This window comes from Ictalurus punctatus, chromosome 17, assembly GCF_001660625.3.
Source record: "Ictalurus punctatus breed USDA103 chromosome 17, Coco_2.0, whole genome shotgun sequence".
Lineage (NCBI taxonomy): Eukaryota > Metazoa > Chordata > Actinopteri > Siluriformes > Ictaluridae > Ictalurus > Ictalurus punctatus.
In genome coordinates, this window is record NC_030432.2 from 8,981,828 (window position 1) to 9,105,128 (window position 123,301).

General features: G+C 38.7%; 1 protein-coding gene across 1 annotated transcript; it reads left to right on the forward strand.

Moving 5' to 3' along the window:
* The first annotated feature begins 23,302 nt into the window (after positions 1 to 23,302).
* On the forward strand, positions 23,303 to 116,056 carry LOC128635312 (glutamate receptor ionotropic, kainate 4). The gene is made up of 10 exons (XM_053687516.1): positions 23,303 to 23,771; positions 27,967 to 28,064; positions 45,415 to 45,580; positions 66,557 to 66,735; positions 76,994 to 77,125; positions 106,579 to 106,740; positions 112,810 to 112,962; positions 115,256 to 115,360; positions 115,566 to 115,623; positions 116,022 to 116,056. The coding sequence occupies exons 1-10, from the start codon at positions 23,303 to 23,305 to the stop codon at positions 116,054 to 116,056; spliced, it is 1,557 nt and encodes a 518-aa protein (XP_053543491.1).
* The last annotated feature ends 7,245 nt before the right edge of the window (positions 116,057 to 123,301 follow it).

Consider the following 123,301-nt stretch of genomic DNA (forward strand, 5'->3'; position numbering starts at 1 on the left):
GCCCTACAGTAGTACTGGGGGCTAACTGCCATAACAACCTCTCGTCCCCTGATACTTCTCTCCACAGCCCCTGAGGACTGCTCCTGTTTGCTTTTTTGGCACTGATTATCATTTTTAAATCCGGCCTACTACCAAGCTGCGACTGTGGCCGTCCGGTCCCCCTGGCCTTCTCTGGGGGGAGACAGGCCGCCACACTCACCTTCTGGGCCTCCCTCACAATTTAGCAGGTCTGCAACACTGCTATTGTATGCCGAGACCCACAAGCAAGACCTGCTGCTGCATAGGCTTCGCCAAACAAACGCCGAGGTGGCCTTACACGGCCTGGATGGCAAAGCTGCCCCCCCCCCTCCCCTATTTTTGCTGCCATTGAAGGAGAGAGGTGGATTACAAGCGCCACCTCCACCTTTGGTATAGCAAAACAGCCGAACTGTCTATCCCCTACGATGGCCGAATAATCTGACGTCATGGGGTTATAAACATGGCTCTCCCTAGAAGCGTGACACTTCATGGTGCATGGACATTTCCGGGAAACAGGGGAGTTTTCTGCATTGTGAGGTGGTGCTCTCCTTCTCACTGGTTCCCCCTCTGGCTCTTCGGAGTCAGAGCACAGAGAGCGGGTTGACTCTCCGTGCCGGAGCCCTTTGGCTGAGAAGTGAGAGAAGCCGAGTGTGGACCTGCTAATGTGTACAGTATCTCACAAAAGTGTATACACCCCTCACATTTTTGTAAATATTTGATTATATCTTTTCATGTGACAACACTGAAGAAATGACACTTTGCTACAATGTAAAGTAGTGAGTGTACAGCTTGTATAACAGTGTAAATTTTCTGTCCCCTCAAAATAACTCAACACACAGAGATTAATGTCTAAACCACTGGCAACGAAAGTGAGTACACCCCTAAGTGAAAATGTCCAAATTGGGCCCAATCTGTCAATATTTTGTGTGGCCAACATTATTTTCCAGCACTGCCTTAACCCTCTTGGGCATGGAGTTCACCAGAGCTTCACAGGTTGCCACTGGAGTCCTCTTCCACTCCTCCATGACAACATTACGGAGTTGGTGGATGTTAGAGACCTTGTGCTCCTCCACCTTCCATTTGAGAATGCCCCACAGATGCTCAATAGGGTTTAGACCATCACCTTCACCCTCAGCTTCTTTAGCAAGGCAGTGGTCGTCTTGGAGGTGTGTTTGGAGTTGTTATCATGCTGGAATACCGAAGGGAGGGGATCATGCTCTGCTTCATTATGTCACTGTACATGTTGGCATTCATGGTTCCCTCAATGAACTGTAGCTCCCCAGTCCCGGCAGAACTCATGCAGCCCCAGACCATGACACTCCCACCACCATGCTTGACTGTAGGCAAGACACACTTGTCTTTGTACTCCTCACCTGGTTGCCGCCACACACGCTTGACACCATCTGAACCAAATACGATTATTTTGGTCTCATAATCCATGTCCTTAGTCTACTTGTCTTCAGCAAACTGTATGCCAGCTTTCTTGTGCATCATCTTTAGAAGAGGCTTCCTTCTTGGACGACAGCCATGCAGACCAATTTGATGCAGTGTGCGGCGTATGGTCTGAGCACTGACAGGCTGACCCCCCACCCCTTTAACCTCTGCAGCAATACTGGCAGCACTCATATCGCTATTCATTGAGGGAACCATGAATCTCAACATGTACTGTGACATACTGAAGCAGAGCATGATCAGTATGCAGTATTCCAGCATGATAATGACCCCAAACACACCACCAAGATGACCACTGCCTTGCTAAAGAGTCTGAGGGTGAAGGTGATGGACTGGCCAAGCATGTCTCCAGGTCTAAACCCTATTGAGCATCTGTGGGGCATCCTCAAACGGATGGTGGAGGAGCACAAGGTCTCTAACATCCACCAACTCCGTGATGTCATCATGGAGGAATGGAAGAGGACTCCAGTGGCAACCTGTGAAGCTCTGGTGAACTCCATTAAGGTTCCATTAAGGTTAAGGCAGTGCTGGAAAATAATGGTGGCCACACAAAATATTGACAGTTTGGGCCCAATTTGGACATTTTCACTTAGGGGTGTGCTCACTTTTGTTGCCAGTGGTTTAGACATTAATGGCTGTGTGTTGAGTTATTTTGAGGTGACAGCAAATTTACACTGTTACACAAGCTGTACACTCACTACTTTACATTGTAGAAAAGTGTCATTTCTTCAGTGTTGTCACATGAAAAGATATAATCAAATATTTACAAAAATGTCAGAGATGTATTCACTTTTGTGAGATTCTGTGTGTATATATATATATATATATATATATATATATATATATATATATATATATATATATATATATATGATGATCTGTATATGTATTTTTGTATGTGTGTGTGTGTGTGTGTGTGTGTGTGTTTGTTTGTTTTTTGACAATGAGTATGCTCCACTCTCATGAAAATGATGCACTGGCTCCTCTGAGTCAGACAGAGTGGATGGGTTGACCCTCCATATCAGAAGGAGAAGTTGCTTCGCGAGCTCCAGTCCACGGAAGTGGAGAGCCCAATCCGGAGGAAAAAGCGAGTCTCTGATTCCCCCTCCAGATCCATATGGAACTCCCAGTATCTGAGCCAGCTGGCTGCCTCGACAGTGGCCAATCCAGAGTCCTAAGGTTCTGAAACCCATCTGGCTTCGGCTGAAAAGCGAGGGAGCCGGGAGCAAAACCGTGCCACTTTTTTTTCCAATCCCATTCCGTGCCACTTCCCAAAAAAAAAATGTGTCTCTTCCCCTTTGTAATAACAAAAGAGCTGGGAGTAACACACTTTCTGAACTCTCTAAAACGCATTCTGTTTGCACAGGATAGTAACTGAAGAGAAAAGAAAATATATATGTTATACATAGGCATGTTTACACAGACAACCGACGTACGGCTGCGCTGAAGACAAAACAGCTGATGATGTGGTTTATAGGCACCGTTTTGTAGTCACACGTGTTATGCCATGTCACCTGACCACGGCAGGCCTATAAATAGGCGTGATTTTCCACAGGCTTCAGATACCGGTCACGTGCGAGGGGGCTTCCAACAGTGTGAAGCTTATGAAACGTTGAGTTCCCTTTGAAAGGGAACTATGCTTCATGTGTTAACTGCAAAAACATCCCCATTTAGCAAGGTGCCATTTGTGTGCAGCTTGTGTTTGTGTGGACAGTGGGAATATTCCTGATAAATGGTGCTGTTCTCCTCATAACGATGGGCAGCATGGGCCTCTTGTCATGATGCTGCAGTGACTCCGTGTGAGGTGACGGACGGAGTAACAAATCCCCAGGGTCCAAACAAACTTCCTGAGAAGCCATTACACAATCAGTACTTGGGTGAAATTGAAACAAATTGAATTTATTCTGGTGCAGTCCTTATCATGCTCTTCACCTGAAGGAAAAAAAAAGAAATGTGAGACAAAAAAGGTTTAGTGCTTGGCTTTGTTGAAGCCTAATATGGTATGATCTCTCTATTGCTGTAACAGGGATTTGTAAGCTTAGCTTAATGTTTACTGGAGGCAAGATAAGAAGAGTTTATTATTTCCTTAGACCTTGGTTTCAATGTATGGCCATTATTTTATATGTTTCAGCTGCTGTGATTGCTGCTGAATATGCCAAGTGTGGGAGAGAATAGTAATAAGCACCTGTTTATCTCTGATTCTGTATTCCCTGTGCACTGCCACATCCTGATTGAGTACTGACAGCTGAGAGTGTGTGATCTTATCCAAATGCCTAATAGGTATCAACAGCAGTTCTCAGTAGATTTGAAGCCTGTTGAATTGACGCCCTTATGGAAGGAAGCAAAAGAGCATTGATTGGAGATTTTTGATGAGCTGAAATCATGAACATGTGCTCAGTGCTGTTGGTTGTTTCCAGTCATTACACCCAAGTCAATGTTCCTGTGACACATACATTTACAACACTGCTTCATATATATATATATATATATATATATATATATATATATATATATATATGTAAAAGAGATATTACTTCAAGAGATATTCAATGAGATATTATTTTAAGCAGGGATCTTTAGCAAAATTTGAAGTGAGATTGCATCTGTTAGGGAAGGAGCCACTTAAATATTTGCAGCAGCGGCCCCTCGGCCCCACCCAGTTTTCTCAAGTTTTTTTCTAGCAGTTCTGTTTTACCTATTGTTTATAATTGACCAGCACAAATAGAAATTATAACAATTGGTAAATCTGATAAAAGACAGACAAATTCATTCAAATAAAATAAATTGTTTTACATAGTTAAAAAATACCAATGTATCAAAAATAAAAAGAAATTTGGCCCCAGACGAGCCAACTGAACAGCAGTACTCAATGTACATACTGTACACATACAGTAGGATTGCAGAACTTGCCCTGAGCATGTATGTCAAGCTCTGTGTGTGTGTGTGTGTGTGTGTGAGTACACATTTCAGCTTACGAATGGTGTTTGTGTTGTAAGTGTTTGTTGCACGTTTTGATGCTTTGATGACAGGGGAAGGGGGCTCCCACTTAAAGCACTGTGGCTCAAGGCCAGCCATTTTCACCGTCATGATGGATGATATCATTCCGTCCAGAGCCAAACTGTTCCTAGTTTTGGTTTTGTTCAAACCCACCATGGAGAACACTATCTCTGCATCTGCATTCGAGTGGGGAAGAACTAAAACCAGTTTGGCAATCTTACACAGCCTTCCAAATCTGCTCAAACCGGTCACTTTAAAAATGAACCAAGGAGGCCTAATTACTCTCTTAAAATATTTATTTGCATTCATTAAGTTGATTAAGTAAATGTCAAAGGGTGTAGAATATATCTTACCCTATTCTTCAGTGATGACATATTCCCCCCAAAACCCTCAATGTCGAAAGTGGCTGGGTCTTGGGGATGTCCATCCATCGATATTCAAGGAACTCCTCGCTGAGCTGTATGTATGCATTGCCAGGATATAAAACATTACTGAAATGATAGCCAGAGCACTTGGCTTTAAGAGATGTAGTCTTAACATAGCTGAAAAGACTACAGTAGAATTTGAAATAAAATAATGAAATACATCTTTGGTCCTTTCCTTAGTTTCAGGTAGCTAAAGCTAAGCTAAAGCTTCTGGTTGCAAAGCAGTTGGAGAGTTTTTGACTGCATCGATAATAATTTAGCACAGATTTGGCTATATTCCCCAACATCAGCTCTCACTATCTTTGATCACAGGCAAGTGATTTCGTCCAGGAATCGTAAAATCAAAATGCTAAAAAAAATGAAGGGGTTACCTACCGCAGTCATCAGATCTTGATCTTCCAACTTCCACCCCATGTGTGCGCATCCATGTTGCCTAGTAATGAACGTGCTTGCCACAGGATCACGTAATTTACCTGGAAACAACAACTTCTAATTTCTGATTGGCTGATAGGTGTCATTTAACTCTGTATAACTCGAGACAGCTATGAATTGTATATTCTATTAATTGTATATAGCGGGACAAGTTATCCCCTACTTCTCACCGTGAGAAGTACAAGGTGTGGCATGTGAGCGTGTGAACTGATTGAAATGTGTGTGTCTCACAGTGAATGTGTGAGACTTGAGAAACTTGAGACCCCTGATTTTAAGAGATTGCCTGGTTAAATAAATGTTAATTTATTAACCTGTATCTGTATCTTTGTAATGCTACAACCATCCTTATGTTTATCTGCATTCAGATTTAAACCTGAAGACCAGAGTTTTAAGTTTTAAAAAAAATTTTAATGAACCCTATCTCTATGCCCTGCACATATTGAAAAATACCAGAAAAATCGAGAGGTAGAAATACTAACACTGTCTTCATGCTCAGGGAATTCACCTCTTTTGTTTCTATCAGCCCACCATTTTTTCTAACAAATGTATTTGGGTCTATTTCCCAAAATATAAACAAACTAGTAGCCTAATTTAAACCACTGTGATGAAGAAGTTAAGAACTACTGCATGTTCACATTGAGTGTGGGCTTTCTTTATCCCAATAGCTTGTAAGTAAAAATCTGCTCACACAAAAATAAAAGCCTCTATGACTTTTTAGTTTGCTGTGGGATCTCAGTCCCAATTCAAACCTCTAGTCTGAACCAGATGCCTTATGAATAATGTCTTCGTATTCATGACATCCCTAATGTACGATCTTTCTCAGCAACTCTGCTTGCTTCCAACTCATTGATTTCTGGAGCTCTCAAAGGTGATGCTTTGTAGAAGTTTCTTGCAACCTCGGCCACAGATGTTGATCCTTTGTACAAGCACTTTACGCTCCAGAGCTCATTTCTGGATCTCTTCTGGATCCTCACAATACATAATAACTGAGCTTTGAAATTTCACTTAGTTGCTTTTGTAACGATAAGTAAATGAGACTCAATATGAATGCTCTCTCCAGTTTGTTGACTTTCTGATGAGAACCATAAGTGATGACTTCCCTATTCACTGTGTCACGGTTCATGCCAACCCTTTTGTGTCAGAGCCTCTGTCTCCAATATGGGGAAAAAAATTAAATATTACTGAGCAACGACGTGACTTTTTTTTCTCTAAATGAGTAAAAATTACAGAACTAGTTAGCACTTGTGAGTGAAACCAGTGAGACCTGCGAAACATGGGTAATAAAGGTTTTAATTACATCAAGGTTTTAATCAAACTGTTTATTAAAACACTGATCATTTCATTAAAATAATGAATGTGCCTTTTAAAAGTACAAATTAACATTTGAAAGGTACCAACAGCGCTAGTTGTTGTCTAGAAGAGTTTAGAGCTTTTCATTGGCTGCTGTGTGAGTTGTGTAATATTTGTTTACTTGTGAATAAGGCTGTTCTCCCAACCTGGCCATAAAGAGGAGAATCAGCAGGTCTTTCAGGTGTAATACAGCACACAATGTTACACATTACTGCTAACCTTGAAAACACTTGTTGTCTCAGCTTGCATTTTACTCAGCTAGTAAAAAGAATTGTAATTAAAAGTATCCTGCTGGCCTTTCTCCAAGCTGAGAGGAGGCAGGTGAGGAGTCGAATATAAATCAGTTTTTTCATGGCTGCTATGGAGGTAAATGATTTAGCACTGTCACAGTCAAGCAAGCTCCAAATGCACTACAGGTTATTTAAAATTCATTATCCCTAAATCCTCTGCCATTTCTGCAGTTGGTGCTATAATTTATATTGTAAAGTTCTGTGTGGCACTGGAGAAGATGGGGATTGTTCTTGGTAGAAACCTCCACAAATCTTTACTACACTAAGCAAAGACCTCTCCGTTGTAGGATCTCAGAGCGAACCAGGCAGTGAGGAAGGAATTAGGAGAAATAAGGACAGTGAGCCACAGTCCACCTTGGGGGCCTGATCCTACATCCTTGGACCATCCAAGCTATAAATCCAAGATTTTGTCAGGATTAGTACCAGCTAGTCTGGACTGTGGATAAACAAACGACACTGTTGAGTAACCTAACAGTTTTTTGTCAGTGTGGCCATCTGGCCAGGAAGTTACAACAAAGTCATAAATCACCCCCCTAGAATGTCACAAGCGTTTGAGGAACAAACCCTATCCTGGACCGCAGCATAGAATCACTGGATTCTAAGTTCATGCCACCTCCTAAAATCACAGACTCTGCGAATACCTTTCCTGACATTTTGACATTTCTTTATCTCACCTACTGGAGTACAGTCACCACAACCTAGATTAACTACACGCCTTCTTAATGGTAGCTTAAACAAAGCACCAGATGGCTTAACCAACAGTTAAAATCCAAGGTCCCTCACCAGTAAATCTGATGACCTAAGCATCAGGAAAGGGGGAACTCAGGAAAGGGTCAACATAAAGAAACTGTGTTCACACATTCCACAAACACACAGCGCACTCCATATAGCCTACAAAGGCAATGACTATGAAAATTAATGCATCTTTAAAGCAACTGCAATAACCTATTTTCTGCCATGTTTTCTTATGGAACTATCAAGCTTATAACCATTAAGTTGCCAGTAATTTTTTCATTTATTTAGCATGTATTAGTATAGTAGTACTAGTATGATAATTGTGTTTGACTATTAGAAGTGTGTTAACAACACCCGATATATGTCGTGTGTGGTATGTATGTGTTCGTTGAGTGATTTCCTTAAAGATAATAGTAAGGAAATTTGTGTAGAATGTCATTATATGTATATGTTAATATTTTGGAACAAAGTTTTATCCACACATAAATAGTGTGGAACCACCTGTCTGCAGAGACAATGTACTGATTAACATCATAGGCAAAGATTATGGCTTACACCCTGTCCTAAAACAATGTTTGATTGGAGGAAACATTCCGGGGTTGGACTAGCCAGAAAGAGTTAAAATACTAGGACACCAAAGAAGATTCAGCTTGGCTCAGATTCACAGAAGAACAGAACATCAAATGAGGGACAGAGTGGGCGGAGAGCCTCCAAAGCTTAGAGAGTTCGCCCCAATCAACATTTTTTGGGAGACCACATCTGCTCAGAGCCCCAGTCTGGAGCCACCACCAATTCTTCAAACCTCCCACCTACCAGACTCCATTCCATTCATCATTCCGATTGGTCAAATGCGCCACTGAAAAGTGGCCACTGACGAATAACCATCGCAGTACCACAACATAACGGGGAAATTCCCTCAAGAAGGCAAGCGTTATCTCCAGAATCTAGCTAAACCGGTGCATATACCGTTAAGTTAAAAGCCCTTCTAAAAGAAGCAAAGGTAAATTAATAAGTTGATGATTCGCTCAGGTCATGGTCTGTAAAATAATATACAGTAGTAGAAACTCAGAACTTTATTCATGCTGTTGAAAGCTATTTTCACCCCAGTTTATCTGTGAGTGTGTGTGTGTGTTTATGTTTTAGATTAGGTTCTGTGTATTAGAATGATTTAATAAAGTCTCATCTGTTCTTAAGGATACATGTCTTATTGTTTACAGGTCTACTGCCTTCAACTGCCAATTTTGCTACACTGCTCTTAAAATAATGTTTCACTGTTTTTAGGGTATTATTGGCTGTTGTGGCCACGGAGGTAATATGAACAACAGCTCAAGCTAAACAGCTAATTTTCCCTACACCGTGATGCATAATGTTCTTGCAGGAGAATTATATTCATTCATTCATTCATTCATTCATTCATTCATTCATTCATTCGTCTAGCTTCAGTAGGTGCTTTATCCTGGTCAGGGTGGTGGTAGACCCGGAGCTTATCCCGGGAGCATTGGGCACAAAGCATGAATACAGCCTGTTTATGATGCCAATCGATTGCAGGGTACTAGGGGCAATTTACTGTATGCAATCCACCTATTGACATGTTTTTGGGACGTGGGAGGAAACTGGAGAACCTGGAGGAAACCCAAGCAGACACAGAGAGAACGTGCACAGAGAATAGAATGTAGAAATATAATTAGCATTATTATTAGGATTAGTACATTTGTTCTAAATATTTTTAGTAAATAATTCATATGGTTTGTACTGTATATTGTGTGTATATATACAGTAGGCATCACTGAATTAAAGTATATTCAGTGAATGCTAGCAGGGAATATAAGCAGATAAAATATTACATTAATATGTCTCAGTAATGTCTACTAGAGCCTTAAAGTTAACAGATGCGTGTAAACCTTGGAAGATTTAAGTTAATTCAAAGAAAAAATATAACACACATCTGTACCTTACATTGCAGCAGAGGTGTTTCACACTTGTGAAACCAGGACATAAATAAACATAGCCATGGGCCATGGAGCCTCTTCAAAAGCATGTCCTCGGTAGCCAGAGGACTGTAAGTTTGTTTTATTGTGCGATTATCAAACAAAAAGGCTAAGATTGTGTCATGTGACCACCCAGTCAATCAGTGCTGTTTGGCCATGCTTCACGGTTCGTTTACATCAAATGGCTTAAATAGGAAAACATATTATGTTGTATTTAATGCAGTTATAGGTGGCACAATAATCCATTAGCTGTATGGTCAGGCACTCAACTTGATTAAATGGAGATGACGTACGGTTAAGAGACAGGCCAGTCCTATGATGGATAAGGCGTTTGTTCCCCTATAGAAGTATAATTCCATAATATAATGTATTATAATTATAACTATAATAATAGAGCCAATACAGTAAATTGAATTACAAAGTAATGTTATAAATACATTTTACACTTCTCATTGTGAAATTTTCTGAGCGCCTTTCCTCTGTTGTGGATTCAGTCGCAGAGACTTGATAGCCTTTGTCTGTTCAGCGTATTTTGCACAAGAATGAGGATATATGGGATGAGCTACACCATGCATTGTAATCAGTTTTTTCTGGCATAAAGCTGTTTCAAGATTTCTCATGCATTGTATGGCTATTCACACTTTCCATTTGGTCTCACAAAGCAAACTTCTAGACTTTGCAGGATAGACTTGCATTGAATCATGTCACTAAGGATGTTTTAACACTTGTGTTTGTTTCTGGTGCATTGGGTGAAGTGTGAAAGCTGTTTTCGAGAATGGTGGTCGAGGGTTCAGGGTTCAACCAGACATTAAATACTGTAACTAGGCACTGAGTAATGAGAGTGATTTAACTTGTCTTGCTACTTCCTGCTCAAATCCTGTTTCATAATGCATTATCAATACAAGAAATGAAGAAGGCATTCAAATGCAAATGACCTATTGGTGTGGCACGAGTGCTTACACTAACATCATCGCAAAAAACACGTTTTATGGCAGCCTCTTTTTTTTTTCTTTTTTTTAAAAAAATGGGCCAAGCCCAAAATGGCAAAATATTAAGCTTTTAATGGTTTTAGGAACAAATCATTAGTCAAGAAATGAGCAAGAATTAAAGATAAAATAACTTATTTTGGGACAGCTTTTCCCATTGATTTCTTCAAATGTTTAAGCCATGTGGGTATACTTGCATACAGCATTTTATTTTTTAAATTTTATTATTATTTTTTCTTGTAATTTTGTACACCCAGACATGTTAGTTTGAATTTTACATCAAACATTTTGATCATTATCATGATGTTATGGAAATACAGGAAAAGGAACTAGAAACTGCATTTCCCATCAACCACTGCACCTTACCTGACCACGGAACCTGACTGTCTGCACCTGTTCTCAATTTCACATTCATTACTGTGCACCTATATAAGCCTCATTCTGTCATTGCATCCCTATGAAGTAATTGCTCTGTTTCTGCTGTGTTCTGTCATTGCCAAGCTTTTTTTTGTTTTGTTTTTTTTTTTTTTTTTTTTGTTTTTTTTTTTTTTTTTGGGGGGGGGGTTGTTGTTTTTGTTTTTGTTTTTGTTCTTTGGTTACTCTATGATATCCTGTTTGCTGATCCCCTGACCCTTTTGCCTGCCTTGACTTTGAATTTGCCTTACGTATTGGATTTGTTTGGTGGACTTTATATATATACAAACTACTTAAACTGCATTTGCTTCTGTTTCTGCTCCGTTGTAACGGAACGTGACACATCTTTTACCTTTTGCAGATAAGAAGACTATACAAGTGAATTTCCCTGTTTTTAGCTTTTCCCCTAATCAGTTCACTACAGCAAAAGCAAACAAGCAAATGGTGGCATAGGAGGTCTCAGGAGTACAGCTTGATATTTTGCTGTTTTTGCCCAGAAGTGTATATCTTCTAATATGCATCCAAAAGTTGCTGTTCTTTGATGCTTGAGTGCTGCTTTTTCTACAAAAATTGAACAGATGAATCTAGTGCCTACCATTTTGCAAACTTGTATGGAACTGCGTAATTGATCCATGCTTCCTCAGTGATTGCAAAGGAAATTATGATCCCATTTCCCAAACAAGCCCAGAATCAGTCTTTGGTACAGACTCCTGTATCCAGACCAAGTTTGAAAATGTGGCCAGAAACAACCCACTTTCACAGGAAGAGGTCAGCTGACCAACCATAGTGCTTTTCTCATAGTACTTTAGTAAACACACTTGATAATCTCCTTATTATTCATGACTGTTTCAAACAATACTCTTTAATATCTGTTAAAAATGGGATACATTGAAACTTTTTCAACCCAATGACTATCTTTCTCTGCAGAGCACACTGCATCATGATGTTAAGTTTGTTTTCCGGTTGGGGCATGGATGTGCATATAAGCATAAAACTGCATGATTAAAGATTGTGGTCAGAAAAGTGTACAAAAGATTTCAGATGCTCTGTGGCCATTGAGGGGAGCATCTGAGCCTAAGGACACATACCATTCATCTGTGTTGAATCCAAGATTCAATGCAACTTCACACTTCGCACACTGTACAGCCAGGGGCAACACCTTTAAACCATGCTGTTGTGTCAGGGGAGATTCCCCCAATCCCTTCTATAATTCTTTCCAGTACTGGGATTTTGCTCAACTCTTGATGATCCCTGTGCATTAGTTTGATGTCTGATTTCATGCTGTTGGTTTGGTGTCTAGCAGACTGTCCCAAAAACCCAGTAGAGGGCCAGTGTTTCCATTTGGTGCTCTTTGTAACGAGCACTGGGGGGTATACGCTTGGAAAATTGCCCGGCTTCAGATTTCTCTCCCTTTCTGTTGTAGAAACAGAGCACAATATAACCTGGGTTACAGCACAGTGAACAACCATACCATTTCACAAATTCCTTTGGTGTTCAGTGCTATTTCTTTCTTGTCTACATTGCTAATGCAAATTCAGTACTGCTCGGTAATAATGCAATGGCTTTAGAACTGTGCTAGGAAAGTATTTAGAAATGGTGAACTCTTTAATGAATGGAGTGCTGTGCCAGATTTAAAATATTGTTTTAATTATACATCTATGAATTATGTTCTTGGTTGACAGAAAATCTGCTTTCCTCCTAAGTGCATTAGCTCTAATTTAAGTTTTATACATTGTAATTCACTTACTTTCACCATAAGGCATTTCTAGATTTTCTTGCAACACTAATCTCTCTGCAAGAATTAGGAACAAGCAGTCTGACATAAAGCATTAAAGCAAACTGTCATTTATTATCTGTAAATAAACTTTTGGCTGTTGTTAGTTGGTCAATTTTTTTTATTCAGCACCTTAAGCTGTTTCTGTGCTGTTTGATTTGATTCACTTGCCTGGAATATACTTTAATGCCTGGCTGGCACATTCACCTAATGACCTAGTAACTAAGATATGTTGAATGCTGATTACATGCTCAGGTGTGAAAGAAGTTGGACAAAAGCGATGGAAAAAATGGTTGCTTAGTGGTTAGCACATTTGCCTCGCACCTCCCGGGTTGGAGTCCTGCCTCCACGCTGTGTGCACGGAGTTTACATGTTCTCCCTGTGCTTCGGGGGTTTCCGCCGGGTATGCCAGTTTCCTTCCACAGGCCAGAGACATGTGTTGTAGGCTGATTGGCATCCATAAATTGTCTGTAGTATGTGAGTGTGTGTGATTGTGCTCCATGATGGGTTGATACCCCGTCCAGATTGTCCCCCTCCTTGTGCCCCGAGTCCCCTGGGATAGGCTCCAGGCTCATTGCAACCCTGTGAAGGATAAGCGGTGCAGAAATTGGATGGCACATACTAGATTCCACCATGTTAATCTTTATGAACAGACTGAGACGGACTGGACTGAAGGGGCATTGGGCAGTGTCTATAAAAATACTTACAGGAGGCCCATGTACACACAGACAAGTATTTCTTTCAAGGCCGTAGTTTTCCAAACGAGTTTTTTCAGCCACATAATACATTTGTGCTGATACAATTACTTGTACAATTATTTTGATCATGCTCTACATGTGGGGCAGTGGTGGGCTTGGTGGTTAGCCCTCTCTGCTCCAGTGGTGCTGTATCAAGGCTGACCCTGTGCTCTGACCCCAGATTCCTAACATGCTGGGGTATGCGAAGAAAATAATTTCACTGTGCTTCACTGTGACTCATTATCATTCTCTTTATCATTCTTACATATGTTACATTTTGTTTGTACTAGTATTTTTTTTAATTGAGTATGACGCCAATGACAGTCAATGGTCTGTTAAAGCTTGCTCCTTCAGAATCCAGAAAAACAAAAACTGTTTTTGAACTTTGATGCAATGATCGTTCAATGTCGTTATTCTATAGTGGAGCAAATGTGCCATTTGATGATATGAGTAAGAAATGTTCAGCCAGAGCACTTTCCAAATGATAGCCAGCCTGGGAGCTGTCTGAGTGCTGAAAATGTTTGTCATTGTCATGCTGCCTCAGTACACACTAAATTACTGACAGATTACTCATGAATATATTGTGATGCATTCTTGTCATGGCTGATGATCTTGGTTGTGTGTTACATCATTAAATTAGATCACACTAATAAAAAATAGATTACAATACAGAAGATCACAATAATGTTGTTTATATTAACCTAGAAATGAGACATCACCCTCCTAGTATCTGGTTCTTTCACCATGTCTGGTTCTAATCTGTACTGGAAACCCAACATCTGTCTTCAGAAAAACAATAGCAGAGCAAGCCATTAGCACATGTCATAATGCTAGCTGAATGGATCATTCTGACATGAAGAGTGTTGAGTGGGAACATGAACGAAATAAATGTACTACAATGGTATTATGGGATTAGTTTTGCTGGTTTTTAAAAATAGCTGCATGAAATCAAACACAGAACTAAAAATTACACCATGCTTGTCCTTGTCTGCTTATTTTTTATATTATGGTGTCTACGGGTATATAAAAGCTTTCAGACTGCTATAGATTGACATAGATTGCCAAGTTTCGACCTTCACTAAGGTCAAAGCAAATATAACATTCAGCTTCAGACCTTTAAGCAATAATTTGGTCTTGTATTCAGTGGCACCTACACAGAATATTTATAGCAATAGGTCATCAAGACTTTGCAATGATAAATGTATATCAGCTGGTGTGTGTGTATGTGTATATATATATATATATATATATATATATATATATATATATATATATATATATATATATATATATATACACCAGCTGATATACATTTATCATTGCAAAGTCTTGACTTCTACAGTTGCTGGATCTGCCTCATGTAACTTCTTACAGCTACAGCACTACATCCTGATATTCAAAGGGGCACTGAAATGAACTACAAAAACACTGGAACCCAACCTCCTATCCATTTCCGTGTACAAAAGCCTCACCTCCTCTACAGTGGTGGTGTTCTAGCTGCAGAGTTCTACATTCATTCGGTAGCCGGATAGCTAATCTCATTCTACTTGGCCAGTTATGACAGTTAACTATAAGCACATGAAATATTTACAGCCCAAATAACTTACCGATTTGTTGATACTTGGAATGCAAGTTTGGGGTTTACAGTTTATCAGCAATCCAGTGGTGCCTTCTGTGAGCTGTAAAATTTATATTCCTAGGCCTGGGGGAAAACATTCCTGACCAACACATTTTCATCCTATCAGCAGTTTCGTCATGTTATTGGACCTCCTTGGCTCCCTCTCATCCCTGGCCTAGGACAGCTAGCCCAGTCTTGGAGTTCATAGCAAAGGTCAAAACACAGGCAGACAAAGTTAAATAGGGATATTCCATAATCAAAAATGTGTAAAGAGTACTAGGGTTAAAACCAAGAAATAACAGAACTAGGAAACAGTTTGATATACCGGAAAACAAGGCTTTGAATTTCTGACAATGATTAAACGATGTTGCAGTGCTGTTGTATTGAATATCAGCGCAGTTGTGATTCAGTTTTAGGTAATAATACAACAGTTCCATAAACAAGAAATTAGTATTCATTAACTAATAACTGACATTTCAGACACAATATTGAATAATTGATTTTTTTTTCTTTTGCTCCATCTAACAAAAAGATAGACTGTTGTGTGTTAGCATGTACAGTAACACACAGAGTGACTGACAGCCTGTAGTAAGTATAGTAATGGTTTCAACCACTGAAAGAATTGGATTTTATTTTGCAAACACAAATTAGCAAAGTGATATAATCATGTGAAATGTACCAGTGCTGTTATATAAAATATCAGACACCACTTGTGCAATCAATTAGTGGACTGGAACTAGCTGTTATATAATGCAAAATAAGACTTCTCAACAGTGACACAACAGGGTGTACATAGGCAAATTAATCAAGGACTAACACAGAATTGGTGAACACTATCATGTAACAAACAAATGACAGGACAGGGGCAAAGACATTACTGAAACAGAAACAAAGGCACATGTTCTAATAAACAAAAGCACAAAGAGAATAACAAAACACATGACATGAAAGCAGCGCAAGCCATAATGGGAACTTGAATGCATTATGAGAGTGGGAATTTGTGACAGCAATGCTAAGAATTATCTTTCCATAGACAATCTAGCTAATCAGTTAACATTAGTTATGACAAAGCTATAAACATAAAAACTTACTGATGCATTGTCGTTGCCAGTTTATAATATTAACAAAGATAATTAACTGTTCAGAAGGAATATAGCATCATGTTCAGCAGCTTTGAAAAACAGCTCATTTTATTATTTTTGATGGCATCACACTTTTTTTTTTTTAACAAAAGATAGCAATGCCAGCACTGGCTTCTGTCATGCTTGCGTGTCTGAGTACTGAAGATTGAGGTAGATTGAAAGGCCCTTGGGGCTGTGTGTAATGTGACTGACAGTGTGACCGAAGGAGTCTGTCAGGCGTTTTTTGGCAAGGCCCTTTTTTCACTCAGATGTACAAAACAATTGCCTTGATTGCATCGTTTCAACATTTAGGTCTCATCAACTTGTCCAGATATACATTACGTTATTTGCATAAGAATGGTAAATATATTGATCAGTACACCCGACATGTTGAATGTTGCTATAACCTCTGAAATGATAGAAAGCTCTTGTGATATTTTTCACACTCTGTCTGTGATTCTGTCCATCTTTCTCCCTCTCAGCTGCAATCCTCGATGATCCAATGGAGTGCAGCCGGGGGGAGCGCTTGGCCATCACACTGGCAAAAGAAAGCATCAACCGTTCCAGCAACCGCTCTACCACAGGCAAGCTGGAGGTGGACATCTTCGAGTTGCTCAGAGACAGTGAATATGAGACTGGAGAGACCAGTAAGTAGCGGTGGGAGGGCTTGGCCTATAGATGCATGATTAAATCCACTCCCTTGATGGCAAATTAGTTTGCCTTGTCAGTTCTGCCTCATTCCCCTGCACTTCTCTTTCTGTTTGAAGAGGATTAGTGAGTGACACGATCAATCTAATAAAATAACTCCTATGTAATGGCAAATGAATGTGTAGTAAATAATGTGCTCATATAAGCTGGGAACAGAAAGTAATTAGAGGTGTGCATGGATATTGAAATATGCTGTTAACCATTTGAGACCCCAGTAATGGAATACTGAAATCACTGCTTGGGGATTCATTGTGTTCTATGTCCTCATGTGTCCTCAGTGAGAATTTTTTATTTGTTTATTTATTTATTTATTTTTAATAGACAAGCCACATCTGGCAATATTTTGCTGAGCATAGGATAGCACTACCATAGTAAGTAAGAGGTATGCGTCAGGACTAAAAAAAGTTCACATATGAAACTCGCAGGTCAAATTATTACCTCTATCTTCACTAGAGGCACAGTCCTAACTGAAGAGAAACAACCATATAGCATGATTCAATTCAATTCAATTCAATTCAATTTTATTTGTATAGCGCTTTTTACAATAGACATTGTCAAAAAGCAGCTTTACAGAAATATCAACATGATGCTGCCACCACTATTCTGCACCTTAGGTATGGTGTTCTTTGGGTACATATCATTTAGAATTATGTGCAAAAAGTTGGGCTTGAGTGTTTTTTCCCCCAAAGGGCTTTTGTCTAGGCAATCTACCCCTTAGCCAAGACAAGTGAAGAATACAAGAGATTGTCACATGCAGGGAGTGACCAGTAATTGCCTAATATTCCTACAGCTCCTTTAATGTGGCCATAGGTCTCTTGACAGCTTCCCTGATAAGATTTCCTCTTGGCCTTTTGTTAATTTTGGAGGGATGTCCTGCTCTTGGTAATGCCACTTGTTGATGGCCTTCACAGTGTTTCATGGTACATCTAATGTTTTGTAAGTTATTTTGTACTCCTCTCTTGACTAATACCTTTCAGCAGTGCAATCCTGAACATGCTTTGTAAGCTCTTTATGGACCATGGCCTCAGCAGTCTGATGAAACCAAGATGAGGTCAAGAATATTCTACAGAAACAGCTGATCTTTATTTGGGGTTAATCAGAATCACATCATTTTACCAATCTTCACCTGTCCATTTCCAGTCAACCTGTTTCCACTGTAGCCTCAGATTCATGTTCTTGGCTGACAAGAGTGGAACCTGACATGTTCTTCTGCTGTTGTAACCCATCCCCCTCGAGGTTATGTGTTCTGATATGCTTTTCTGCTCATCACAGAGTGGTTATTTGAGATACCATACTGTAGCATTCGTGTCCTCGGCCATTCTCCTCTGAGTCTCTGGAGATCACATTTTTCACTTAATATCTTGATCTGCAGTATTTTATGCATGTGCTGCCATAAGATTGGATGATTAAATTAATGAGCATGAGGGGGGCACAGTGGCTTAGTGATTAGTATTTTTGCGTCGCACCTCCAGGGTTAGGGGTTCAATTCTCACCTCTGCTCAATGTGTGTGTGGCATTTGTATGTTCTCCCTGTGCCTCGGGTATTTTTTCCCCAAGTCTACAGACATGCGTTGTAGGTTGATTGGCATTTCCATATTTTCCATAGTGTGTAAGTGTGTGTGTGATTGTGCCCTGCAATGGCATACCCTGCCTTGTGCCCCAGGTCCCCTGGGATAGGCTCCGGGCTCCCTGTGACTCTGTGTAGGATAAGCAGTACAGAAAATAGATGAATGAATGAGCAAGAGTAAAGGTGTTCCTATTAAACTTGTCTGTATGTGTAAGTATAAACTGCCTCACAATTACCTCAAAAAACACAATAGATTTTTTTTAAATGAAAAACTGAATTTAGAAGAGTCTGTTAATAATGTGGACTCTAGTTTGTGAATTATTCTCTAAAATGTAGTTAGCCTGTCATTCTGTGAAATGATCAAAACATTTGATATGTGTTTATCGGTGCTATATCCCCTATTATTCACTGTCAAACTACAACTCCATTCCGAAAAAGTTGGGACAGTAGGGAAAATGCAGAAAAAAAAGAGTCATTTGAAAGTTCAATTCAGGGCTCTACTGTGCGACCATTTCACTTGCATTTGCGACTGAAAAGTATTTTGTGTGACTGTGAATAAATATTTAGTCGCACTGCTGCGAGTGACCTGTTCGGAGTTGTATATACAATCGGAATAAAAACTACAGGAAGTCCAAAATGCATCTACACCGAGCAACAGTTACTTTCACACTGCTTTTCATCTCCTCAGTCACCCGAACAAGTGTGTAAATACTGCAGAGAAGCCATTATGATGAAGAGTAACACTGAACATCATCTGTGTCTCTCAACTTGCCGATATCACCAACCGCCATCTTTTATTGATCCCGCAAAATGACCTGAACCTGCGACTGTGACCTGCTCGTGTAGACACAGCAGCATCGGGCCGAGTAAATTAATAATAATGCTAACGCTACAAGGTGGGTTTAATTCAAACTTATTTATTAAATAATTCCTCACCAATCATAATCAAGAGTAGCAACTGTTCAGTCTGTAAACATACAGTATACTGCCACTCTTCCTTCACTCTCTTCACCAACTCTAATAGACAGTGCATTCACTTCATTTAAACTCAGGGTTGCCAGATATTTCCAGAAAAGTCAACTCCAGTTTCCATGTTTTGATAGAAACCCCCCAAAAAACACAATATTATCAGCAGACATGGCAACACTGTACTGGAGAACCAATCTAAAACTGATAAACAAACAAAAAAACTAATGAAATGTAAAGACAGAAAATGTGCTTAGTTATAAATAAATAATTTAATATAAAAAATAGATATGAGAAATAAAATGAGAAATGAAATAATGTTTAATTCCTATGGGTTGCATTTAATATCAGTTTGAGATTAAACTTAGTAGGCTATTTCCTTAGAAGGCTATTAGCCTTTTTTATTAATATGGATCATGCTTGTCTTAGTCTACTTTTAATTAGGACTCTTTATTGTTTCAGATATTTAAAAAGAAATATTTGATGCTTGTTTATTTATCAATTAACCAACAGTATTTCTCATTGCTATTATTTTAATTCAATTAACAGTGATAATGAGCAGAGAGCTTACATTTAACTGTTTATGACAGATCTCCTGATTAAAGCTTAAACAAAAAAAAGACTGGTATCTGGATTGGTTTTGGTCGATCAAGATGACAAGAAATCGGTATCGGCTGTAAAAATCCTGATCGGAGCATCAGTAATGAACACCATTAAGCTAAAGCACTTTGCATCTGGCAGATAAATGAACTCACCCAATCACATCCTATATGAGATTATTCAGATATATACACAATATACACAGAGCAGTATATTGGCTCAGAGACTTCAAAGACTGAACATTGAGGTTTATTTATTTGTTTACAAGGTGGAACAGGTTAACGGTTGTTGTTGTTTTTTGCATACAGTCTGTAAAATTAACTGAAAATATTACATTTAGTTTATCAGAAGGTAAATGAATTTGGCATGGCTCACACTATGTTCCTAAATTCTGTCATAATTGACAAGCTCAAGTTTTCTCATGCCTACTTATGTGTTATATTGTTGCACATTAATGTTACCATGTCTAAAAAAAAAAAAAAAAAAAAAAAAAAAAAAAAAAAAAAAAACACCCCAAAACCTCAATTTCAACCGTACTCCAAAATTTTTGACTGTGCTCCTAAATTTTTGTAAATAGGAGCACAAGTGCTCCTAAAAGAAATTGTTACTGTAGAGCCCTGCAATTCACTCTGTACTATATTGAAAACACATTATTAACACATTATTTGATGTTTTACTATGTGGATTTCATTTATTTTTGAAAATATACACTCATTTCAAATCTGATGACTACAAGACACTCCAAAAAAGTTGGGACAGTCGATTGTTTGCCACTGTGTAACATCACCTTTTCTTTTAATAACACTTATTAAGTATTTGGCTACTGAGTGAAGATCCCATTTGGTTAAGTTTAGCAAGCGGAAATTTCCCCTATTCATCCATCATGCATTTCTTCAGCTGCGCAACAGCCTTCATTGCCCTATTTTGCGCTTCATAAAGTGCTACACATTTTCAATCGGAGACAGGTCAGGACTGCAGGTAGGCCATGCTAGCACCCACATTCTCTGTTTATGCAACCATGCGCTTGAAATCCATGCAGAATGTGGTTTGGCGTTGTCCTGATCTGCATGGCAGCATATGTTGTTCCAAAATGTGTACATATCTTTCTGCATTAATGGTGCCCTCACAGATGTGCAAGTTACCCATCCCATGGGCACTGACACACCCCTATACCATGACAGAAGCTGGCTTTTGGACCTGACGCTGATAACAGCTTGGATGGTCCTTTTCCTCTTTGGCCCGGAGAACACGATGACTGTTTTGTAAAAAAAAAAAAAAACTAAATGAAATGTTGACTCGTCAGACCACAAAACACGATTCCACTGTGCTACTGTCCATTTCAGATGAGACCGAGCCCAGAGAAGTCAGCGGTGCTACTGGACAGTGTTGATGTATGACTTCTGCTTTGCATAGTAAAGCCTTAACTTGCATCTGTGGATGCAGCAGCAAATGGTGTTGACTGACAAAGGTTTACCAAAGCATTCCCGAGCCCATGTTAGAATATCCATTACAGACTCATGACGGTTTTTAAGACAGTGACATCTGAGAGATCGGAGATCACGCACATTCAGAAGTGGTTTTCAGCCTTGCACCGAGATTTGACGGGATTCCTTGAATCTTTTAATTATATTGTGTGGGGAATGTTGTTCTCAAAGTGTTGGATTATTTGCTGTCACATCTGTTGGCAGATTGGCAAGCCTCGACTCATCCTTGCTCTTGAAGCAATAGGCCTTTTTTGGAGGCTCCTTATATACTAGGATTAGACGATTGCCTCACCTGTTTCACATCACCTTCTTATTTCAACTTGGCACATCACTATTAGTCCTAAATCGTCCGTGTCCCAACTTTTTTGGAATGTGTTGCATGCATCAATTCCAAAATAAATGTTCACCTTCAAAAAACTATGCAGTTGATTAGGTAAAACATAAAATACTTTGTCTTTATACGTTTTTTGTTTAAATACAAGTAAAAGTACGTTTACAAATCACTCCTCTTTGTTTTTATTAGCAATTTCCATACTGTCCCAACTTTTTCAGAATTGGGGTTGTAAATCTTTCAAAAGAAATGTTGAGTAACGTTTGCTGAAAAGAAAATCCTTCCTATATGTATTCTGTCTGTTCAACTAGTTGTGTCTCCAATTTTTTTCTGTGGTTCTATAGTACACACAAAAATGTACAAGCAGTGCGCTATTTGAACTGGTTCAATATGCATATAACATAAATGCTTGTGCTTATACAATGCTCCAGTTTGTATTAATCTGGATTTGAATACCTAGCTGGTTTTGTACTGCATATGCACAATGACCTTAATCACAATAAGGTGACTTTAACGTTTAATTATGAAATTTGCTTGAAAATTTGCTTAAAAGCAGCTCATTAAAAATCATTAAATTACATTTAGTAGAAAATATCCATATTTGAATACATTTACTATCGGTCTCAATTAGAATTATTATTTTTTTTAAAGTAACAAACCATTATAGGCATTAATATGTTTGTTTTTTTAAAAGTAACTTCAAATACCTCACATGCACTCAACTCAGCAGCTACAACAGCAGAAGACCACACTGAGTTCCACTTCTGTCATCCAAGAACAGGAATCTGAGTCTAAAGTGGGCACAAGCTCATTGAAACTGGACAGTTGAAGATTGGAAAAACACCTCAAGGTTCATGTCTTGCCTTCTGAGGTGCTTTTCTGCTCACCACAGTTTTAAAGAGTGATTATTTGAGTAAACATACATATCGTTCTTGTCACCATGAAGACTCTGACTCTGTCCTCTGACCTCTCTGTTCAACAAGGCATTTGTTGCCTTTAGAAACTGCTGTGTGAAAAGCTTAGGAGATCAGCAGTTACTGAAATATTCATAAAGCACTCAGTGCCATAGTGACCATAAGGTCACATTTTCCCCATTCTAATATAAGGTGAACATTAACCGAAAAACTTGACCAGTATCCGCATTATTATTTGCATTATGTTGGTGCCATGTTGGCTGATAACCCTATGTAACAATTTGTTTTGTTCCTAGGTAGTAAGTGTTATTTCCTAATTGCATATATGGCAAAAGTATAGAAAATGGTTATATTATTCCCCTCAAATGCCACCACTGCACATCAAATTGGGCCTTATGAAACAATTTGTCACAGCTCTAGATAAGAAGTTGGCAGCCTTCAAGTACCTTCAAGACTTCTTTTCTAAGCTGTCTGAGGCAAAAGTCAAAGCCATTGTCTTCATCGGACCGCAGATAAAGAAGATCCTGGAGTGCAAGGAATTCCCCAAGAAGCTCACTAGGAAGGAGAAAGCGGTTTGGAACAGCTTTGTTTTGGTGGTCCGGGGCTTCCTGGGCAATCACAAAGCCGAAAACGATGTGGAGCTGTTTAAGACGCTGGTGAAAAACTATGGCACAATGGGCTGCAGGATGTCTCTTAAAGTCAATATCCTTGATGCTCATCTTGATAAATTCAAGGAGAACATGGGAATACTCAGAGGAGCCAGGCAAGCACTTCCACCAGGATATAATGGACGTGTATGCCACTACCAAGGACAGTATAACAAGAACATGATGGGAAACTATATTTGGGGGGTGCTTTGTGAAAGTGATTTACAATATAGTCATAAAGCTCAAAATAACTATTTACTTCTAGTACTTCAAAATCTTTTTTGGTATTTTTTGTATAACTTTTGTATAAATACAAGCTCATTTTCATTTATATGTTGTTTTTTCCTGACTTTATGTGAATGAAAAGATGCAAATTCACCCATTTTCTCAATAAAAACAGGTACATTGTAAAAATACCAATGTCCTGGTCACAAAAGCCATTTGCTATACTTTTTAAGCATAAGCAATTAGAAAATAACATTTACTACCCAGGAACAAAAAAATGTTACATAGTGAAACTGTATGAATGAACATGTACAACAAATAATGTGGTAAGTGTGTGTGTGTGTGTGAGAGAGAGAGAGAGAGAGAGAGAGAGAGAGAGAGAGAGAGAGAGAGAGAGAGAAAGTGATGCATTTGACCTTTTAGAATATTCAAAAGCAGTATTTAGAAAAAAAAAATTATTGTACAGTATGCCACACTGAATATATATATATATATATATATATATATATATATATATATATATATATATATATATATATATATATTATGTGTGACTCCTTAAAAAGCTTACAGCACACAAAGTTGAGCAGAAAAATGAGGTAGAGGTTGTGGAGAAGTCACATGTAGGAGTCAAGTAAGACAGCCTAGTGAATAAGGGAGTGAGTAAAGTGAGTAAGTTAAGACAAGTTTGTGTCTAATTCTGTGATGTCCTGAGATACACTGACAACCATGATATTGGATTGTATGAGTGTCATTCCATTAAATTTTCATACCATTGCCTTGTAAGCAATTTCACTCCTTCTCTCCTATACGGTCACTCTCTCTTTCTCTTGCTCTTACCTCTGTATGTACCTCAGTGCACAGTAGGTGCACATTGAAGGCAGATTCACCATCCAATATTTGGTGCCTATTCATTTGAATATTTAAAAAAAATAATGTGAGCGACAACTTTCAGCACAGCAGAAACAGCTGAGCTGGATTCAGCTTTATGCAAGAGCCATTCACCATATAGCACTGACCAATGATAATTTGGGAGCCCAGGTGCTGTTGTCTGACTGCAAATAATGGTCCACAAAGGCTGTTCCTCCCAAAAAAGCATCCATTAAAAGTTATGTATAGCAGTATCACGGTTCTCTGTAGTATAACATCCTAAACTGCAAGACTGTAAAGATAAAAAAAAAAGAGAGAGAGCGAGAGAAATGAATTCTGGAAGGGTTTGCTAATTGTGAGTACTCTTGGTGAGTTATGTAGTGGCTGAACTGTAGAGTAAAAGATTTAAATAATACATCTGCTGTCTGGTAATACAATCTATGGAGCTAGATAACATAAGCATAGTGGGTAGTTCCTGGGTCCCTGGTCGATCCTGAAGTTGGGTTTCCTCACACTTCCCAAAAATATGTTGATGGGTGGATTGACCCTACAGTATGTGTGAACAAGTGTTTGAGTGTATCCCAGGATCTGGATGCACTGCAACCCTGACCTGTATGAAGCGGTTACTTAAGATGAATGAAATAAAGTATAAACAAATTAATGTATATATTCACAAGCCACAGTTTTATGATTAAAAATCCCATGTGCAAACCTTGTTGTATACAGACACACGTCAGGTAGTGAGTTAAAGGTGCTGGGAGCTGAGGATGAAAATCACATCATGCCCATTGTGCACATACCCGTCTTTCTCCACACTATAAAATCTAATAAAGTAGATATTCTACATACAGTACACTATATGGCCAAAAGTTCTGGGCATCTGAGCATCACATCCATATGTGCTTGTTGAACATCTCATTCCACACTTAGTATATCCTTTGCTGTTATAATAACCTCCCATTCTTCTTGGAAGGCTTTCCATTAGATTTTGCAGTGTGGTTGTGAGGATTTGCCAATTCAGCCACAAGAGCATTAGTGAGGTCCGGCACTGCTGTTGGACAAGGAGGCCTGGGGTGCAGTCAGCGATCCAGTGCATCCCAAATGTGTTCAGTGGTTTTTGAGGTCAGGGCTCTGTGCAGGACACTCCAGTTCTTCCACGCCAACCTTGGCAAACCATGTCTTGACAGATCTCTCTTTGTGTATGGACGCACTCTCATGCTGGAACAGGTTTTGGCCCATTAGTTCTAGTAAAGGCAAATTGTAATGCTACAGCATACAAACACATTTGTAGACAATTATGCGCTTCCAACTTTGTGACAACAGTTTGGGGAAGGTCTGCATATGGGTCTGCTGGTCAGTAACACAAATATGACCACAGTGTATTCATATTGATTAAGAAATTTACTTCCCTAAGTATAATCTACTGCAAGTGAGGTGACTGCATCATCATGTTCAGCAATGTGCAGTATCAAATATGAGAACTGAGTAATGTTTATATATGCAAACAAGTGGCTTAAGTTCTGAGTTTTAATACATATATTGGCATTTTCAGAAATACTGTTAGCAAAATACACCCATTTTCATTGAAAACCTGACCCCCCAACCTTTTGTAGAGCAGATTCAGCCCAATTGTAAAATGCTCTCTGACTTTATTACATCCATACTGAATACAAGTGTGTTGTTTCTGCGTGTCCATTTAAGAAAACCAGTGGGAATCATCCTCCCTTAAGATGTGCACACACTAATTTCCACATTTGTAAGGATGAATTATAATTATTGCAGAGATCATAAAGATGTTACCTTTTTTTAAGTCATAGAATTATGGCTAAAGCATAGTAATCATAGCAAAACAAACAAACAAAAAAAAGAGATGGCAAAAAGTAAATAAAACAAAAAGGGATTTATAAGCTCTGTATCGTCAATCAATTTCAATACATGTTTAAATGGGTTTAAATTGTTCTGTATGCATCTCTCTTCATGTGCATACTAGACAACCAATATGTATTTGTAATTACCGGAGATTTTTCAGAGTACCATCGAAGATATATCACATGGTGTAATGAATGTACAGTATAATGGTTTCTTTTAATTTTTCTTGATGTACATGTATTTTTTCAGGGTAATTTGTATGGGGTCATAATTGAACCACTTCAATTTACACCTGCACTACTTTGCTAGTATAACTGGATCTTAGGACTGTATGGGTTTCAGAGAAAAGGTACAGAACTTGCTAACAACATATATGTATTGTTATGTGAGAAGTACAAAGTCTGTAATTTAAGTCATTGGTGAGTAATTTCACACAAAACTGAAACCCACTACCACTTGTCACTAACAAACCAACCCCTTGTTCTGCTATCTCCCCCGTGTGACAGGCTATAACTTGTACAATTGGATAAATCTGCTCATTGTAAATTTTTGAGATGGCATTTACTGCTTTACTGAACTGAACTCTACAGCTGCCAGAATACACACATGGAAACTCGCACTTTACTGGTTTTATCCACTTAGGTGCCAGTAATAATTTAGCAAATATGAAACACAGTGGACTGTTGCCCATTTAAGTCAAATTACAGATCATTATGATGGGTTGGGTTCACACTGTAGAGCTGCTATAGAGGCTGTTTCAGCAACCAAGCAGTCATGTAGGCCAAGATAAGAATGTCACCTCTCTGATTTGGCTGGTTTAGCCGTGGTACTTGGTGTGAAATCCTGTTACTCCAGTAGAAGAAGGGCAGGCAGGCAGGAAGGCTCTTTCGTTGGTCAGTAAGGGATTATTTATTAATCACTTGATTCATTGCTTCTCAAATTTCCTATCTTAGGCTGTGTAAATTCTCTGCTCATGCATTCTTTTAGTCCCCCCTTCTCTCTCTCTCTCTCTCTCTCTCTCTCTCGCTCACTGCCTCCACTACAAGTACACACACATGACAACACTTTCCATACAATACTAATTAAAATACAGGAATTATATCTTTACTTGAAATTTAGTTTCATTGCTAAGGAAGATTAGATAACATCCAACTCTTGTATTCTGTTTTCTCACAATTAAATCTTTAGATCCCCCACACACACCGAGTTAATTCTGCAACAGAACTGTACAATGCGTCTCCATATGTAGAATACATGTAGGAGAGAGTGTGTGCAATTCAGAGAATAAGCCAGACTAATAAAAATTGGGTGATGTTATTAGGTACTATTTCAAACATGTTCCAGTGGATGAGTTTTGCCTGAATTGGTCAATTACATTTCTTTCCCTCGGACAGAAATGTTGTAATGCTGAAGTGAGTGAATCTGGTCTTTCTCCTGCTTCCTGACAGTGTGCCAGATCATGTCTAAGGGGGTGGTGGCAGTCCTGGGCCCATCCGCCAGCCCGGCTTCCAACTCCATCATCAGCAATATCTGTGGAGAGAAAGAGGTGAGTACTGGCTTATATATTGAATTGTGCTGTAGCCCATTATGTATTACTGAACATTGACTCATATCATTGCCAATATTGTAACCATATGCTGTGCTAAGGATACTGAGGATATTGGACAAACATTATAATCTCTTAGTTGACACTTACAGTTATATGTATGTATATGTATAAACTCTTAGCTGTCATCATTACCAGATTATTCGCATTGAGTATCAGTCCTATCTGTTCTGTCTCTCTTGGAAATGTTCCCATTTGTTTAATGCTTAACTTCAGCTAAAATGAATTTATATGTATGATATGTTGAATTCCATTTCTGTACAGAACATGTTTCGGCATTACTGTACATTTGTGAGTTGTCAGCGTACACAGCGTACACACTGAATTCCTCTGAATTATATATTCATTTCCTGACTTGTGCTGATGTTTTGCCTGGCTTTGCTTTCAAAAGCTGAGATGTTCAAGCTTCACTAGAATACATTACCCAGTTGATAAATAATCAGGCACGTTTATCTGGTCCACTGACTAAGCATCATTCCTTAATGTCCTCATTATTCATGATCAACTTCAGCTTACCTCAGAAATCGGACATTGGGAATAAATATTCATTGCCGCATCCTACAAATGACTGCTCAGGTCACGCATCAAAGGGCTGATACAAGTTTACAATGTTTACATCAGCTATAACGGGCTATCATGAATATTTATCGAGATGCATTTGTTTTTAGGGCTGGCAGAATTTGTCTTAGCCCTCAAAGAGGTAGTAATGGGAGGGGATGTAATTGGATGTGTGAAGGAGGAAGGACTGAGTTAGCTGGTGACTATGGAAAGACATTTATAAAGTATTGAATGGAAATTTTATTTTGCAACTATAACCATTTAAGATTTATTTTATATGAAGCATAGGTTAGTACGCAGCATGTTTAAGAAGCATATGGTACATATGCCATTGACAGACATGTTTGCAGATAGGGGATAATATGAAAATGTGGCTTACACTGACTGTAGAAATCATCAGCTCATTACCTGGATTTCATCAGAGAGCCATCAGATCCTTTCCACATAATCCACATAATAAGCACTATTCAGTCCCATCTGGCTCTGGGGGGGAAAAAAAAGAAAAGAAAAAAAAAAACACATTTAGTTGTTCACATGTATTTGAATGTTCTCATTATTGACCAGCATGTGTGTCCTTATTAGGACAGAACATTTGCTATGTGTCTATGAGGGCTAAGTGCTCTGGGCACAGAAAATGAAATCCTATTTGTCTGTGTGCTTCTCTGTGATTCAGGACGCAGGAGCCATTCGCTACAGTGTACGCATTCTTATTGTTTCAAGTAAAACAAAAGCTGATTCCAGATTGTCCACAATGAGTTTTGATGATATATGTGATTCTCTGGTGTGAATGAGTTTTGATAGTGTCTAATGTATTACACCAAAGCAACAGTATGGCAGCTCTTCAGTAACCTCCAGCGCTGTTGTATGTGAGTATTATCTCACATTAATTTATTTGCGTTACTCATGTGGCGTTTTAATAAAATTCAATATGTCTGACCTTTTCCTGTGATAAATGCATTGTAAAATCAAATGGTCTTGTAATTTCTTTACACCCTGCTGTTAAAGTGCAAGTTGTAATCTTACATGAGCATTTGCAGTTGTATTCAGAATCTGTAGTGAATATTTAAAACTAAAAGCTGTATTCAGTCCTCAGGTCTGACTACAGGCTTTTGCCTAAAACAGAGGTGTGTCTTATGGTGCATTCAAGTCATGTCAGAAAGATTTTATTGACGTAGTATGATTTTTCCATTGGCTTTTGGATTATCGCAGAAAAAGCTCTGTGTCCAACAAAAGTTTATGACTCTTACACGTTTTGTTCATCAAGATAATCTTCACAGATTAACACAACTTTTATGAATTTTGAAGCCTAAATACAATCGCCAAAAGTAAAAAGCTAAACTTAGGCTATAAACAAACTACACCACGATCGCATGACTTCAACGTCACCACCACTAAGCTTTATAGCACTACAATTTGAAAAAACACTTTGGAAAATGCAAAAAATTTTGCCAAGATAACAGCTCTGAGTCTTTTCCTATAATGTCTGATGAGGTTGGAGAATACATGACAAGGGATCTGAGACCATTCCTCCATACAGAATCTCTCCAGATCCTTCAAATTTCCAGATGCTTCAAATTTCCAGATCCTTCAAATTTGAAGTCCATGATTTTCTATGGGTTTCAACTCAGGGGACTGGGATGGCCATGCCAGGACCTTGATTTTGTGATCAGTAAACCATTTTTGTGTTGATTTTGATGTATGTTTTGGATCATGGTCCTGCTGGAAGATCCAACCACGGCCCATTTTAATCTTTGTCAGAGGCAGTCAGGTTTTCATTTAATATCTGTTGATATTTGGTAGAGTCCATGATGCCATGTATCCTGACAATATGTCCAGGTCTTTTAGCAGAAAAACAGCACCAAAACATTAAAGAGCCACCACCATATTTAACCGTGGGCATGAGGTACTCTTCCATATGGCTACCTCTCTGTGTACCTCAAAACCACCTCTGGGGTTTATTGGCAAAAAGCTCTATTTTGGTTTAATCTGACCATAGAACCCGATCCCATTTGAAGTTCCAGTAGGCTTTTCTCTTGAAACCCTTCCAAACAACTTGTGGTGATGTAGATGACTTCGGATTATAGTTTTGGAGACTTTTTGTGAAACAGGAAGTAATGGTTGAACAATTTCCTGTTCCTTGTCACCCAGGTGTACTAAAAATTTTTTTTAAAATGTGAATTGGAACATACTTAAAATTTATTTTTCTCATATGAATTCATAGGGGTGCCAATAATTATTGCACACCTATATTTAACAAAGACATATTTTTTTGGATAAACCTGTGTTGTGTTTGCAATTGTTTTATAACAGTGAGAGCAGAGTATTTTTGTGAATTTTTTTAACAAAAGATCAAAAGGTTAAACAATAAAGACAATTATTGTTTAACCTTTTGATCTTTTACCAAGGGTGCCAATATTAGTGGAGGGCCCTGTAGTTATGCATATTCTGACATTTGGACTTAAGCTCATTTTTCTTGCACAGTATCGGCTCGAAAAAGGAACAATATTAACTCCAGCTCCATGGTGTGAGAGTTTGTTGTTAAAAAAAATTTCACCTTGATCTGCTTCTTCAATCTGTATTTTCTATCCTCCTACTTTATTCTCATTAAAAGTGGTGGTCAAGAAGCAGCTCATGGCCATAGATTTTGGAAAGGCAAAACATTAAATAATGATTTAGCCTCAAACAGAATTATGTCAAGTGCTGTAGGCTACTACCTAGTGAATTTTTTGAGTAACCCTCTAACAGGCAGTTCAGAGTTAACAAGACTTGAGAGAACAGAAAGAACTTGCCTGAAAAGTCTTGTCTAAAAGCTAAAAGCCAATGCCCCAGCACACACTAATAGCCTTAACAAAGATGAACATCTCTGACATTACACTGCCACTTCACTGATTAATTTGCTTCATTTCTAAAGAAATTTAGCTCCTCAATCTTTCAGATTTATTCTGAAAGTCTTACAGGGTTTATTCTTACATGGTTTATTGAAATTGGACGTTATAATTTTATAAGCAATTGGGGTAATTATGATGATTTCTTGTTGCTGATAAATTGCACTTCAAAGACACATTAACAACCTAGCTAATTAAGTAGCTAGCTAGATAACGGTGTAAATTAAACTAGCTAATCTCATTCTTTTTAATCAGCGAAAGTTCTGAAAATATGGACTACAAAGATGGTTTATTTTGATAACTTGTGATCAAATGGATATAAAAACAAAAAAGAAATTCAGCTATGTTTGATGCAGCAGGTGTGGTTCCCATCACCATTTTCATAGTGTGTGAGATGAGAACAGAAGAGACAATATAATTAACTGTCCTGTCTGTTATCCATCCTCCACTCATGAACAAAACAGGCATTGAGTGAACATGGAGAGTGATTCCTGCCCCAGTGGGTCTCTTTTAGCACTTGTTGTAGTTCCCATTTTTGACCACTATGTGTAATAACTCTATGGAGCTAAATAGAATGCTGAGCATGCTGCCTCATGATTGCACAACATATAGAAAGGCAAACAAAGCAATGTTGGTCAGATGTAAATAGTATCATAACTGAATTTAAAATTGAATTAAACTGAATGAGTAATTAATTGTGATTAACATATGTTGAATGACTGATATATGATATATTGTTGGCCTGCCCTACGGACCTGGTAAATAACTCCTTAATAAATATCTGGCAACTTGGAGACGTAAATTACATGAAGATTATTTTAATAACCCGAATGGGCTGCCCAGAAAATCACCTTACAACACCCACATAAGCTAAACTCTGAATATGAGTAATTATTAAGGTTTCTTTGGATGTCAGCAATTCAGTCAGCCATACATTACAGTGGTGCTTGAAAGTTCGTGAACCCTTTAGAGTTTTTTAAAAAGTAGACAAATGACAATTAAGCAAATGAGACAAAAATATTATATTTGGTCATTTGTGTATTGAGGAAAATGATCAAATATTACATGTCTGTAAGAATACTGCAACTAACACTTCCGGTAACTGTTGATCAGTCCTGCACATCAGCGTGGAGGAATTTTAGCCCGTTCCTCAGTACAGAACAGCTTCAATTCTGAGATGTTGGTGGGCTTGCTCACATGCACTGCTTGCTTCAGGATCTTCCACAACATTTCTATTGGAGTAAGATCAGAATTTTGTATTGGTCATTCCAAAACATTAACTTTATTCTTCTTGAACCATTCTTTGGTAGAACAACATGTGTGTTTAGGCTTGTGGGTTCCTTTGTGACCTCATGGACTATTTTGCTCTTGGAGTGATCTTTATTGGTCTCCTCTCCTGGGGAGGGTACTAAAGGACTTGAATTTCCTCCATTTGTACACAATCTGTACAGAGTGTAGATTGGTGAAGTCCAAACTCTTTAGAGATGCTTTTGTAACATTTTCCAGCCTGATGAGCATCGACAGCTCTTTTTTGAGGTCCTCAGAAATCTCTTTTGTTCGTGCCATGATGCACATCCACAGACTTATTGTGAAGATCAGACTTTGATAGATCTATTTTCTTTAAATAAAACACGGTGCTCGATCACAACTTATTGTCATTGACTGAAAACACCTGATTCTATTTACACCTTCGAATTAACTGCTAATCCTATAGCTTCACAGTTTGCCTCTGTGTTTACATCATTTTCCTCAATAAATAAATGACCAAGTATGATATAGTTGTCTCATTTGTTTAATTGTGTTTGCTTTGTCTACTTTTAGGACTTGTGTGAAAATCTGATGATGTTTTAGGTCATATTTATGCAGATATGTAGAAAATTCTAAAGGGTTCAGAAACTTTCAAGCACCACTGTACATTGCTTTTCTTTTTCTCTTTTCTTTTTTTTAAGTTTTGACAATTATTTAGTTTTCTTTTTTCTCGTAAATATTCTAAATGTTAATTGTGTTTGTAGTACTGATGGGCAGAGGGTAGTTGTGAGGAGCATGGGGAACCAGTCAGAAAAGTGAAAAAGCAGGACTCTGTTCAAGTTTGACCTTTAGCGATGAGAAGTGGGGAAAAGAGGGATAGGGTTGGAGAATGAGGGAACCTCATGAGAGCAAAAAACCACCTCGAGACCTGGAGGGCCTCAAAACCCCAGACTCCTGCAGACGCTTCACATGAGAACACATTAATATAAAAACAACCTGTATTCCAAATGCCATTCGCTGCAGATTCAAAAAGATTTTTGAACAATTCACCCTCTATAGTGCTGGAGTTTCCTTGCCACAGTGTCTTTTGGTAATGCATGGAAACGAAACAATGGGACAAACAGTATTTTGTTTCGGGTTCTTTCACTGGCAAATGAATACCAATGAATTTGGGATTATCGCCATTCTGATTTAGTTCAGTGACCAAGGTAGTCTATGATTAAATATTGATTTTGGATTTGTCCACTTCCACCTGGACAAATTGAATTATTAAATACGGCCAATAGCTGTTGACAGGGAGGCACGCATTAGCAGTGCTGGGATGCTAATGCCTTCCATACACGTTACTCTTTAAGAACAGTTTGAAGCTGCCTGTCTGGCATGAGGGTGCACTGGAATGGAGCCAGTGAGATCAGATCGTAATGGACAGCACTAGACCAGCGGGAGCCTTCATTCACTTCTATTCACCATGCAAGCTCTCATTTTTCTCATTACTTCTTCCTGAGCAAGTATCCACTCCAATAAAAATGTTTGAGTTGCATGAGAAGAAGGTCTGAACCAGTGATTACTACTTAGCCTGCATGGATTTGCAACAGCCCCTGATGACACAGAGAGGCCAGTGAAGGTGATGCTGGTTATGAAATCTCAGACAAAGATGAAAAGGTTTTCACGGGCGGACACCTCAGACCTTACTGATGGATAACAAATATGGCTCTGAAATACTACGCTTATGCAAGTGCATAGAAGCTACAAGAAGATGATGATTGGTAATTAGAGGCTTTATAGTTTATTGGAATACATTTGTGTGCAAACTGCTTTAGCACAGAGACAAACAGACACTAGAATGCTATACTACCTTAATGCAGAGGTACAGTATGGGATCAGGAGCATTATGAAAGTGTGAAAGCAAAGAGAATATTCCAGGTACAGTGCAATATAGAGGTTATTTCACAAGCTTGGATATATTCCAGAATGCTTGGATTTTTATAAGGCACTTATCTTGAATTATTAATGCCACTTTCTTGAGAGTATATGATTTTTTTGTCTCTCCCTGAAAGTGGAGAACTTAGTGTTCTTTGTAAGAAGGGATAGATAAATAAACAAGGCACAACAGAAAAGTGCTCACCCTATCATCAGGCAATCACAAGTTAGAATCCCAGTGATGCTACAGCTATCTGTGCCCGGGAGCCAAGACAGCAAATCTGGCCATGCGCATAGATACAATAGCCAATTTTGGGCAACTGTGAGCTCATGTATACAAAAGAGGGTATATAGAGCGTTCCTCCCAGTGTGTTATGCTTCCCTGTGACGCAACATAAGCAGTGGTTTGATTGCGATTAAGTTACCAAAAACACTAAGAATATGGCATTACTTTTACACTCAACTCCTGTTGCCAGATGTGCCCTGCTATTGCTTTGTAACAATGGGACTGTTTTAGAGAGGTGAAGCTACCTCCCTTAGGCTTAGCAGCACAGCAGGTAAAGGGGTTTGGTGAGGATGTTGATGGCACTCTCATGCCATGCCCTCTGTTGCTCAGCTGCCTGCACGTGAACAATAGACAGGTGCATCCTCCTCATCTGTATACTCATAATTAGAGGCAAACAGCTGTTGCCAGTGGCTTTCCTGACCTCCCCTTTTCTACACACAAGAGATCTGTTGCAGACCTCTGGGATGTTCACATCACATGTTTTCTGCTCTCTTCCATGCAAATGGATAAGGGTGTGGTAGTTCAACCTTCATGACAAAGAATAGTGAACAATCTCTTTCGTATGCGATTGAGCCATTTTTGATAAAAGTGAGGCATAAACATCCACATTCCAATGTGCTCTTTGTTGTCTCAGTGCCACTGTCATTTTGTGGAGGTGTGTTCAAAGCAGATTAGCGCTCAGCATTCCAGCTAAGCCTCACAGCTCTGTAGTGCAGAATTATTATCACAGTATGTTTTAGTAAGACGAGCAAACAATCAGTGTAACTTTTCAAAGAGATAGATTTGTTAGAATTTGTGAAAATAAATCTGGGCAAGAGACAAATATTAATTCACCACTATCAGCCAAAAAAAGAGAAGAAGAATCTAAAGTCACTATCTATAGTTAGAATATCATCCCATGCATCATACCAAGTGGGTTCACTTTTTTTTGTGGACACTTGATCCATATGTGGGCCTTACACACATCACAGCCATATGTGGGCCTTACACAATCTGTTGCCACAACGTTGGAAGAACACAATTGTACAGGATGTCTTTGTATGCTGTAGCATTACAGTTTCCCTTCACTGGAGCTAACGGGCCCAAACATGTTCCAGCATGACAATGCCACTGTGCACAAAGTGAGGTCCATGAAGACATGGGTTGTCAACGTTAGCGTTGAAAAACTCAAGTGGCCTGCACAGAGCCCTGACCTCAACCCAATTAAACACCTTTGGGAACTAGAACACTGACTGCACCCCAGAATTCCTCACCAAATCTCTCTTAAGCTCTTGTGGGTGAATGGACAGATCTTACACTCCAATATCTAGTGGAAAGCCTTCCCAGAAGAGGGGAAGTGATTATAACAGCAAAAGTGGGACTAAATGTGGATTGGGATTTTCAAAATGCACATACGAGTGTGATTGTCACATGCCCACAAACATTTGGAAATACATAGTAGTGTACATACAACATGCATCTGAGGGAGGATCGGGAGAAAATGTGGGAAGTTGGTGTGAAATAAAGTGGAGAATTTGAGAGGTATGGCTGATTACATATTCTATTCAATGTGCTAAAATTTGAATAAATAGTGGTGGACATTTTGCATTTTGTCCACCTCCCATTTGTGATTTTATTACCCTCCAAACCAAGTGTAAATTAGCATTGTGTGTAATAAAGCTACAAATGGATCCTCACTCCGCTGACCCTTCATTACACCGAGCTTTTTGACGCCTCTGTAGTTGACCATTTCCCTCGCTTGGCAGTGGCTTTTTGAACTACAATTATCACCTCATGCATGTAGTATGCAGTCCCAGGCACAATTGGCATTATGAGCTGCAACCTTACTCAATTTCACTTTAATTTCAAACACATTGTGAGTTCATTTTGCAGCTGTGTGTGCTTATTGTGGGCACGCTGTCAAACACCTATAGTCTATTTCCACCTTGAATTATCTTGCAATAATATGATCCATAACATTTGCATCCGTAGCATATGACAATGAAAAAAAAAATTGTGTAAATGTAATGTGTGCTGAATACAAAGAGAATATTTTCATATTGGTCAGAGCAATACTGGCATTAAATTATTCGAGAGAGAAAAAAAGAGTGACAGGTACAGAAATAATATCTGCCATTCTAATGGTTATCATGGTGACAGTTGGCTGACTTCCCACACTCTATCTAGCTCTCTGACATACCTCTATATTGCATGAGAGAAATGAAATCTGGTGCATGAAAGTACACAGTGTATGTAAAATACAGGCGACAAGAATATATTTAAGTACCAGGAGTAAATACCAAGTTTAAATATAATAATAATCCATTCATCCATTTTCTACACTGTTTATCCACGTGGGGACACCCTGGACAGGGTGCCAACCCATCGTAGGGCACAATCATGCACACACTTACACACTATGGGCAATGTAAAGATGTCAATCAGCCTATAAAGCATGTCTTTGGACTGGGGAGGAAATAGGAGTATCCAGAGGAAACCCTGAAGCACGGGAGAACATACAAACTGTTTGCACGCAGGGCAGAGGCGGGAATTGAACCACCAACCCCAAGGTGCGAGGCAAACATACTAACCACTAAGCCTCCATGCCCCTGAAGAAGAAGAAGAAGAACAATATATATATATATATATATATATATATATATATATATATATATATATATATATATATATATATATATATATATATATATATATATATATATATATATATATATATATATATATATATATAACTGCAAGCAGAAATACCGGGGGAAATTCAGTATGTGGTGCTGTTCTGAAACTGCTCAGTTAGCATCTGGGCATGATGGTTATCATGCAGGAAAGCATTCAAGAGTTATTAAGCCAAAAAGACCGTTTTTGCTATCTCCTGACCAGTAGGAGCAGTGTGCCGAAACTCTGCAGGTAACCTCAGGGCCTAATGTTGATGACACATACCAAGTTTTGTCACAATCCCTCAAAGCGTTGCAGATATACAGCCTCAAATTCAATTTTGAGTGTTCTTCAAATTCATTGAAGTGCCATTCGAAAATGGTATGGTTTATCAAAATTCTGTGATTAAGTTTTTATTATGAGTGCACCTAGATGATGCAGGCCAGTGTTCCTCAAAATCGGACAAACAGTCTAGGAGGAGTTAAAAAAAAACAGGTTTTCAAAACATTCAAAAAATAACAGACAAGAAGTTTGCTCCACCATGACATAATTGATATCATTGTTCTCTGCATGAACCACAGAATCTGTCAAAACCAGTCTCATGACAGTAGGCAAAAGGAGTCAATAGCTATTAACATTTTTACAAAAGCATTATAATTTTTGACCACAAGGTGGCACTGTCCTGAAACTTTTTGAGTCCCTCCAGAGCATCGTCCCAAAGACACATACCGAGTTTCGTAATAATACGCTAAGTCATTCGTAAAATACAGCATTTTATTTCTAAATTAAAAATGGACGACATCCAAAATGGCCAGCCTAGGAATTTTTCATATCTTTGGACTTGGTATACCCGGAAGAAATCTAATGAGACCAAATTAATGATTTTATGACAAATTGTTCAGAAGTTCTAAGCAAAAATGTCCTTTTTTCATATCTCGTGACCACTAGGTGACGCTGTTCCAAAACTGAGTAGGCACTCAAGTCATGATGTCTATGACAAATAAGTTTGCTATGAATACGCTAAAGTGTTATGGAGATATACCCTCATGTCCATTTTGGCGTGCTCGCCATCTAATTGGTTTGTGCCTTATTCAAAAACAGTTGGACTAATCAACGAGAATTCCATAACTTTTTGTCAGCATGGTCTGTAGATGATGTGATTCGGATTTGATCAAAATCGGACAAACGGTATAAGAGGAGTTTGAAAAAGTATGTTTTTCAGAATATTCAAAATGGCGGGAAATCTAGTTGGGCAGAAATGGAAACCATGGAATGCATTCAACTCGGCATGAGCCAAGGATTCAGAGCAAAAAGGAATTTTCTTTATAACCCTTACGGTTCAAAGGTTATTAGCATAAACGTGAGTGAAAATTTGACCTGTTGTTGGTGCTAGAGCGTTTGAGATAGAGACCTCAAACTGGCTGTGATAACAGTTCAGAGTGTCCTCTATCGGTGTGCAAAATTTCACAACTTTTTAACATACGGTTCTATGGGCTGCCATAAACATCCATGGCAGAATAATAATAATAATAAGAGGAAAACTAACGAAAACAATAGAGGCCATCGCCCATTCTGGGCTTGTCCCCTAATAACATCTGTATATGGGATGTGAGTAGTGCTGTCGTCTCACAACTCCAGGGTCCCCGTTTTTTTTCCTGAGGTCGAGTTTCACATGTTCTCCCCATGTCCATGTGGATTTCCTCTGAATTCCCTTTCATTGGGAGCTCATTGATTTTTCTATTTATCCAGTTTGGCACACAGAGAATAGATGTAGCAGAGGATCTTATCCATAACTTGACAATTGCTTGGCTAACTCTTTACACTACCTTTTCAGATAAACCAATGAAAGACCTGGGATGCTCTTCTTTTTTTAGGATTTGTTCTGAATGATCATCAGATATGTGTACAGAACAAGAGAGTGTGGCGTAATCAATGAAATAAAGATGTTCACTTCACCTCAAAGCCCCAGTGGGATTCACAATTTTCTCTTCTGCTTTGTGAGAAGCGCTCTGGAGGGCCCACAGTTATTAGTCTATTCAGAAGTTCAAATGAGACTGCACCGGTATGTACAAGCATGTTTTCCCAGTGGCATCTGAAATCCTAGGGCTTATTGCCCCACATTAACTCAATTAAAAAAAAAAAAAAAGCTTATGGCTTCTTCTTTATCTGTGACCACAGTCTTCTCAGTGTTTGATTGACTGAGCTAGTGTGCACCCACATAAGATTAATGCAAAACTATCAGCTGAACTAGTCACTTCATTGCATTAGTGACAATGCTGTATGCACATGGCTCGTGCTAATCTTTTGAGTTTGCTTATTTTTTACATTGCTGTGAATCTGCTTATTATATCTTCATAGTTTTTCAAATCATCTATTATTTATTTTCCTGGATTGGTCTTTTTTTAACCTTTAACCCAGCCTGCTGCACTTCCATTTTCCTTTGGTAAGTCTCTGAGTACTCCTGCACTTCACTGCCAGCAGCTTTTGTGACCAGCTACACCCCACTTTCACTTACCTTGAACTAGTTGGCTTATGCTGTGCAAGATAATGCCTGACTTATATTGCGTGGTCCCATGAGGTTTCCCTGAGTGTTTCCATGTAGCTTCAATGGAAAAAAGAAGAAGAAAAAAGCACTGGAAGGGGAAAAAAATAGCAGAAAGTGGCTCAGTAAGGAGTCAGAAAGAAAGAGTCAGTGTTTTTTTTCTCTTTTTTTTCTTTTTCTTTCTTTTTATTTTACGTTTACATATTGGGTTACCTGCATTACTAACACAACGCTCTGCAGCATTCAGTCAGAATAATCTTGCATTTATTTGCAGTCAGTAAAGATGGTGTGATCTTTTATTAAACAGGAGTTTTGTTTCTCTGGCACACAAGGTGCAAGTAGCAGGTGTAAGATCTCATTATATCCTACTTTGCCATATGGCATGAAATTTGCATAGTTCCCCTTGGAATTTGAAATCTTACAAATGGCGTGTTTGTTCACATACCACAAGCAAAACTGAGTTGGACACTTGCAAGATGCTCACTCGGGAGGCAGGTTTAACCTACAGACCTGGTGGCAAAAGGCCCTGTGAATAAACAGCTAATTTTTTCGAGTTACTGAATAATTCATAAAAGCTACTACATAATATATTTTAAGCTGAATAAGTAAATGCACTGACAGTTTTAGGGTTAATGCAACTTCTTGGAGGGCTCTCACTGGGGAGTTACAAAGACCCACGTAAATAGACAGGGCATATGAGCACGGTTTTAGTGCTCTTAAGGTTAAAAGTAAGCCCAGCAAAACAATGCTCAACATATGAAAGTTAAACTGGCACAAAACTACTGCAAAAAAATGTCATCTTACCAAGTGAAAATATCTTTAAACTAGTCACATCTAATGATCAAATATAAGATTATTAAACCTACTTCTAGACATTTTTATTGCTAATTTCACGATTAAAAAAAAAAAATCTTATCCTATTGGCAGATAGTTTTGCTTTCTTCTAGAAATTAATGCTAACAATTTGGAAAAATATTCTGTCAGTAGAAAAAGACGACTTCAAGCATGAAATGGAGTAATAAAATGGCTAGAAACAGGTTTAATAACCTTATATTTGGTTTCTGGGGGGCACGGTGGCTTAGTGGTTAGTACGTTTGCCTCGCACCTCTGGGGTTAGGTGGGGGGTTCGATTCCCGCTTCCGCCCTGTGTGCGTGGAGTTTGCATGTTCTCCCTGTGCTTTGGGAGTTTCCTCCAGGCACTCTGATCTCCTCCCCCAGTCCAAAGACATGTGTTATAGGCTCTTTGGCATCTCTAAATTGTCCATAGTGTGTGAGTATGTGTGTAATTGTGCCTTGTCATGGCTTCACACCATGTCCAGGGTGTCCCCCACCTTGTGCCCCGAGTTCGCTGGGATAGGCTCCAGGCTTTGTGCACCCTTCTGCAAGATAAGTGGTACAGAAAATGGATGGATGGATATTTGGTTTAGTAACAACAGATAATCCTAAATTTGACTATATTCAAGGTATTTCCAATTGCTAAGAAGGAGTTTTTTCCACAATGTAACTTGAGAGCTTTTGTTCTAAGAAAACTCCTTTGATTGAACACCGAGTGAGCACACATGTGCATTAAATGCTTTATGTTTTGATCAAGTTTTTAATGAAGATGAATGAATGTGTTAAGAAATTAATTTGAAGCTTGTTTTGGAATCACATTATAAGAAACTGACTTTTCACGGTATGTTGTCAAATTTGTCTAGCTGAGTAGACTGCTTGACTACCCACAGCCGTGCTATCCAGATGCTCTGGTCTTGCCAGGATCCAAGGCAGAGGTTAAGCAGAGCCTGGTGGATTCCCATTTTCCCGGATGCTTGCTTGTCTGGCATTATTTAGTTCCCACTGGTCTACACTGAGTCTTCCCTTAAACGACTGTAATTAGTGCATCTGCAGCCACTGGAGGCTACTCTGTTACTCCATAGGGCAGAGAGCAATATACATAAATTTTGTGTTGGGGCCACAGTAAATCCCAGGAAGTAGTTCTGAAGCACACGCCATCTGTTGAAATAAAACATCAAACACGTTCTTGTTTTGTGGGGTTTCTAAATAGTGTATGCAAGATGCATTTATATTGTGAAAGCTTTTTATCTCAAAATAAGTGTATACTAGGTGTATTCATCATATTAGCTCTTCAAAGCTAGATTTTTTTTTCTTATTTCCAGCATAAAAATCATTTAACCTGTTTAGGTCCCCTGGAATCTGTCTTCATGTGCTCTCTGTAAAGCAGCAACTTATTACACTGGTCCTGCATTCATTACTAAGTGCAGCACTTCTCCTGAAGCACATTGAATACCACATTTGAACTATTAATTAGTTCAAAGAATTCAATCACATTTGCTCTGATCTTGTTAAACCAGAAGGCAATTCCTTCTTTTATTAACATTGTGGTTTTTTTCTGTTCTTTTCACACTCTGGCTGGCATCATGCAGAGAACAAATTACTTTCCAAATAAAGATGACACCTACAGTAGATTAAGGGGTGCATGACAACTTCTGACTGAAGTTGCTATTTATCTAATTATGTGTGAGAGTAAAAGGGTGAGATGTTTCATTATGCTCGTGTGGATTCATTAAGAAAAGCAGTGAAAATGGAGGGAGACAGTGAGGACAACAGGAGAAAGGGTGAGACAGAAATGTTGCTTCTTTGTAAATCAGATTTTACTAGATGTGCTGCAGTGTGATCAAGCTAAAAAAAAAAAAAAAAAAGTACGAGTCTATAAAAAATATTATCATAATTATTATTATTATTCATGTAGCTAATTACAAAACATTAAATTAAGTAATTCTGCTGATGACCATCATCAGTTTTGAGATACAAGAGTCTGTATGTCCTATGTAACCAAGATGCCTTGGTAGGACCTTGCCATATTTCTGTTAGCACTTCCTTTAGTGATGTGACCATTCTGTGGCAGGTCTTCTGGGTTTATTATTAGATATAAAGATGGAAATTGGTGAAAACACTTCTGTTTGTTGAAAATGACATGCTTTGACAAAAGTTGTGAATGTATAAAGATCTAAGGCTGCACAACGAAAAAGTTGAACTGGGAGCTAAAAGAAGAACTTTTACCAAACTTTCTCCTACCTAGAAACATCTTCAAACAATAACAAAGGTTGATCACTATTAAATGTTCTTGGTCCACGGTATGAAATTCCAAGCAGACCATATTTTAGTACACACCTGGTGCTGAAGATGTATGAAGAAACAAATGTTATAGTTCATGAAGAGCTGGGTAAGGCAAAATTCATTGCAGTTATTAGTGATAGCTAGACACCTTGAGCAAGAAACAGTTTTGTTTCTGTTACACTACCTAAATAATAAAGTTGGTAAAAAAAAAAAAATTCCAAGCTATGCCATGATACAAACCGAATTGCGTGAAAAGTGTGAACAATTACACCTGTAGATTGCTTATACTGTAGCAATATCTGTTAAGGACAAGCTATAATAGGCTAGAAATGAGAAGTTATTTTGAACAAATATTCATTCTTTTTGCTCAACAGTACACCAAAATATGTAAGACGTAGGAGGTGATAGGTTGTAGTCAAATGCAAGAGCACCATCTTAAATACTTTATCCATACCTTTATGTCCAGAGGGCAATTGAGAAACCATGAGGAAAACACATGAAGACATGCAAGGGGAAAGATAAACTGAGAGCTAGTTCACACCAGGATCAGATGTTCCCAGTGGTTGCATGGCCATTACCCACTCGTCATTGCTCCAATCCAAAAAATCCTACTCGTGCCCATCATGTCAGTTCAATCCATCCTTGCTACCGGCACCTCCATTACTTCCTGATGGAAAGTGATGGGAAACCAATTGGGGACACACGGGTATACAAGTGCGGTACATGGTCACACAACATCACGTAGACAGGCAATCTGGTGTGATGAAGAGGCCTGCTCCCCAGATGCATTGTGTCCTCCATGACCTCCTTCAGGCACCACTGAGTCCTGAATCACCCACACATCAGCACATATCAAGCTAAAACTCAACAAAACACATGACCTCTGAGGGACATAAGGTATAATGTATTTCTAAAGCAATCAATTCTCTTAGTGTTTTTAAAAGTTTTTGTGATTCATGGGATATTTTGGAATCCTGAATGTTAGATTTTCAGTATATTTTAGAGTTTAATAGGAATAACAGCGTATCCTGTGGTGGGGTGTTTTATTCCTGTTATACCATGACATTTTACATAAGAGGACAAACAATTACATTTCTTTATTTTATTAATTAACAACACCTACACTATATGGCCAAACGTTTGTAGACACCTGAAAATCACACCTATACTGTATGTGCTTTTTGAACATCCCATTATAGATTTAGTTTCACTTTTTGCTGTGCAAGGATGGCTATCCATTAATTTTGGGAACATGGCTATAGGAATTTGCTCATTCAGCCACAAGAGCATTAGGCACTGATGTTGGGTGAGGAGGCCTGGTGCAAAGTAATTGTTTCAATACATTCCCAAAATGATCAGAAGTGTTGTTTTGCAGGTCAATCGAATCCTTCCAAACCAATCTTGCAAAAAGCAGCTTGTCGCATAAAGCAGCTTGTCGCATAACCGAGAAATCACAAAGCATAGAGTGCTCTGTTTTGAAGACTTTCCCATGGTGGAAAAACCCTTTTGACTGTTACCAAATTCTGACACCCACAGTTCTCCATACTGAACATTTATGATTATATGTTTTTCATTGTTAAATAACAACACATTTTTAAATTTAGTTCACTATCAGCCTTCTGTGGAACATCACCCATACAAGTCCCAGTGTAATATAAATAACAGGTTTGAATTACAGCAGGAACTATTGTCTGAGCCATGCTGTGGTAGTAAATTAATCAATGTCTTCTGACCGATCAGATTTGAGAATTCAACAGCATGTTTTTTGATAACTACGTTAAATATCCTGGCAGTTTAAAAACAGGTTTCGTTCACATTTCTTTGTAACATAAAAAATAAGCAGTCGTAAAAACCTATTTAATTAATTTACCTAACATTTCCCTTCTACCTTTGATCTAGAGCTTCTCTTTGATGGTGTTGTTAATAGTTCTTACTCATTTTAGTGGTAAAGAAAAAGTAATGTTTTCAGCTTTACTTTGACCACAGTGTGTTTGTATTTCATCTTTTACCAGCAAATACTTACCAAATGCAGCCATCTTGAGTATATTTCCTTACAATTGTAACTTTCTGTCTCTGCATAAGGTACCATATGTGAAGGTGGCCCCAGAGGACATACTGAAGGTGCAATTTCCCCGTTTCACCACGCTAGACCTCAGACCCACCAACACAGACATCAGCCTGGCTGTAGCCGGGCTCCTCACCTTCTTGAACAGCACCACATCTTGCCTCATCTGTGCCGAGGCCAACTGTGAGTAACAAACAGAGCAGTGATCAATGTTTTATGGCTTTACACATCCTTTTCAGTAATATTATAATAACTTTCATTAATACATCATTAATTATGGGCAAATTATAAGTTATGCATAATTTGACAATTAATAAATGTTTATAAATAAGAGTTTGTGTCAATTATTAATATGTGAAATCATTAATGTAAGCTAATGATTTAGTACTGATGAATAAATCATTAGTCATTCAGAATTTAAGCATAAACCAATATTTATATATGAAATTTTATGTAGCTAGGATAAGCGGTATAGAAAATGGATGGATGGATTTCATGTAGCTTCTCATGTGTGTTTTAGTGCAATACACCCCGTTACTGTACTTTTACAATATATACTTTTTGTAAAACAGAGTATGTTTAAAAGTAATTTCAAGTACAAAAAATCAGTGAGATGTATACCTTTCTAAAAGAGAAAGTTATACATATTAACATTTAATAATTAGTGTTTATTCAATGTCTATATACAGTATAGACAAAATATTTGTAACTGTTAAATATTTAAATAATGTATTTGTGACATTAAACACCCACAAACAGTAAAGTTTTGCAATATATTGATGTATACAGTATGTAAAAGTCTTGTTAGCAAATATGTGAGTTCTTAACTTGTTTTAATATAATCCTGAGTTTACACATGTCAGCCTGTATTCAATGTAAATTCATCATATAATATGGAATTTTTCCAAAATAGGACAAGTGAAGACAGTTATAGATAGATCTACTACATCATGCTCACTGTGTTCAAACCTATGTACTACACTTTATAGCCATCCAAAATGATTTATTTATGTCTATAATATAGCCAGAGTTTATGGAATTATGGAATAGTTTATGGAGTATCTATCAGTGGCTGTATTAGTGTCTGGATCTCTTGTGCTATGTTATGCCCATTATATTTATAAAAGTTATAATACTGGTCTTTGGGTGGCTCTAGCTTGGAGAAGTTCCAATTAAATGTAGCCTTATCACTCTATTTCAGTTATGAAATATTCCATAGTCTATGTGTATTGCATAGTGTACGATAGGTAGTCGAGATTTGTGGGTTGGGGTGTCTATTGGGGGTCCCTTTAGTTTTCGTTTTTACCAAGACCTGATGAGGTCCTTTGTTGTGTTGGTAGTGTGTTTTGGGTCATTGTCTTGCTGCATAATGAAGTTCCCCCCAATTAGATTGGATGCATTTCTCTGTAAACTATCATGAGTTACATCATCAATTAAGATTAGTGAGCCCATTCCAGGATGAGCCATGAAAGCCCAAGCCTTGATACTACCTCCACCATGTTTCATACATGAGCTTGTATGTTTTGGATCATGAGCAGATCCTTTCTTTCTCCACACTTTCCACTTGGCCTTTCCATCACTTTGGTAGAGGTTAATCTTTTTTCCAGAACTTTTGTGGCTCATCTCTATATTTCTTTGTGAATTCCAATCTGGCCTTCTGAGTCTCACTGCTGATGAGTGGTTTGTGTGCCGTCGTCCGAGAAATCTTGAAGGAGGAATTTCAACCGATTGCAGAAGGAATTGGTTCCCTGGAGAAAGAGATGAGAGTGATTAGCAACAACTTTGATAATATTCAGATGGCAGTTCGGAAAGTTAAGCAAGATTCAGCTAAAGTTAAGCAGGCCGTAGACATGCTTCAAGACAAGACGGCGAGACTCGAAGACAATAGTCATCAATGCATTGGTCTTAAAGAAAGGGAAAGGGGCAGCGACCCTGTGGGCTTCATGCAAACTCAGTTATCTCTGTGGATCCTATCCCTTAAAAATAGATCGGTAGAGATAGAAAGGGCACTTTGTATATATGCCAGTGACAGCAACAGAAAGGGTCCGCGAACATTGATCTTCAAACTGCTACGCTTTCAGGACAGAAACAGCGGCGATTTAACACATCCTTACTCCACTATCATGAATTTGTATCACAACTGCGTACCTCCCTAGTAGAGTTCATTGAATTGAATAGTGGTTCTACAAATAATCCTCAATTCTTATGGGAGGTAACAAAATGCTTTATTAGTGGGAAATGCATTGCTTTCCCTTCTTTGCATCAGAAATCTAAGAATAGCCCCCGGAATGAGCTGGAGAGACAAGTTCAGTCATTGGAACAGGACCTTAAAAACACCTATTGTCAATGGAAGATGGAAGAACTACATGCACTTAAATCTGAGTTAAAAAGATTACTTTTACACAGAGCTGAATTAATTATGCATTGAACGAGGGTAATCTTATTATTTCAATGGTGAGAAGCCAAGTAAATTATTAGCACTGCAGATCAAACAGATGGAATCTAGAGCATGCATACATGCTATAAAGAATGAAGGCATTTTATGCACCCGACCCGAAGATATAAATCAGACCGTCAAAACTTATTATGAACAACTATACACTTCTGATTCTTCTACAAGTTACCAGCAACATGTATCTTTCCTGCAACAGTTTCATCTTCCTAAAATTGATGAACATCATCAGGAGATGCTAAATTGCCCCATGTCACTTAAAGAATTGAAACTGGCCCTGGGCTCAAAGAACAAAGCTCCAGGTAGTGACGGAATTCCCCCTGAATTAACGTCTGCCATTTGGCATATAGGTATTGCCCCTTATTCTAAACTCGTTTAACTTTGCGATGGAGCCCTACATACGGACCAAAAGCTCTCATAATCTTTTTACTTAAGAAAGGCAAGAATCCCTCAGAATGCTTTAGCTACCAACCTATTAGTTTATTCACTGCTGATGCTAAAATTTATCGTGAAAACTAAGATAAGGTCGTTAACTATGATCAGTCTTGTTTCCTCAAAGACCGATTTGCATCCGATAACATCAGGCGACTATTACATATCATTCATAGGTCCAATTCTTATTCTGCCTCCTCTGCAGTCATTTCGCTGGATGCGGAGAATGCCTTTGATAAAATTGAATGGAGCTTTCTATGGGCAGTTCTTGGATATGTAGGGGTCAGACAAGGATTGATTAAAATCATTAAACACTCTATAATAGCTGCTCAGCTCATGCTCTTACTGGCCCTTTAGTGTCTCTGTCTTTTGGTCGGGGTACCCGCCAAGGCTGTCCACTATTGGCTTTGCTCTTTACCTTATCAGTGGAGCCGTTGGCTTAAGCAGTATGTCAGTCGTCAACTATACAGTGAGGGAAAAAAGTATTTGATCCCCTGCTGATTTTGTACGTTTGCCCATTGACAAAGAAATGATCAGTCTATAATTTTAATGGTAGATTTATTTGAACAGTGACAGAGACAGAATAACAACAAAAAAAATCCAGAAAAACGCATGTCAAAAATGTCATAAATTGATTTGCATTTTAATGAGGGAAATATGTATTTGACCCCTCTGCAAAACATGACTTAGTACTTGGCGGCAAAACCCTTGTTGGCAATCACAGAGGTCAGACGTTTTTTGTAGTTGGCCACCAGGTTTGTACACATCTCAGGAGGGATTTTGTCCCACTCCTCTTTGCAGATCTTCTCCAAGTCATTAAGGTTTCGAGGCTGACGTTTGGCAACTCGAACCTTCAGCTCTCTCCACAGATTTTCTATGTGATTAAGGTCTGGAGACTGGCTAGGCCACTCCAGGACCTTAATGTGCCACTCCTTTGTTGCCTTGGCCATGTGTTTTGGGTCATTGTCATGCTGGAATACCCATCCACGACCCATTTTCAATGCCCTGGCTGAGGAGAGGAGGTTCTCACCCAAGATTTGACGGTACATGGCCCCGTCCATCGTCCCTTTGATGCGGTGAAGTTGTCCTCTCCCCTTAGCAGAAAAACACCCCCAAAGCATAACGTTTCCACCTCCATGTTTGACGGTGGGGATGGTGTTCTTGGGGTTATAGGCAGCATTCCTCATCCTCCAAACACGGCGAGTTGAGTTGATGCCAAAGAGCTCCATTTTGGTCTCATCTGACCACAATACTTTCACCCAGTTGTCCTCTGAATCATTCAGATGTTCATTGGCAAACTTCAGACGGGCATGTATATGTGTTTTCTTGAGCAGGGGGACCTTGCGGGCGCTGCAGGATTTCAGTCCTTCACGGCGTAGTGTGTTACCACTTGTTTTCTTGGTGACTATGGTCCCAGCTGCCTTGAGATCATTGACAAGATCCTCCCGTGTAGTTCTGGGCTGATTCCTCACTGTTCTCATGATCATTGCAACTCCACGAGGTGAGATCTTGCATGGAGCCCCAGGCCGAGGGAGATTGACAGTTCTTTTGTGTTTCTTCCATTTGCGAATAATCGCACCAACTGTTGTCACCTTCTCACCAAGCTGTTTGGAAATGGTCTTGTAGCCCATTCCAGACTTGTGTAGGTCTACAATCTTGTCCCTGACATCCTTGGGGACCTCTTTGGTCTTGGCCATGGTGGAGAGTTTGGAATCTGATTGATTGATTGCTTCTGTGGTCAGGTGTCTTTTATACAGGTAACAAGCTGAGATTAGGAGCACTCCCTTTAAGAGTGTGCTCCTAATCTCAGCTTGTTACCTGTATAAAAGACACCTGGGAGCCAGAAATCTTTCTGATTGAGAGGGGGTCAAATACTTATTTCCTCATTAAAATGCAAATCAATTTATAACATTTTTGACATGCGTTTTTCTGGATTTTCATGTTGTTATTCTGTCTCTCACTGTTCAAATAAACCTACCATTAAAATTATAGACTGATCATTTCTTTGTCAGTGGGCAAATGTACAAAATCAGCAGGGGATCAAATACTTCTTTCCCTCACTGTACAACCCATTATCTGTGTAAATACCTGTGCTTCCCACCGGAGTTTAGACATGAAGCCTCTCCTCCACAAAGAAACACTAGGTCGATAGACACTGGTAGAATCATGATGTAACATATATTGAACTATACAACACCAGCACCTGTATTTCCATGGGCCACTGAGGTACGCAAGGCTGTTGTGTGGCCCAATTCTTATTTTAGGCTTCTAAAATGTGTCTGTGTGTTCAGTGTGAATGCATTTTTGGTGAAATGATTAATGATTATTATGCACCTCCAGGGTCCGGGGTTCGAGTCCCGCTGGGGCCATGTGTGTGCGGAGTTTGCATGTTCTCCCTGTGCTGTGGGGGTACTCCGGTTTCCTCCCCCACTCCAAAGACATGCATGTTAGGCTGATTGGCGTATTCTAAAGTGTCCATAGTGTATGAATGGGTGTGTGAGTGGGTATGTGATGTATGAATGGGTATGTGATTGTGCCCTGCCATGGACTGGCACCCTGTCCAGGGTGTACCCCGCCTTGTGGCCGATGCTCCCTGGAATAGGTTCCAGGTTGGATGGATTATGCACTTCATTCATCTTTCATTGGAAAAAGTTCCTTTATCATTGTACCCAATTATTTCACACTATTTCTTATGTAAGTAGCATGTGTTTTAGTGAGTAATGACTCTGAGTATGTAACATGCAATATAACTGAATGGCAAGTCATTTAAAAATCGTCACAGATAACACAATAGCCAATATCCAGTAATGTAATAAAGTCTTGAGGACTGTCTCTAATGCTCGCTTTTACAACCACCATTGCGATGTTGCCAAAGTGCAGAATTGGAACAGGCTTAGGGAACCATTTGGGACAGACCCAGTGAATGTATTAACAGTACAAGCACTCACAAGTAAGTAAGGGTATGAAGATGTATAATCCTTTATGAATAAAGTCTGCATTATATGGCTAAATCTCTCATTTATTCTTTGTAACTGAACTGAATATATTAATCATGAGTATACAGTGCCTTCCATAAATATTGGCACCCTTGGTATATATGAGCAAAGAAGGCTGTGAAAAATTGTCTATATTGTTTCATCTTTTCAATAAATTCACAAAAATACTCTATTCTCATGGATATCAAATGATTGCAAACACAACACAGGTTTATGAAAGAAAAAAAAAAAACAACCTTTGTTAAATATAGGTGTGCAACAATTATTGGCACCCTTTTAGTCAATACTTTGTGCTACCCCGCTTTGCCAAGACAACAGCTCTAAGTCTTCTGTAATGTCTGATGAGGTTGGAGAATACATGGCAAGGGATCTGAGACCATTATAGAACCCAATCCCATTTGAAGTTCCAGTGATGTCTGGCAAACTGAAGACGCTTACTCTGGCTCTTACACCTGTACTCTTCACACTTTGCTTCTTTTACAACTCAATTATAAATCTTGTATGGTAGCACTACTTGTATTGTTCTCTGTTTTATATATAGCTTTGCTTGTATTTCCAAATTTGTAAGTCGCTTTGGATGAAAGCGTCTGCTAAATTAATAAATGTGAATGTTTTTGGATGAGGCTTTTTTCTTGAAACCCTTCCAAAGAACTTGTGGTGATGTAGGTGAATTCGGATTGTAGTTTTGGAGACTTTCTGACCCCAAGATGCAACTAACTTCTGCAATTCTCCAGCTGTGATCTTTGGAGATTTTTTGGCCACTCGAACCATCCTCTTTACAGTGCATTGAGACAATATAGACACACGTCCAATTCCAAGTTGATTCATAACATTTCCAATTGAAAGGAACATCTTAATTATTGCCCTGATGGTGGAAATGGGCATTTTCAATACTTGTGCTTAGGGCTGCACAATTAATCAAATATCAATCTCGATTATGCTTTTGACTGCCCACGATGACATGAACATGATTGACTGCGCTATTAGAAAACTCCACTCCAAATCAAATCAAGCATTTCCTAAACTTACAGCCAGTCACCATAGAGTGGCGCAGGGATGACGTCATTTTGTATGCCAAAACCCGGAAACGAGTTAGCATTTTAGCGCTTCGGGTTTCAGAGCATGCTGCGAGCTCCAGCGCTTGCTCGAGGGGAAATCATGACACTAACAAGTTGCTAAATGGGACTACAGACTCATGAGAAAATCCTATTGGGTTTTTGTCGAGGGAACCGGTGTGATGCTAACTTCCTGGGTTCTATAACAAAATGCCGTCATCCCTGCACCACTCTATTGGGTGATTTGGCTGCGTCTCTCCTCCTGTGAACACTGTTATTTCCTTTTCTGCATATGCCTGAATTGTTTTCTTTTGGTTGCATATTGTTATATTTGATTGCATATTTTCATTTGGTTGATGGTATATTTATTTTTACTTATCCTATATTTTGGGTACCACTCTAATTTGATGCAAACATTTGTACATTAGCAGAAATGTAGCACAACATAGAGGTGAAAGCAGCGGTCTGTTTATTTAAAAGTGCAATTAAAACATGTTGTCCCTAAAATCAATGAATAATCGTTATAAATAATTGTGATCTCAATATTGATCAAAATAATCGTGATGATCATTTTGGTCATAATCGTGCAGCCCTACTTGGGTTATTTTCTTATAGCCACATCCCATTTTGTGAACCTCCACAACCTTTTGCCGCACATCACAGCTATAATCCTTGGTCTTACCCATTGTTATGAATGACTAAGGGATTTTGGCCTGTGTTACGTCATATTTATACCCCTGTGAAATAGGAAGCCATGGTTGAACAATTTCCTGTTCCTATTCACCCAGGTGTACTAAAAAAATTTTAAATATCAATGGGAATATACTTCTAATATATTTTTCTCATATGAGTCATAGGAATTCATAGGATCGACAATAATTGTTGCACACCTATATTTAACAAAGATTTTTTTTTATATAAACACCATTGTGTTTGCAATTGTTTGATATCTATGAGAGCAGACTATTTTTTTGAATTTGTTTGAGCAAAAAAAATTTTTTTTCTGACAATTTTCCACAGCCTTCTTTGCTCATATTTACCAAGGGTGCCAATATTAGTGGAGGGCACTGTACATATGGATAAGTGTCATTTAGAAACATTTGTTAATGTTTAAATTCTAATGACCAATTATTTATGTATTTCTCATTATTAAATCAGTGATTAATTGTGTATACACATATTATCAACAGTAACATTACTGAACATACTTGTCAAATTCTGAACAACTTATGATTTGTTCATAGCTATTAATTATGTATCAATGAATGTTATTATAAAGTGTTACCTCCTTCTCTACCACAGCTGCTTGAGTTTCAGCTTACCAAGGACTTTATAATGATAAGATATATTGGAAGAAAGATAATACAAATGTTAGATTCAGGCCTGATGATAAGAACTACTAATATACTGGCCATTTTGTTCTCCAACTGTAATTCTCTCATTATGTAAATCATTATTAATCATTAATCATTATGTAGTCTATCATTAGTGCTGAAAAGGCAGGAAGTGTTACAGATTTGTGACTGCACTCTTAATCTTAAAACTTTTGCATAACTCTTTAAGGCACAAACCAATCTATGTATATGTATGCTGTGGAGTTTTATGCTTCCCCACTGTGCAACTTCATGACCACAAAACTTCTTAAGATTGGAGTACATATTAGATTTAGTCTAGCATTATATTCCTCTATTCTATAATGCACAACACCATAGTAATATGATGCTATTATACCTCAACATTCATATGACAACATTAATTACTGTGTGTCTTGTCCATTGTTCGCTTGTGATCAGTTTAGCATTTCTCTGCTCTCACTCTCGGTGTCCTTCAGTCTTCCATTATGTATGCTGTCCCACTCATTTACTATCAAACCACAGGAACCGATAGTGACAGCAATTCCTCTGTTCACAGAGAAACAAGTATATAAATGGACTGATAAACATCTTTATTTGTCAAAGATATGAGAGCTGACACAAACAAAATGGTATGGTGCACATGGATAGAAGTGGTACCTAATCCTAATGAGCACACAGGCAACCTGTGTGGTTTATTAAAATTTAGTCACCTCCTGTCCCTGTCAGCTCAGAGTCTTTATTTATTTATATTTATTTATTTATTCATTGTGGGCTGTATTCAGAGTAGGTGTCGTAAGACAAAAAGTTAAAATTTAAGTCAGTGTTTACATGGGGAAAGTCATTTGTATTCAGAGTTTGGCTAAGCAGCTGCTTAAGTTGATATTTTATTCTCCCCATTCATGTTATTCAAATCATCTGCATCTAGTTCATACCTCTGGGGTTTCCATTTTTTTTCTTGAGTGGCCTATAAGTGCCTGAGAGAGGGTTTTTAAATAGACTACCACCTTTAAAAACAAGCACTTGCCTTTAAACTTGTGAAAAAAATCAGGGACATTTAATTGAAAATGACAGTTAAACAAGTGCAAAACTTCTAATAGAAGGCAGTTTTTGTGCTCAGCACAGACCGTTGGTAAATGTAAGAAAACTAGCATCACAGGTAGTAAAGTAATTGTAAAGTTCACCTGTGTTTGTTTGTTTCTGCAAGCATATATAAATAACAGCTTTGTTTCCTCCTTGAAGTGGAGGGGAAAAAACTCTTCTTCACCCACAGTCAGTTCCCCAAAAATATAGCTGCTGCAAGTTCATGATCCATCCTGAGGTACATTAGTGAACAGACAAAATGTCACACAAGAGCATGCTATAGGATGAATCTGAAGGGTGAGCATGAACATGATGTCTGCCACTGTTTCTTGGTAGCCTCTTCTGAAGGATGCATGCCAGTAAGGCAGCTGCCTTCATTATGGATCATACTTGCTATTTCAGTTTAATTGCTGCAGTGCTTTCACTTTTTTGCTTTCATAAAATGCTAACCCTAACCCTCACTAATGCTCTTGTGGCTGAATAGGCAAATCCTAACCACCATTCTCTAAATTCTAGTGGAAAACCAACCCACATTAATGGTGGTTATTATAACTGCAAAGGGTGGATAAACTCTGGAATGGAATGTTCCATAAGCACATATGATTGTCATGGTTAGATGTCTACATACTTTTGGCCATATAATGCATTTTATGTCAACTGAAACATTACATGCATTACAGTACAGTATGACGTGGGAATGTACTATCCAGTAGATATGCAAATAATCTTCTTCTAGCTTTCTGGCTCATGCTAAGTGGTAGTCATTCCGGTTGAAGAAGGGTACTATAGACTTTCAGCAGAATAGGAGAGTGGGTGTGGAAGCTGCCAGCAAATGACATAGGATGCAGTGATCGAAACGTACCTTTAGCCCTTCAACACTTCAGTGTTGATGGTGCATAATGGCTCCCTCTGTATGTTCGGGACTTTTTCACTCTTCCCCCTCCCTCTCTATCTCTCGCACTCTCTCACTAGGTGCACAGGGCCCATTAATCACACTGTCTGGTGACAGCCTAATAGAGCATGTCCTCTCATGAATATTTCTCCTTTCTGCCCTGTGGTGGCAGTGCTGGAACGCAGCTATTTGTCCTGATAACCTCCACCACTGTCACTGCAGGAAAAAGGTGCATCTGGTCCAGCAAACTCTACCAACACTGCACAGTAGCTGTGACAGTACAGTCACTCATACTCTATTCTAGACTGGGTTAGACTAGGCATGACAGTGATGAACATGAAAGTTCAAATATTTCCAAATAGTCTGGGAAATGTAAATAAAGGGTTAGCTTCTTTCTTCCTTCTGGTAGCTTCCTTTGAAGAACAACTTCAGAAGAGCTGTAGAAGAAATATGGCTTACAGTGTTGCCATAGAGTGGCAAAGCTTGGGATGCTTCCGTGAATCCTGAGTAAACTGGGGGCTCAAAGGGAAAGAAAAAGAAGTTTCCAGGAAAATAAGAATTTCCTGGGGCACATTGAATTAACCTGAAAATTAATTCAGAATGTATACTCCTGCTTGTTGACAGCTTGTTGCTTTGAAATGCCAGACATTATCTGTAATTACTATTGAATAATGGGGACCTGTCCAGCAGCTACTGATAAATAACCTGAATCTTTTCAACGTGATCACAGCAGGGGTGATGGACCAAAAGTTCACGCAGGTGCTGTGGGATGAGACAACTCAGCACTTTATTGGTCATTAGTAGTGTTTTATAATACATAAAAAATGAATTGGGAGCCAGTATAATGTGGATGAAATAAGGTTAATGGCTGGTTGAATTCTGGACTAACTGGATTTTATCTATGCACCTCCAGGAATATCCAGCTGGTTACAAGAGACAAAGTTAGCAAAAACATGAGCTAGTTTTGCTGTATCATGTTATGACATTATTTTTTTTTTAGTTTAGCAATGTTTTCCTACCTATCCTAGGTATATTATTTACATGAGCTTCAAACAAGAGACCAACATCTTTTACTGCTGTACATGTAACTGAAAGGCCATCAAGATTTACTAATTTAATCAGGTAGGTAACCTGGAACACCTAGTAGAAGCATTCTTGTCTTGTCAGAATTAAGTAGAAGGAAGTTGTCAGCATCCAGTGTCTAATGTCCATTACACATTCCTCACCTTTATTAAACCGGCATCTGTCATCTGGCTTTGCTGAAATATACAGCTTTGTGTCATCTGCATACTAGTAGAAGCTGATATTTTGCTTAAGAATAATTGTATCCATAGGTAGCATTTTTAAGGGGGAAAAAGTGGTCCTAGAATGGAGCCTTGTGGAATACCAAACTGTGATGTTGCATGCACTGATATGTCACCATTAACATTTATAAACTGATATTGTTCTATGAGATAATATCTGAACATTAACTCCAACAAAATTTTCTAGTCTACTTAGAATAATATACAGTATCTCTGGTATCAAAAACTGCACCGATATCATTTAATAAAAGCAATGAGACACAACCCTAATCACAGTTCCATAGTAGGTCATTTGCTACTTTAGCCAACGTTGTTTTAGTAGTGTAGTGAATTACTTAATGTATATGATTACTATGCAGGTAGGAACTCATCAGCTAAATGTAAAGGGTTAATGTCAGGTTTTTTGTTTTTTTTTTATCAGTGGTTTGACAACTGGTAGTTTATATGTTTAGGAACTTAGCCAGTGCCAAAGTAATTTAATTACTTCTGGTAGTAGGTGTCTAAGAAATTGTGTAGGTTAATGTCTTTTTGTGATGGTAAAAGTCATCATTACTACATTCTGTTGGTATCTTTGCATTGGTGACTTCCACATTTAGGTATTTCCTGCTATAAATGCTACAAAATATTCATGCCAAATTGTGCAATGTAGATTTGCAATTAACACAGTATATGAACTTTATTTAATTGTTTGTTTCCAAACCATGATAGCTGCCAAATTCTGTGTGTGCTTTTATCAATGGGAATGATTATTCAGGTTCACCACATTGGCTACTAATTATGTCTGTTTCAATTGCAAGCAAACACATCGAACGTCAAACATGTTAAATGAATTTCTCTGAAAAAATGCAATTTCCCCCAGACAATTTCACACTGCTATAGTTTTAATATATGTATGAGTATGTCGACGTATTGGATCGTTTGATGATTTTGATATAATCTTTTGAAAGAACATAAGCTTCAAAGGGTGATGATGAGAGAAAGTGAAACTGGGTGTGAATTCGACTGAGAATGAGGTTTGTATCTTAACAATAATGACACTACTGACTACATGGAAAATAAATTTGTTTATTTTTAATGGATTTGGAAATAGTTCAAATGATACAATAGCATTTGGGGTGTCAGCTTTTTTCATTCCACAGTGATCGAAAAGGATCCTATCTCACACATTTCAGAGAACTAAACTGTTGTGTTAGATTTTCTTGTTGTTGCCTCTGCCACCAGGTATCATGTTTTCGGGTTGTCCGTCCATCTTTTTGGATTTATATGGAATTATCATTGTAACCAGTAGATGAACTGATTTTGGAATTGATCCAAACAGGGTCACGGTGACTGTTACAGCAAGGTCAAATGCCTGAAATAGTTTTTCTTCAATAGCTTCCTCGCTGTTTGAACTTTATCTTTTCTGTTTGGTATTTTAGGCAAACAAATTAGTAACAAGAAGGACTAGACATCTGAGGTATCCCTGTCAATGCCATTGGTGTTGAGTTCTAATTGCTTAATATAATGTCTATTAGCCCCACTGCTACACACATTATATATAACACATACTTGTATATTATACAAATATTAGTCAGGAGCAGATATTACATATTGTTTTAACAAATTACATATTACTAACAATATCACACTATACAGACCGACAGTATACAATACAATATCATAGGCATATTTATTAGTTTAAAAAGAAAACAGCTGATCTGCTGTCTGTTTTAATGTATAATCTTTTCTTGCTGACAGTGTGTTACTTGGGACCAAGAGACCTAGCACCGTTTTTAATTTGTTAATTCAATTTGAAAATACTATGACTTAAGAATGCACTATAATGTAAAGCTTTATTTATCACACACCATCTCTGCCTCCCTGTTTGTTAAGACCCACTCAGCTTTATAATTCATAACACCACATGGATACAGGTTTTTTTTGTTTTTGTTTTTTTGTTTTTGTTTTTTTTACACATTAGAGAATGACTGAGCAACATTAAAAGATAAATAGAGAACATGACTCTCTACTGCAGTTTCCCCTGTGGATGGCTGCTGTGACATTGCTTAGCAACATACAATCACTGTGGTTTTCAGTTTCAATTTCAACTTCAATTTCAGTAACTTTTTGCTCAACTCTGGCCACCATCGGTCAGTTGGTAATCAAATTCATGTGTGGATCTAATGGATCTAAACTTTTATAATTAAATATATTAACATAAGTGGGGGGGCATGGTGGCTCAGTGGTTTGCATGCTTGCCTCGCACCTCCAGGGTCGGGGGTTCAAATCCGTCCTCCACCCTATGTACATGGAGTTTGCATGTTCTCCCCGTGCTTTGGGGGTTTCCTCTGGGCACTCTGGTTTCCTCTTCCAGTCCAAAGAGATGCATTGTAGACTGATTGGCATTTCTAAATTGTCTGTAGTGTATGAATGTGTGTGCGATTGTGCCCATCCAGGGTGTCCCCCGGAGTTCCCAAGGATAGGCTCCAGGTTTCCCCGTGACCCTGTGTAGGATAAGTATGGAAAATGGATGGATGGGATATTAATATAAGGGGTATGGAACAGTGGTACAGTGGATAGCATTGCCAGGTCACAGGTCTAGGATTCTGGGTTTGCACAGTGGTGCAGTGGAGTAGTGGATAGATCATATTGTAGTGGATACATCATATTGCTCACTGATTCTCAAGAGTTGATTCCTCTCTTAAATATGGACATAATGGCATAATTGGTTTAGTTTATTCTTTAAAATAAAATAAAAATGTCTGTTGTTGCACATCACTTTCAAAATCTATCCAAATACAGTCAAATGTGGCTGTAAGTTTTCAAATGAAATACTTAAACTCTGTATGAACCACAGAGAATAGCAGATACAAATGAGTACAAATGAATCTTCTATTTATCTTTTTAGCTCTCTTTGTTACAATATGTTCTATGTACAGATACAGTCTGTACAGGACTGGGGTTTTTTTTGTGATTGTTGCAGCCAAAAATGTTTGTTTTTTCCGTGTCTTTTTTCAAAATTTGTGATGCAACTTGCAGAGATTTTTGTGCTTTTTTGCAGAAAAATACCTGAATTTGCGAAATTGCAACGGCACAAAATTATTTTGTATGGTCTTTCACAGGATGTTTGTTGGTAAATTAGACTTTTTAGCTTAATAATGTTTGAAGTACATGAATCGAAAATCTGCTGTAATTTTTGCAGAGTTTCCTTGATTTTGCATTTATTTCTGCAATCGCAAAATCCTGGAGGGACGGATTGACAGACAACCCAAATGTACATTTGAAATGTGATAAGTTTCAGATGTGATATGTATGGTTCCGTTGTTTTTATACTGTATATACAGTGCTGTGAAAAATTATTTGCCTCATCCTGAATTCTTCTGTTTTTGTGTATATCTCACAAAATGCTTTTAGATCTTCAAATTCAATATAAAACAAAGGCAACCTGAGTAAACACACAATGCAGTTTGTATTTATTTATTTATTTGTTTGTTTGTTTATTTATTTATTTATTTATTTTATTTTATTGAAGCAAAAAAGTTATCCAACACCTATCACCCATATGAAAAGCTAATTGCCCCCTTAATCTTTGTCTGGTTGTCACACCTTTAGCATCAATACTGTAACTGTCTTGCTGCAAAATCCAGTTGCGCTTCAGTTTCAATGTACAGAGTGAAGACTGGACATTCTCCTTTAGGATTATCTGTTAGAGAGCTGAATTCATGTTTCCCTCAATTATTGCAAGTTGCCCAGGCCCTGAAACAGCAAAACATCCCCACACCATCACACTGCCACCACCATGCTTGACTGTAGGTATGATGTTATTTTTGTGGAATTCTGTGTTTTGTTTATGTCAGATCAATCCACAGAACATTGTGTTTTTGGCAAAATTCAGACTAGGCTTAATGTTCTCATAGCTTAGCAGTGGTTTTTGCCTAGTCACTCTGCCATGGATGCCATTTTTTTGACCAGTGTCTTTCTGATAGTGGAGTCAGTGACCTTTATTGATGAATGAGTGGCCGGTAGTTCCTTTGATGTTGTACTTTGCTATTTTGTGACTTGCTGGATGAGTAGTTGCTGTGCTTTTGTAGGAATTTTGGAAGGTCAGCCACTTCTGGGACAGTTCATTACTGTGCTGTTTCTCCATTTGGAGATGATGGCTCTCACTGTGGTCCTTTGGTGTCCCAGAGCCTTTGAAATATCTTTGTAAGCCATCCCATACTGATGCATTTCAATCACCTTCTTCCTCATTATTTCTGGATTTTCATTCAAGTTTGGCATAGTGTGTTACTGGGTACGACCTTTTAACCAACTTCATGCTGTTGAAAAAGTTCTATTTAAGAGTTGATTTGATTGAACAGGGTTTGCAGTAATCAGGCCTGGTTGCGTCTAGTCCAGCTGAACCCCATTATGCATTATGCAGTTTTATAGATTTGGGGAATTAGTAACTATGGGGCAAATACATTTTCACATAGACCCATTTGGTATTGGATAACTGATTTGCTTCAATGAATAACATAGTTTTAAATTGTATTTTGTGTTTACTCAGGTTGCCTTTGTTTTATTTTAGATTTTGTTTTAATTTTTGAAACAGTTCAGTATGAGATAAACACATAAACAGAAGAAATCAGGATGGGGCATACTAACCTATTTTACGAATGCACTGCATTTACTCGTTTATTTTGATCAAAGATTCAGCTCTTTAATCATGACAAATGAGAGCTGTTGTGCCCATCTCTCCACTTTAACAGAAAGGTGCAGTGCTGAAAGAAGTGACAGTGGCTTCGCTTTTTAGTCTTGCTCTATTTATTTCTTAAGCGCTGTCTCTATTTTACAGCACACATTAATTTGATGTGATATGGAACGCAATGGGATTTTGACATACGCTGTCATTAAGGGAGTGAAGAGAAAATCTCCCTGCCCCCAACTCCTTCAGTGTTCCTTTTTGTGTGTGGGAAGAGAGAAGACAAGGATGGTCTGTTGCCTTTCTCCTTCTCCTGCACACAATGAACTGACTGCAGATGCTTTCAGTAGGAGGTGATATGGAAATGTTACTGTCTAGCGAACATGCTAGTGCCCAGACAGAAATGAGAAGATGACCTGCCTGAAAAAGAGCAGCAGTGCAACAGAGGATTCTTCAAGTTTTTTGGGGTTTTTTTTTGTTGGAATTCAAGCGAATTATACCCTCTACTGTGTGGGAATTTAATAACCTGTGAAGTTTATTTGAGGATAATAAGAGCTGTAATAACCACGAGCAGGTTATTGGGTTTTCTTTTTTATTGCTGAAATTTGCACAGTGGCGGTCATTGTATGTGGTGCTGACCGTACACCATTTCGGTAAATCAGGATTTCTACTTATGTGAGGTCAGGAATCATTGTAGGAGTGTCTGTTTGTGGTCATCTGTAAAGTAAATGAGGGAGAAGATTGGAAAATTATGGTGGCCCATAAGTACAGAACACATTAACAAACAAAAACCGACAGTAAATCAGAAAACAAGACGAAAACCAAAATCACAATTAGTCATGGGTGATATCTTATCGTTTATGATATACGGGCAGAAATTCTCCCCACAATAAGAATGAATCTTCCCGCGATAATAACGATAAAGCCTAGTTGATGAGGTATTTCTGTGTGTCAAAGTCTTCAACCTGTTCACAGCTCATGTGCAGAGCGAAAACAAGTACGGCGGAAGGTGGACATGAAGCTGAGGAGGAGTTTATCGCTTAAAGAGGAGCTACATCTACAATCTGGAACTGGTTCGGTTATAGAAAATCAGTTTTACTTTTAGATCACTGTTTGTGTTTCTGAGGCTCTCAAGATCACAGCTATCACTAGTAGCCAAAAACAGTGGTGAATGGTACTATATTTATGTCGTCACTGATATTGTTATCGCAATAAATACCAGACAATATTGTGATATAATTGTAAGTCCATATCGCCCATCCCTAATCACAACACCAAATTTAAAACACAGCAGCAAAACCAAAAAACACAGCTAAGCCAAAATCACAACAGCATTAACTCAAAATGGAAAGGGTGGGTCCTTATTGAACATCACATGCTCATTGCTGGTTGGCTGCAGCACATCAGTCTGAAAGACTGTGAAAAATGGAGAACATAAGAAAAAATTTAATGGTAAATTTACTTGAATTGTTTGTTTGCTTCTTTATCTTTCATTTACTTATTTATAGAGCTAGGAAAAAGTGAAGAAACTACTGCTAAGGTTGTATTGTCCTGGATTTCCAGAGCATTCAGCGCGCATGAACTGTGCTTCTGGGTTTTCGTTGGCTGTGTTTACTTTTGACACGTGTTTTGTTTTGGTGTCTGTCCTGTCTCCACCCCCGTTATGTAATTGGTTCTTTCCTAATGTCTCAGCTGTTCTGTGTTATGCCTTTCGATTACGTTTTATATTTAAACCCCCATGTGTCTTTGTGCTGGGCGAAGTATTATGCGTTTCTGTGTGTTGCCGAACGAGCCATACTAAGTCTTTGATCCTTGTTTTTATTTCATGGTTTTTGTTCTCTTTTTCGATTCTCGTCTAAGCCCTGTTTTGCCTGTTTGCCGATTGCCTGACCTTGTGCCTGTTTTGTGACCTTGATATTGCCCTATGATTCTGGATTGTCTGCCTGCCTTTTTTCAGTAAAAGCTTTAACTGCACTTGCATCCGTCTCAACTCTGATTATGTGAGATATAGGTGGGTTAGTATAAAAATTTAGTGCTAAATAGATGCTAATTGGCTTTGCTTTCAAAATAAAACATGACTGAGCATGTTACATTGGGAGATCGCAGGGAGTGTGTGTAAAGTAGTTTGCCCTTTGATATTTTTACATTTTGCATGTATTTTTCATCACATGCTTTTATCTAAAGCAATGTACCAAACAGACAGGATATGATCTTAATAAAAAGGCAAACATTTGCTCTGTGGCAGTCCTGAGATTTGATTAATAGCTCAGAAAGTTGCTTATTGAGCTGTCACTACTACACATGCTTCTCAAACATTGAGACTATTTAGTGATTGAATAGGTTTTAGATTAGACATTGTTCTAAGCACTCATTTGGGGAACTCAAATTCAATTTGATGCAGTGTTTTTCTCCATAATAATCCACCTTTCAAATTCTAATAGACATCTCAAAATTAATTTACTTACATGAAGTCTGGAATCAATGTTAAAATGTCTGTTTGAGAATGTGTAAAGGAAATGAGGGAGAAGTTTGGCAAATTACAGTGCAAATCACATTTACTAAATAAAAACAAAACAGAAAATCTGAAAACACAATGATCAGTCCATACAGGTTTTCATGAGGTTTTTTTTTTTTTTTGAGATTGTGTTTTTTGTGGTTTCGTGGTTGTTGTTTTTTTTTGTGATTGTTGCAGCCAAAAATGCTTGATTCAAAATGAGTGCATTGCAATTTGTGGAGTATTTTTGGTGCTTTTTTGTGGAAAACTACTTGAATTGGTGGAATTGCAAGGGCACGAAATTTTGTCTTTCGCAGTGATGTTTGTTGGTAAATGAGACCTTTTAGCCGTGTTCATGTTCGACGCACATGAATTGAAGAAGGCTTTGGCTGAGTGCACGTTGTGATACTGTCACATGATGCATTGTATGACATCACATGCCACGCCTTGGCCCAAATCTGTAGTAAATCTGCGGTAATATTGAAAAATTGCAAGCTCCTCTGAATATTGCACCGTTTCCTTGATTTTGTGTGAATTTCTGTGATCGCAAAATCCTTGAGGGAATGACGGAGACAAAAACACAACACCAAATTTGGAAACACAACAACATTAACTCAAGATGGAAAGGTTAGATCCTTCTTGAGCATCACATGGTCATTGCTTGTTGGCTACAGTGCTCATGAAAATGAGAGACTGTGGAAAACAAAAAGCTGGAGGATGTTTATACTAAGAGGAATATGAGCCTAAATGAAAGTACTGATGCTTTTATGTGTGCTTACTTTTTATCAAGGGGTATCATATAAGGTTAGTCTATATTGCCCAGCATTAATATGACTATGTGAACAATGACTATGTTTACATGCACATCGGAATTCCAATACTAATTGGAATTTGGCAATATTCTAATTAGTATTGAGTCTGAGTATGTAAATATTGAGTAATGTAAATGTAAATTCCGTAATCAGATTGCCCTATTCAGATTAAGACAATATTCTGATTCCCAAAATTCTGATTCCCACCCCTGGAATACTGTATGCATATTTTAATCAGAAATATGTTGAATGTAAACACCTTATTCAGAAAATCCACTGAAAGGTGAATTTTGCGCACGCTCAGTCCGCAAGGAATTGTGGGTGCTAACAGATACTTAGCTGTAGGCTAGGTATTTAGAAATGGCAACTCAGGCATAAATACAACAACCATGTATACAGGAATATTCCAATGCCTGTATACATATAAACATCATATTTGGAATATGTCTGCATCCCGAATATAGACCTTAAATGGAATTTGAAGTGCATGTAAACATAATCACTGAAAACCTGCCTAATGGAAGCTGGGTTATTCAGAAGATAGAATTACTCCTCACTATAATAACATAAGTACCATCAAATTAAATTTCTTTCTCTAGACTAACAAGATAACTTACTGAAAAGGTTCATTTTCAGTTAATTTTTCTTTGTGGTAGGCATCCTTTGTGTCCAATCAGCAATGAGCATGTTGTTTTAAATAAGGACGTACCCTTTCTGTTATGACTAAATTTGCTGCAGTATTTTTGCATTTGTTGTTGTTTTCTGATTTTCTGTTGAGCTTTTGGTTTGTTAATATGTTTTGTACTGACAGATCACCATAGTAAATCCCTTTTGGAACTCTCCAGGCTGTCAAAATTGGACAAATGACTGACTGCTGTGGATGAATGGCAGTGCTGCTTTTATCAGAGTCTTGGTGTGATGGGCTGATTGAGCCACCACATTCAGTGCACTCCAAATCAAATAGCACAGTCTGAGCTCCACAAATTCAGCCAGTAATCCATATTCAGATCATTATTGTGCCGGTCATGTGAAAATAAGTCCAACTTTATGACACAGCTTTCAGCATTGCCTCAGGCAAAAATGAAATGAAAAATATGTAGTGCAGTGTTTTGCACATGTGCGCACAAAATGAAATGACATGCTGTCATGCATGGTACAATATATGGGGAACCTAGATTCATAAAAAAAATATGCACAGAAGCTCAACAAGTGAAAGAGATGACAGGTTTTGAGAGATGGATCCAGTGCTGATGCTGGAGAATCACAGTAACAGCTGCGCACAACACTTTTCTTTTGCCTCATGGAGTCTCATATGTCTGACTTTCTCCAGGATGCTCTCACTTGCTATAAATGAGCAATTAATTAATATCATAATATAGGTATTCAGATTGCTTATACCAGCCCTATAACTGACACTGATGCAAGCTGAAACGGTCTACCATATTCAAATGAGTGAGCATTGAGCACATAAATATTTAAATAGATTCCAATCTAAATATTCAAAACATACCTACAATAACCATAACAATGAATAATGTTGGATAGTAGCTTATACAGTATGCATAAACATTGCCCTATATGTTACTAAAAAACTGTGTTTGAACTGTGCTTCCCTGTTCAACAGGCCTATTAAATCTGGAAGTGTTACTGCGACAGTTTCTCATTTCCAAGGAAACACTCTCTGTTCGTATGCTGGATGACAGCCAAGACCCTACTCCCCTCCTCAAAGAGATTCGAGATGACAAGACTGCCACCATCATCGTCGATGCCAATGCCACCATGTCCCACAGCATCCTGGAGAGGGTAGGAAGGCCTATATACCATAGGAAAGACTAACATATTGATATATTTACTCAATTTATTTATCTATCTATCTATCTATAGTATACATATACAGTACATACTGTACATGTGTGCATATATACACAGTCAGGTCCATAAATATTTAGACATTGACAAAGTTATTGCCATTTTATCGGTAGAAAGCTTTCTGCTTTAATTTGAGGGTATTTACATCTGACCAAAAGCAATTCAACAACTGTCTGCTCAGCTGTGCAGCTCCATGGGCTGATGTGTTTTATTCCCTCATTATTTCACTTACCAGTAAGCAGAGTTTTTTCTTTTTTTTTTTCTTTTTTTTTTTAGATGTTCACATTAGGAATCTGTTTCTGTTAACTCTAAATATGAAGTCCAAAGAGCTGTCACTGCCAGTGAAGGAAGCCATTATTAGACTGAAAAATAAAAACAAAACCCATTAGAGCAATAACAAAAACATTAGGTGAGGCCAAATTAACTATGTAGTACAGTCTTAAAAAGAAAGAATCCACTGGTGAGTTCAGGAACACCAAAAAAAAAAAAAAAAAAACTTGGTGAATGATAGAATTGTTTTCTGATGAAAAGAAAATCCCCTTCACAACGGTTGGACAGATAAATGACACCCTCCAGGATCTAGGTAGATCTGTGTCAGAGTCAATAATCAAGAGAAGACTTCACCAGGGTAAATACACGGGGTTTACCACAAGATGTAAACCACTGGTAAGCCTGAAAACAGGAAGGCCAGTTTGGTGATGCCAAAACATCTTAACAAAAAGCCTGTACAGTTCTGGAACTACATCCACTGGACAGATGAGACAAAAATCAACTTGTACCAGAATTATGTGAAGAGAAGGGAGGAAACTGTTCATGATCTGAAGCACACCACTCCATCTTATGACATGGGTGTGTATGACTCCCAATAGAACTGATTCCCTTGTAGTTATTGACGATGTGACTGATGAAAAAAGCAACAAGATGAATGAATGCCGTGTATAGGGTTATACTGTACTGCTGCACAGTACAGATGGACAATGACCTGAAGCATACTTCAAAAAACAACTCAAGAATTTTTAAGGCAAAGAGATGGAATGTTCTTCGATGATCAGATTAGTCACCTGATCTGAATCCAATTGAGCATGCATTTCTCTTGTTGAAGGCAAAATGCCCCAAAAGCAAGCAGGAGCTGAAGACAGCTGCAGTAAAGGCCTGGCAGATCATCAACATTCTATAGGATCCAGACTTCAGGCAGTCATTGACTTCCAAGGATTTGCAACCATGGGGGGTTTATACTTCATATATACAAAGTGCAATAATTCCTAAACTGTTAACCAGATTTACATGTTTACACCTTCAAATAAGGCTGAAAACCTGCACATTGAGTTCATATTCATTATTTATTCACTTTAACTCCAGTATACTCTGATGGATGGTTGAAATAAAAATAATTTGTCCAAATATTTATGGACCTGACTGTATATATCTTATATGAGGATTAAAATTTAAATTTCTTTCCTGAGATTTGATTGCTACCCGAGACGTTGCACACTGAGCTACTGCTACCGCTCAATACATTAGGGCCATTTAGTCATTGTGTAGGTTTTGGATTAACCGTTGTTCAAAGCAATCAGTTAGGAACGTCAAACCCTATTTATGTCAGCATTTGTCTCCATTATAACCCACCATCCAAAATCAGATAGCCATCTGTCCCACGTTGCACTCTATAGCAGTCTTTGTAATTCATTCAACACTTCCATGCTTTGTTGAATGCCACAGCTCATGAAAAACTGAATTAGGAAACCTACCATTATTCTCTTCCTACTCTCTTGTTCTGCAACCCCGTTTGGTTCCAGCAACCCTCCCACACTTCTCCTCTACTCTATGTCACTCTTGCCCTAAGCACTTGGTGACTTAAATTCGGAAGATCAATAGGTCAATAGATGCTTAGGGAAAAGTATTAGCTTTCAGAGCTGTGATAAAACCCAAACCAATTTGGAGTGTTGAAATTACCTGCATGCCGTTCACATCATTAAAACAAACACTTGCCTTTAAGCCCAAAGGAAACTGGGTGATGAATGAAGAATGATAAATCAGATCACATTTCATGGGTGTAATTTGCTGTCAGTTGCAATACAATGTAGACTAGTATAGAAACAACAATTCTACAAACATTAAAAAAAAAATTGTTAGAAAGATAATATACATATAATAAAAATAAATAAGAAACAATTAGGCATGACTGAAATAAACATCAAACAGAAACCTAATATATCAAGGATGTTTGTTTTAAATAGACAGAGTCATAACTTTTCCACACTGCTTCTCCATGGAACTTTATGAAGACACCTTTATACCTCGGCTATGCATGATTGAAGGCCCCAAAACATGATCTTTGTCAAACTCTGTGAATATACCTGAAAATCATGTGAAATTATTATAATAATTTTCCCTTTTATGTCAGTGGTTTTCAGTGCTGCTCCTTATCATTAATCCAAATAGAACACACAAAATCAAACACACAACCAGTTCTGCTTTTTTAGTTAAGTTCATAATTGCTCTGCAGGACTGCATCTCTTAATGACATTTGGCTGCCTTCTGAAAAAGAGCGTGCACATCAATAGGCTACCATCAACCACATGTATGTAAGGGATAATCCACAGCTAGGAGTGGATTACATGATTTTAATGAACAAGATGGAGGCAAAGAAAACAGGTTTGACAAATTAAAGCTGTCATTGATGTTTGCATCACAAAATGTGAATAGCAGTTAATTTTCATTAGTTATTTTATATGTGTGTCTTTGGAGGTAGAATTTCACCTGTTCTAAATCATACACAGAGATAAAGTAGTGCAATAAGATTACATTTATTTGAATGAATTATAGTAAATATTTATTAGAGACTGGGGTAGAGAGAGAGAGAGAGAGAGAGAGAGAGGTGTATGAATTACCTACGTCTGTTACGCATATTTACTAATAATGAAGCTGTGAGTTTAACTGTATGTTACTATGGTTACAGGTTGTTTATAGGCAGCGCATTAATTTAGAACGGTGCTTAAACTGACTGGAGATACCTATGGTATATACGGTTTTAACGCACACCTTCCGGCCAATCAGAAACAAGTATTCGGACAGACCATGGTATAAGTGTAAATAATCACACATTACCCAATTGTTTGTCACCAGATATTCTGAACATACTATATCACCCAGGCTCATTAAGCAGGATATTATAAAATAGAAATTATTCCAAAAACTACAGAATTGTGACATTAAAAATAGTATTATAATATGGGAATGTGTATGTGTTAAATATTGAAAAAAAAAGAAATTATTTGTTATTTTGGACATATACTTTAAAATTGTAATTAGATCACTTTAATAGGAACACCTGTAGCTCTGCCCATTCATGCAGCTGTCTCATTAGCCAATGATGTGGCAGCAGTGCAATGCATATAAACTGTCCCTCCTCAACTGTCTAGTTTCATTAAGTCTATGCCCACTGTAGCCTCAGATTCTTGGCTGTTCTTTTCTGACAGAACTGGAACCCGATGTGGCCATTTGGCACCTGTTGTAGTTTTCAAAGTTCAGTCCTTCAAGGTTCTGATGTTCCTGAAGGTTCGATGGCCTGTGCATTCTGAAATGCTGTTCTGCACACCATGGTTGTAAAGAGTTGTTATTTGAGTTACCATAACCTGCCACTCAGCCCAAATCAGTCTGGCGTTCTGTCTGACCTCTCTCATTAAGGCATTTCCTCCAACGGAACTACTGCTAACTGGATGTGGGGTTTTTTGGGGTTTTTTTTTTGCTGTTGTTGTTGTTGTTTTTTGCAGCATTCTGTGTAAACCATACATCCATACCATGGTCAAAGTTTTCAGATCAGTTTTTTTTTTTTTTTCCTAATTCTGTGTGTTGTAAACATTACCTGAAGCTGTTGACCTGTTTCTGCATTATTTTATGCATTGCACTCCTGCCACATGATTGGCTAATTGTATAATTTCATGAATGTGTACGAGTACAGGTGTTTCTTTTAAATTGGCATATGAGTCATACTATTCATTGGTATGATTATTCATATGATAATGCCATATTTAGATAGGTGATATCGTCCTTAAATTGTGTTCCACAATGCTTTTGTCTACTTTATATTTCGCAAAGACATACATTCCAGGGTGAAATACTAAGTATATTACAAATTGGCAAATTTATTACGGATGCTGCACAAGAGGAAGGAAGTTAAGTTCAGTTTTAATATCCTCTTTTTGGACAAACTTTGCCCTCTGAAAAGAACCGTAGGTATGAAGCACTGACACGAGAGGACAAAAGAGAGTTGGATTGCATTCAATGTATGACTGCAAGCTCAGCAGAGCTATTGATTCTCTTAACGTTTTCAAAATTTTGTTGAATGCTACTGTTGAAGTCCTGGTAAATCCTCATAAGAAATCCTGCAGAACAGATTTTCATCCACTGATTGGCCATTGTTATTTTAGGGAAATTCATATTAATGGATGCTTTAATGACTGAAAGCAGGATCTATAGCAGAGTGAATGAGAGAGAGGGTCTGTAGTATCTCCTCCCCAGCACTAGAGGTGCTTACACAAGCACTAACTTGAACATCCCATTATAGATTTAGTCCCTCTTTGCGGTTATAATAACCTCCTCTTCACTTTCCACTAGTTTTTCCACTAGTTTTTGGAGCATGGCTGTGGAGATGTGTGTCCATTCAGCCACAGGAGCATTAGTGAGCTCTCAGGCACTAATGACAGGTGAGGAGGCCTAGTGTGCAGTCAGCATTCTAATTTGTCCCAAAGGTATTCAGCAGGGCTGAGATCAGGACTGTGCAGGTCACTCAATTACTTCCACACCAACCTTGGCTAGTGAAGACCCATATATGGGTTTGATGGTCATGTGTCCAAATACCTTTGGCCATATAGTGTATCTGTCCATGGCTACAGAAACAGCTTTGCTATTTGGAGAGGGGCAATTTATTATTTTTTTTAATGAAAAGTTTTCTGAGTCTGGTTTTCAATCTTCATGAACGTTATTGGGCTGTACAGAAAAGGTGGAAGTTACTGCCTACATGGACATTACTTGTGTAGTCCTTGTACACTCCACAATTTAGCAGTGTACTAGATTTGAATCTACATTATTACAGAGCACATGAGATTTATATAAATTGTGTGAACAGATCCACAATTCAATATATCCAGGGTCCATTGACTCCATCAGCCTCCCTTGTTGAAGTTTCAAAGTCTGTCAGTCACATTTGCAGTAATGCATTCTGTTCTATTCAATCCTCTTGGCCTTATTCAAGCACTCGGATTGTCATCGTAAGCCATTCCTTGGCTTTTCTTGTTGCTATGGTGACAGTGGGTACTCTGCTTTGCCAGTGAATTGTGCAGTTCACAACAGAGAGAATTTGCTTTTCTCTCACCCTTCCACATCTCCCTGGCTTCCTCGTCTTTTCCCACACACCCCTCTCTATAAGCGTGGAGCATGCATGCAGAATAACAGAGGAGAATTGGCTGCTGTTCAACAGACGATATGGCCAAGCATGGCAGAGCTGTTTGCCAATTCTCGCACTGACGCTTCTGTGCACACGTTCCAATTACATGGTCAGTTGCAGGGGCAATTCTTACTTTATAGAATAATAATGCATGGACAAAATTATTATAAGCTGAAAAAAACAAACTTGGCTGCTGTAGTTAGTTTTTTTCCCCTCATTTGCTTTAATAAATAGGATGCGATGGGGAGCAAATATACAATCTAAGATCAAAAGCAAGGCATGTGGGGACATGTACAGAGCTGAGAAAATGGCTCTCTGCAACCTTACACAACATGAAATTTGAAAAGGTTCACAGATATACTTCTAGAACTCTACAAACGACTCCTGCGTACATTTTACCAATGGTTTACAATTGGTCTACTGGTCCCCAAAGCAACACTGCCACTTTGGAGGCAGACCATTCAGTGTAAAGCCATTCCTCAGTATCTCAGTGTCTACTCCTGTCTGGAAGTCAAGTCCTGCATGTCAAGTCACAGGTGAAAACCTAACCATTCCCCCAAATCAAAAACATATCCTAAGACAAATGTATGTGTAAACTCTCATAAGTTTTCAGCCATCATAAGCACCTCAAAACACCACGGAAAAAAACACAAGTTTGGGACGGCTCTGACATTGTCTATGAGTTATAACAACTTCCTCTTTCATGACAAAACATCGAAATTTGTTAGACCGCCAAGCCCGTGCCGTGAAGCGCAAACTCAAAAGCTTCGCAATTGAACATTGCTAAGGCCTTTAGATTAGACTGACCAAACACGATGTCACTCTAGGAAATCTCTAGGAGGAGTTTCTTAAAGTACTAGGCCTGTAAATGGCAAAAACAAAGCAAAAACTGAAGAAAAACAATCTAAATGGCTGACATCCTGTTGAGTTTAGGGCATGGGTTCAAGAGAGTTTTTACTAAGTATTGGCATGTTACACATGTGTACCAAAATTCGTACATATAGGTGAAACGTAGCGTGAGGCGCACGTCATTGAAATTTTGTAGGTGGCGCTATATTGCCACGCTTAATTCTGTAACCCCCATCAGATGTACATTTTCACCCGTTCTGAAACGTGTGCAAAGTTTAGTGAGTATTTGGGTATATTTAGGCCCTCTAAAATGCGATTCATTTGAGAAAAGAAGAAGAAGAAACGGAGCAAATAAAATAGGGCCTCACACCATTAATGCTCGGGCCCTAAATATGGTCCACCAGCCAAAACTATAGCTCTTGTAAACTGAATCAAATCGTTAACCATTTGCATATGGTTATAGAACTTTTCTGGCATGAAACATTTATTAATATTTTTCAATTACTCTAATTGTCTGGTTGACAATTACTAATTAAATCCAATTCCATAAAGCCCTTAAGTAGTTTGGCAGATGGTGTAGGAGGGCTTTGAACTTTAAAGGGTTCTGTGCTTTTTATACTTAAGTTGTGTGTGCCCAATGTCTTGAAAATTGTTGATGATTATGCCAACAATAACACTGATTCATGAAGGGATTGATAATTGAAATGATGACTTTGAATCAGACCCTTTATTGTTCATGAAGCTTTGAATACTGAGTGAAGAGTTTCTAGTGTTGAAAGTCTATTAGAGCTTACAATGGAGAAGAGTTTTTCTTAATAGCCATGCGTGCCATGCGATTGTTAAGGCTATTCTTCAGTGAAATAGTGCATAATTTATGCACATTGTGATTATGCCTGTTTGCTTTTGAAAACTTTGTAAAGCATTCAATAAAGGTTGCAGGGCATTTCAGAGGCTAAATTATAGTTCTATAAGAAAATGTCATTTTTTGAGTGAGAAATTTGAGGAATTTGGAACTTTAGCAACAAGGAAAGCTGACATGATGCAAAGAAATTGATTTTATATAGACAGAGTAGTCATTCGAAAACATATGTTAAAATTGGCTGATGGTCTAATGCACTCCTGATCTAATTAACCAGTTAGCATTTCAGCTTTCATTTCCTGATTTTCATTTCCTGATTTACATCTAGATGTGTTTAAAAGCTTAGAACACGGCACCTTTTGTTTGAGCATGCATTTCACCTCCTAAAGTAGAGACTGAAGGGAGAAACCCCTACAAACAACAACTAAAAGAAGCTGCAGTACAAGCCTTGAAAAGCATCACAGAAAAAGAATGCAACAGTTTGGTGATGTCAGTGGGTCACCAGCTAGATGCAGTTATTGCAAGCAAGGCATATGGAACCAAATATTAAGTGTTGTTTACTTTCATTTACTTTAACACTATCTGTTCCAACATTTTGCTCACCTAAATATTGGGTGGTCTTCCACCAAATGTGCTATGTTCTAAGTTGTTTAACACATCTAGATATAAATGTCAGGAAATTCTGGTCTCTCATATTCATCTTTTGAGATCTTGCTTCAGCGTATAGCAAAATCAAAAGAAATCAGTCACTGACAGGGAGAAAAGAATTACAGTACATGGTGAGGTCAATTTTGGGCCAGTGCATCCCATTGCAAAGCAAAAAAAAAAAAAAAAAAAACTGGCCTTGTGCTGTCCTAATGGTTGGTGTAGATGACCATCAGGTTGTTCTAAGCAAACACATGACAAGGCTTTAGAACCAGTGAAGAAAAACTAGATGTGCAGATGAATCACTATTAATCTCTATCTGATTGATGTGTCCTGTTTTTAGATAGGGGGACACCCCCTACATCCCCGTAGCACCACATGACCCCCTAGCCTGTAAGGGAAGCATCAGTTACTGCCTCTCTTTTATGGGGTACCATTCTCAAGTGAACTCATATTGTTAGAAAAGCCTTGCAAAATACAGCCCATACCCCACTCACCGAGACAAGTTCATGCCTCTCTTTGTAACATTTGGGGTCTAGCAAGCATAGTAGTTTCACTGCAGCCATCATCAATCCTAACATTCTCATCAGGAGCCAGTACCTCACATAGCAGCCTGACTGAATCTGATCATCAAGCATTATAATGTCTGCCACACATTGGGGTGGCAGGGTGGCTAACATTCTCAGTGAATCTAACTTGTCAAAAATTGCCCATGATGCAAGCATGAGCCAAAGATGAGCCAAAAAAATGTCTTTGGAAAGCAAACCTTTAAAAGCATCTGTGTTCCAGCTGGTGATGGCTATGCAGGTCCACGCAAGTTCTGCAGTTGCATGGCATGGATTACATCTGATGACCTAAACATATGATTATTATGTTTATTAATAATAATATAATATAACATAATATTAATATATTTAGCTTAGTGGTTCTCAACCCGGGGGTGCGGAGAGATCTGAAGGGGGGCACAAAATTGTTTTCAAGAAAAAACACAGACAGGGCATCATTTGGTACTGCATTTTATTGCTTTTCAAATAGAATGTGCATAAATGAAAAACCCCGCATTCTCTCTCCCTCTGCATTTTCTTTTTGCTGGGGAGAGGTGGAGCTTAGTCTGCCTTTTATCTAGCTGTCAGTGCAGACCAGTGTTGCCAACTTAGAGACTTTTCAGACTTTTTTTTTTGTGAAGAAAAAAAAAAGTGCCTAGCGACAAGTCTAGCTACTTTTTGTACAAACCTTAGCAACTTTCCAAATATCACCAGTACTGTCCTGCAACTGTGAGGTCTTGCTTTCCTGCTGCACTCACACCTCTCTCTGAGTCTGCTCTGTTCAGTGAGAGCCAGAAATTTAACAACGTCTTGGATAATGAGACGCGCCCTTTGTCCTAATGTACATCATTCGTATGCGAATGTTTTTAGAATGCAAGACGAATGTAATGCAACAGGTTTTACATGTAAAATAGTCCACGTTATTACTTATCAGTTCTCTTGTTCAAAGTAGTTATAGTGTTCAGACACATTTTTCACCAATGATGTTCCATACCTGTCCGTTATATAGTTTTATAAAAGTCATACGTTTTTTTTTAAATCACAAAAGATATGAAAAGTACAAAAGCAAAAAAAGTCTATCTATCTATCAAAAACAGATGATGTTATAGATAGATAGATAGATTGATAGATAGATAGATTTTATATAGAATAGATAATCAATATACCTGGTCTCCTCCAATATTGGGGGGGGGGCAAATGATAGGAGAGGCTGGGGGTGCTTTAGTTACAAAAGGTTGAGAACCTCTGATTTAGCTCAGTGTTGGAGTTGATCTAAATGTTTTCCAACACTTGGCCTTAGCCTGCAGTTTGTTGGGTTTCTTTTTTGAAGCCTCTCAATTGCCTGCTTTTGAATAAACATGGATCTATCTGCTGTTGTTGTGTGGTGATGAATTCACCAACAAGAGTTCACAGATTTCTTTTACTGGCTCTGGCTAATCTAAAACAGACTCAACACAACTGCATGCACAAACAGTATCCACTCTGCCTTTGTAGAGGTCTCATAACAAATAATTATTGAAATGTTCTAACACTGTAACACTGAATTGAAATGCTTAATTTTTGTTGCAGTTTCCCAGGTAACAATGGGGTATTAATGAATAGAATAGTCTAGTGGGTCATGAGTATCATGCTTCATTGTTGTTTTTGATCTGCCTGCGAGCAGGGCTTAAAAAGCAATACACCATGTGTTTTCATTTGCTCAACAGGAGGAAAACACTCTAGGCAATCTTGAAGCTCAGATAATAAAAGTGCCACTTTTTCTAAATGAAATTAGCCTTTCATTATAAGGCGATATGTAATGTGGATGCCATGAAATAAGTTTGTTTTCTTTTTCTCTTTTTCTCGTAGGCATCAGAATTAGGGATGCTTTCTGTCTACTACACCTACATCTTCACCTCGCTGGTAAGAGTCTTTGACCTGCTGCTCTTTCCTGCTGAATTAATGGTGTGCAGTTCTGCTGTGGCGAAGATGCCGTTTATGGTATACATACCTCGTTAAGGGAGTCTTTCTGTTCCTCTTAACTTGCGTTCTATTGTTTTGCGAAAGCCGAGTGCATTGATTACGGTGTTTAATTGTGTTATTACTGGCATTAAATCTTTCTGTGCTTTGTAATGGCTGATCATGCATTTAATCTCTTATCAAAGAAATTGTAATATGAAATTCTCTGTGGTTATGGAAAGTAAATGGAATATTACGTTGGTGCTAGTAGAATGATTTTTAGAGAGACAGTCATTTTGGATTTTTTTTTGCTGGGGTGTTTACTAGGCATAACTGAATATACAACTTTTTCCTTGGCTATGTATGAACTTTTAAAGGGCAATCACTGCCGTTTTATGCCGTTTATCACTGCCTATGAACCATAGTTCAACAGTGATTCACTTACAGTATGTCTGACTTGAAGCTTCATTTCCAGTAATACTTATCCTCTGTTCCTGCATTCCCTCTGGCCTCCCTGTTTTAGACAGTCATCCTAAAGACTGCAAAGTGATTTGTCCCCCGCAAAAGATCTGTCTTCATTATGTCATTATCACATCTTAATAATGGCCTGTGAGACATGAACAGTCGCCAGTATTTTGATGAAGCAGACAGAGGTGTTTTTTGTTTTTTATTCCAGTGTGTGATAATGAGACACCCGTTAGTAGCAGTGATAACTAATCCCATTTACTCACATTGCAGCAGTCATGCTGAAAGATTTGTCCCAGGTTTTTGGCCTATGCGTATGAATGGGTAGTGAGCTCTACATTATTACTCTACATTAGAGCAGCGGAGTGTATCTGCTGCCCATGGGCATTTCTTTTTTTCAGCGAGTGTCAAATGTACACTACTGTGTGTTACATATCGTGACGTAATGGAGATAAGGTAGGATGCAATCACAGTATGAACAGTTTTATTTAATAGAGAGACAGGCAGACAAATCCAAAATGTGATCCACAAACGTAATCCAGTAACATGCAAAGTTCAGGCAATCGGCAAACAGGCATAAAGGGGCGAGGCAGGAATCAAGGCTGCGATCACAGAAATACAGGGTCGAGGAACAAAATAAGGAACATGAACAATAGCGAGGGACTGGTAGCGGAGAAACCAGCGTGAACAAAACTAACGAACCCAAACATGAACCTAAACATGAACCTCAACATGAACCATGAAACATGACATAAACTAAGACTATGGTTATCTATCGTGAGGACTCTAAACTAAGTGACTAACTCATTCAATCTACTCTAATAATCCGGGCCGTGTGCTGGGAGGCGCGCGGTATATGTACAAACATAATCAGCCTCGTAATGGCTGACAGCTGAGGGCGATTCAGACACACATGAAACAGTAGCCAATGACAGAACGGGGAGGAGACATAACAGAAACATAAACAAATGCACGTGTAGAAATGTCGCGATTGTCCACAAGGGAAAAGCAGGTGCTCGCGCACCTGCTCATGCACGCGTGCTCACATGCTCCACAGCGCGCTGCTTAAAGGGGAACTCGTGACAGAACCCCCCCCACCCAAGGACACTCCTCCTGGAGTGCCATGAAACATCCATCTCAATTGGCGGCCCCGGCCCCCTGGGCAGAATGTCCCAAGCAGAGCCTGGAGACCGCACGGCGTTCTTGGCGAAACAAAAAAAAAAGCAGAGCGACGTTCGCAGCAGAGCAGGAAAGCAGAGTGACGTCCTCGGCGGAGCATGGAAGCAGAGCGACGTCCTTGGCTGAACAGGGAAACAGAGCGCTGTACTCAGCAGAGCAGGGAAGTAGGGCGACGTCCTCGTCGGAGCATGAAAGCGGAGCGACGTCCCCAGCTGAACAGGTAGGCAGAGCGACGTCCCAGGCTGAACAGGTAGCTAGAGCGACAACCACAGCCGGGCAGACAGGCTGAGCTAAGTCCTCGGCGGAGCATGAAAGCGGAGTGACGACCACAGCCGGGCAGGCAGGCTGAGCAACGACCACAGCCAGGCAGACAGGCTGGGCGAAGTACTCAGCGGAGCATGAAGGCAGCAGGACGACCACAGCAGGGCAGGCGGGCTGAGCAAAGTCCTCGGCGGAGCATGAAGGCAGAGCGACCTCCTCGCCGGAGCAGGAAAGCAGAGCGACGTCCTCAGCTGAACGGGGAAACAGAGCACTGTACTCAGCAGAGCAGGGAAGCAGGGCGACGTCCCCGTCGGAGCATGGAAGGCAGAGCGACGTCCCCGGCTGAACTGGAAGGCAGAGCGACGTCCCCGGCTGAGCAGGAAGGCAGAGCAACGTCCCCGGCTGAACTGGAAGGCAGAGCGACGTCCCCGGCTGAGCAGGAAGGCAGAGCGACGTCCCCGGCTGAGCAGGAAGGCAGAGCGACGTCCCCGGCTGAGCAGGAAGGCAGAGCGACGTCCCCGGCTGAGCAGGAAGGCAGAGCGACGTCCCCGGCTGAGCAGGAAGGCAGAGCGACGTCCTCGGCTGAGCAGGAAGGCAGAGCGAAGTCCCCTGTAAGGCCAGGGAGAGGAGCGTGGGTCTCCTCGAAGCAGGAGGGGGGAACGATGTTCGCCATGGAGCAGGGAGGCTGAGCGACGACCTCGGCTAAGCAGGGAGGCTGATCGACGACCTCGGCTGAGCAGGGAGGCTGAGCGACGACCTCGGCTGAGCAGGGAGGCTGAGCGACGACCTCGGCTGAGCAGGGAGGCTGAGCGACGACCTCGGCTGAGCAGGGAGGCTGAGGCTCTGATGTCACCAGGTGAACCTTGGGCATGGGCGGAGCTTGGGTGGCCGTGTCGGTAGACTCGGGCGTGAACAGAACTTGGCTGTGCGTGTCAGCAGACTCGGGCTTGAGCAGAACTTGGCTGTGCGTGTCAGCAGACTCGGGCTTGAGCAGAACTTGGGCGGTCGTGTCGGTAGTCTTGAGCGTGGGCTGAACTTGGGTGACCGGGTCGGTAGACTCGGGTTTGAGCAGAACGTGATCGGCCGTGTCGTTAGACTTGGGCGTGAGCAGGACTTGGTCAGCCGTATCAGTAGACTTGACTTGGATCTCAGGGACTTGAGACTTGACTTGGATTTCAGAGACTGGAGACTTGACTTGGACCTCAGGGTCTTGAGACTTGACTTGGACTTGGACCTCAGGGACTTGAGACTTGACTTGGATTTCAGAAACTTGAGACTTGACATGGATTTCAGAAACTTGAGACTTGACTTGGACTTGAGTGACTGGAGACTTGACTTGGACCTCAGGGACTTGGTTGTCCGTGTTAACATCAACTTGGTGGCTCATCCGCTCATAATGCATGTGGAATGGAAGATCAGCACTGTTCACCACATTAACTCCCTTCAACAGCTCATCCAAGTTGTATCTCTGCCCTGGTTCTCCAAACTCCCTCAGAAACAGGTCCGAGAACTGCCTACTGTCCTCCAGTACCCGGGGTCTCATGGCTGCTACTCGCTATGCCCACTTGCGAGCTGGGCCAAAAAATCGAGACATCATGAACTTAATCCATTGTTTCTCCCTTGGCTTCGGGTCAAACAGGCTGGAGAAGTAACTCTGGTAGTCAATCATAAAATAGTCCGGATAACCAAAGAAGCCATCATTCCGATCGGGAAGGTCCATGAAAGTCCATTGCGAAAACTGCATAGAATCCAAGGCGGGGATAATTGGTGTTGACCTCCGGGTTCTGCGTTCTCTACGTTCTCGTGCTGCGTCCATGATGGGCGGAATATTCTGTCACGTATTGTGACGTAACGGAGATAAGGTAGGATGCGATCGCAGTAGAACAGGTTTAAGAGAGAGACGGGCAGACAAATCCAAAATGTGATCCACAAACGTAATCCAGTAACATGCAAAGTTCAGGCGATCGGCAAACAGGCATAAAGGGGCGAGGCAGGAATCAAGGTCGCGGTCACGGAAATACAGGGTTGAGGAACAAATCAAGAAACATGAACTATAGCGCGGGACTGGTAGCGGAGAAACCAGCGTGAACAAAACTGACGAACCGTGAAACATGAACCGTGAAACATGACATGAACTAAGACTATGGTTATCTATCGTGAGAACTCTAAACTAAGTGACTAACTCATTCAATATTCCGCGCCGTGTGCTGGGAGGCGCGCGGTATATGTACAAACATAATCAGCCTCGTAATGGCTGACGGCTGAGGGCGATTCAGACACACATGAAACAATAGCCAATGACAGAACGGGGAGGAGACATAACAGAAATATAAACAAATGCACGTGTAGAAATGTCACGATTGTCCACAAGGGAAAAGCAGGTGCTCGCGCACCTGCTCGTGCACGCGCGCTCACATGCTCCACAGCGCGCTGCTTAAAGGGGAACTCGTGACACTGTGTTTAAGGGTATTGGCATAAAAAGCTTTCTTCTCTGTGTGTTAGTTGTTAACATGCCTTTGTATTTTAGCTATAATGAGAAAAACACTTTAAAAATTGCTAGTACTAAATGATGTCTTTTGCACTATTAGTTGCTCAAGCAACAGGAAAGAAACCGAATATTTGGAATATTAGTAAAGTGAGTGCTCAAAACAAATAAAGTCAAAATAGATATGCCAGTTGGATACAGGAAAGGCTAACAGGTTGACAGGCATTTTGAGACATAAAATAACAGCATTTTTTAGCTGGCAAAGGAATTATTAAATTAGAATAGGCATAGAATTGGACAGGAATGTACCGTAGGTTTAGTGTCAGGGTATAAATTGGGCACAATAACCAAGCATTTTTTCTTATAACAGACAAACATAAAAGACAAACAAACAAAATAACAGACAAACATTTGTTGATGCTCAGTAATACAGAAAAAAGGCTTAAAGTACATAAGCAGGATATGCTGGCTTGATTGCCAGGGTTAGTCTGTTTAAGTGGAATTTTCTGAGAAACGTTATAAGTGAAAGCCCTCTCATCTGTGCATCTCCATTTGTTTTTGCAAAAATGTGCTTGTGTGATCAATAACAATACTCCATGACCTACAAAAGACAAGAAGAAAACATGCAAGCAATATTGAATATACAGTCAACTGTATTATTGACTACCTTCAAAAGATTGGGCAAAAATTACTGTTCAAAATAAACATTACACACAGTGATTTTTCTTTCCAAACAACTGGAAAAACTACTTACCTTTCCTCTAATTGAAAAAAAATGTATCATCCTTAATTGCTTACTTAATTGCTTACTACTATACTGTATGTAAAAATGCACATCTTGCATGATGCCTTTGCTTGTGCAATTAGCAAATCATAGTGAAGTATTCAAATTATTCTCTTGTGTGACATGGACAAAGTTTGTGATTTGGGCACAGAAAAGCAAGGAGAGATTTTGTCACTGCTAAACTGAAGAAATATTACTATGTTACTAATTCCTTATAGTATAACAACACAGGAATAAGTTTATTTTCACAACAAAGATTCTTTAATGGAACACAACAGAACCATTATTTATTGATTATGGAATATTGCATTTAGGCATGCCTGGTTTCCCTGTTGGTGAGCCATAAAGAGATCATTGCTGTGAGATTTGTATAAGCAATAATGCTTTGCCATGTGAAATAGTGTTTTCATTACTTGTTTGACTGCTACTAAGGGACTTATTGTTTATAGCATTTATATAAGAAACCCCTGGGTTTTGTGGACTGCTAGGGGTCGTTAATACATTGAGTACACCATTCTCTACCTCTGGGTGTACACTGCACAGTTACTCATAGTAATATATTATACATGGTGTCCCAAAAGTCTCCATAGACAGGGAAAATTAACACTTATTAGCAAAATGTCTTTCAAAATTCTTCATACTTAGTTTATATTATATATATTTTCAGATAGCCTTTGAATCAATGAATCAAACTATGACTGATACAATCTTACAAGTTGAAGAAGACTAAAATGCAGCAGAATGCCAAAAAATACACCTACATGGTATTATGAACACCACATACCACGGTGTGTAATCTCTTATGATCTCTTATTGCAATAAATATCACCAACATATGATACTTATTCCCAAGAACCTTCTTTCAAGGTGTTTTGTGCATGCTGAGATGTTTTTCTGCTCACCACAGTTGTAAAGAGTACTTATATGAGTTACTATATATTTTCTGGCAGCTGGAACCAATCTGGCCATTTTCCTCTGACCTTTCTTATCAACAAGGCATTTCCACCCACAGAACTGTCACTCACTCAGTGATTTTTGTTTTTCACACCATTCTATGTAAACTCTAGAGACTGTTGTGTGTGAAATTCCCAGGAGATTATCAGGTTCTGAAATATTTCAAACAGCCCTTCTGGTACCAACAACCATGCCATGATCAAAGTCACAGAGGTCACACTTTTTCTTCATTCTGATGTTTGATGTGAGCATTAACTGAAGTCCTTGACCTGTATCTGCATGGGTTTTTGAGCTGCTGCCACATGATTGGCTGATTAGAAGTGTATGAATGTGCAGGTGTACAGGTGTTCCTAATAAAGGTGATGTTGAGTATATGTAACTAGGTTCTCTTTCACGGGTCTTGAGCAAAAGAAATGGTGTGAACCACCTGGTTCATGTACAATAAAAATGCCAAGTAAAATACTCATCATAGGACTGAAATGTGCTCAGAAATGATAGCCTCACTCACACCAATGGTAGGGGCAGTTTTAACAGTGCATAATCTGGAAAAAGCCTCTTGAAGAGGAGAGGATCCTCACAGTAGGGTCTGTGTGTCCAGCCTGACTATAGGCCAAGGTGATTTGTTCACCATGCAGTGGGTCAGCCTCTGCTTAGACTAGGGAGCCCTTAATGTCTTGAAAATTAACAGTTGGTCTAAGGATTTACATGGCTACTGTCCAGTCCATATCACACTGTATGGTACAGAGTGGGCGCAGCAAGAACTGCTCTGTATGTTTACCCTCATTGAAGACTGCAAGGTCCAGTGGACTGATTTACAAAATTAGGTAATATGACTTTAAACAGAAATCCCAGATTCAGCCACAAGGTCAATCCAGAGTCATCTGTCCACCAACACGTGAAGGTCAGCTTATTGTCAGAGCAACTCATTTAGCTCAAACTATTGCCAGCAAGAAGAGTTTTCAGAAACACCCATTTCAAGTTAGTATCATGCATGGATTCAAAGTGAGTATTTAAGTGACTTCAGAACAAGAGGGAGTTCCCAGGCCATACTAGGGGGCATGGTGGTTGAATACACCTTGATCCCTTTGGCAAGGTTTAATAAGTTTTAATGGGTCTCTAGAGAGATGCTATCCATGGTTCTGTGGTTCTCTGTGAGGCCAGTCATGATTGCTCCTACTTGAGAAGATTCAGTGCAAGGCAAAGAATGCTGCTTCTTGCCACCCTGATGGTTTATACAACTGTCCCTTGCAGCAGTGTCTGAGCATACCAGCATGTAGCAAAGCCTGAGACCCAGCTAGAAGAATTCAGTGCCAGATGGACTGCACTCAGTTTCAGCTGGTTGATGTGTTTTGACCTTATACCATGAGCACATGCCCAGACTACCCATGTGGCACCACACTGCTCCTCAACCCTCAAGGGATACATCTGTCATGATTATTTCTCTCCAATAGAACACTGCTCCCAACCAGACAGCTTCTGTTAGGCATGTACTGCATCACCAGTGAGCCAATACTTGGGCTCCTCTCACTGAGACATGTTTTTGTTCTAGGGAGCTGGCCTATGCATCTGCCACCATTAGTCCTTGCATTCTCAACAGACACTGTGCATGGTTTTATCTGATTGGCAAGCCTAATAAAATCCATCACATGTTTGAAGGATGAAGTGACTAGTGTTCTAAGTGAATCTAGCCTAATGCTTATGAAGTATGTGACAATGTTTAGGCAGGGTGGGTAGATGTGTTCTGGAACAAGATGTGTTCTGGACAAAAGCCATTTGAAAAAAAAAGTAAGCTGAGTAAAGACTTTTGTTTTAGACGGTAGGCACTTTTCTATCATAAATGTGTAGGCTCTTTTCTATCATACCTGTGGCAAATAGGGAACTAACTTCTTGGGAGGGAATTATATTTCTTTGAACCCTGAAAAGATCTGATGGGGGGCCATGGGTGGAACTATAGTTTGTATAGTTTGCTATTGTTGCCTCAATATATATTCCATGTTCCATGTGTTCCATATAACTCCATTACACCATGGAGTATACAAGGGGCACTTAGATACCTACCAGGATTCTGAGGTAGTTGGTTTCTCAGCTAGCTACCTATAGTTAGCTATCTAACAAGGAGCTAAGAAGCAGGTAAATCTTGATAGGTAGCTATATTAACCACATATTTATATCATAGCGAAGTAGCAGCACACTGTAACTATTTCAAAATACATATGATTGTAAAAATAAATTAGAATTCTAAGTGTATATGTGGTTATATTTAAGGTAATTGCAAAGCTTTCCTTTGTAATTCACTACAACATTAAATTCAGTACTTAGATTAGAGCTTCAGTCTCATTCTTAGAGCTTCAGTCTCATTCCATTTTATCCAGTAATGAACGGAATGGCCAGAATGTAAGGCTTTAAATTCACTCAGGGACATTGAAAAATATCACAAGACACATTGATTATAGCCTCTAGCAATAAGTCTCAGATCCCAAACATGGTCACATGTTGAATCTGGGCATTTAGGGGGGAAGCTAAATGTCCCCACAAAGTCAAAATGCATATATTCCTGTTAACAGCGAGACATTTTGTCCCAACAAACAGATAAATACTGTCCAGTGACAACACAAATATTGTATATACTCTACAGCTCTAAAAACAATAGTCCAAAACAGTGGAATACAAAGGGCTTTTATAACGTATTCCTAAGCAGTATATATATATATATATTTTTTTTTTATCTATAATGATAATTGGTGTGTGTTCTCTCATCTCACCTGTAATGTAAAGACAAGCATTCAGTGTCACTTTGCATGTTTTAACATATTGTATAGTAAGCCTTTCATAACTTTTCCAACATTGCTTTATAAAAGATACTGTACGTACTACAGAATGTTATCTGTATCATCATATATATTGTCAAAGTTTTCTCAAAGTGGCCTCCATACAGTATAAGCCACTACATGGCATGGCTCTTGCATCTCTGCATTATCTCACTGGAAACAAACAAAAAACAAACAGTTCAGCGAACACTGCGAAACAAACGCCTCTTTCCATGATTATGCACAGATTGTGACATTTCATGGCAGTCTGCTACATTTGTAAATTACTCAAGTAAAAGTTCCTACAGCTCATTCATCAACGTCAACACACTGACTATTTCTCTTTCTGCATGTCCTCTCTCATTCTCAATGTTTTCTTTCTTCTTCTCTCTTTCAGTGTTCCTTTTAGTAGTCCTTATCTTTTCCTTTTGCCCTCAACTCCTCTCTTTCCCTGTCTTGTTGCATAATGTCCCACTGTTACTCACACACACACGCACACACACACACACACACACACTGCTTCAATCCCTTTGTTTGGTTTTTGGCATTAATACACTGCCACTCTCATCCCCACCTGTACTTGGCTCTCAAGACCTGCCATATACCTTCATTCCCTCTCATTCCCTGATCTACCTCTGAACACCAGCCAGTATTTCGCCTCTTTGTTTACGAGTACAACTGCTTCTTTACAACAGGCTGTTTAGAAACCATAAAGTGGCTTCTCCTTTTATCACATAGAAAAATGTTGTGAAAGCCTCTTGTCTGCCTAGCCTTTAGTGAAACACTGCAGATATTTTCAGGGATTAAAAAAAGGATGTAATAATAGAAAGGTAGTACAACAGAAGTCACACTTTTCTTTTTCTAAATTATGCTACTATTTCACAGAGGACGTTGGTGGCGCAAGTAACTGGCTAATAAAATTAGCAACAAATGTATATGCATAGAGATTATATGCAGTGGCATTGCTAGGCCAGTTTTAGCAGTGGTAAAAGGTATTTGTTTATTTTCTTTCCAAATCATGCACATTTTCTGCTTGTAGGCATAGCAGTGAAGTGTGTTTATGTATGTTGGGTCATTGTAGTGTTCTTTTCTGTTCCTTATTTTAACTGCAAAGCAAATATAAATATATGATAAAATTATATTAATGATATAATTTTATATAATAAAACATAATAAATGTTCTGTATATACTGTAGTGATAATAATAAGGATAGTAGTAGTAGTAGTAATAATAATATTAATAATAATAATAATAATAATAATAATAATAATAATAATAATAATAATAATGATAATTGTGGTGTGCACTTAGTGGTTTGGACAATTTCCTCACACCTCCAGGGATGGGGGTTGGGGGATTAAATCCCACCTCCTCCAATCCAAAGACATGTGCTGGAGGCTGATTGGCATTTCCAAATTGTCCGTAGTGTGTGAATGTGTGTGAGATTGTCCAGGGTGTCCCCCTCTTTGTCCCCCGATTTCCCTGGGAAAGGCTCCAGACTCCCCCGAAACCCTGTGTAGGATAACAGGTACAGAAACTGGATGGATGGTTAATAATTGATCTAGAACTACTTATTATAATAACTTGAACATCATTTTAAGTGAAAGTCCTCCTTTTTAATTATTTGGATGGTTTAACATGACCGTGTGAAAGTTCTACTTATACATGTTCCAACAATTTAGGCAAAATTGGCATTTTAAGCCTTTACACTATACGATTGTCAGCCTGATTTTGCTATCACAGCCACAACTGCACATCATAAAGGATAATGTGTGTGTGTGTGTGTGTGTGTGTGTGTGTGTGTGTGTGTGTGTGTGTGTGTGTGTGTGTGTGTGTGTGTTTTTGTGTGTGTGTGTGTGTGTGTGTGTGTGTGTGTGTGTGTGTGTGTGTGTATGTTTGTTTGTGAGGCTCTCCTACTCAACAGCCTATTGAGAAGGAGCTAGAGAAGGCTGATGAGTAATCATTGGCATCAATTGGCAATCATTATTGCCCTCCAGAGATGTGTGTATTGCTGCCCAGCAACTCATTCATTAACAAATTAGTCTGATAGGACCTTATGAGATTGAGCATGTGCTGTGAGCAATACTAATTCCTGGATTTGGCATGAGACGGTCACTGATAATCAAGAGGCATTCAATCCACCTGCTAATAGTGAAATTGTCATAGGTTTTTGTATTGTGTAAAATTTGGAACGGTTAACCCCTGAGCTTTTTCTTTTAGTAATTTTACCAACAAGGTTAATTGTATGATCCTGAAGACCAGGGTTTGAGGGAACAGAAACGAAATCCAGAAATGAACTGTATTTTGCCAGGAACAAAAATGTTGCCAGAAAGGATAATAATTCTTAACTGTTCCAAAACAGAAACATTGATCTGAAATCTCTCATACTGGTTAATGACATTATTTTCCATTTAGTTTTATTATATGTGTCTTAGCTACAAATGTTTTTGAATCACCAACACATGATTTGAGTCAGTGTATCTTTTTATATGTTACATTTAATGTGGTAATGTTACAGAATTGATTCTACTCAGAGTGAACCAATTGGTTTTGTATCCACTTCCTGAGACCTGGTAAAGACATTTGATCACTTATCTAAGAGGCTTTATCAACTGATTGAGAAGTGGGTAATTCCCATGTGATTGAAACCCTCGGTTTGTGATGTACATCCAACTTATTAAGCTCACATGACATTGAACTTGGTCCATCTAGTTACATCTATGTTACATCACATGCAGTGATGTAACATATTTTTTTCAGTTACATCTGATGTTTTCCAGTGACAGTAGATGTAGCCATTAATGATGCAAAGTACGGTTAGGGTAGGCAACGTGACAAAATTGATCAAAGGTTAATTTTCCTCCTCCAGTGTTAATGAGGAACAGTGGCACCTTCCTTTTTTCCCGTGACTTGAGTGCATAATCCAGAATTTTTGGTTTCGAATATTTATTTGTACTCACGGCACACAAGCCAGTTGGCCATACTTGCTGTGCTATGGGATCAAAGTGTTTGAAGTACCAAAAACATAGCAGCACTGATGCTATTGCCATTCTATTTTGGCACATGTTTACATCTGTCAAATAAATGGCAATAATTGTGATATACTCTGTTTACTCTGGCCACCTGCCAATTCCCACCCACCCATCAGCCAGCTCTCCTGATCACATGACAACTACCAACAGGGGAGGATAAAGGCTAACACATGCTTCATCTGAGACATGTGAAGCCAGCCAACTGCAGCTTATTAAAATGCTGCTCATGCTGCATCACAGGAAGGTGCTATCTACTTAGAGGAAGGTGCTATTTACCCTCTTCCGCATACAAGAGCTCACAGAGACCTGTTATTGGCTAATGTCACTGTGAATAGATAGATAGATAGATAGATAGATAGATAGATAGATAGATAGATAGTTGTCAGTTTATTTCTCTAGTGGGATTTGAATAAGGCGGTTGCAGCATGCAAACCCGAGAATATTACTGAACTGGAGGCTATTGCTCATGAGGAATGGGCTAAGATTCCTCAGGAAGCTGGTGTCTGGCTATGCATCTCGTTTGAAGCAGGTCATAACAGCAAAAGCGTGCTCTACTAAGTACTAAAAATGCTTAGTATGAAGGGGTTGAGTAATTTTGAAACTGGAGAAGTCATTATAAGTTGCATTTTCAGCTTAATTTTGGGGAAACCACTTTCGTTGTGTTGAACTATTTCAATTGCTTTTGTTTGATTTGTTCACTACAAACTGTTGAAAGTCTGTACATTTGACAATAAACATGATTTTCATTGGGGGTTGAATAATTTTGATTGCAACCGTATGTGCAGGTGTGTGTGTGTGTGTGTGTATGTGTGTGTGTGTGTGTGTATGTGTATATATATATATATATATATATATATATATATATATATATATATATATATATATATAAAATTATGGCAACTGCTAAATTTGGCAACACACCACAGACTAAGTATCACACATTACTCAACACAAAAACAAACAAAAAGCACATTTCCTATTATTATGAAATGGCAACAGGTGGAATGTTTGGTTACTAATATTGTTTGCAACACAGTGGGGGCTTACACAAATAGAAAAGAGCAAAGCGCACATGGGAGATGGATTAGTAAGCATTGTACAAATTATACAGGCAATAAAGATAAGCAGAAGACTTTTTGGAACATAATACACATAGCTATGTACCGGAAGTTGAGAAGAATTGTAGCTACAGTAGCTAGCTCGTTAGAGGGCTTTCAAATGTCATTCGGCAGTTGATGAAGTCTATTCAGATTTGAATCATTGGCTAGAAAAATCTACTAGGCTAAATCCAAAGTCATTGATAGATTCAATCAGACTGTCCTGAAACTCAGCTGTAATGTGAGGAAGGAGAGTCCATGGTCCTTGAACATTTCTCAATTTTCCATGCCAATTGTCAGCTCTGTAGACCAGGAGAGACCAGCACAGACTCAGCCTGATTGTGGATCAAACTCATTAATCAGCATAAAGGTTGAGTAGTTTAATAGCTTCAGGTGAAGTGGGTACATTCTGTATGGGACAGTCACAGTCTGTAATATTTAGGGAGTGGATGAAACGTAATAGATCATGAGAGGTTTCTCCTGTCCTTGTAAGAGCAATAGTCTACTGTTCTGTATTTACAGAGCTGCCATTTGCTAAGAGAATTACGTAGATGAACGGCTTCTAATCATTGTAATCACTGATTACACCAACAAGGTGAATCAAACACACACACACACACACACACACACACACACACACACACACACACACACACACACACATCTCTCACTCCAGCTACCTCTACTATTTTAGGAATCCCATCATAATGACTTGCTCTCCTTAAAATCTGAACTTCCAGGCTACAATACATGCTTCTCAGGTGTGACGCACTGAGAAGCTGTAATGTCATTTGAAGGTTAGGTGAGCGTGAGGTGTTATAGTCAGTTGACGCATGACTTATTATAGCCGTTACGTTCGTCCCTCTCTTCACTCTGCTTATTCATTTACGTTGTGCTCATATTTCATTTTCACACTGGCATACCTGACTCAATCCAGCATTTACTTATTGCTCAGAGTGCTGCCATTTGCCCTCCAGCACATACACACACACCTACACACACACACTCACACACAAAGCGGCGGGTTTGTCATACTGCTGGCTGTCGAGGTCACCAGTGCCTGAACTTATGATTAACTTGCATTCCCGCACATACGCACACACACACACAGAGATGCCAGAGGTATTATTCATCGATTATTTTGGGAGTTTTTAACTAACCCATGCTGACTTAATATGAACAGACACACACACGCACATACACATATTCCTATCATTTTGAGGACATTCGGACCTCACTACACTTACTCATACACATTCCTTGTGAATTATTTACTATGAATTATTTACTCCATTACTATGTCATGGAGATGAAGAATCATATAAAAGGATAATCATCGTCTATGGCGGAGATTTTTTAATTTTTATTTCAGCCAAGGTCCCCTTTAACTCATCACTTGGAAACTACTTGCTGCTGCTGAGGATGGCCCCACATAACCAGCCTAAAGATAAATTAGATTATTGAGGATGGTGCCACGTAGTAACTATGAAGATGGCTTTGGACTGCAATTGATATGAACAGTTTTACTAAAATCGCTTAGGACTACGATTGTCACAAACAGTTCTGCACTCAAATCTCCATCAGTGAACAGTTGATGACTTCAACACAACAGTCTTCATGTTAAAACTATTATTAATTTCATGGTTACACATTTGCATTTTTTGAGTATGTAGTACTGTACATGTAGAAAGTTATATTTATAATCGCACTATCCATTGTTACCCAGATGAGGACGAGTTCCCTTTCGAGTCTGGTTCCTCTCAGGTTTTCTTCCTCAAATCGTCTCAGGGAGTTTTTTCTTGCAACCAATGCCTCTCTCTTGCTTATTAGGTATGAATTTTCAATTTATACCCGGAATTGATATATTTCTATAAAGCTGATTTATGACAATGTCCACTGTTAAAAGCGCTATACAAATAAAAATGAATTGAACTGAATTCTAAAGTAAGTTCCATGAACCACCTCAGTACACATTTGTTTATGAATGTAATCCAGCTGTTCAGATATTAGGCTTATTATTTAAATATTCACAATAATATTTAGTCTATTGATTGGAACCAAAGAAACCATTAGGTCCTTTTATTTATGAGTTATTTGTAGGCCTGTTTGTTTTTGAGACATTGAGGTTTGGATTAAATACCAATTCAAATGACTATTCTAATGGCTAAATAATAAACAGTAAAGAACTAAATAATAAAATCAAATAATTTTGTGATTTAAAGTTTTTTAAAAATCACAGACCCTTTTGTTATGCCGGGTGCCACTTTCAGAACCACTGGCTTGTAGGACTTCTACTTGTAAGCTTGTAGAAACATTTTTCTAGATCATCATCACACACATATACTCAGTTTTATTGTCTTTTGTTTTGTTTTAAATCTGCAGTTTTTGTAACTTTTCTGGTTCCTAGGGACCAGCCAAATGTTCTCAGTGTCAAAACGTTCAGATATTCCTATTATTGTGGGAACTTGCATCTCAAGATCTCATAACAAAAATGAAAAAAAAATTCACAGAATACATTTACATGAACAGCAGTAATCTAATTATTGACCTTATTTTGAGTAAGACAATATTGTGATTAAGGTGTTTACATGAGTTGCTTTTAGAATACACCTCTCATGTTCCCGTTTTACATGTTATAGAACATGGCTCGATTAACGTCATACGTCATTACGTCCCCACGCCACGCCGTCCGACGTCCCTCCAGAATTTCACGTATCAACAGACAGTTTGTCTTTGTTATGGTACCGTATACAGTTTTGGGTGTTTTTATTTTAAATTTTTATGAATGCTTCAAGTGCAGTTGATTATTTGTCATGCTATACGTACAAATAGACGACTGCTTGAAACTGTGGGCTGTGTCCGAAACTGCGTACTTACCTACTACATAGTAGCTGAGATACATGTATGACTAAAAAGGAATACTCCACGTCTTAATTCGATTTGTGTTTACTTCGAGTTTGACTTTAGTCAGATTAAGGTAATCAATTATTGCTGTTTACATAGTAGTTAATATTGGATTATTGTTGTCCATGTGAACATACTAACACTGAAAACAGTATTTAGCAGCATGATTTTTTTTTTAAGAGTTTGCATTAACGATCCATATGATTATTCTGCAATGCAAACTGTGACTTGTTCTTTTTCTGACTGTATTATTGCTGTGTAAGTGAGGAATCATTGACATGCAGCACACTTCCAGGGCGTGAGTTCAACTCTTGCAGTGCAGCAATCAATAAAGTGTGTAATGAAAGACGTAAGCGAAGAATGCATAGTTATCTTGGAAATAACAGTACAGAAATATTGTGTGTTTACTTTGCCTTTCACACAGGCAGTTCAAATGTGCTGCAGGGTTGTGCCATCTGACCTAACCATGGATGTTCACTTTATGATTTCTGAAGTCTGGTTGCATATTGATTACTCTCCGTCAGCTTGATTGCAGGCGCCCTTCCTCTGAGACCTTGATTAAACCCTGGTGACAATTGTGCTACAGTATATCTGATTACATCCCACAATGCCTTTTATTTTATACTGATAAGAACAGGCAAGTATGTGGACTGTATTACCCGTCACTGCAACATTACTGAGAAGATAATTACAATTACAATTACACTTTTGATATTTATACTGTATGTGCAGTGAATCTGCTACAGTTACAATTAAAATTTATTAAGATTTATGGCTCTTTTTTCTCATTCTGTGTTCCACTTATCTCCCTTACACAAATAACACTTTTGTGGAAGGATGGCCAACTTCTGTTTGTTGACCTTTACTCCTCCTGTGCCAGTAGTGAGGCTTCTCATTCATTCTCTTTTCAAAGCCAGAAGCCTCTCTCTGTTCAACCCTCACTGTCATAGCCTTTCAAAAAAAGTGTTATTCTATTCATGTGTCTAGCCCCATGCAGGATTATTTATTCAGTATAGTCTTTTTGACGTTTTATTCTTTCTTTCTTTTTTTTTTAATTAATATTATCAATTTACTCAGCTTGCCTGTCTGAGTGAATTATCTTTTGTACTTTCATAGGCATGGTTAGTTGACTTTTATGAATATTTCTCACATTTTTGCATCAACATGCATGTAGGACACTTTTCCTTTTTTCCTTTTTTTTTTTTTTAGTAATGCATAGGATAAGGTTTAGGTTTCCATATTGCAGACCTTTCATCCCCAGTTTGAACTTAAAGAATGTTCTAGCTCATTAATAATTTCAGAGGTCTTTGGTGTCTGAAAAGTTCTACCCCGATCAAAGTGATCAAAGTATCTTTTATCAGAATTTGGGAAACTTTGTGAGCATCACTAATGACTGTTGCCATAACAAAAGGTCTAAATTCCATATTGATAAAGGCCTTCATGGTGAATGAAATAAATTGGATTAAAATGTCAGAGATGCGCAGGTTCTAATCATTCTCTGCTTCTGCTGTTTTAACCCCTGTCATGGCTCCTATTGAATTCTGCATATATCCATGTCACAATGATAAAAATAAACTGATATCTATGGAGCTTGGAAGCTGACAGGGTATATTTATCTCTGGGAGTCCAGAATGGTTCACCTTTAGCCTAATTTACATCAAATCTGTATTTGATCAAAATTTATATTTATAATTTTTTATTTTTTTGTGCTGGATTTATTTTTAAATATCAAGACTATAAAGTAATTCCGAATTATATGTATTTTCGTTCCTAAAGCAATTTCAAATCTAATTTAAAAAATGACATTAGCATAATGTACATGTATTGCTTACACCACAGAAGGGAAAAGTAAGTTTATATTCTTATGTGATGTGTATATATAATTAAAATATAATTCATATTCAAATACTTTGTCAATATTGTGCTACTTAATACTATAGAATAGTATTGTCATGGTAGTGCTAAATATAACACAGAACTACACACCCAGTCAGCCCCGGTGCATCACATGACCAAGTCACATGATTCACTAATCACCAGCACCTGTTTCATCTAATTAGCGGCACTATTTACATGTAAGTTCTTTTGTCATTTGTAGTCTTTGTTGTATGTCATTTCTTCCTCGCTGTGTGCATGCTATTGCCATGCCTATTTAGTTCTTATAGAAAGCTTTTCTTAAAGAGACAGGCAGACAAACCCAAAATGTAGGGCAATATCACGGTCAAAAAAACAGGCGAGTGGTAGGGCAATCAGCAACAACATAAACTAGGCTTGGACGAGAATCGAGAAACGTTAGGAAAAAACATGATCAAAACCATGAAACAAGGATCAAAAGGGTCGGTACGGGTCTGGCAATAAACACACAATACTTTGCACAGAACAGTGACACAGGGGTTTAATTATACAAACTAATCAGAGGGAAACGAGAACAGCTGAGACATTAGGAAGGAACCAATTACATAACGGGCAAAGACAGGACAGAAACCAAAACAAAACAAGGGTGTCAAAAGTAAACAGTCAGTGAAAACCCGGAAGCTTTGTCGGAGCATTCATCGCGAGGAGAAATCCGTGACAGCTTCATTTTAATAAACACTAATCTGCATTTGCATCTGCCTCTGCTACCAGTTCCTGACAAATATTTGAACATGGTTTAGTTTGTACCAAAATGAATTCACATGGATAAGCAGATGAATGTAGTTCAGTAAATACATTCTCAAAGTTTTCCTTTTAACCGTGTCCATGGCACAGGACAGCTAGCTTTACTGCAGTTAAAGCTCTATTTACACATTACACATATAATTTTCTCATGGCTTGAGTTGACACCATATGACTATTATCTGATACACATATTCTGTACCCTCAACTAATATTGGCACCCTTGGTATATATGGGAAAGGCTGGGAAAATTGTCTTTATTGTTTAACCTTTTGATCTTTTGTTAAAAAAAATCACAAAAATACTCTGCTCTTATGGATATCAAACAATTGCATACAAAGCACAGATTTATCCAAAAATATCTTTGTTAAATATAGGTGTGCAACAATTATTGGCACCCGTTTAATCAATACTTAGCACTACCTCTCTTTGCTATGATAACAGCACTGAGTCTTCTTCATTTTTGTGTTGATTTTGATGTATGTTTTTAATCATTGACCTGCTGGAAGATCCAGTCACTGCCCATTTTAAGCTTTCTGGCAGAGGCAGTCAGGTTTTCATTTAATATTTGTTAATATTTGATAGAGTCCATGATGCCATGTATCCTAACAAAATGTCCAGGTCCTCTGGCAGAAAAACAGCCCCAAAACATTAAAGAGCCACCACCATATTTAACCATGAGCATGAGGTACTTTTCCATATGGCTACCTCTCTGTGTGCGCCAAAACCACATCTGGTGTTTATTGGCAAAAAGCTCTATTCTGGTTTCATTTGACCATAGATAAGAGATTTTTCAGAGTAGAGGCTTTTTGCTTGAAACTCTTCCAAACATCTTGTGCTGATGTAGGTGACTTCGGATTGTAGTTTTGGAGGTTTTCTGACCGCACGATGCAACTAACGTCTGCAATTCTCCAGTTGTGATCATTGGAGATTTTTTGGACACTTGAACCATCCTCTTCACAGTGCATTGAGACAGTATAGAGACACGTCCAATTCCAGGTTGATTCATAACATTTCCAGTTGACTGGAACTTCTTAATTATTGCCCTGATGGTGGAAATGGGCATTTTCAATGCTTGTGCTATTTTCTTATAGCCACTTCCCATTTTGTGAAGCTCAACAACCTTTTGCCGCACATCACAGCTATATTCCTTGGTCTAGCCCATTGTTATGAATGAGTAAGGGAATTTGGCCTGTGTGTTACCTCATATTTATACCCCTGTGTAACAGGAAGACATGATTGAACAATGTCCTGTTCCTAGTCACACAGGTGTACTAAAAAATGTGAAATATCAATGGGAATATACTTCAAATAAATTTTTCTCATATGAATTCATAGGGGTGTCAATAATTGTTGCACACCTATATGTAACAAAGATTTTCTTTGATAAACATGTATTGTTTGCAATTGTTTGATATCCATGAGAGCAGAGTATTTTTGTGAATTTGTTTTAACAAAAAAACAAAATGTTATACAATAAAGACAATTTTTCACAGACTTCTTTGCTCGTATTCATCAAGGGTGTCAATATTAGTGGAGGACCCTGTCCACTAATATTGGAGGACCTCCACTAATATTGTCCTTCACTAATATTTTTATATATATTTAGTGTGGTCTTGTAGACAATGCTAAAAGAGAAAACATTTATATATTATAAAGAAATATTGTTAACTTGAGGTGTAAAATGTGTAAAGACTGTGAAATCCAAATATCAGAGGGTACAAGACCCCCCTCTATTGCCTCATATGCAATAGAGATTGCTTCCACTATCCAGATAGACATGCGCTGCTTTTTGATGCAGCATCACTTCTCCTGACACTGCCAAGCAGACCAGCAACTGCTCCGACGTATGCCACTGGCCAGAGAAGTGGATGTAAAAGGAGCCATCACTGAACAAAGTAGATGCAATCTTCCTTGTTCCAGTGTAAGGAATGGAGGACGGAAGAAATCCTGCATTGCTACTGGCTGGGCAGCAGATGTAGGCACTTAGGAATAATCTGGCCTAGAATATAGGGAGGCCTTGGCTAATCCAGGGCAAAGTCAAGGCAGGAAGGGGCAGCAGATATGTCAGGGCTAGCCAAGAGAGCTGCCATTAGGATCAGAATCTTATTTGAAGCTGACTCTAAGGACTCAAATGGGTTGCCTGACAGACCTTCCTGGACCAAGGAATGTCCCACTAAAGTATGCATGGGCCTCAGCAGTCTGACACCATGCAGCCCCTAATTGTAGAAGGAGCCAACCCTGCTGGGAAACGTTCCTGTAAGAACTCCAGGGCTGTAGCTATTGTGCAGTTACTGGGTCTCACTGGTGTTCCTCACACCACAATAAAAAAGTTGCCACTTGAATGCATACAGTTTTTCTCTCGGTTGAAAGGCCAGAATCTATGAGCTGGTGCCCCACAGTTTCTATAGTTCTGGCCGAGGGGGATTATATCAACTCTCTGGCTTGAGACAATAAATCCCTGTGAATGGGAATCTCCCAGGGAGTTCCATCCAGCAGAGATATTATCTCTGAGAAACAAACTTGAGCAGGCCAATTTGGTGCTACTAGCAGCAGGCATAGCACGATCTTGGCAAACTCTTGCTAGAGCCTGTGGGAGCAGAGCAATCAGGGGAAAGACGTATAGACCTGAACTTGATTGCCCGAAAAAAAGAGAGAGCTGATGACATGGTTTACAGGTTCCATTTTATAGTCACGTGAACCTTGATATGCCACATCACCTGACTGTGTAATTTTACACAGACTTCAGATACCAGTCACGAGTGAGGGCGCTTCCCACAGTGTGAAGCTCACGTAATGTTGAGTTCCCTAAAAAGGAACAAGTCAAGATCATGAGAAAACAATTTTTGTTATGTCGAGATCATGAGAAAATTAAGTTTGGTCACAAGAAAACAAAAAAGAAAAAGTAATCATAATGCAGGGTTAGATTCCATAGATATTGCAATTTTCCACATAAATTAAATTCACAACTTGGATGGAAACACAGCTATTGAAAATGACTGACATCCTGCTTCTTTGTCAGTGTGAACAAATGGTATAGAGGATTAAAACAGTGTCTAAAAAGGACAGTACAACAGCTTTTGCCACACACAGAGCACCCATGGAGCTGCTGTATAGGTTCCACACTATGCTCATTTAAAAACAATGAAAGTCACTCTTTTCTTCTGAATCTTTAAACCTGCATTTGGTGTTTTTTCCCCTCCTTTGCCAATTCTGAATCTAAACACAATTCTCTCTACAGACACTCTTTTGAACTTATGTGTTTTGCTTCTTCTTGGACATGCACTGCTGTTGTTGTTGCTGTTTTTCTAGTAATCAGTAACAAAACATGCTTTTTCATTATGGAGAACTCAACATAAAATCATTTCATTCACTTAATATAAAATAATACAACTGCCCTATTTGCAAAATACAATGTGCAATATCTAATTAACAGCTACACTTCTAACTGTTAGCATTGCCTTTAGCTGAAACAATAAAGTAATGAAACTATTTTACACATTGTTAGACAAATTAAAATATCCTGACTGTGAAGACACCATAAAAAATATATGCACTCTCTTAAAAATGAAATAGCGGTAAAGGTAGGAATTCAGCCTAATAGCTGAAGGCGATGATATGGGTGTGTAATATTACTTCCCCTGCTCTCTTCTATCATTCCCTCTTTCTGAACATTCTGCATAAACAGTACTCTATCAATTACGTGTTTTGTGCAAAAGCAGTTATTGACAGTTTGTAATATTCTTTTGCATTGAATGTTAATTTCATGCTAATTGATATGAGCATAAAGTGGTTCATTGCCCAATACACTGCATGGGCATGTCTACTATGAATAACTACGGTATGTAATAACAAGTACATTTCAGTATTGCTTCAGCTCAGGTTTCCAGTATTATTTCTTTAATTATAGGAAACTTTTGATTTAGGCGTTACTATTTTCAAGTTATTTGAACCTATAGTTGTAATAAAATAATGGAATAAAATATCTGGTCTGTTCAAATTCGTTGCTTCGGCAAGATAAAAAGAAGAGGAAATCTCTTTGGTATAAATTTGTTCTTGCAAATGACTCACAGTAGATCATTTTGTAACAGCAGTTGCATTGCTAATCCATTCCCTGCACATAGTTATCTAATGGTTGTGATTTGCAAGTCAGTATAGAAGTCTTGTAGTAAAATATTCAAAACCTGATGAAAGTGCATCTGTTGCATCTGAGAATGTCATTGTCTTCTGGCATCACAGTAGTTTTCTTAGCATCACTGCCATTTTCTTTAAAAAAAAAAAAAAAATTATAAAAAAAACGGTACCTCCAGGACTTTGCGATTGTGCGATCGCAGAAATTAACGCAAAATCAAGGAAATGCCACAATATTTGCAGGAGCTTGCAATTTTTCAAAATTACCACAGATTTTCCACAGATTTGAGCCAAGAACCATCATGTGACATGACAACATGCATTCAGCCAAAGCCCCCTTCGATTCATGTGCATCAAACACAAGTACAGCTAAAAGGTCTCACTGGATGGAGTGTCAGCCCAGTGCAGGACACAATTGCACATATTCACACACCACTGACAATTTGGAAATTCAGATCAGCCTACAACACATGTCTTTGGACTGGGGGAGTACCCAGAGGACACCCCCAAAGCACAGGAAGAACATGCAAACTCCGTGCACACAGGGCAGAGATGAGATTCAAACCCCCAACCTCATAGGTGTGAGGTAAACATGCTAAGCCACCGTGACCTCGATTAGCTGTATCATTAACATCTGAGCAGTTAGCAAAGAGGCACTGTAGTAGTTAGTTAACATTAAAGAAGTAGGATAATCAACTGTGTCCAAGAATATTAGCTTGCTCATTTTGCAAACAACAATTATTGATCATTTTTGTTTATATAGTGCCATTGTCACATTCAAGGTCAGTTTAAAATGCAAGGAGAAAGCTGTATCTGTGCTCACATCTACTTGATTTTATTAATGCCGACATACTACATCAGTGCTGTATAGTGTGTTCAGTGGAGACGCATAGATGCATAGAACCTCACACAGTGAGTGCACAGGTGCACCGTGCTGCCAGGAGTCGAGGCAGCCATGCGCAGAGTACAAACAGAGAGAGACCAGGGCAGCGAAAACAGAGCTGGTAAAAAATATAACATACATGCTGAAGGCAAGCAGGTGCTGTGATCAAGCCTCAGGAGATGAATTCTGCATTCACATCATGTGGGAGAGTTCTGGAAGAACAGAATATCTCGCTTTATTCTGAATAAAAGCATTCACAATTAGTTACAGGTAGAAGTTTATTTTTTAATCTAACATTAACCAGCATTCGCATTTAGTGCTGTTTAAGTGAAACGTTAGCATATATCGTTGTAATCTTTGGGAGTGTTGCACCCTGCTGAAAATAAACAATAGAAACCATTACAGAAATTCTAATGGATTTAGTGGCCATAATGTAAATTGTATTGGTTTTAATAGAAACCATAATGGGCCTTGTGGGACTCTACTGGTAATGTGTTGGGTTCTATTGGTGCCATGTTTATGTCTAGTGGAAACCAATGCAAACCATTCAATCCTAATAGAATAAGGCCCAAAATACATCACATTTGTTATGTGTAGTGGAAACCATTAGAATTTCTGTAATGGTGTCTATTGGGTTATTTCAGCAGGGAGTCAGTCAGTTACATTTCAAGTCCATTTCCATGAAAGCATTTCATGTAATATATTTAGCCTCACTCCTGGGTTGCGTTATAAAGAAGATGCCAACTTGGAATTCTAACATGGAGATCAAATTCTTTCCAAGTTGGAAAGTTTTTTTTGAAGTTCATATGAATGCAGCACACAGGCAAGCAAACACCATTAGAGAACAAGCCAACTAACGTTAGCTGGCTAGCTAAAGAATTTCTCAGCTGTGTGATGTTAACCAGTATGCACAACCATGATTAGATTAAACTGACTGGCTGTAATTTTGATACCTAGCTAGCTAACGGGCTCTTTTCACACACAAAAACATTGCCAAGACATTACAAAATGGTGATAGAATTGTAGATATGGGAAAGACTTAGTGCAAATGATTTTGCCAATGTTAGCTGTTAGTTGGCTGTACAGTATCTGTAGTTAATTGAGAGCTGAGTTAATACTCATAGTGAGAATGATGATTAATTGTTCAGTTTCAACTTTAATCAACAGCAAAGTGGTAGTTAGGGCTGCATTCACTGCAAAAACATATAATCTTAACAAGTGGAAATATCTTGAATATAATCAAATTGACTAGTATTTCCTGCTATAATATTACAATAAACAAAATATAAGATTATTAAGCCAATCCCTAGCCATATTTGACTCGTTTCAAGCCAAAAATATTCTCATTGTTTTGGCAAATAAATTTGCTCATTTTTAGCATTCATTTCTAAAAAGAAGCTAAATTATCTGCCAATAGAATAATTTATAAAATAGATAATAGAGAAAAAAATAGATAAAATAGAAAATTTAAAGCTTGATATTAGTAAAAAAAAAAATCTAGAAACAAGTCTAGAAACAAGTTTCATAATTGTGCTGAAATTTCAAGATGTTTCTTTAATTTCACTACACAGTTTTATTTCCTCTAATATTTCTCATGAATAGTGTTTGTTGTTATTGTAGCAGAAGTAAAGTTAACTTGTAAAGGCTATGTCTGATAGAAAAAAACCAAAAGTGTGAAAATGGCTCAATACCAAACAACTAATCCTAAACTGTTTAGTAGAGGGGGAAAAAAGCTAATTTTGCTTCAGTCCTACATTATATGATGGTATTAGTGGGTATCCGCAATGTTCAGACTCCTTATATCATGTCTGGTTTAATACTGACTTCAAGACACTGATTGATAGCAGTTAGATATGTTTCATGCCTAAGGTTGTGACTTGAGGATTTCTGTGTATGGTGTATCCATGATTGAAAACCTTTCAGCAAATCCAACCTGTCAGTTCAACCTGTCTGAATAAATATTTCATTAAGCTTTCCAGGGAGACTCACAGTACCACAGCAACAGCATGTGCATATGTGTGTGTGTGTGTGTGTGTGTGTGTGTGTGTGTGTGTATATATATATATATATATATATATATATATATATATATATATATATATATATAGATAGATAGATAGATAGATAGATAGATAGATATAGATAGATAGATAGATAGATAGATAGATAGATAGATAGATATAGATATATAGATATCTCTCTCTCTCTCTCTCTCTCTCTCTCTCTCTCTCTCTCTCTCTCTCTCTCTCTCTCTCTCTCTCTCTATCTAGTGACCCAAAATAAACTATTTTACAACATTTTTGGACTCTGGTAGGTTATTAAAGATGTGAGCCATTCAGTTCCTGGCTAAATGCCCCTTTTCTATTTTTCAAAGACATGTGTGACCTCTTTATGTCAAGGCAGCAGAAATCACTTTGATGTTTGCAGAGTGAAGTTTCCCAGGAAGTCATTTGGAAAGTTGGAAGCACAGAATTGTCTAGAATGTCTTTAAATGCTTTAGCTTTACAATATCCCTTCACTGGAACCAAGGAGCACAAACCTGTTCCAGCATGACAATACCCTTATGCATAAAGTCAGGTCCATAAAGACATGGTTTGCCAAAGTTGGAGTGGATGAAATCGAGTGTCCTGCACAGAGCCCTGACCTCAACCCCAATGAATCTAAATGAAAGCCTTCCTAGAAGAGTGGGGGTTATTAGAACAGCAAATGGGCAACTAAATCTGAATGGGATGTTCAAAAAGCACATATGAGTGTGATAGTTAGGTGTCCATAAACTTTTGGCCATATAGTGTAAGTGCAAGAGTTCAATTCCTGATTTCATGTATAGAAGCTCACAGTTTTCAATAGTTCATTGCGAAGACTTGCCAATTCCCCAGTTGGAAGTCTTGTCCCTAGTCTAGTCGTTTGATGCCTGATTGTCTTTTGTTGTTTGTCTGCTCTACTGTTTTGGATTTTGTATTGGGTATTAGTACTGAGCTTTAACTGAATCTAAACCTTCTCCTGAGTCCAGTGCATTACATTCGGTTTCAGGGATAAATAAAGTGATTACCCAAATCCCTCTATGTGAACTCTGAATCCACAAAACATACCAGCGACAGGGCTCCTCTTGGTGATATTTATCTCTGTAGTTAATCCTAGATTAATATTTTTGTATAACAGCTTGATGCCTAGTTATAAGTCTTTATTGCCTGTTATATCTCGTGTATTGAGTAACAGATTTTCTCTCAGTGTGAATAAGTCTATTGTGAAAAAAGTGATTGAAAGAATGATGGATGTTGAATTAATTTATTCTCTTTTGTCATTGTTTGGATTTTTGAAAATATTATCGTAGCATATTATCATAAAGTTTGACATGGGGAGCCTAGATTATGGTGTGAATGTATATATGTGGGAGAGAAACTATGCACTGCAAATCTGGACCACCTGTGTGTGTGTGTGTGTGTGTGTGTGAGAGAGAGAGAGAGAGAGAGAGAGAGAGAGAGAGAGAGAGAGAGAGAGAGAGAGAGAGAGAGAGAGAGAGAGAGAGAGAGAGAGAGAGAGAGAGAGAGAGAGAGAGAGAGAGAGAGAGAGAGAGAGAGAGAGAGAGAGAGAGGGAGGGAGGGAGGGAGGGAGGGAGGGAGGTGTGTGTGAGAGAGAGAGAGAGAGAGAGAGAGAGAGAGAGAGTGAGTGAGTGAGTGAGTGAGTGAGTGTGGTGTGATGTGTGCATTCTGGCCCAGCTCCTAGTATGTTCTGGCTGATGTCTAGGTGACAGGCTGTGTCAGGAGGCTCATTGCCAACCTGTCAGTACCTCACCTGCCCTCCGCCTTCTCTCTATCCCCTTGTCTTCAGTCAAGCTGTCAGAGATCAGGGCCAACTCCTGTCCCCAAGGGTCCTGTCATCTCCAGCCTCGAGAGTTGTTATTTATGTGTTGCATCTTTTGGGGGGGGGCTTGAAATTGTTTACTGTAATTGCACTCTTTAGTTTCAATAGCTTTAATGCATCACTTTAACTTTATCATGCTCTGAGCAATCCTATAAACTAGCCTAGTATTGGACTTTTTTTTTTCAGGAGGTTGTCTCACATTTACCCAGAATGGATATAGATTGGATCAGTGTGGTGCACTGTGGTGACTTGCCGTACATTATAAATTGCTTCTCGTCAGAAAGGAAGATGCAGAAACAAATGCAGAGATGGTTGTCCTGGAGTGGACTCAGGCAGACTGTGTCACTTTTAAACAAAAAGCGAAGGAGGATTCGTTCGTATTTGATCTTCTTGCCTCTCTCCCTCTGCTTCCCTGTCTCTTTCCATCTCTCCCACAGGTTTGCACTAAAAGGCACTGTCTCCTGAAGTCACTGCAGTACATTACTCTTCTCCACTCCTTCCTTATCCATCTCTCCTCTCACTGCTTTCACTGAGCCTGAGTTTCACACCTCTCCTGACTTTGTTTTTGTAATCATAGGGCCTGAGTATTCCTTTGATCACAGCTGTTCAAGGCTTGCTCAGTGCTACTTCAACTAAGATGAGGCTTTTGCTGGTGTGTCTCTGAAGATTCCTGCTGCAGTCCCAAAGCAGCCCGGTTCTCTCTTTTTCTACTCTGTGCCTCTCTGTATGGTGCATTTATTGGGTCCTGTATTCAGCATATTACCTGTCGTCAGTATGCCTAGAGTCAGTGATGGTGTCAGGGACTTGTACTGTAATAGTGTGAGTCCAGACACAGGGACATTTCCATTGACCTTCTTTTGAAATATGGTGCATGTTGGGAATTTTTTTTGGATCTCAGTAGAGTTTTACCCACAGTATACATAGCACAATACTTCAATCTTTGTTATTTATCCAACGAACTGTACACTACATTACAACAGGTAGAAAAACAGAATGATTAGTGTAGTGGATTTTTTTTTTTTTTGGCCCCAAATTGCACACTTGCAGTCTCATCATCTTCGTTTATGCAGGCACATGACATCCCACTAAAGGGAAAGGGTGCTCATGTGCCCTTATTGCACATTTTGTCAAAGACTGTGTTTAAGAAGACTCAGCAGCAGTCTATTACTCAAAACCACTTGCAACTGTTAGCAAGGCCCAATCAAAGTGAGAAGGTTTGTTTAGATCAGAGAGCAGAAAAGAGAGAAAAATATCTTCAAATAAAGTTAGAGCGCTACTGTCTGGACCTGACGAAACTGATTATGAAATTCATTTGTCTCCAATTGGAAAATTAGGTTTTCTCTGGTCATCACATTGCGAACAATTATTTCTAATTATTTCCTGCTCAGCACTTGTAGAAACAATCCACATAAGCACATGTATGAGTAATGACACTGAGTGTGTAACTATTTGCCAGTATTGCTGAATAGTGAGACCTTGTGGAAGCACCAGGCTGAACACAACAAACAACATCTGGGAAGGTGATGATGTCTTGACAGTCATAAATGCTTGCTTGTACACCCTTGCTTGTATGCTCTCAATCACTCATAATTCTGTGGCATTCTTAGACATTTAGACAAATTTAGACTTGGAGGAGGGCCACAGAGAGGTTTGAGTCCTTCCTCCACCCTGTGTGCACAGAGCTTGCATGTTCTCCCCATGCTTTGGGGGTTTCCTAGGGTACTCCAGTTTCCCCACCTAGTCAAAAGACAAGTAGTACAGACTGTAGGCTGATTGGCATTTCAAATTGTCCGTAGTTTGTGAATGTGTGTGCGATTGCGTGTTGCGATGGGTTGGCACACCTTTGGATAGACTCCACACTCCCCCATGACCCTGTGTAGGAACAGCGGCATGGAAAATGGATGGATGGATTGAATTCAGCAATATGCCATGTTCTTGACATTCAGAAGGTATTGTATTTTATACAATTAAACTCATACTTGCTGTGTTCCCTTAGGAATTCTCTCTGCTGCGACTGGATGATGTAGCTGATCAACGGGTGAACATCATCGGGTTCTCAGTCTTCAATAGAACACATCCATTCTTCCAAGATTTCCTTCTCAGCCTCAACCGCTCCTGGCAGGAGAACTGTGATCATGCCCCTTTTGCTGGCACGCCGGTATTTAATACAAAATTATTGTCAAAAACTTTGCTGTTTGTGTTGCTTTTTACCAGTTGCAATTGGGTTTTTTTTTTGTAGATTTTTTTTTCAGGCTTTTAATGTAAGTAGAATAGAAAACTATGTGCCATGGTTCTATGACTGAGTAAAGGACCTCGAGGGCATTTTCCTTCTAAACTAGTGGAGTATTCCTGTTCCCCCTATTCCTGCTTGTTATCCAATAGCAAAGTCAGCACCTATGAAGGTTTTGACTAGTTTATGCAGTCCCAGTGGCAAACCATCAATTTGTCCCCATTACACAGACAATGCTGCCATGTAAACTTTTAGGGTAGACCCAGAAAGAGACACTAACTGAATCTGTGAAAAACTCTAAATGGTAGAAATGCCCAATGTTTAGCACATTGTGAGAAAACTTTCCACTGGCTTGTATTTTAACCATTTACATTTACAGCATTTGGCAGATGCCCTTATCCAGAGCGACTTACATTTATCTAATTTTCTCTTTTATACAACTGAGCAGTTGAGGGTTAAGGGCCTTGCTCAAAGGCCCAGTAGTGGCAGCTTGGTGGTTCTGGGATTTGAACTCACAACCTTCCAATCAGTAGTCCAATGTCTTAACCAGTATGCACAAGAGTATGACTGACCGATTGCAAACATGGCAGTATGATGGGTTTGCTCCAAAGGTTCAGATTAATGATTTAAAAGAGTATGTGGTCTGCATTTCCACAGTGACCTGCTCATCAGGACTCACAGGTAACAAGCATGGAGGGCCCTTCAGTTAATGGGTGAAACAATAGATTGTTACTGTATGTATCAGTATGTCTAGCACTATTCGTGGTTCTCTTGTTGCACAGTGTGCTGAATGTGCTGCAGTTTCATCCATTTAGTGAAGGCAATAGAAAGGCATATAGCTGTAGATTTGGCCAATTATGTGCCAACACATCCTGGCCCTAAACGTTTGTCTATGCCCTGTCCATGAAACAGATTGGACAATAGGTTTCCTGCAAACAGATCAACTTCTGCACTTCTATAAGTGTTTCACATTAGTTGAACTACTTCCTTTTAAATTGAATCGGCCCAAAATGCAGCTCTGCTCCGAAGACTGGTGTTTATCTGTCCACTTCAAGACGCATTGTAAAATTCAATTCCTCTTTAGGTGATTGATGTAAAATAATAATAATAATAATAATAATAATAATAATAATAATAATAATAATAATAAAAGCCTTTATATTGTCTGTCTGTACTATTATGTTTGACTAACTTCCAATAAATGTTAGAGGAGTAGCCACACAGCTGTCATTTGAAGGACATTAACATGAAAGCATCAACACTTGTTTTTCCACCTTTCCGAAACAGTGCCTCACCTGTACTGGATCAATGCCTCAGGGTATGCACACACTACTAGTGGCCACTGCCTTTGTGATATGACTGACATACTGAGCATTCTAAGCTAAATGGTATGTACAGCATCATACCCAGTTTCAGTACTGGAGTTTCGATAACAGCATCCCAGGCTGATGTAGAAAGTCTGCATAGGGCTGAAGTGTGGACACTCCTCCATCAAGAAGGCTCAGGTGTCTGGGAAGTCGAGCCTCATAGCATCAAACAGTCTGCGAAAGAACGAATGAACTCATGGTAGAGTCCCAGCAAGACAACACAGCAGTACCAGCACTGTCTCCTGCATAACACCATCTGTCTGTAGTTTCTGGATCCTATCTTTGTGGGAATAGTGTGAATGTTAGGGCAGTCTGTGCAGCAGACTAACTAAACAGAATCAAGGGATGAAGCTGAAAAATCGAAACATTATTGATGGCAGACAAGGGTGCCTAAATGTAGCCTGCTGCTTTAAAATGTCCAGATTGTGTGTTGGACAAAAGTAACATTCTAGTACCTCCCTGACACTAGAGACATTGCAGGAACTAGCGGCAGCACAGTGTATTCACTGTGTTTGTATTGAGCATCTGGCATATATATTTGAGCCAACCAGCTTGTGTGGGTCTGTATGTATGGATATCACCTGCAGTTATGGGCAGTATCTCATTAAGCGCCAGGAGAAACTGTGCCTGGAGATATGGAAACAACCCACATTTGCCATAGTGTCATATACTTTACGAACCATCACGTCAGTTCATTTGCATTTGGCTACATGCCATGCAGATATAAAAACAGGGCTTCATTAGCCTATACCACTTGTGAGACCATCTGTGTCTGTACTCAAGTCATTATTCTTAACCTTGGGTCACAGCTTCAATGCACTTTTGAGTGTGCACAAGGGTGCTTTAATGCCGTTGATACATTGTGGGTTAGCCCAGTCGCTCCGTTGTGTGACTATACCGTGAGTTAGACCATGAGTTAGTTTTATTTAATATCATTATCACTGGCTGCTGCTGAACCACATTTCTGCATTTTACTCTGGTCATCAGACATTCCAGTGGTGGGCCATCAGTGACCGGAGTGGACCTAAAGTGAGGAGACACAGACACTGAAAGTGCATCAGGATCTGTCTCTGTATGAGACGTGGCTGTAGGCTGCCTCGAGCTCTGCACTTCGTTGTGCTCTTGTGTTACCGCTAACAACTGGCCCATGCAGGCACTCGCTTATCCTCTTTCATGGGACTGATAAGCGGTGTTTTCTGGCCATTTCTGTTCCTGCTGCTGCAAAACCATGAAGGAGCTTACATTTTTCTTCCCAGGTGGCTTTGCAGCTCACCTTGCTGTGGCAGCGCAATGCTGGAGGTGATGAATAGCCAGCAGTATATCCATAGTCTGAAAGGTGCACTTATCACATCACTATTATGCTGCAGTTAGGACAAGGCTCTGTAAATGCCTGCTGTAGATGTTCAGGACCCAAACAATTTGGACATTGATTGTGTCCATTGTCCAAATTCATCAGGGCTTGGCAGAACTAACAACTTGCCATCCGGCCCTGGAATACACAAATTGTGTTTATGGATTTATTAAGAAAGCATGGAGGCGTAGTGGTTAGCAAGTTTGCCTCCAGGGTTGAGGGTTTGAGTCCCGCCTCCGCCCTGCAGAGATTGCATGTTGTCCTCGTGCTTCAGGGGTTTCCTCTGGATACTCTGGTTTCCTCCCACATCATGCATTGTAGGCTGATTGACATTTCCAAATTGTCCCTAGTGTGTGAATTTATGTGCGATTGTGTCTTGGGTCTAGGGTGTCCCCTGTCTTGTGCCCTGAGTCCCTTGGGATAGGCTCCAGGCTCCCTGCAACCATGTTTAGGATAAGCGGTACACAAAATGGATGGATGGATGGATTTATTAAGGTTATAAGATTAGCTGTTCCCAAGCTGCTGCACACCAGCTTAAACAATCGACCATGTGTCTTGTTTGGCGAATCAGCCAACTGTGGCTGAATTAGTAATGTCAAACATTAAAATGATCATCACCCATCATTATCAATACACTCTATCTAGAGACTACAGATTTAACAACAACAATATTAACAAATATCAAAGCACTGGCATGCAAAATATTTCCTCAAATCCTAGACAAGACAATTATGGGAAAGAGGATAAGAATGTGGTATAGTGAGGGGTTTTATAGGTTAACCACATGGGGTCATGGTCACGAGTTGACAGCTTTGGCTATTGGTTCTTGGCAAGGAAATGATCAAACAATAATGTTCCTCTAGTTCTGGAGAAAACTGCCTTGAGGATCACGAACTAAATGGGTTTGAACTGTTTGCACGGCTGTTAGTAGACCTCTGGATAACCCTAAAACTGAGGAACAAAGCTTTTATAATTTATCATAGGCAGATGTTCATACATCCACATAAACAGGAACTTCTGTGTTCTTTGTTCCCTCTCCTCTCATTCCAAGCTTAAAATCCTTTAGGTCATGCAAAGATTATAAGGTACTAAAATATTTAAGATAATCCTTGTTTCATGTCTTGATTTCACAGAAGCAGGATTTAATAACTTTTGGGAGATTTATCATACAGTATTTTTGAAGCACTTTACTTAAAGTTGTCTTATATTTTTAATATATACAAAACATGAGGAGGGATTTTAGAAAATAAATGTGTTTTTTTTTTTTTTTTAGAAACCAGCTGTATTTTTCTCACTGGGTCAGCACTTCTACTGTATTTAGGTCTTATATTTAATGAATCATTAGAATGTTTGAATTTATATTAGCATGTGAAAATATCTTGAATATAGTCAAATTGATCTAGTATTTCATACTGTAAGATTACAATAAACCAAATATAAGATCATTAAAGATATTTCTGGACATTATTACTCATTTCAAGCTTGCAGTTTTAGTTTTTGTATTCTATTGTCAGATAATCTTGCTTCTTTATTGAAATAAATGCTTAAAATGAGCAAATTATCTGCCAATAGAACAAGACTATTTCAAGCTTGAAATGAGTACAAATGGGGGAAATGAGTGAAATAAGATTAATAATCTTATAATTGGTTTATTGTAGTCTTATAATAATAAATACTAGATTAACTTGTCTATATTCAGGGTATTTCCACTTGCTAAGACGTTATTTTTTGCAGTGTAGTGTTGTAGAAGTATGAAAGTGAAGAGCGCACGCTTAACCCAACAATGACTCTGAGCAATGTGTTAGATACACTGGTCTTGAAAGTACAGACTGTTTAAAATGCAGAGCAGTGAGCCTGTGTTCTAATGTCCTTGCCATAGTGGATATGCGGGAGTATAGTTAAGCCCTGGATTTCAGCACTTTCTTTTATTAGCGTGAGGTTAGGCAGGTGGGTCGGTGCAGAGATTAACCGAAAGACCTGTATCTCACTGTAGCGCACCACTTCTTTCCTTAACAGCATGAGGTACACTCACAAAATCACCCCCTGTTCACCAGAGCACTTATAGACACGAGGAGTCATTTCCCTTTCCGTTTCCCACGCTGTTCAAAAATTGTATGGAAAAACATGTTGGAGTCCAGCCATATAATCTAAAATCTTACCCACATGGCTGCCTGACCAAGCCACCATTTAGCCATGTGATACAAAGTGTACTCACTTCATTCAAGCATAACTGAGGCGATGGTATTGTGTTTGCACAGTGGACAGTAGAGCATTACATAGAGTGTTACCAGTTATGGATTTTCAAAGCTGGATCCTCTTTTAACAATCGTTTAATGTCTGTGAAATTTATACTATATAAGTTCTAAAAACCTCTGCCTTTCCTGGATTGAATTATGTTATGTGTTTCTCTTTTCCAGAAGTAATGTTATCAGTCCCTCCTGGATTTTGTGATCATAGAAATTAATGCAAAATCAAGCAAACTCTGCAATATTCTGAGGAGCCTTCAGTTTTTCAAAATGACCTCAGATTTTCCACAGATTTGGTCCAAGGCGTGTCATTTGACATCATCACAACGCATATTCAGTCAAAGCCCTCTTAGATTTATGTGCATCACACATGAGTACAGCTAAAAGGCCTCATTTACCAGCAAACGTCACTGCGAAAGGCCATGCAAAACAATTTCATGTAATTGCAATTTCGCCAATTCAAGTTGTTTTTTGCAAGGAATGCACACCAAAAACGCTCTGCAAATTGCATCAGAAATTTTGAAAAAAGCTGCAGTTCAATCAAGTATTTTTGGCCACAACAATCATAAAAGACATCACCAAATCCTGTATGGGCCGTGTAACATTTTACAATCTGGTTACTCAAAAAGAAAAAAAGGGAGAAAATTACATGTAATGAGTCAAGTCCAACTAAACTGAGGCGCAAATGAATCCACAGACATTTTGACAGCCAGTATTTGATTAGATACTCAATTGATTAGGTTTATGTCCGTTTTCAAGCAAGGTTTTGGGCATCTTTAGACACACTGACTGTTTTTACTATCTTATCTACCTGATCTACCTAAGCTTGGACAAGGTTAAGTAGTTGAAAAAAAGACTTCCACATCGTTCTAGAGAAATATATTGATGCTTTCATAACGTTGAGGCATCAAAAACACTATTTTGTTCAAAATCCTTTTTTTGTGGCTGTTTTCCCAGGCTGACACACACATATTCAACTGAACTAGAGTCAGATTTAACTACCTGCTCTGTGCTGCATGTGTTTGTGTCCCAGCTCTCATCTGCACTGCTGTTTGATGCCGTACACACAGTAGTTGCGGCTGTACAGGAGCTGAACCGCAGCCAGAACGTGGGGGCAACTCAGCTTTCTTGCAAGTCCTCCAAGATCTGGGAGCACGGCACCAGCCTGATGAACTACTTGAGGATGGTAAGACACGCAGCACTGCATCAAGCCCTGTACTCCAGATGGGCACACACCCTCATTATCATCCATGTGACACATTCATTACAGTGCACCATTATCGAGCTAGAAGTGTAGTTCATTCTTAAATGTCATGCAGCAGTGATCCATATTATAACTCTTTAGAAGGTGAAGGTGTGCCCCTTTCATTGTTAAATTGCTAACCATTTACTAACTGCTAAAGAAGTGGCAAGCTTTCCTGCCAATACATTGCTGGAACATTAACAGTGTTACCTATTCAGTAACTTTAATATGGAAAATATATCAACTCTATATTCTCACATTGTGTTTTTATCAGTTGATCCTAATGCTTTTGGGTCACAACATATCTATCTATCTACTGTACATATCTATCTTTTGTTTGTGCTATACACTGAAGACATTTGGGTTTGTGATCAAATATGAGATGATGGATCAGAATTTCAGCTTTCATTTCCTGAAATGAAACTAGATAAACTGCACGCTGTTCAGTTAAAGTACAAATCACACAAGAGGACAGATGACAAAACTTAAATGTAAGTTTAATGGTTTTTGTTTGTTTGTTTGATTGTTTTGAACAAAAGTGTTACAGATTCTCTGTTTATCATTTTCTGAAGAACATGGCATGGACCCAGTTGACTTGCCCTTAAACCTTAAACATATTTTGGACTTTTTTGTCAGGTCAACTCCCACATCCACCAGAACATACCGTGACCTACAAACATAGCTACCTCGGACTACACTTCCAAAAACACATGAGCTCTCGGTGCGTTCACAGCATGTCGAAATGACCAGAATTACTAGATGACAACTCGGACTTTCTACTCAGAGCTGTTCACGTCCTCGGACTTGGAATTATGCGTTTCTGTACACCAAAATTAAACTGTCTGAAATGATGATGTTGACAAATGCAAAAAACATTAAATCGCATCTTTATTTTTAAATATTGAAGACAGAAAGCACGTCAGGTAACAACAACATGTTTATTAATAACACAGGCTTTGGAAATGTGTTGTTGCAAACCTAAACAACAACTCCAACTCTGTGCTAGCTTCATCAAACCATATTGTATGTCTTTCATTTATTTTCAGATTAATCTTGCATTAATAAGACATTAATAATAGTCAGTTATATGAATTATTGCACAGAAATATTACGAGATAACTAGTTAACTATATTTTACTGCTGAAGCCGCCACCATTTTGAGTGTTTCTGCATGACGTTGCAGCGGTCAAGTGGTACAAGTCAGAGCTCTCGGAAAATTCCTAGTTTACAAGTTGTAATTACCAGTTCTACAAGGACGGGAACGCTTTTTACAAATCGGGATCTCGTAATTACAGTAATTACAACATGGCATGAACGCAGATTCTGTCACATTCACAGTCACTGGAATTTTAACCATGCACACCTGTTCACAATTCCACCTGCACCTATACAAACAGCCCACAAACATTCAGCCAGTTGTGAAGTAGTGCTCAGTATGTGATTACTTGACCTTATCAAGCCGTTTACTGTGTATTGTTTCTCTGGTATTCTGACCTGGTTTTTGGATTTTGGATTTGCCCTGTTTCTGGGGTTTGCTCTTGATCATTGCCTGATCATTGCCTGTTTTTTTTGTTGTTGTTGTTGTTTTGTCAGGTCTTTGCCTATTTCCACAATAAACTCTTATTGCAATTGCATCCGCCTCCACCGACCTTACCTGGCAGTTTTACTCATTACAGCTAAAGAAATTCAATTGAGATAACATTGAATTTGTTCTAGTCATAAACTGGCCAAGGAAATAATTTGAAAGAGAAAGTTATAATGCAGTGCAACCATGCAACTCAGTAGAAGTGGTCATACTGTACCTAGTGAGAAGAGCACTTAAGACACAAACCTAAGCGTTTTTAATCCTCTTGACTGAGAATGTTATTGGTAACAATGCATAACAGCATTGTTTTTTCTTACTATTCTGTATACAAATGTATTATTTTAGTAGTGTAATATGTTTCCATGCAAGATGCTTTAACTTTAACAGTTTTATGTGTAAACGGTATTGGTAAAAAGACAATTGCCAATTAGTCAAAGGATATTCTAATGAATATTCTTTGACCCCAGACAAAAATGTATTATAATATACGTATTTGCATAAGTATATGTATTGTTATATATTCTATAATATTTTAATGTGTTCTCTGTCATCCCATTATTGGTATAGTTTTCATCATTTTATTCACCAACCTGAGGCACTATGACACCACTCTTATAGTGACCAGATATTGTGTCTCCCTCTCCCGGATAGGTAGAATTGGAAGGTTTAACAGGCCACATCGAGTTCAACAGCAGGGGCCAGCGCTCTAACTATGCCCTGCGCATCATGCAGAACAGCAGGGATGGCCTAAGGCAGGTAAAGTAGTTCTCCCACTTACGTCCTTCTCAGTTGCTGGTATACACCTTTGTGCTTTTGTTTTCTCTCTCATAGCAGGAATTTAGCATGCTTCAGCACTCCCAAATGCCACATTGAGCAGCCATACGGTACTGTGAGGAGCCTTATTGACCTGCTTCACTTGTGTTTACTGACTCAAAACATCTCGTTTACTCCCCAATATCAGCATGTGTCTAACAGGTCGGCTGGTTATGAGGATTGTCTGACCTGCAGAGACAGTGGAGGTGAACACACCCATATCATTCTCTCTAATTATCTTGGCAGTCTGGAATTAGCTCTCTTAAAGCAGTTAACTTTTTTTTTTTTGATGGCTTTGACAATAATGGCGGCATCCTGTTGACCCTGAGACAATGTCTGAAAGCAAATCAGACCATGTTCGGGGTTTGCTATGACAGGGTCAGTGTAAAAAGCTGGATGAGTTCAGCAAATATGTAGTTTTCGGTGGAGGAAAGGAAATTGGGTTTAGGAGGAAAAGAATCATAATGGTTGCCACTTAGTGAGAACATAGCCTTATTATTATAACTGAACTTGATACAAGGTGTCAGAATGAGACTTCATGTTGAATTGAGTACTTTGCATGGTACAGTCTCTCTCACTGTGTTGTGTATTCCACTTCATCCAGCTTTACCCCAGGCTGTGTCTGACTTTGCCATTTAAGACAAACATTGTTGACGGGAATGTCTGTTATGCTTGGTGACTTGTCTTGTCTACTATTTGCCAAGCAAACATGGGCTACATCTGTCACAGAAGCTTCTGCTTGAGTGACAGTCCAGGGCTGGACCCTGAGTGACCGTCCTCCATCCACAGATGCACACAAACCTCCTGGCATTGAAATCTATTTGACTATTAACACTTAAACTTTGTTCTTAAACACACATATATAACAACTTGGTATCTCTGCTGAGATCTTTGTTGGGGCTTGATTGATAGCTAGCAAAGGGAAAAGGGCATTTATTCAGTATTTTGGACAGGCAGACAATGCAGACTGGCAGCAACAATCAGACACAGTTCCTTTTATTATACTCGTTTTGACATTTCTGTGTTGCTTTTTGCACAGTTCATATCTAACAGCTTGATTTTGATGAAGTCCGTGTCCCTTAAGGCCATGCAGTCTTGCAGGATTATGGAGTTAATCTGAAAGTCACTTCACCTTTACACAGACAGACATTTCTCTTCAGGTCATTGTCAGTCTTGTAGCACGTTTGGTTATTTAGAAAAACAAAATGGGACTGCATTGTTACTGGGGTCTCACTTCTTTATGGAATGTTTGAATGCATTTGCAGTTCCTGACAGAGAATGTTCTCGTTTAATGAATGGCATTTTGGAAAGTGCATTGTCACCTTAAACAATTATCATCATTGCAGACAGACTCTGAGAGTGAGGGAACAAATAAAGCGAAGCATATAAGCTAATGTTGCGTGATTGCAGTCACGGGCATTACGAACAGTCTGCAATTAGTGATAATGACCACTCAGTGCCAGTTGTACTAAGCTGTTTGTGCTGGTTCTCAGACATAATTAAGATACATTATGTAGGAAAACCCTGCATGCTATATATAACCCCAATTCCAAAAAAGTCGGGACGCTGTATAAAATGTAAATAAAAACAGAATTAAATGATTTGCATATATTCACAGTATGACACAGAAAACATATCAAATGTTTAAACTGAGGAAATTTACCATTTTAAGGAAAAAAGGTCATTTTTAATTTGATGGCCACAACACGTCTCAAAAAAGTTGGGATGGGTCAACAAAAGGTTGGAAAAGTAAGTGTTACTTACTTAATGGTTGTGTTACTTAAAGGTTGCAATGTAAATGTACAATGTTGCAATGTACCCACTCCATCACCATGACACCCATTTAAATTCTTGTAAGAACTATTTGTGTCAATTATACAATACAGTTTTAGGAACTTTCTGAATAAATATTTAATAAACTATGTGTTTTAATACTGCTTCTTCACTGGAAGCCTTTCTGCAGATGCTCTCTGTAGATCATAGCATATAGTTTGCAAACTCATACATCAAATATATGACACTTTATAGCAACGTCTTCAATATTACAGGAGTTACAGTGAACCACAAGGAAATTGAATACTGTTCAATTATAGTGTACATTTGTACAAAGTTATGCAATGTTTATTCAGTTGCCGTTAAAGTAAAGAAAAATGGCATATCAGCTATATTAATGCCCTGCAGACTATTTACTGGTTCTGACTCAAGTCTTATTTTACACAATACACAGATTGTCTTTGTTACTGTATTTTCTTTTTAGTCCCAAGCTTTTATTGATGGCTGACCATTTCCACCACTTTACAGTGGCTTTTAAATAGCAATTTGTGCTTCATGCATGGCCACAGTGCATTTAGCAGACAGTTTCTGGTGCAGTTTGCCTAAATATGCATACAGCCTTAGTAAATTGAATGTTAATGTCAAGTGTATTAAGAGTGCATTTTTAAAGTTACATCAACACATGTTTTGCACTGCTCCTTGTATATGGTATGTTCAGGAAGTATTCACAATGTATTCAGTATTTTTTTTGCACATTTTATTGTCGTAGATTTCATTTAAAATGGATTAAGTTTACTTAGTGTATTAATTATTGCATACACAATAATGCGTAATGACAAAACGAAAATGTGTATATGCATATAATACATTTTTAATGTATTAAAAATAAAAAACTACAATATCTCATTTAGATACGTATTCAGACCCTTGGCTAAAGGCACACTATATTGAGCTCAGGTGCATCCTGTTTGCTTGAATTATCTTGAGATGTCCCAAGATCATGAATGAAATCTACCTGTGGCAAACTGAACTGACTGGACTGAAGTCCCATGATTCTCAGCTCACATCAGACCAAAACAAAAACCAAGCCATGAAGTCTAAGGAACTCTCCTTAGACCTCCACAATCAAATCATAGTAAGACAGATATGAGTAAGGGTGTAAAACCATTTCTAAAACTTTTAATGTTCCCACAAGCACAGTGGGCTCTATCATTGTGAAATGGAAGAAGTTAGGAACCACCAGGGCTCTTCCTAAAGCTGGTCCATCTGGCCCAATTCAGTAACCTGACTAGAAGGGTCTGAGAGGTGACCAAGAACCCAATGGCCACTCTAACAGAGTTCAGAAGTCCTCAGAAGAGATGTGAGAACCTACCAGGACAAACGTTTTAGAAATACTCCATCAGTCTTTATGGTAGTGGCTAGGTAGAAAATGGAAGCTACTCCCAAGTAAAGGGTAGGCCTCTGGACTCTGAGAGCATAACGAAAAATATTCTCTGTTTAGGTGAGACAAAAATTTATATCTTTGGGCTGAACTCAGATTACTACGTATAGCAAAACCAGGTACTGCTCATCAACTCTTAAGACATATCCCTATGGTGAAGCATGGTGAAGCATGGTGCTGCTAGCATCATGCTAAGGAGATACTTTTCAGTGGCAGGGACAGGGAGATTGGTCAGAATTGAGGGAAGGATGAAAGCAGCCAAATACAGAGAAGTCTTAGAAGAAAACCTGTTCCAAACTGCACACAATATCAGACTGGAGGTTCAACAGAGGTTTCTCCTTTCATCATGATAATAACTTGAAACATGCAGCCAAGACAATGCTGTAGTGGTTTTTGGGCTATGATGGACCGACATGTCATCCAGGATATATTCCCAGTGCTCCCAGGATAGGCTCCAGATCCACTGTGACCAGGTTACTGAAGATGAATTAATTAATCGATTGTAAGAAGTAGTTTCTTATTTACATTGTGCTCATTTGGCTCAAACAAGCAGCCATTGGGGACATGGGTATGTGGCTGCCTTGGCAACAGTACCCTGACACATGGCTTCACACGTCCCCTCACAAAGCCCACTCTACCTTTGTCAAACAGAATATTAATACTTGGTATCTCAGAAGTCTGAACACCAGCTCACACAGAGGCAGCTGCAGTTTCACTTGTTTGTGAAAGACTGTTTATCAGATGTGTCAAAGAACTGGGCAAATGATGCAACAGCCAGAGGTTTCCAGCTTTGAAGTTTGCGTGTCATTATCCATAGTGATGGATTATTTTGAATCATTACTCATTCTAGCCCTAGTTATGTAGTTTATGTCCATGTAGTGTTAATTCATTATGTTCTTCACAATTTCATATATATATATATATATATATATATATATATATATATATATATATATATATATATATATATATATAAACACACACACACACACACACACACACACACACACACACACACACACATACACACACATATATATATATAAGCACCTGAAAATCTTGGATCTCTTTTACAAGACCTAATTAGTGACAAACCTTTACACATCACAAAATGAATTCTACTACGAAGAGCATTACTTTAGAGTGCAAATGTTCCTTCTTTAGTTACTGATCGGAGGTCAGTCTCCAATGGTTTATTCCAACTCCTGCCAGAAGGAGCCTATTTCACAGCCTGTTTAATGCTGTCTGGTTCATCTCATTAAATATAGCCTTACTTCACCTACAGTGTTCTGCATAAAAAGGCTCACACACCTTGAACAAAGAGGTATTAACCTTGTGTCTATCTCAAGAATGTCAGGATTGGTTAATATTTCTTATGGAAATATTCATGCTTTAATTTATTGCAGTCTGTGTTCATTTTATTAATGAGTTGATTTAAAGAAGGAGTTCTCAAACTTTATACTGCCAGGGACCCCTTTAGCTGTAAAAATCTTACATAGACCCTCTCAGTACAGATTTATTTGATGAATTCTTGAAGTATTAGGCTCATTATTCAAATGTATAATAATACCATGTCTATTTATTGAAACCTTTTATTTATAAACTTTCCACTGAAAGAACAGATACAAGGTGACATTATTTATGACATTATTTATCACAGTGTTGTTGAATTCTTGAATCTGATTGGTCAGAAGGTGTGGATTTATTTTATATAACAGCATGGCTTTGACAATATTTTTTATCTGTAAAGGAAAAAAAGGTTAATATTAATGTGCTCATTCAAAAACATTTTTGTTTCTGTAGTAACAGTTCATACGAAGGGGCTTGTGTGGTGGATGCTCCACATAATCTAAGCTATAAAATAAACCATGGTGTTGTTTAACAAAGAAAAATACATAATAATTGATGTGGTGAAGTTTTCTGTTAGTAGACATTTATGGCAGAAGTCTCAGGAAGGTGTCAGCACTTCACAGTCAGTAAGGTTCCTGGCGTGGGACAGTCTTCAGGGCAGAGGACTTTGTGCTTTCTGGTTTGTCAGTATTGTGTTTTTGTTCATGTTCAGCAACATGTCAAGATGATGTGTTTTTGTTTTGTTAACCTAAAGAGAGAGAGAAAAAAAAGACAGGCTGGTAAGGAACAACCGTTTATAACCGTCCTGTCCTGGCTCATTTACAAAAGACATATAGTACACAGGGACACAATAGAACAATGGCAAAAGTATTCTAATTATAGTAAACATAATATATAGACGTTATGATAGACAGAACCTTAGTAGGGAAGAGAAAAGAGAAATAAATGAAAATTAAGCAATGCATGAGACATGCCAATATCATGATTGATATGTTTAGAGATTATTTCTGCAGCCACACTCCAAGTTGCAAAAGTAGAACTTTTTGCCTTATTGACTCGTGCACTTTAGAACTCTAACAGTACTACAGTGGTGCAAGTTTGTGAACCTTTTAGATTTTTTCTATATTTCTGCATAAATATGACACAAAAATCATCAGATTTTCACACAAGTCCCAAAAGTAGATAAAGAGAACCCAAGTAAACAAATGAGACAAAAATATTATACTTGGTCATTTATTGATTGAAGAAAATGATCTAATATTACATCTGTGAATGGCAAAAGTATGTGAACCTCTGCAATAACTGCAACAAAATGTTTCCGTTAAATGTTGATCAAACCTGCATGTTGGCTTGGAAGAATTTTAGTTCATTCCTCAGTACAGATCAGTTTCAACTCTGGGGTGTTGGTGGGTTTCCTCATATGAACTGTGTGCTTCAGGTCCTTCCACAACATTTCTATTGTATTAAGGTCAGGACTTTTGACTTGGCCATTCCAAAACATTAATTTTATTCTTCTTTAACTGCTCTTTGATAGAACGACTTGTGTGCTTAGAGTTGTTCTCTTGCTGCATGACCCACTTTCTCTTGAGTTTCAGATCACAGACAGATGTCCTGACATTTTCCTTTAGACAATTCAGAATTCATTGTTCCATCAATGATGGCAAGCCGTCCTGGCCCAGATGCAGCCAAACAGGCCCACCTACCATCACTATTTTTCACAGATGGGATAAGGTTCTTATGCTGGAATGCAGTGTTTTCCTTTCTCCAAACATAACACTTCTCATTATCAAAATGTTCTATTTTGGTTTCATCCATCTACAATATATTTTTCCAATAGCCTTCTGGCCTGTCCACGTTATCTTTATTGATCTTTACTGCAGACGGCAGCAATGTTCTCTTCAGAGAGCAGTGGCTTTCTCCTTGCACCCCTGCCATGCACACCATTGTTGTTCAGTGTTCTCCAGATGGTGAATTCATTAACATTAACATTGGCCAATGTGAAAGAGGCCTTTAGTTGCTTAGAAGTTAAACGTCTTGCTCTTGGAGTGATCCTTGTTGGTCGATCACTCCTGGGGATCAGTGGTCTTGAATTTCCTCCATTTGTGAACAATTTGTCTGACTGTGGATTGGGGGAGTCCAAACTCTTTAGAGATGGTTTTGTAACCTTTTCTAGATTGGTGAGCATCAACAACACTTTTTCTGACATCCTCCGAAATCTCCTTTGTTCATGCCATGATACACTTCCACAAACATGTGTTGTGAAGCTCAGACTCTGATAGATCCCTGTTCTTTAAATATAATAGGGTGCTCACTCACTGCTTACTGTCATCCCATTGATTACTCTTAAAGCGCACCTATTATGGTTTTGAAACGTGCCTAATTTTGTTTTAAACATCTCATACAATAGATTTACATGCATCCAAGGTAAAAGAAAAAAAAAACACTTTAATGTGCTCATAATTTAAACTGCAGCATTACCTTTTCTCCCCAGTGTCACAAACGACTCTTTAAATCAGGGGTGGGCAATCTTATCTGGAAAGGGCCAGTGTGTTTGCAGGTTTTCATTCCAACCAAGCAGAAACCACACCTGAATCTATTGAAAGCCAAGATCAACTGATTAAACAGGTGGATTCAGGTGTGCCTCCTGCTTGTTTGGAATGAAAACCTGCATCCAGCCCTTTCCAGATAAGATTGCCCACCCCTGCGTTAAATGATTCGTTCTAAAGGATTCATTCTAAACTCCTCCTTTCAGAGAGCATACTCTGCTCTGATTGGTCAGATGTCCCAGTCTGTTGTGATTGGTCTACCGCTGTCAGCATGTGTCGAAAAGGAAACGCCCACTACCATAACGACTTTCAGCTCAGTCTGTTAGCGAGCAGCCAATGAAGACCAGAGGCGGGGCTTTTTGTTGCAAACCTACGCAGGTGAGTACAGGAAGTAAGTCTGGAATTAATAACGACTCGTTTCAGCTGTTCAGAATCGGTTCCTTTTTTTGGGAGTCAATAACTCCGTTTGTGGTGTGGTCTGATTTTTTACATTTTGCAGACTTTTTACATTCACAAACAGCTCTATAACACACTACATGAAAGGTAATATTTGAAAAACCATAATAGGTGCATTTATATATATTTAATTGAAGTGAATTAACTAAATATTTTCCCACACTCTTTCTCAGTTTATACCCCCTCCCCCACCCCTAATTCTTTTTCCCACTATTGAGATATAGATAGTTGTTTTGTAATTGACTCCAAAATATTCAAATACTTCCAAGAGACCAGGTTCTTGGAGGGAAATCAATTAAACCATTTAATAATAAGTTG

Excerpts from the sequence above, each read along its gene's own strand:
- LOC128635312 (XM_053687516.1), top strand. The coding sequence starts at position 23,303 with ATGAAACAATTTGTCACAGCTCTAGATAAGAAGTTGGCAGCCTTCAAG. Across the intron at positions 28,065-45,414 it reads ATATCTGTGGAGAGAAAGAG|GTACCATATGTGAAGGTGGC; the intron begins GTGAGTACTGGC and ends TCTCTGCATAAG. Across the intron at positions 45,581-66,556 it reads CATCTGTGCCGAGGCCAACT|GCCTATTAAATCTGGAAGTG; the intron begins GTGAGTAACAAA and ends CCTGTTCAACAG.